Genomic DNA, 144,179 nt, shown 5'->3' with positions numbered 1-144,179 from the left:
CTTTCTTTCCCTCAAAGAATGCTTGTTAGTAACAATTTCTTGTTGGTAAAAGTTAAATGTCTTTTCTTTTTGATCTTAAAATTTTAATTCTTCTGTATTAATCCTACTCTTAATCAGAGAGATTTACCAAGACTTAAGAAAGACACATGTACGCACACAGCAGGGAACAGACAAGAAAGGAAAAAAAAAAGAGGATGGCTCCTATTTATGGTTAAGCTTTGGAAAGATATAATTAATTCAGAACCTAGATTATTCAGGATTCGAGGGATGGTAGCTTTCTTTTCCTATCAGTGCAGATTCTAGCCCTGGACTCTTGGAAGGTAATTTGTTTTATTGACAGAAATTCTGGAGCCTTCACTTCTCCTCTTCAAAGGCCTCTCATACCAATTAAAAGCTAGCTGCATATCATTCTGAAGCCTCATGAAGGAGGCTCTTTGTTTCTTCGGCATGGTAGGTGCAGCAAGCCAACGAAACTATAAGTCCGTGCAGTTTAACATTAAGAAGCATAAGAAATATGAGGGGCAAAGAAAACAGATGGATGCATGTGAGCAAATGCAATGTTACAGCCCTCTGACAGGAAATGAGGCTTTACATCAAACTATGTTTCCATCACATGGCCATTTGTTGACCTGAGTTAGAGTGAAAGTATTGAAAAAGAACCTCTTTTAATTTACTTTCAGCAAACTGGTTGGTTGTGTAAAATAATGCTTTGTTTTATAGGTCAGTGGTTGATTTTAACATAATCAGCATACCTAGCTCACTGGCTCAGGCTGTGGCCAACCTCAGCTGGCAGTGGCCAGTCTCAGAAGCCAGGATAAATGGGTAAAAATATTATTTAATGATACTTCCTGCAGAATCTTTTCCAGCTTCTAATGATTTGTGCTTTAGCTTTCTTGAGAAAGGGATCTTGAGGGAGTTCTCTTCCATGAAATTTGCTCAGTCGTCTCTTGAAATCACAGGAAATTCCAACATCTGTGTCGTCCTGAGTCAATGAGCAACACTGTTCTTTGGGTGGAAAAGTATCTCCGTTTGTTTGTTTTCAATTTACTAGTTCTATGTGATGTCCCCTAAACATTGTATCGAGAAAAACAGTGAACAGATATTCTGTTTTTATCTTCTGTGAGGCACACATGGATTTTATGGACCTGTGTTATTCCCTCATTCCACCCCAGCATCTCTTTTCCAGGCTGACCAGTCCTTTCTTTTAGTTGGTCTTTAAAGGGAAACAATTTCTCACCTTTGATCACCCACATTGGCTTTCTCTCGGAGTTTCCTAGTGTCTGGCTTGCTTTGAATATTTTTTGAGAAGGTGACAGACCAGTATTTAATATGCAGAATATAATTTACAAAATAGCATAATTATACTTTATTTTAAATTTCGTTTTGTTTTTTTTGTTAATCTTTGCTCTTCTACTGAAGTACAGTGACAGGTTTATTCTGCTTTAGCATAGATGTCAACAGAATTTTAATTTTATTTTTCCTGCAATTTAATTAACAAGTGGAATGGTGCTCCTTTTGTTTTCCTTAGCTATATACTGTATGTGTTAGCATAGATTGAATTTATTCTACTGTACATTGCTTTGAGGACAGAAGACGAGGTTCTAAAGCATTAAAAACACTCTCAACAGTGTGTGGAAAGTTGCATGACACAGCACTGTGGTGCAGTTTTCAAACCAGGGACTCCCCAGGTAGTTCATACAGGACAGAAAGTCTTTGTCTTTGTATACTTGCCCTGCTTTAATATATGCTGTCTCTGCTGGGAGCAGTCATATGTGGCTACTCCTCTCTGAATGTCTGTAGTTGCTTTTCTTAACCTGAACAACACTGGAACAAACTGCAGTCTTTTCATTTCTGTAGAAATATCTACCTCACGACTGGCAGCAGCAGCTGAAGGGTTAATTCCCAATGGACACGGAAAAAGCAAACAGTCTGGATGCTGGTTTGTAAAACGAATTTTCAATGTGTAGCCCACAGACTATCATTGATTGCGGTAAATAAATAAAACCACTCCTGACTTTTATTGTTGTAGGGAGTAATTATAATTCACAGGGCCAGACCCTTTGTGCCACAGAATGCTTCATTTGTGGTTTGCATGAGCAGATACATTAACTTCTGTAAGCTCTTTTCATTAGAACGCTATTACTCATTGAGGACTGATCAATATATCATCTATACAACATCTTGAATGTGGATGTCTGGACCCATTGTGGGCTTGCTGATAATGACTTCTTTATTCAGGCCAGCTTGTAGGAACAAGGAGATAAAGAAAAGGGAAGAGAATTATAGCATATGCTCATGAAAGTATTCTAAAGGTTATAAACAGAAAGCAGGAGTAAAGCTACAGGGTAGGGAAAGCGATCATAGAGAAAAAAAGAGTGGAAAGGAACTGAGAGTTGAAAAGGAAAAAAGGTTAGAGTTTCACTGTATTTCTTTTTCTGACATTATGCAAAGCAAGCTAAGTTTTAATAAACCTTCTTTTGAAACTAGTCCTCCCCTTTGGGATTATATTGCCCTTTAGGTTTTCATATCCTAATGCTCTGCTCATCTTGTGAGGCATTTAAGTATTCCCAGTGAAAGCAGAGCACCATCTTCCTTCCCCCTTGCAATCTTTTATTTATCTTTTGTTCTCCTCCTTTCTCACCTCCCTCCTTCTTCCCCAAATAAACTCTCTGGGGCTCAAAGGTTTTATTTCTTCCATTAACTTTTGATTTCTTACTGTATTCATCTTTTTATTCTGTTTCAAGCTTTTCTTGTGCTCTTTATCAAATTTTGTATCTTTTTATTAGAACTTTAATGCGTAGTGTGACAGATTACAGCTTGATTCAGGCTCACTGCACTCTCTATATCTGGGGTGCATTTTGGGAAATGGTAATGAATAGAAAATTATATATCCACAAAACACTTTATTCATTTATTCTAGCTTTTTCCTTGCTGCTCTACTTTGGCTTCTCTTTTGCTGACGACAAAAGAAATGAAGAGTTATAGTCTGTTCTGTAGATCAGAGTGGAGATGCCATGCAGTTGAAGAAAATATCGAAAGAGTTAGAACTGTTTTCAAGGATCAGAAAAAATAATTTATGACAGAATGCATAACAAGAGAGCCATTGCAAGCTTTAACCTTAGGGTGGGAAGAAAATAAATGCCTTTTATTTTCTGAAAGAAAACAAAACCAGATTCCTCATAAAGTAGGTCTTCATCAAGTAAGTATTTTAAGTACAATGCCAACAAAAAGAGTGTGAATTAACGCATTTTTAGTGAGGCATGAAGTTAAGTACCTGCATAATGCATACATGAAAATTAAAATCTCATGAGTTTATTTCAACAGATTCAGCAGTTGAGGAAGACCTTGCAAAGGAAAAGAGTACTGACGGTGACAGAAGGTCAACATCTGGAAGTCAATAAGAAGTTCAGGTAATGAGGCAACACACATCAGTTTTCTGAAGCAGACTGAAAACAAACAATTAAAGATCTTTAGTCACATTTCTGGAAAGACCTCAGAACAGCAAGCTGATTTTGACTTCAATCCAGCAATCTAAAGGCGTTAAACAATCCAATTCATGGAAATTAGGGACTGGATGTCCCCACCGCAGAAGATGGAAGATAAACAGCATTGCAGACTGCTATTAGAATGATTGAAATATTGCCCAATATTGGTTCATAACAGTAGCAGAGATGATCAGAAAAACTCATTTTTATTACATGGGAAACAGGTATGGACAATTTCTAATAATCTCAGGGTAGGAAAAATTTTTGTCAAAAAAATTTTTGCTTCTGGCTTCATCTTAAAAATAGCCAGATCCTTCTATCTGAAAACAAAAAGTTTCCACTAGAAGGGAAATATTCCATTTTGTGTTGTGTTCATTTGTCAAGTCAGATCAAATATTATTCTTTGGGGGCAGTTACCAGTAACTATACGTCTGTTTCAGCTGCCCCAGTGCTTTATGGAAGTTGCAGTTCAGGCGTATCGCTTGTGCCTCATGATGAACTGCAGCATGGAAATCACAGGAGAGACTTAATCTGCCCCAGCCCACAAAGGAGGAAGGAGATTAATTGCTCCCACTTCCCTGGAACATGAGAAAATGCAGTTCAATGCTGAACTGTGTCTAAATGAAACTTTTCAATTTGGAAATCTGTATGTTTGTTTCAACCAAATGAAGCAAAGGGAAAGGTCTTACATTTCAGAAAGGGAAGATTCCAATGTTCAAAAGAAAGAAAAATAAAATTGGCTGTGGAAAGAAAAGCTAAAACCAGAAAAAGGGTTGGCACTCAAGTTGTAGCTAGCTACCACTCTACATGGCTGGGCAGACCCAGATAATCTCTGCCCAGTCGTTATCAGGCCACAGACATGCAGTAAGTCAGTAGGGACTTCATCTAGAAAAGGCTCTGCAGCACCTGTACTGGTGCAGGGCTCATGAAGTACAATTCATAGTCCACAGTTTGCTGCTCAGGGGCCATAAACAGTGTGTGGAGAGAATGAAAATACAGCTCTAGCATGCAACACAGCACACCCTGCACTTACTGTGCGCTCTAAGTGTTTTGCCTTGGTGACACTATGTCTCTCTGCAGCTTGCTGTTATTCTTGCCTGCCTGTCCTGCACTAATAAAGGCAGAACACAAGATTTCACTTCAGCTTATTGGGTTGGGGTGGTTCACATACCTTCCGTAATGTGTCAGTCCTCCTAAGGGTCAAATGTGGAGATGTTTCAGACTGCTTTATGTATGATGTGCCTCCTAGACTCCAGGTTGATGTCTCTGATTCTATGATTATTCCAGCAACTTTATTCTGCTTATTTATAATTAGTTGTGTTGCTGAAGGAGGTTCAGTCAGATGTTAACAAACCAGTTTGTTTTGTACTTTGATTCTGCTTTCTCCTTCTTCTGCCAGACCTCTCACACCTCTCAACCCTTTCTTAGTATGCCTAATATTGCTATAGCAGCCTTGCACTGTGCTTGTATGAAGGAATTCTTGTGCATGGGCTTCTCCTAGGGAATTTTTCCTAGCCGGGCTGTTCCAGCAGTATTATGTAAAGTAGTCCTGGGCTCAAGTGGGAGAATCCATTAGAGATGCTTCATTGAGCCCAGAAGTGTTTGGGCTTCTTAATGTGTAACAGGACTTGCTTTAAATCTCCATGGAGGTGTTCTAGCCTGTTTTGGGATGGGGAACCAGAATGTCTCTTCTCATTAGCCCTACAGAGGTAGCAGCCACACTGAGCACTCAGTCCCTAGCATTTGGCCAATCCCAACACCGTTTTTCTACAACCATCAGTGAGAAGCTAAACAGCTAAAGTCCCTGTCCTCTGGCATTTCTTCACTGGTGAGCATCCTTTGGTAAGTGTATTTCTTACCACTGTAAACTTTGCTTAACTTCAGTAGGTCCTGAGTAGACTCCATAATCTGAGAGCTGCAGTTAGCTTCTTTGCATATCCTGTTCTCCACCTGGCACAAAGGAGAAATTCACACGTCTTATCTTTGTCTTCTCTCCCTTCTGCTCATTTCAGTGCCTTCCTGTTTCTTATTTCTTATCACAATATGACTAACATACTTCTTTCCATAGTGCCTACCTTTTGGAACAGCTTCAACTTCTCAGCCTCATAAGCTTCCCTTCTTTTTACAACTTGGAATTTAAATATACTTGGCAAAAAGATAAATATTTTATGTTCTGTACCCTTTTCCTATTGCCCAGATGTGTCAATGCTCTCACTTGTTCTTTAAACACTATCTCTACACCTTTTTTTTCTGCTAAGTACAATACAGGCTCTGCTTTGCATAGAGTTCTTCCAAGTGATTTAGGAGGAATTTTGTATTAAAGATACTAAGTAAAATAAATTGCATTCCAATATACTGAAAAAAATTATACTTAGGTCTTTCACTAAAAGAAAAAGGGTAAATAAAAAAGTAATAAAAAAGTACTGAAGAGCAGTTACTGATGGTTCAGCCACAAAATTGGGGTTCTCCAGAGACCTATGCTGAGTCCAGTTTTATTCAATACATTAATTAATAGTTTGGTTTTCATAACAGGGAATAAGCTCCTTACATTAAAAATTTCGCTGAGGGGCTGTGAGAATTTTTAAAGATAAGCATAAAATTTGGAAAAATCTGAGGAAACTGAAAAATCTAATATGAAACCCCTCTAGTTTTCAGGTAGGAAGGTTTTATACCTAGGTAGGCATCATCAGCTGTGCAAGCACATAACACGGAGCAGCTGGCTTTTCTGTAGGAAATGCTGTGAGAGACACTGAAACCATAGCATAAGGGAACAGTATCATGGGGCTGCAAACACCGTATTGAGAGAAGTCAAACAGCATTATAACTGCAAGATGCATGAAGTGATTGTTTTACTTCTTTGAGGCAACGTAAGGTCCTGAGCCTTGTGATCATCTTTGGATGCTACGCCGAAGAAAGGTGAAGGTCAATTACAGTAAGTAGAAAGGACAGAGACAAGAATGATGAGGTGAGAAAACAAGCTGAAAAGGGAAGGCTGAAGCAATCAGGGTTATTTGAGCTGAAGGAGAGAAAATGGAAGAAATGTAATAATGAGGTGAGGTATGCAAAAGGCTACTGTAAAGAGAAGAGGACACATTGCTGTCTAGGTGGATGGGACAAAAGAAAATGGGTTTATACTGCAGTAAGAATGTTCCAGAACATCATCCCTGTTTTTCAGCATGACAGTAAGGAAGCCCTGGAAAAGATTTGGTGGAGGTTATGGTGTCTACCTAAACCTGTATAAAAGCTGGATCTTGAGGGGCCTTCTATTCCAGTCTCTGCACTGAGACAATCAGTCCTATCAATGTGGTTGCCACAGTTATTTGTCTAACCTGTTCTGGGAGATGTCCCTATACCCCCAGGCTGTCTATTCTAGGTCTTCATTAGGTTTCCCTTTAGGTGCCTTCTTAATGTCTTGCCTTTATCAGTGATGAAAAAGAAGAAACTTTATGTATTTTGCAAGGAGCAATCCTTATCCACCCCAGTGAAATACTGTCCTTTTGTCTTATGTGGGGTTCCTTAAAAACAGATTAGATGGCTGCAGTAGATACCACCATGGACAGGGAGTTGACCTGTAGGTACCTCCTTAAGATTCTTCCAACCCACTTGTTTAGGTTTTCTGGATTTGCCAGCAATACACCTACATGATGGTAGAATAGAGTGAGCTGCACTTGTTCTAAGGATAGAGGCACACAGGAATCCAAAGACAGATTTGAAGCTCAGATAACTGAAGCCAAACTACCTTTATATTTTCTATGGATTTCAGCTGGCAAGTATTTATGCAGAATCCTGGGTGGGCTTGGGCAGCCTGTGCTGAAATCCAGGCTGTTTTGAGAAGCATGGTCCTGGGTTTTCCAGGTTGTCTCTATGCAAGCTGCAAGCATATCCTTGGATTCCAGTATTGTGATGTACCTGTTGGAGAGTTTTGGTATCAAGATATTGTAGTCCAAAGAGCTGTCTTGGCCATCCAGAGCCTGCTCTGCTTGTTGTGACTTTCAGTGTAAGCACTGTACTCCCTGTGAAATTTTTGTATATTAGATCAGGAAGAAATTTCACATGAAACATCATTCTTCTGTGTAATTAAAAAAATTTAAAAATGTATTAACTTTACTTGTCCTTAACTTCATTGTGAGTGTCCTGTGAGTCCCAGGGCCATGGATTTTAGAGGAATTACATTATGTGAAATGATCTGTCAGTATGCTTATTGAACCATATGAGTGAATCTGCAATACTCGCATGTCCTGAGGGCCTGATGAAGTTGACTGTTTGGTACTTTTCTAGTCAGGGACACTCTCATATCCTGGTGAGCAGCTATATGTATATCAAGATTTATCTTCCAATCAATATTTGGAGTATATGAAGCATGCATTCGTGTGTTTAATATGGACCCTTATGACTATGTGAGAATATGTCCTCAAAGATCTTGTGGAATGTGAAAGGAAGACGAGTGATGTACCTCTGTCAATCCTGCCAAACATGTAATTTGAGATTGCTATCGTGGAGGCTTTTTTCTGGTTAAGCTCCAGTTTTTGCAGGGTGTAGTTTATGCAATATGTATAGTATATGGGTATATTTCAGCATTAAAACTGGAACAATTTATGCTCATGCGTAACGTTCCTCACTTTGTGCATAGAAATCTTTGATGACTGCTCAGGTGGATAAACTAAAGGATGTGCCCGAGTGCTTGAGGTATTAGAGCCTCAGTTATTATCATTCTTTGGAAAATGAAACAAGGCCACAAAGAGGTCTTGTATAAATTAAAAATGAAGCAAAATGAAAAAGTAAATAAGTCAGGAAAAATAATTAGCTGACATACGTTAATTTTTAAAAAATACTTGTTTGTGGAACAAAGTGTAATTAAGCCCTTAGTGAGCATATGGTATGCAAATACTAATGCAGTTTATTAGTATGTATTCAGCAGAGTATTTGGGCAGATCATTCACATATACATATAAAAGCAAGCTGAAAACTAGAATGTGAGAATGAGAGCGGTCTAGGAATGATGAATGTTCATTCTACTGATATTTTTGGTTTTGAAGGAATCCAGCAAAATATAACCTCTGTAAGGGACACAAACCAATTTCATTTTTTAATGAGGGTGCAGGTCTAGGATGAGGGGAGGGTGAAACTAGCTGTGTTAAGCTAATAAAACCTACTCTCTTTTTTTGTAATTTTCTAACACCAAGTACTGAATTAGCAGTAACCACTTGTAACATTTCTGGCTCCAGTTTTCAATACTGTGTACACCCAGTCATGCTGGAACAGTTCCCCTCTCTCTACTTCTGCCTTTTAAGAGAGAGTCCTTTTGAAAGTTTTGTTCCAAGACCTGACTTACTGCTTTCAGAGAGAGATTTTGAAGAGCTCTGAAATTTGCACACACCATTTATTTAACATTGTGGTCAAATTAGCATTAATTAAAGCAAGAGAAGTTAAAAATCAGTAGTAACTCATAAAGTTAATGTAATAATAACATATTTTTTCAAAACTGGGACAGAATGTGGTCAAAAAACTGGTCAGTCATTGCATTCTGGTCAAGACTTCCTAACATGAGCTTCTCATGACATTTTTTGTTGTGCAGAACTAGTGAGATGGGATGAGTGAAGGAGAGAATATGGAGCAGCAAAAATTAATCTGGATTTGTGCAGTGCAGTGGTATTTGAAGGGGAAGGAGCAGTGCCTCTGACTTCATGACAACCTTCATTCCTTACAGCTGTGCTGTCTCTGGGGCCACTCAGAGAGCATAAATGTAAGCACATAACACATCTGTGCAAGATCTCGGTCTCAGATCACAGGCACGGAATCCACTTTTTGCAGCAGAAAGTACAACAGAGCACCAAACCTAATAGGATCATAGGAGTCTACTGAGGTATTTATTAATAACAAATCTTATCCTAACAAACACGTTAGAGATCCATACAAAGAAGAACATCTACTGTGTCCATACTACTTTAAAAAAAGTCCAGCTGATGGGCCAGTTGTGGTAAATGCATTTCTCTTGACCATAATACAGCTCTAGTAACATATACAAGCTGAAAAATTGGCATAATGTGTTAGTAGATGAAATAGGCAAGTTGTCATTACATTTATGAGATACTCTTGGAACACTATGGTAATGTATTGACCGACAATGTGTATAATAATTATTTTGTTATTGTACATTTACATTTTGTGTTTCTCCCATAACCTTCACTATGGAATACTGTATATTGAGGGAAGGGATTTGACTGACTTTTTAAATTTAATTCATAGGAAGCTCCATCTTGCAAGTGGCAGTAGTGTGTGAGATGAGACTGCAGAACAAAGATTAAAGCAGCAGAACAACTGCTGAGTATTGTTACAATATGGTTTCAAAGAGTGGGAGAGTGAGGAATGGTTTCTTAATTGTTTTAAATGGTAAACTATTTCCATACACTGATGAAGATAAAAATTATTTGCTTTATTGCTGCAATTCTAGCACTTACGTGGTTGACAAAGGTTCATCACAGAGCATTAGTGGAACTCCAGCAAAACGGAAATGCAGTTTAAGACAGGGAAGCACATCATACTTTGCTTTCACCTCAGCTGATACAAAATTCACTGACGGTGAGAGCATTTCTGATTCCGCTGATACAAACTACATTTGAGCTAATGGAATTACTCTCAATTTACCAGCAGATAAGATCTTTTTGCCCTTAAGTCATATAAATTGCACCTGAGAAGTTCCAGACATTGTGCACCTTCAGATACAAAAAACCCCCCTTTCCTTATGTAAAAATCTACAGCACTGAAAATCATATTTTGCAGCTGAGAAGACAATACATTTATTTTAGTGCATGAAGGTATGTCTCACTTGCTTTGAAAGGAACAGCTACACTTAGGACTCTTACGCTTGACTGTGGTGTGTTCCCACTGCAGGACAATTTTCAGCTTTGCAGTTGCCTTTCTAGTTTTTCACTCTGTCTCTGTACAGTTTCTTGAGCAAATTAAAGCTGTCTGGCCCACCACCTTTAATTGAGTAAACTGTAGTCCATCTTTCTATATGAAAAAAATCACTATTTTACTATAAATTAAAGATTGATTTTAAAAATTACAGTGGTGTTTGGATGCCATTTCATTCTAAGGAAAAAAAACCCTTACTCCTACTATAACATTTCATATAAAATTAAGTATTTTGGGTTTTTTTATGATCTTGTCTTTACCATAACTGAGGTAATTCTGCAAACTCTGATTTCTATTAACTTTTTTATATGTTTAACTGAAAATAACTTTTATCTTCACCTATATTCAATTCATGTCATCCTCTCAACTGAGATTTTTATTAGATAGCTAAGATATACAAACAGAAAATTGGTTTAATTGAATTTTCTCTGTAGATCATTAATTTTTAGGATAAGCCCTGAGTACATCACAAAAGATAGTTGTGTTCAGACAAATTAATATAAGCCTCATCTTTTTTTCATTGAAGTCCTCCATGGACTCATGGAGTGGATAATCATGAAGTTGATAATCAAGCTTGAAATGACATTATTACATTTTATAGAAATCCATGTGAAATATAGAATTTTTCAGTGAAATGGATATTTCTCAGATATCACACCAGCTGAGATCTGAATTGTGGCTGACATATTTCTGGATTAATCAGTGGATATTGTGCATATATATCACATGTATTTAGAAAAAGTTACTGTTATATTAAGGATCCATTACTGTTTGTGTTGACACTCTTCAGAAGACAACACATACTAGCATCAAGCTGTTACTGGCACAATTTCCCTTTTAATTTGGGCATTTCAGATCCAGATGAAAGTTTTTGGGTTTAGTTTCAAATGTGAACCTACAGCTCTTTTATTGGGAATCTTCAGAAGTCCAATTTCCTTTATTTTAAAGAGAAGATTTTCCTGTTCTACAACTTCACATGTGTTTAAAAGAGAAAAGGATGGCAAAATAAGAGATTCAGATGCTGCCATTCAACAACACTAGCTGGCACTTAAAAAAAAACCCCAAAACACCACACTGGAATGCTAAGTTATTATTTAATTACAGTGTTTTGGAACACTTTCTGTACTTTATAAATGTCACTGTAAGCCCCAGTATTTTACTGTAGCTGTAATGGTTGAAGGACACAGGCAGACTAATGTCTGTAAATAGAAGCAATATATTTTAAGACTAGTCAGTATGATTAGGAAAAGTTGGACAAACTGTCAAGTGTACAAGAACTTGAGGTTTGTCTTCAAGACCTGAAGAATACATGAGTCTGAAAACTTCTCTAATTTTTCCAGCTGTATCAATTAGTCAAAGAAAAGATATCACACATCCCAACAAACCTGTTCCTGCCTACTGTGAATAGTGAGCTTTTTTTATTTTGCTTTTATTACTCTTTATTATTTACAGTGTTATTTTTTTAAAGAGAAGCAAAAAGGAACAGGGAGAAAAAATATCTTGTTAAACCAGTTGATATAGCTGGGGAAAAAACAAACTGAGCGGATCTCAGACATTCTGCTACTTCTGCAGGAGGAGAGAGACACCCTTGTGTGGTGCCCTTGACTAGCTTGTAGTTGCACAGGAACTGGAGAGTCACAAATCCATGGTTACAGGCAGCCACATTTTCTGTGGCAGGTAGCACAAGCACTGGAGAGCGTAAATCCCCTTGAATGAATGAATCCCCAGCAATGAACTGTTTAACCTGGACCAAGGTTTGTGACGTATACATTGTGGAGGTCACTACTGATTGTCATATGAAACTGGAACTAGGTGAGACTTCACTAGTGAGGTGAGGCTTCACTAGGTGAGGCTTCACAATTAGCTTCACTTGCTAATTTTGCTTGGTTCATTTCTGACTGGACATACTAAAGTTGTCATAGGGGGCACGTAAGGAGAAAACAAGGGGTACAAGTTGCCGTCTTTGGTGGAGGAATTGAAAGAGACATTGTTACAAAGCATATTGTTCTTGTTATTTGTGTTCCTCTACATATGTCTGATCTCAGTGGTTTGGCAGATCTAGATGGTCAAGAGGTCTCCTCCATCCTGGGAAATGTTCCAAAGAACCGTGTCTTAAATGGCGCCCTTTTATAACACAAGTTGTCTAATTTGTGTATGTCTCACAATGCATTTGGGGTAGTTTACTGCTGTGTACACCAATTACAATTATCCAAAACCTCAATGTATGCAACATGTGGTCTGGAGGGATTGCATCAGAGCTGGATGAGGCACAGGCAATGTCAAAGCTGAACACGGTAATGGAGACGATATGTATTTCATGCTTCTCAACCAGAGTGCAAACATGTATAAATTTCAGATGCTACAGGCTGAAGAGCACTTAAATAGAGCACTAACCCAACAGTTCTGCTCTGTAAATGCTATGTTTGATTTTAACTAGACAACAAGCCTTAAAGAATGTGATTCCTTAGAGTAAGCTAGATTCATATGTGACCTTTTTATAATATCCTTATAGCTTTGTAGAAAGATTAAAGGCAGTGCATTAAAGCCAAAGACTAAAGGGACAGTATTAAAAATATATGGGAATGTTTTCATGCATGATGGCCATTTTGAAGAAATGTGGCTAGAAAACATCCAAGAAAGGCAAATCTCAGCAGTGTGCAGTAGTAAATTTTCTCCACAGTCAATATAGGAATGTTTCCTGGAGGAGAATTGAATTACCTTATCTAGATAGGGCCAAAGACATTGAGGCAGACATGGGAAAGATAGTGTTGCTCAGACTTGAAGCTCTCCTGCCAATTCTTTTCAGTCCAGAGCATGTAGAGACTCTGGCATCTGCAGTGGAAGCTGGTATGTAAAATGAAGAATGTAGAAAGCTGATGCACTTCATGGTGAGGGGATTAAGCCTTGCTCTTAGAGGTATCTCTGTAGAAGGCTTTGAGTACTAAACCTGCTGATTATGTATTCTTTGTGGTGGGGAAGAGAGGCAGGAATCATCTATAAGGCTCACAGAGATCTTGAAACATCTCAGACTTGTTACTCAGTGTGCTTCTCAAAGTTCAAACAGAACTACTTTTTCAAGTTTTGTGACTATTTTACACCAGTAAAAAAATTACTTGAACTCAAGAATTGTGAACCTGGGCCTCTGGAAAGTTTCTTCTCTTTTTTATTTAATGAATAACATAGTCAAAAAGTAATACATTCCCCTTGCTTGCTATGTTTCTTGGTTTATCTGGCCAAAAGGAAAGCAGAAACATGTGCAACTCTGAGGTGTCAAGTGGCAATTTATCCATTGGAAACTGACCTGACACCAACAAAATCACATAAAATGGACAAACAACAGGTAATACTTGTCATTTGTTAACTTCTTGGGCCAGATTTTAATTATAAAGCTATCCCATTATTAATTTTCTGAGAAGTCGAATCCTCCTCAAACTTCTCTTTGTACAGAGAAGACTAAAGAAAACCCGTATGTCTGTGGTTTTATTTGACTGTTTAAAGAGAGAAAAGTGTGCCTTTTTTTTTTTTTTTTTTTTTTTTTTCAACACTCCTCTATATTATTTACCTGATTCCAGGGAATTCCAAGGGCAGGACACATCCTTTAATAAGGCCATGAACTGTATATCACAGCTAAGACGGGTAATAAACTCTAATACTGATGTTATAAAAGCCTTCTTAAAGCAAGGTTAATAACATGACAATAGTAAACACCCCAGTCAGCATAAAATGAAATGAAGCCTACAGTATTTTAAATGCATAGGTCCTGTGAAAAAGGATACTAAGGAAAGACCTTTTGTTCATGAGCTTGTGAAAAAAAAATTCAGTTTTCTGCTTGTGTCTCAGTTGAAGGTCATCTGTACATGAGCAAGAGAAAAATAACTACCATACTTGGCTGCAAAATGCTGGGATTACATAGCAGTGTTTACAATATTGCAAATACAATGCTTTAATCAGAGATTAATATTTTTTATTAAATTAGAGGAGTTCCATTAATGGCCAGACATATATTGTATTCATTTGTATTTATTACTCTTTGTTTCCCTTTTTTCCTCCTGAAAATAATTTGTGTGGTGTAGAAATTCACGGAAATACTATTCCTCTACTTCAGTCCTATGACAGAACTAAAATAATCTTGTAAAAATGTCAGCATAGTTAGCTGGCCAGTTTCCGAAGAAACACTTTCTGTAGAAGATCACCGTTGTGTCCCTCATTCAAAAGAAGAAACAGAAGGATATCCAAGTTCAGGATCAAATTTACATTTTGATGGGGTCTTGCACTGCTGGTTGGAATTAAGGATGCTTTCTGAAATTGGTGCCTCAGTCTCCAACTAGTTTCTCCCATCAGAAGGCATTTCCAGGGGGAGTGCATGCAGAATATTTGAACTAGCAAAACAAAACAAACATACCAGTTTTCAGACAAATAGTCAATTCAATTGTTTTCAGCAAAGAACACCAATTTCTTCCATTCATGAAAATTATAAAGAGTATTTGGAAGTTTTCAACACCATTTCTCTTCTTTGAGAAGGCAGAAAGTAAGAATTATCATGCCATTCATCAGATAGTAGGCCATCATTTGCCTGTCATTTCTAAGAGGAGCTAGATCTAGGCTGATTCTGATGAAAATGCAGGAAATCTAATAAAAGATGTAGAACGCAATGGACTGTTTTCTTAACCTTCTGGAGTGGGGCTTTTCTACCTCTTTGTTTAACAATTTTCTCAATTTGCTTGCTTTTGAAAACTCTGCTGATCACTAATCTCCCTTCCCCACAAAAAACCCCCTTACAAGTTTCATGATAGTATAGCACCAACATGTAAAACCTGACTGAGCAGAAGAATGCTCATTTAAAGTAGTTTAAACCTGCATACTACAAATGTTTTCAAGCTAGTCAGAAGAGAACAAGTTATATTAAAATCACATGATAAACCTTTCTTCTAAAAGTTAGGAAAGGTTTTCAGCTGGTCCTTTGGAATGGTCAAGAAAGTTTCCTTTTTGACTTCAGATCCTTTTAAAAAATGTATTACTTTTAAAATGTTGTATGTGTTATCGTTTTATTTTACAAAGTAGCTTATTATTGAAAATATGACTGAGCACTCTGAAAATGAAAATTCAGTTAATACTAAAGAATAAAGCAGCATAACACCACCTGCTATACACTTTTTTTACTTGTCCTTCTTAAAACTCACCAACTACAGAAGTGTAAACAGCTGTTAGGACATCATGGTAGTTTGATATAATATTAAATGACAAACTCTCCAACAAAGGATGACTGTATTTTCATAGTGAAAAGCTAATTAGAAGACATAGTAATTTCTTGAAGTAGGAACATGAGGCCATTTTTCAGAATACTTCCATTTATGAAGATGTGGCCAGCTTTATTTTTATTTTCCTAATTTTACTTTTTTTCCTACCAGATTTTCCACTGATAATTGATTACCTTTTTGTGGATCACTGTAACACCTAAAAAACTTCTTACTCTCTTGCATGATTACTAGTTTAGAGGATTCCCTCTTGCCCTCAGCCCGGTTTTCATTTACTAGTCTCTACATATTCAGCTCTTGACTAAAGTGACTAACACAATCCCTAGAGGTATATAGAAGAAAATACTAAACATAAGTTGAAAGGTCATATTATCTCTGCATGTAGTACTGGTGCTGCTCTCTTTGGAAAACTGTCCCCACTTCAGTGTCCAGAGTTCAGACTAGCTGCTGATAACATTGCAAATGCCCACAGAGAAGCCCCAAGCACAATTTATAAACTTCTTATTCTGTCAGAGAGTTAGTTAGGTAGGAGGTATCAGGTTTAAGCCTATGAGTATTTAAGGGCAACATTGGTAGTGAGCTCTTCAGTTAGCTCACAGATGTTTCGTATGATTTTATGAGTTTAAAACGGAGCTAGAACAACTGAAACTTGGGCTTTGTTTTCAATGTGGTGGGGGTTAATTTCTAGGACAACTGTTCATACATTGTTGCGGAGAGAATCCACATGCAATTTCAAAGACAAGTTTGTAATATTTTTTAACCCGAAATCCATCTCCTGGTTCAAATGAATATTTAATTCTGTTCCAGGCTACAGCTTGTCTTACACAGGCAGACCGGGTGACCAGGATCTTCCCTTGTACGTTAGTCCCTCCAAAGCGATGCTCACTGTTTGTTGCACTTCTGTGGTCTCGCTCCGGTTTGTCAATGAGATGTCCTGAACACGATATTCCACTTGTGCGGATTTCCCCACTCTGGGGTCTGTCAGCATCTGTGTAGGCAGATCAAAATCACTGTGAACATTTTTGCTGCCAGTTCATATTCCACTGAGTATCTTTCAACACCACAACAACCTTCTGCTACCAGGTATGTGTTCCTGCAAATGCACTTCACAAATTTTGATTTGTAGTTTTCTGCCTATAGCTTCACCTCTGCAGATGTAGGTAGTTATCGTTTTTGTCACATTGGAGGCCACAAGTCCTCTCACTGTGGGGCTGGAGATTACAATTGCAGAACGTGCTGCAGAAAGCTCTGGACATTACCTTCCAGCCCAGCAGGGTGCCTAAGCAGGTATCCACCCTTGTGCTTTCACAGTACAGAAAAGCCAGTCTGTGATGCCAGTCCTGGTGGTGAAAACCCCAAAGAGGTAAAGTGAATGTCGTCGCACAGCCCTTTGTGCACTGCCCAGTGGAGGGGCAGAGATCCTGCAGCGTGTCACATCAGAGATTAGAGGTGGCATTTAACATTGTGCCTCAGGCCCTTTGCACACTTCCTGATGTGTTCAACAGCAGCTTGGAGGTGCATTAGCTTTCGTTAGCAAATGCTATCATTTTGACTAGAAGGCATGAAACGTAGGTTACGCATCTCCCAAGTAAATAGAAGTAATTCCCAAGACCTGAGTCAGAGCTGCGTGGATTTACCAGCTCAGGTCTCGGTGCAGTGCTGTCACAGAGGGCTTCTTCGCTTACCGCAGGGCTGCTCAGACCTGGTTAGAATACAGGATATCAGGTGACAAACAGACCTCAAGAAGGGCTCTGGAGACACACTGTGGCGTGCCATGAAGAGAGAAGTGATGCTGTGCTGTAGGCTCTGGCTCCAGAGCCAACACTTGTCCTTGAGGAGCCTCTACCATCAGCCAGTAAGGAACATTTGCAATGTGGCTGCCTTTTGTGGATGGAAGGCATGCATTTTCAGGGCTGTACCAGGACATGAAGCAATCAAAAAAACCCACACAAAGCAATGGTATATCACTTGAGGGTGTCTCCAGAGGTTATGGTATAATACAGTCCAAAATGTAACCATGAGAACTTAAAATTAATTGGATCTAATCCGGCCTTCTGTTCTGTATTTTTTTTTGTTCTGTCAGCTAAATCAGGAGCCCATTACTAATTCCCCATAAAAGCAAATTTGAGTAGGATACTAAGCCTCAGTCTGGGGTAGCTGAAACTCACCTGCACCAGGACTGCTCTCACATGCCCTGTACCTCACGTATGCCATTAATGAGTGCAGCACAGTGGTGTGAGGTGCGAGAACTCAAGCCGTCAACTCCAAAGTAAGAAATAAAGCTCCTAAAGGCAGTCTTGGACTCAGCTATAACAGTTCAGAAACAGGAAGATATGACTCCCTTCAGTTTAAACATAATTTCTCTACATGCACCATGGAATGTATGTTTAATGTATTAAAAAATGAGTGTTTGAAAGAAAAGAAAAAAAAAAAGTAGGGTAACCCTTTAATAATGTTTGAGACAAAGCAGTCATTTCCCTGATATATTAAAAAATTGCAAGGACAGAAGACAAAAGCACTGAACAGGGTATTAAAGAGAAACTCTCCTTCTGCTGTTTGCTTTAACAATCTAAAATAAAAAGTTGTATTCACATACATAACCTCCAGCTTTTCAACTCACCTGGAGAGCTCCCCTACCCACAATGCACTAAGTGGATGATTAAAAAGAAATGGGGGCTTAACTGAGGGGTAAGCGTGGGGTCTCTGGAGCTTTGCAAAGCACTGAACCATGCAGCTACAGCTGTCCTCCAAACAAGCCCAACATTCTTTATTTATTTGTTATGAAATATTTATGGATGTTATGAAAGGTTTAAAATAATGTGTCTGTCTCTCTCTCTCCCCTCTTATTTTTGCCCTGGCACAGTGTTTTCTAATGCATAAATAATTCTGGCCTGTGGACAGTGGGACAGCACATTAGGTGGGATGTATCCGCTGTATCACATTCTTTCTGCCTGAGAGAAAATATCATTCCTAGTAATTTTCTACACTTATACAATCTGCGTTGACAGTAAATAATTGATGTATGAATTTAGGACTAAACTCCAACACAATATGACTTTATGTCAAGGGTTACTCCCAGCAGATTTTGAGCTAAATCATCTTGCAAAATGGGTTCTTTCAGTGGAAAAAGGGGGAAAAAAAAGCTTTTTGAAATTATTTTAATGGAAAGATGGGACCTCTGCGTAGTGCTTCTTTTGATGAGGTCTTGCTTTGCATGGCTGGTAATAAAACCAAGCAATCTACCCATTATGAGATTGGAAATGTTTCATTTGTGATCACAAATGGATTTTTTTTTAGATTGACATAAGAGTGTTCTTTTTTGTTCCTTTCCTTTCCTTTCCTTTCCTTTCCTTTCCTTTCCTTTCCTTTCCTTTCCTTTCCTTTCCTTTCCTTTCCTTTCCTTTCCTTTCCTTTCCTTTCCTTTCCTTTCCTTTCCTTTCCTTTCCTTTCCTTTCCTTTCCTTTCCTTTCCTTTCCTTCTCTTTTCCTTTCCTTTCCTTTCCTTTCCTTTCCTTTCCTTTCCTTTCCTTTCCTTTCCTTTCCTTTCCTTTCCTTTCCTTTCCTTTCCTTTCCTTTCCTTTCCTTTCCTTTCCTTTCCTTTCCTTTCCTTTCCTTTCCTCCTTCCCCTTCCCCTTTCCTTCCCCTTCCCCTTTCCTTTCTTTTTCTGTCCTTTAACTCTTTTCTCTTTTCTTTTCTTTTTTTTCTTTTCTTTTCTTTTCTTTTCTTTTCTTTTCTTTTCTTTTCTTTTCTTTTCTTTTCTTTTCTTTTCTTTTCTTTTCTTTTCTTTTCTTTTCTTTTCTTTTCTTTTCTTTTCTTTTCTTTTCTTTTCTTTTCTTTTCTTTTCTCTTTTTTTTCTTTTTTTTCTTTTTTCTTTTTTTTTTTCTTTTTTTTTTCTTATTTCTTTTTTTTTGTGATAGGAGAGTTAGCATGTGATAGGGTGCCCTCTGCTTTCCATGTCTGTATTTTCTATACAAAGTACAATTATGTTTTAAATTACAAGCTGGATATATTTGCAACTTAAAGATACATAACTGGAAGAAAGGCTTCACATAAAAGATTACAAATTTACTCATAGTGCCTCAATTAAAATCCTTTTCATCATGAGAAAGTGGTTACCATCAGACAAAGAGGAAACAAGGAAAGAAATGGATTAGAGAAGAAAGCTTTTATGATAGAGATGGAACTGAAATACTCAATACCTCTATATATCTTAGTAAAGACGAGACAAGCAGATCAAAGAAAAATCATTATATAAATAAACCATCATAAAATGCTCTTATTTAGAGGAAGGAAATTAACAGAGTGGGGTGGGAGTTATTGGTTTGTTTTTCATTCTTTTTTATTTCATGAAGTAATGCACAGCAGAAAAAAAAAATATATATTTCCCATTATACTAAATATTTGCACCACTGCTGGTGCAGCAGGCATATACAGTTTAATTTAAATTAAAACATCATCACAGTTGTTGAACAAATCTCAATATCATTATTTCTGGCAATGATTCCTTCTCTGCTTAAAACTGTAATGGCACTTGTTTCCTTATGTTAAATGTCCACTTGTGGAAAATTACTGAATTTGTTGTGACACATAAACTGAATAGCAAGAGAGCTTTTTGTTAAAGGGACAAAACTCTCTCCTGGGACAACAGGGGCAAAACTCTCTCTTATTTCTCAACATTCAAGTAAATATCTACTAGTGACTGTTCTATAGATGGCACTCATGCCTCTAAGCAAGAAGCACAGATCTGAGTTCAGCTGAGGAATATTAAAAACAAATACTTTGATCTGAAGAAAATTTCCTAAAACAGATTGACAATTTTTTGAGAAATACCAAAATGTTTTTTTTTTCCCCTCTTATTTATAGCTTTGGCATCTGAGACTGTAAAATAGCAACAAAAAGATATCTCTGATAGAGAATAAGTGGTTTGCAGTAAACTACTTTCTTGTGCCTTTGCTTGAAAAAGTTATATATACTGTAAGTTCTCCTGTGATTTTCTGGAATAAGGAGAGGGAAGCTGTGAGGAAAGGATTGAAAGCAGTCATGGTTTTAGTTAGAGAACATGCAACTGAGGCAATGTAATAGAATTTGCTGTAATTTCTGCAGGTTAGTCAAATTGTTCTTAGGTGTGCTGTCTTGCAGGAGTGTTGTTTGGCTTGGTACAAACCTAACAACAACTTCCTAAATGTTCCTAAAATATGCAGTGTGCATGTAAATTCTGCAAGACAGAAGTTTAAACCAAAATACAAACCATGCAGTTAATAGTTTAGCAAAACCTGAAAGTTATTTTTAACTGAAAGCAGATAGAACTTAGGAAGTTCAAATCAGAAAAAGCTGTCCAGCAGGTATCTGTCATCTCTAACAGTAACAACATCTTTGGCTGAGTTTTGACTCAACTGGTTATCAGTATAATCAAATATATAAAAGTGAGTAACATCCTGATTTGTGAGGAAGCCATTTGATTTTCTTAACAGGCTGATCTGCAAATCCAGAGAATCAGGAGTGCTCTTCAGACTATTCCAACTTGAACCCCAAACTCCTAATTGATACACCCCAGTTCAAAGGAGTCATAATTCATATATCTCAAATATCCTGGCACAGTCCCTGTAGAAATAAGCTTGTCTTGGGTCTCCTCTTAAGTGCTAAAGCTGGAAAAGGCCTCTGCGAAGATGAACCCTTGGGTCTTAGGGCACTTGGTGTCATTTGGCTCTGTTTCAAACATGGCTATGAGGAGTGGAGATCCTCCCTGACAGAAGCATTATCAGAGGGCTGCATGTAATGTAAGAAGCATTTAGGAATCTGAGTTGTTCACATCACTTCATGTGGTGTAAACTTAGATCTGAGAATGAGAATTGCTGTCTGCAATGTAAAGGGGAAAAGGTGAGTCTACCATTCCCACTGACTGCAAAAGAAACTAGACTTCATTTACCAACCTTGAATTAGATCCATAAATATAAAATGAAATATGCTTAAGGAGGACAAAGTGAACCAAAAAGATTAAAGGATTAACACAGTTGCAAAACCCACAAAGGCATCAAAAGCCACTCTCATTGTTCTTTCCCTGGCAGTAACAGTAGCAGATGCTGAGGAAAGGAATAAGAAACCAAAGCAAGTACTGCTTGCTCTTTCATTCAGAATGGCCTCTTTACTTGTGAGGATCAGTGGGTCAGGGGTTTCCTGAGACAGAATTTGCAACAATGATGTATCCTTTGGTTTTGAAACCATACATACCTTTGGCATCTGCAACATGCAATGGTAATGGATTCTGTGCATTATTCTGTATGTTATTCTATACAAAATAACTATGCAGTTTTTGAAATGAATGTTGGTTTTTGGCTTTTAAGAATTCCCTCTGATTCTTGTATTGGGAGCCCCCTAGTTCTTCTGTTTTATTAGAAGTAGTAAATAGCTTTTCTCCACTCAGATTATTGGTATCTCTCAATATTTTATATATTCACTCACCTTCTGTCTGTTTGTTGTTTGTTTTTGGGTTTTTTTTCATACTGTAGAATCCAAGAATATTCAATCCCATCCCATATGAAGGTAACTCTGGATCTCTGATCATCCTTATCTGTACTTCTGTACTGGTCCTTGTTCTGCTACATAATTATTCAGATTTAGTGGCCAACAAGATACAGGTTCTTTGTGGTTTTATGCATAATGCAGTAGTGTAATGCTTGCTGTTTTGTTCTCTATTCTTTTCCAAGTAATTCCTTATGTTCTACTTGTCTTTTTGGTGCCACTGAACAATGAGTGGATGTTTCCAGAGAATGATCCACAAAGACTCCAAGATTACTTTTCTGCATTGAAATATCTAATTGAAAGCCCACAGCTGTATATATGTATGGGTAGACTAGTACTCTTCACTATGTATTATTTTACATTTATCAAGACTAATTTTCATCTGCCATTTTAGTTCTTCATCTCTTGCTATTGCTAACACTTTCTCCAGATCCTCAACCAACAATAGTTTTGAGTATCCTGAACAGTACTGTGTTACTAGTAAACTTTTCCAGTTCATTTATGAGGCTATTGAAAAAATTTCTATAGGATTCAGGCAGGATAGAAGGAAACTGATGCTGTAAAATCTGGTAAATACACAGACACATGTTGAAAATACCATCAGAAGGTCATGGTAAACGCCTCCTGCAAATCTACAATGTTACCATTTGCAAGTGTCCATTCATGTTATGTTGGCCCTTACTCAGCCTTCCTGAGGCTCTCATAGGTGATTTTTCCAGTTCTTTCTACTGGTTAGGTCCACATGTTGTTGAAGGATTATTTTTAGAAAAAAATTATGCAGCAGGGAAAAAATAAATAATAAAAGCACCTCTTGCTTCCATAGGTGCTCATGCTAAATCTTGTTTCTTTCCCTGGAAGAAAAAATAACACTCAATGGAGAAGCCAGTAATCAATACAAGAATTTACCACCAAGTAGAGGTGAATTTTCTAGGAAGTAAGGATGAATCTGATGGACTGGTGGAATGACCATGGCAGACTCACTTTGAAGTTTGGATGGCAAAAATGTTTTTTGGGCACCTCAAAAAAATTTCTGGTTATGGTGTCTGCCCTTCTCTGGGATAGAAATTGAGCTTTGGCTAGTGTCAATGGCATAGTATTCACAGGTACATACACTGAGGTGACCATAGAATATATTGCACAACTGGCTGTATCTTGCATCGTTCACTGGTTCTTCTAGAAATATATTAGGATGCACCATTCAGTACCTCTCAGGGGGAGCAAAGAGGTGCAAGGAAGAAAAGGGAAGGAAGCATGCTGGTATATTGTAAATAGCTGTCAAGATTTGCTGAGTCCCAGCTCAGAGTTTGAAAAGCTATATCCTTATAGAGGAACCACTGAAAAGATATGTACTATTTTAAAGAGATTGGAGCAGAAAAAGAGTTATCCAAGACCATCTGAGGCAGAAGTTTTATAGAGAAATTGATGGGCATAGTATCAGAAAAATATTTTGTTAGCCATTCTGATGTATCCCTGGTTTTGTACGTCTATTGTAAGATTTCAGCTAGCTGAGGGTTTCTTATATATTGCTGACACCACATATTCAGAAATTAAGTATGACACCTGAGAATCTGAAATCGCTTGAAGTGCTATGAACTGTCTGTTTCTTTTCTTTTACTCAGCTTCTGGATATTTCTGAACCTATGTGATTATTTCATGTTCAAAATTCGGCCCTAAGTACAGGTACAAAGTACAGCCTCATTGATCTCTGGATGCTGAAGGACTTTTGGACTCTTTTGTTCCAGAAGTGAAAAAAACAGTCATCTCTCTACACAGAAAGACAAAAATGAAGAATTTTTTCTACTTCCCTGATTTTATTTCCTTTTACTTCCTAAATTCTACAGTCCTGTGATTCTAGATCTTTTCTGTTGATGACACCTGCCAAGGGCTGTGCAGCTGTAGACATGAAGGGTCATAGCCAATAAAACCTTCCTCAGCCATGGTGGGGGCAGGATAGGGAAACTGTACCAAACCTTAGGGTACATAGCCATATATACCGGAGAGAACAGGTATACCAGGGTGAATAGGGTGGTAGTAGGTACTTCAGATCACTGGGACAGATGCAACTACTCGGTGAAACTGCAACCTGGACATTAGTGAGCAGTGGAAGAGGCCTGATTGTTAGTATTAGGTGTGTTAATTAAAACACGCCCTGGGAGTGTCAGGGCTGCTTGCCATGGTTTGCCGCAATCTGGGAAGCAACCACCATCTATCTTTGCCTTTCCTGGTCTATGTCAGTGCTCCTTCCTGCCTAGGTCTAGGCTGGCGATTAGCAATCTTCAACCTGGGGCAGCTGAAGCTGGGCTCTACACTAGTATAGCTACAAGCTGTAAGGGAAACTCCAACTCTTGCAGACTGTTAACCCAAATGAGTGACACACTGTGCTAGGCTATAAGCAGACATAAAAGACCTGCATGTAGGCTATCCTTACGTGAAATTTGCAATACTCGGTAATTTTAAACTTCTTTTCCTTGCCTCCTATCTCCTCCCTCTCGTTACTGCCTACACAGCATCATTAATCTCCTGCACTTCAGAATTCTAGCACCTTTCCTCCCTATCACATGATGACTGAGGAACTCCCCGGGAGCTCAAAGAGTATTCTGGATTTGGCCATGCTTGAGCCAGAATTTTACATGTGGCAGCTTTAATTTCACTTTCAAGAGTTAAAAGTATGTCCCGTGAGCTCTTTTCCCCATCCTTTTCTTTCCAGACCTTCTTGTTTGACAGCAGTCTAAAGGGAGGAAAAAGTCATAATCTGGAAACTCAGTCCATACTAAAATTCAACCTTAAGGAAAAAACATCAAAACCCAGAATTTGGAGAGTTAGCGATGCTGTCACAGTGCTTGCTTGCTCATAAAGGCAATTACACATTCAAGTGAATTATGTAAGCATTTATAACACTTCTTTCTGAAGTGAAATGCTCATCAAATATTTTCAGCAAAGGCAAATATTTTCTGTATTCCTACTTCATGTTTCACAGCACCAGTTAATGAGTTGGCTGGCACTTTGATGTTCAATGTGTTAAGCTGCGCTGTAGTTCAGAATCTCAGTCCCTGCTCATTTTTGTCATTTTGCGAATTTATCAAAAGACAGGTCTTGTGAGGCCTGCTCACGTGCTTCCTCCGCACACTCCTCTCCCCCCCTGCCAGGATGTTTTAGAGTGTCTCCACTGCACTTGCTGTAGTGCAGTGAAGTGTAGCAACACCTGAGATATAACTTAAATTAGGCCTAGTGGTCCCAGGTGCAATGTGAGTTCAGTTGCTGCACTGAGGAGCGAATGCTGAGCTGTGCCAGGGCTGGAGGAGTGATGCTGGTACCCAAGCTCGCTCCTTCCCAGCTCACTTGGATGTAATCAACCAGAGTCATGCCTTCATCTGCCGTGCAGCCAGACTGCCCTCTGTCCTGTCCTAAAATGAATTAACTTCTGGTGGGATACTGAGTGATGAGGATGACAGGGAGTCACAGAGGGTCATATTCTTCTGCTCTGTCTAACGCTAGATGAGCAGTACTGCAATGTTATGAAGATGGTATTGTATTCTAAACATGTTTTTCTTGCTTTCTTACATTCCTCCTAGAGCTTTTTATCAGTAGATTTTGCAGGCCTATTGGTCCTGCTTAGTCCGGTTTATACATTTAAATCTACTGTCCACAAATTCTTTGGTCTGAAGTACTAGTCTTTGTGATACAAAATTCATTTTGCCACATAAGACTCCTCAGGTTTACTCTTACTGTGTCAGCAGTGTGTCCCACCAGAATATAGCTGGACAGTTCTTCCCTATTCTCCTCAAGGTAAGCATTCTGAAATTTTATTATGTTTTTAATGTGAAAGCTGGATTCTTGGAAATTTTCTTTCAGAAATTCTGCTTCCGTTGCCTCATGAATGTTACAGGTTGAACAGCTCTAGTGTCCACTCTCAGAAATTGGCCGCTTCTTACCAGAAATGTATTGTTTGTGATGCATCTAGTGAGGCTGGTACATCACTGGAAAAAAGGTACCTATGTGGACTCCAATATAAAAAAAAAAAAAAAGTTTAGATTACATTTTGGTTTATTTTCTTCCATCTTAGCCAAAACTTTTTTTTTCCAGATATTTCCCTTTTTTCCAGAGGGGAAAAAAGCAAATATTTTCAATGTAAAAACAGGCAGTTACAGAAAATGAAGCTTCAGCCCCAGCCCTGAGTACATACTCAGGCAGATAACCAAAACAGGGAACCTTCCAAATACAGTTGCTTGACTTGCAAGTGAATCATGTTATTTCTGTTGGGAAGACCAACCCATTTTTCTTCAGTGTTTTGCTGTATACTGAATTGAGATGACTAACTTTTATGTGTATAGTAGTGATCACTATTGTCTGAGATACAGATAGGAAATATTTAAGCAAATCTTTTGATAAAATGCTGAGTGCTATACTGCATGAAGTGAAAAGAGAAAGCTTCTTTCATTTTAGGAAATCCGCATAGACTATAGGTAAGAATCACAATCCGTCTAAATTTCCTTTCCCTTTACTAGAATTTTAGTATTTTATCTTCTAATAGGAAAATTCAAGGCTTTCCTTGAATGCATTTTTCTTTAAAATGTAAATTATATTTGTGTCCAGTCTCAAAGGTGAAAGCCAATGGTGCTTCAAGTTTCTGTAGATTTCCTCCTGGCCTGAGTTCCCTATTTTTGTCTTGACAAACAATGTCCCCATAACTTACAGGTTTTGTACATAAAGGGCTGTGGACAATGGTGTGAAAACAGGTTTGTAGATTAGAGAGTTGGTGGCAGCCTTTGGACAGGTGAAATTTATTAAAAAGGACCGATGAACTGCACAGTGAGTTTTTGTTGCCAGATCATTCTCAAACTGGTAATGAAGTTACAGCCTGAGTAAGTTCACCCTTTTTCTCTACACCTGAATGGCTGAAGCACAGAATCAGAGCAGCCTGACATGCAGGTTTTTTTAGAAAGTGACCCTCCACTGTGGATCGTCCTTTTACTCTCTGGAAAGTCTTTGGCGTTGTTCTTGTGTTCTTAGTACTGGTGCAGAAAAGAGCAAAATCTCTATGTCCCTCCAGCCCAGCCTTTGCAGAACTCCAGTCTGACATTAGATATAACTATAGGTGCAGAATGCTGTTTTGACTAGTGTTTAAAAAGTTTGTTTTCAAGACTTCTCTCTTGTATGTGTAGGAGATTAGGAGAGGAAAGCACATTGAAATGCAAAAGCGAACATGGAAAACAAGAATTAAACAAATATTTGATCCCATAAAAATTTAAACCAGCATAACTAATATTTAGGGGAATATTTACATGTAAGAAAAAAAATAGCAAAAACTCAAAAGGCATCTATTTAAATAACCATCCTTTCAAGAGGTTAGATCAGCATATGCTGACAAGAGGCTTGTGTTGTGGTTTTTGTAGTACTCTTAGCCTAATTAACAAATGCATTACTGGCACAAGTGAGCCTGGAACAATTGCCAGTCAGAACACTCAGAGAGAAGCCACCAGGGAACACTGGGTAGCAATAAAAAGCCATGGCTGCTTATTTTTAATTCTTTGGAGGGCCAATTCAAACAGCAAATGTAATTACAATTCTGTAAATATAACACCCGAAAGCACTCCTTCTGGCATTAGTATGCATATCTTTGATATTTGTTTAACAAATGATCAAGTAGCCCTTTCCCTATGTTGCTTCTTATTTAAGGGGTTTGCAAATTTGAAAAGCAATGCTGAAAATACCATATAGCTGTGTAGGCTTTCACTTTCAAATGCATTGGAAAATCACTGATTTGGCTAGTGAAAGAGCCTGACTGTTACTTTCTACTTCAGGTACAATAAATAGAAGAGGTAGATTTGCAAATACCTTTTGTGTTGGTATTCCTTTATTTGAAGACCAGACGCTGGTTATGTTGGGGCATGATAAAGCCAAAATTATTTCAAAGGGAAATTTAGATTTGAACATCTAAATGCTAAACTAAATGATCTGTGTCCCTGCTCTACTTTCACTTAGCACAAAAACAGGAGTCAAAATAGAAAGAAGAAAACTTTGCTGTCCTTTAGATGTGGCATACTTTCCTATTACCTGACATACCAAGTGTCTCAGCAGGATGTTATCCTACTTTTGTAGTGTTTTGTGCAGCAGGCAGGCTTGCTGTGGTAGGTTAATTCAGAGAAAGAGTGAAAGTAGCTAAGGCACAGCAAGATGTGATCATAAATTAATAATGTTCGCTGGACTGTGACTGTGAGAGCTGCTATTGGTGTTTCAAGTCAGGATAATCCCTAGACTCAGTTTAATTTCAAAAATGGCAGCCATATATTTCATGTGCAAGTGGAAGAACACAGGAGTCTTGTGGGGGATGGAAAGCTCTTAGAGAGATGAAGGCAAGTACTGGAAGGAAAAAAAGGGGAAAAGAATAATAATAAGGCCAAAGCAGGTAAAATATCCTACCATCTGTACATGAGTACTTGATAAACACAGTAACATTAACAACATGATTCCTGTATTAAACATTCATATGATCAAAAATCTCAAATTCTTGCTAAGGTATTCCTGGTTTTCCAAGAGTTAATTGACAGCTTTTTTCCACCAGCCAAATAGGTGGGCGAAGAACATTATCAGCTGTCATTAAGATGTAAAAAAGGAAAAGCATCTTTAAAAGTTCTTTCTGTGCCCCCTTCATAGTTTTGGTTGGTTTTTAGGAAACAGAAGCCACCTGTTTGGTTACCAAAACCCATATTTATCAAGTCTTTTAATTTCATTATTGCTCAACAGCCAGTGCTTGACATTGACTTTAAAAGACACCGCTACATTCTCAACAGTTAAAATCATACCAAATTATTTGTGCAGCAGGCACAAATATTTGACTTACGTTTCTAGTATTTTTAAAAAGTCAGTCTTACTGCTGGAATGTATTTACATTTCTGAATTTACTACAGAGAGGAAAGCTCTGTAATTTGTCTGCTTCCAGTTTGCTTTAAAAGCACCTGTTCTTTCAAAGTGGTGTGGTGGGGCAGAAGGGAGGCTGGCTGCTTGTTTATCCTAGATGGTATGCTTCACCTCTGCCCAAGCCTTCGTAGGAGGAGGAAGGACTGTTCTTTCATGATAAGAAACAGTCTGCTCTGTCATGGATGCTTTGGGAATGCACTGTGGGGCAAGGCGAGAAGGTGGCATCACAGGATACCTGGTTTTGTTACTCAGCAAGCCAGCTTCAGAGCATGCACTTCCTTAGCTGCTACCCTGTGACCATGCTGTATACGATGGCTCTGTTCAATGTTTTTTGTGTTGCAAATCAATGCACACCAAACCGATGCAAGTTAAAAATAACCTTTAAAAAGGTTATTTGTAACTCAGATCATTTCAGAGAGCTGATTTACAGTGTGGCCTCCAAAACTGTTGTCCAGGCACTGCTGAATAGGCAGTGAACTAGTGTGTGAGAACAACTGCTTGGGAAAAAGAGCCTTTTAATTTGGCTTTGCTGCCAAAGTCAATATAACTTGTGCTCATGTCCTGAGACAGACAGCAAACAGGGTGCTTGCAGCATGAAAACCAACAGGAAGGCTTCTGAAAGGAACAGGAGTCCTGGCTGCAGCAAAGACCAAAATCCCTGCCAAAAGGCTCGAAGGTGGCAGATGGCACGAGGCTTCCCTAGGGACTGTGTGGGACCGTTGTAGCTGAAGAAGCCAACAAAAAGACCCCAGGGAAAAGTCAATTCTCAAAAATACAGACCACAAACTTATTTTTCTAACCTTCATTTCACTTGTTTGGCTTTTTCCCAGCAGATCTCAATGTTCCCTGTTGGTGGTATCACCTTGTTCTGTTTTTCTTTGCTGATAGGCTCAAGCTTTGGGGGCTTGTGGTACACCCATGGTGGGGGAAACAGGGGGCAGATTGCATGTTTCCATTGTGATCAGCATGGGATCTCCTCGCAGGAGCCTGCAAGAGTTCATGAAAGCTGAATGTGAAGAGAACATTTAGTCTGCAGCAAAAGCTAACCTTGACAACATGAGGAAGTTTGTCTTCCTCTCAATTAGGTAGGCAGTGTCAGAGAGGAACAGGATCTTTGTGGTGGAGAGGCCACTAACTGGCTGAGCTCACTCCAGGAAATTAATTCGTACAGCTGTAGCAGGGCAGCACTGAGTCTACAAAGTAATATTACTTTAAGTTGTAAAGCTAACACAGCAAGACTCTTGGGTTAAGGCTGAGCATCAGAGACAAGCCCCCAGTACCCACCTCCCAGGGTCAGGAGTTTTGCAGCTAGGGGAAGTGATACCAAGAGCACCTAATCCCTTATCTAACTTTTGGATCTTGTCTTTAAGCTCTAGTGAAAACTATGTATTCCCCAACTTGTCTTGCCTGTAGGGCCAAAGCTGCTATGTGGTATTATTGTGGTGTCTTCTGAGTTCAGACCCATTTCTCCAGTTTGTGTCACAGCTGGAAATGGAGGTGGTGGCCAGAGACTGTCAATCAATTGACCAGTGGTGAAAGCTGTCACCCAATGTGTGAAAGACAGGGAGTCAATTCGGTCTTGAAAGCATTTAAGCCTACTTGTTCCAGCTCTCATATGAATGATTTAACTACCCTGTAGGAGATACTCTGGAGGTTCAATTTGTTTATTTTAATATTTCCCATCTGTTCCATTTTGCAGAAAGTAATAAATCCTTGTTGGGTGTAATTCTACAGAGCAGTGGATACAGCAGATAACACGGTTCTAACTCCTGCTTCAATCACTAACTTATAATGCTTTCACTACGAGTGGATGTGTAACAGCTAAGTGCCTCCACTCTACGCATTCACTCAAGTATTGCCATTTATATCAGGATCTTACATAAACCAGGGGTTTGTTTAGATCTGACCATAGCACAAAGCAATAGGATTTGTAAGAGCTAGAACTAGGTTTTGTCAGAATACAAAATAGGACAACGAAAATTTGATAGTAACGACATACAGGAACATAGACTAGATGGGCAAAAAAAGAGTAAGAAACTACAAGACAGTTACAAAGAAATCTCTCCCTGTGCCTACCATATCTTGTCAGGACATCTCCTCTCCTTACTGTTTGGTCTGATTCTAGCAGCATTTCAGTGGAGTCCTAACTTGCAACCAATTCTGTGCAGTTTCCTCTAGTCCTTATGAAAAAGCATCAGATGCTTTCTCTTTGTATGTCCCCCTTAACCTCTTAAAAATTATTTTCTTTACTTACACTTTCAGAAGTTTCCTCTTACCCAGAATACTGCAAATAGGCAGATTTCCCCTCTTCCACAGAACCATGGCCTTTCAAAGTTGCTGATGGGGACATTTAGTGAGCAGCAAACCAATAGCCAGTTACCCTGTCTCATTGTTGCTTCTGATTTCTTTTGCTATTGCATCCAGTATCTCTTCAGAAGGTAAAACTACTTTTTCCCCAGCATGCAATCTGTCCACAGGCCTGGTTACTACTCTTTTTCAGCCTAACCTGATTTACTGGGATCTGGTTCTCTGAATCTCTTCTCTTGTTTATCACAGTCACCACAGGAGAAAAAGTGTAAAACTGAAGTGCTCTGTCCTGTTTGCCTTTTTCTAGCAGCACTAGGAGTGTTAGTTGGCCCTAGACCTGCTTCTGCTTCCCGTGGCCCAGATGGACACTCTGATGCCACAGAGCTCACCGCAAACCGCAAAAGCCGGCTGAGAAACAGCTGGTCCTAAGCTTGGTGCTGCTGGTGTCTGAGCTACCTCCTTCACGGCTGGGTTGTTGGGGTAGATTTGGAAGCTCAGTCACACTCAGATTTGCCATGTGGTTCCGTGTTTAATTGTATAGGATCAATATTTTCAATCAATTTTCTAAAGTTTTGTTTTAGGACTTTTTCTCTCTTCTCTAGCAGATACATATTAGAAGTTTTATCTAGTTTGCAAGGTTTGCCGTTTTAAGAAAAAATTTCTAGAATTCCAACCAGGCACTTCTTTTGAACTGCTTTATGAAAAACAAGACAGAGCTTAGCTTTTAAGCTCTTTTTTAACATTTGATGACTGAATATGGAAAGTTTTCTGTTATTTCTGCTAAAATAAAGTATAAAATAATATGTTTTAAAGATGAATTATAAAGCCTTGGTAAATACTCAGATAAACAGTCAGTTTCATATGAAAGATACGTTATCTGAGAAATAATATGCAATGTTCAAAAGCTGATTGTGCATTTAATTCATCAAAATATGAGTAGGAGTAAATAAAAGAACATATATGTCAAGACAGAATTCTGCTCAGTTTCAGTATTTCCACTACTTCCTATTTTATACAAAAGCACACAGTTTTATTTTCAGTTGTTTGTGAACAATTCATAGATCCACAGCACAGTATTTTATGCTGACCTTTTACATTTTTTCTTCTCTGAGGAGAAATGTGACAAGTATATGATGTCAGGTAATAAAACTGTTTTTACAGAGCAGCAGCCTAATATGCAGATGTGACACTTTTGACACTTTTGCTTAGAATCAACCATAAGCTTTTCTTTATATGGGCTTTGTGAAAGATTGCTTACTTTCTTTTAGAAATTATTCTCAGTTTAGAACTTGGGTTCTTGGGATGACATAAACCGGAGTTAAAGTAAGCAGCTTCAAACATAGCTCTTTGGATTCCCCAGGAAGCACAAAACCCCTCAACTTCTGAGCAAGTCTGCACAGCTTCCTTTTGGAGCCAGATCAGAAAACAATGGCCTGCTATACTTTATTTTTAACCTTTGCAATTAAAATGTAAAACCGTAACCAGCAGAAAAAAACCATGATTTTTCATCCCTAAGATTGTGTTCCTTGCTTCACTGTGGACATTTTAATCTGTGAAGTTTCATTTGTGTCTAATGTCCTATCAAACATTTTCCCCCTGAAAAACATTAAATACTTTATCTGTGTGTAGACATTGAAAATATCTAACTATCTTTGGCTCACTGAGTCCAGCAGAATTGAATCTATGCTATTTTTTATTATTTATTTCTTAATTTCAAATTTGAAGTTGTCTATAGACATTTGGAGAAGCAGGAAGTTTAATTATCCTTTACAGAGAAGACAACATATGCATCTGGAGGAAGGGGAAAAAAGACTTAGGGAGGAGGTGCATTCCTCATTGGAGAGATGCCACAGCGATACAAAAGGATTTAAGCAGCATGCTGCCTGAATTTAACTGTATGGTGTGGTATAGCCACAAAAGCTTTGGGTTTGGGAATGACTGGCTGTATTCATTCATGAGGATATTTCTCCACCGCAAGAAAAGGCAACCATGTAAAAGAATTGCTCTACTTGCACATAAGTTCTTTCAGTGCAAAAAAGTTCTTCGCAGCTGTGGTTCCACAATACTCAGGTGTGGGGTAGGACATAGGGAAATTCACCTGCATGGTATTGCTGGCAGAGTGTTGAAAAGAAGCTCTTGGGGCTGGGAGTTGGCCCTGGCCTGCAGTGCTACCTGGGCACCTCTGCCCATCATCAGCAGGAGGGGAGCTGCCTGTGGCTGCACTGGGGCTGAGCTGGTCCTGACCCCCTTCAGCCAGACCCTGGGAGGCATGGGGCCTTTTAGAGTGGACGTGGCCGAAAGGACGCAGGCACCCGCTTAAAACGCTAAGACCAGAAGGGAGGGATGTTGTGGTCAAGGGTGCTAATCACTCCCAGGCGATCCTCCAGGAGAGCTGCATGTTAGGTCACAGCACAGGTGCATAGGGGGAGCATCACACAAACCCCCGAAGGCTGGAGCTGTTCATTTGCCACGCTTCTGGCTGGAGTAGCCATGGGTTTGTTCCTGTGCATCAGGAGGCAAGGAAGGATGTAAACAGAGGGCTAGTAACCACCAGGGACCAGCCTCCTCTCTTTCTCTTTCCTTCAGGAATGGCTTGTTGTCTCCCATTAAGAAGGATGCTGTCCATACTGCTGTCATTGGGGATTATACATATTTGTGAAAGTTTACCCAGCTAATTTAATCAGACACATACAGCCTCTGTGGAAGACAAGGACTGAGATTTTTGGGTTTTGTTTAAGGCCTCTCTCACACGCTTTTGTGCATCTTTAATATGTGCCACAGTAAATGATCTGATTTTCAAAGTACTCAACACATCCTCAGGTTAATGACCAAGACTATCTTTGAATTAGTCCTGTTGCAGAAGGCAAGGTACTTTTTCCCCCTTATTTCCCCAATGAAAAACATCAGTTGGCTCTGCAACAATTGCAAGATTGTTTCAAGAATAATGATTTTTTTAATGATTTTTTTTACATTTCATTTTTCAGTTTTCTGAGTGTTTGACTTTTTGAGCTTTTTTAAGCCTTTATTTCCATATGATTTTTTTTTCTTTTTTTCTACACAAAAGCTGTGATTTGTCTCATCATCTCATAACTAGAATATCCTGGTATCCCATATAGGGTCCCTTAACTATGAGATACTAAATATCATGGGATATCAAGAAATGGCAAAACTGAAGCTTTATTTTTCCTCTGGACTCTGTTGGTCCTCACTCTCATGAATGGCAGAGGGTTTGGAAAGACTAAAAGGTTCATATAAACAAATATCTTCTTTTTCTCTTCTACATTTCTTTCCATGTTTCTCTAAGCATTCTCCACAAGTATCTGGTAAGTAAAAGATCTCTTTTCCTACACTGAAGTAGAATATTTAAGAAAGATGAGAGAAAGTAGTTGGTGCTTGAAGCATCTGACTTGATTGTGCTCCAAAGCACAAAATTACATATAATGATGATAAGTGAAGAAACACTATTGACAGCAGAGTACAGAATCAGTATGCTCAGTAGTGGTAACCTCACAAGCCACATGGAGCAGGTGAAGAGGGAAATGTTCACTGTCTCCTGTTGAAGATTTGGAGGGCATCAACCAAACAGGTAGCTGGGTCAAGACAGACAAGAGAAGGTGTTTCTTTTGCAATGAATAGTTAAATGTGGAATTCATTGCCACAGGACGCTACTAATGCTATTCACACATGAAATCAAGAAACAGATAGAAAAACTCATGGTAGAAAAGTCCACCTAGTTTAATCATATACAAGGTTCATTCTTCCAGCTTAGGAAACCCTCGACCCCCAGATCTCAAGACCACTGGAAGCCCTTAGCTACATGATCTCTAGAGTTTGGGAACCCCTTGTTTGTTTCCTCCAAAGCTGGAGGCCTTATAGTCTTACCTAGGAACGCACAGTTTGATTTTGTTGGGGATGACTGGGCTGAATGAGTTTTCCATGTGACCTAGTGTGGAAGTTCTTATGACCTTAACAGAATGTTTATCAAATATTTCATTATCTATCCCAGGTCACGACTGGTGTTGATTCTTCTCTCTGCTTTTTCAGGGCCAGATTTTGATGTCATTCTATTTTTTTCTTACTTATCTTTTCAAAATAAAATGTTCATTGTGTCCAGCCATCCTGAAATTTCCTCTCTCGTAGACTAGCAGGGGACTCCTGGTCTGTGCAGAAACAAAGTTGCCCTTAAAGAGTATCTCATCACTTCTCACTCATCAAGTATATAGCAGCTCTCCTTCTGTTTTGTTGTTACCGGATAACATGTAGGTGACATGAAAGGAGCAAAGCGAGGAGGCACACACAGAAATAAGCTTCTTGTGGGGCATGAGAAATTTCATTCATCCTTCCCCCATCATAGAAACAAGAAAAGAAGAGGATGTAGAGGAGAGGTTGGCATTTGGAACAATCCTTCAATTCTGAATTCCACAGTTACAATTTCCTTTGACTGTGTGTGCATGCTTATTGAAAAGAAGTGAGAAATCCTCTATTCAAAATGAAAAGTAAAATACCATGTAAGATATTACTACCCTGAGTGGCAGAATGGAAGCAGTAGGGAGGAAAATTGAAAAAGAGAAAAAAAAAAAAGACTACGTGGTAAAATTATATGAAATTATATGACGTTTATTTTTGTCTAACACCTATTAATCTACAGGAACTTAGCATGCTGATCCCCTAGGGTGTAACTTCCTAGTTACTCTGCTACTTGGTACCACGGCCAGCTAGCAAAAATGAAAGAAAGCCTAAATCATAGATCAGTCTCACAGCCACAGTACTTGGATAAACACAAGGAAAATGAAGGCTTGGAAGTGGTTTTTCTTGTACGTGCTGGTTAAATTGATTTGTATCTGTCTGCCACTGAAACTCTGTTTTAAAACTAATGATTGTGGCTTCACATAGAATAGTTGATATTCTGACCCACATCCTAAGGGCCTCCTTCAGTCCTTAGCAAACAGAAATAAAAATGACCCCAGGAGCTAGTAGCTTCCACTGAGGTGCTGAATCAATGACATCTTCTTTGTCCAATTCCCTTTTTTTTAAAAAAAAAAAAGCATTTGAGCTTTTTTCTTTTTTCCTTCTGTTTTTTTTTTAATAACGCTTGAGGGCAAACTCTTCTACCCCTTCCCCTTTTGAATGTTGCTGATGTACCAGGTTCTGTCCAAGCTCCAATAACAGGCCACTACAATATAACTGGCTGGGCTTGGCTGCCAATCTATAATGTTCTTGGCCATGATTAATCTGATAAATAATAAATATATCAATCTAGTCTTTTAGACAAGGACAAATTCTTACCAGCGGGGAGGCACGAGGCCTCTTTTACAGCTGCCTGTAGTGCTGGAATTAATTATTTAATGCTTAATTCTTCAGGAAATGAGAAAGTTTTGATTAATGTTGTCCAGTGTCATTTCTTGCTTGTTTGATATGTGTCAGATAATTTTTCCTCGGCAGTCGCTCTGAAGAAGCCAGAGGCTACTGTCACTGGGATCAGACACTGAATTTCTAGAGATTAATTGAAGTGAAAATTTAGAGAAATGCACCATAAGTGCTTGCCCGAGATAACCTTTCACAGGCTAAATTTAGCTTCCTTTGGTAATGTTAGCCTCCTACTGCCCTGGTGTAAAACATTTATTTTTAATGCTGTGAGAAACCTATTTTGTTTCTTTGGATTTTTTTCCCTTTTTTTCTTAACTCCACATATGTCAGCATGATTAAAATATTTAGCGTTTGATTTTCCTCCCATTTACCCCACTATAATTCTGCAGCTTCCATGGAGACCAATATAATGTTTATTAGTTTATTACAGAAGGGGATGGGTAGCTAGAGTTGAGCCATAAAATTAGAACTAGGTAAGCTAGGTATCAGCACTACCTGCAGATTGTGTTAGCTCTAGCTCTGCAACAGAGTAAGTCTGAATGCTAGAGGCTTGTTTCTCTTGCTATTTGTGCCAAGGTAATTCAACTAGCCTCATCAGATTTGCTCGTTACATATATTAGTGTGAATTGGATAGACATCACTCCTGCATTCACCAGATGTTTTGTGCAAGATGAGGTTTTCATTGAAATACCTAGACATTTTGGGGAAATTCTAGTGTCTTTACACAGCTACACATTTCTTTTTTAATCTGGCCCTTAGTTTCCCTGAAGAATATTTCTGTGTAGGTTGAAATTGTGGCATATGAAAGAAAAACAGATGTTTTCCTTCTCTTTAAAGTTGTGTGAGTATGAAATTAAGAGACCGGTGCTCTACATGCAAGTCGTATGCTTCACAAATCCCATTTCTCCTCCTTCCTCCAAATCCATCAGTGCAATGTAGTTAGTCTTGAAGAAAGAATCCCATCAAGACAGAGGACCTGATACTGTTGTGACTGCTGCGCGCACTAAGATAAAGGGCACCACGCAGCGTATGGTACTGGACGTTCACATGGTAGTTTTCTCTGTAGTTCAGCACCATCCAAAACATTTTTTCTTATGTTGGTCTTTCCCAGTCTTTAATTTACTTCCATTAATGTCTTCCTTTGCTAGTAAATAAGGGCTGTATTCTACCTTCCTGTCTATTTTACTTCTCTTTAAAATCCTGCAAGTGCTTGTGCATATTACAACCTTTGAAGATGAAGTTGTTTAAATGCTAACATTTTATCAGATTTTCCTCCCACAAAAATATAGGTACATGCAGAGATTCTTGTGAGTATATTTGTCTAAAAGATAACAATTTTGGGCTAGTTAGGCATGTTTGGCCAGCTGCTGTATACTTATGATGTATGATTATGACCCATCACACAGTGTCAGTGGTAAAACTTCCCCTCTACTCAGCACTGGTGAGGCCACGCCTGGAGTGCTGTGTCCAGTTCTTGGCTCGTCAGTACTAGAGACATGGACATACTGGAGACAGTTCAACAAAGGGCCACTCAGATAATGAAGGGACTGGATCATCTCTCCTATGAGGAGAGGCTGAGACAGCTGGGACTGTTCAGTCTGGAGAAAAGAAGGCTCAGGGGGACCTCATGAATGTATATAAATACCTGAAAGGAGGGTGCAAAGAGGACAGAGCCAGGCTCTTTTCAGTGATGCCCAGTGACAGGAGCAGAGGCAATGGGCACAAACTGAAACACAACAGGTTCTGTGTGAACGTAAGGAAATGTTTTTCCTGTGAGGGTGATCAGGCACTGGCACAGGTTGCCCAGGAAGGTTGTGAAGTCTCCATCCTTGGAGATACTCAAAAACTGCCTAGGCATGGTCCTGGGCAACTGGCTCTACATGGCCTTGCTTGAGCAGGGGGGTTGGACCATATGATGTCCAGAGGTGCCTTCCCACCTCAACCATTCTGTGAACCAATCTGTGAACTATTGCTATAACTTAACTTCTATGTTCCTAATTTATTACAGAGCCATGGTTTTGATTTGATTAACCATCTCATGGTTGAGATGGTATGATTTAAGAGTTTTCATTAGTAATCTGGGGCTGTTTCATAAACTCACTTGTCCACCCAGGTGCTGCACCATTTAGATCTAAGGGGTAGGATGGAGGAGTGAAATATTTAAAACATACCCATAAATAATCTACATGTTTTTTTCTAGACATGAAGAAGTATCGAACTAAAATGTGTTGACCTAGGCACCTTCACAGCTTTTAGCCAAATGTGCAGAGATCTTGTGTCTGGCCTGGCAGGGAAAGGAAACAAATAAACTTTAGAATTGTATTACCTGTCTAGAAAAAAAAAAGGTTCCAAACTGGACATTGTTATTCCTTTTATTCCAGAAAAAATAACTGTTGCAAGGGAATTCTAGCTTAAGAGTAAAATATTTTAAAATCTTACTGGATTTTGTTTATTTTATTTTAGTTTTGTTTTCAATATCAGCTGTTTGAAGCTGTACAGGAGTCGGGAATCAGAATTGTAAGATAGATTACTAGGCAGGTGATGGAATTGTAAACATATGATTAATTGCATAAGGTTTTAAAAAATACATTTACCAGTTCTTCCAGTTATCACATGGGAATCATGCACATGTGCACATACACACAGAGACTTGCCCACATGAGTATAAACAATTTATATGAGAATGGATCCATTAAACAGATATTTTAAACTTGTGAAGGGATATAAATCCCTTATGATCAAATTTGATCATTTGAAACAAAAGCAATGTCAGGAAAGAAACCATCATATAAAAATGTCTTTGCATTTTTCTGACCAGTTCTTTGAATCTCAAGGGAATCTGACATTTTATTTCACTTATTCTCGAAACAAAACAAAAAAATGGCTTGAACTAACAAAAACATGAAAGTGAAAAACTACATAAAGTTTGACTAATTCTTGGCTCACAAAAAAAACCCCCAAGCCCCAAACTTAACTAACCTAAGCTAAATGCAAGGCACAAGAGAAAGGTTTTACAATACGTGAAAGCAACTTCAGAAGTTGAATTTGTTTAGGGAATTTGTATTTTCTGCTTCTTTCTTCAGGAACCTATTTGCATTTTAAATAATTAAAACATTAAAACTGAAAAATTTATAAATGAGAGCTACGAAGAGAATCCTGCTTGGCAGACAATAGAAAAGAAATTATTACCCTGCTAGGTTTGCTTTAATGTCATATCTGTCACTCTCCCTAAGGTAGGTTCATTACCATACCAAGTGCACCTCCTGCCAACCCCCCCTCCACACACACATACTCTTTTTCTTCCACTCCCTGCCACTTAAGGACTCTGGATCTCTAGGGGACTTTGATCTCATTGTACACACTAACCCAAACAGAACCTCTGCTGTTCTCAATAATTTTTTCTTTTAAAAAAAAAAAAAAAAGAGAGAGGAGCGTGTGGGGGGGAGGGGAGTGAATGTGTGTGAAGAGTGACAGAACGCTTTGTCCAGCGCAGCTTTGGCTGGTTGTAACAAGCGTCAGGACATTAGACGCAACAAAAGCTGGATTGGCAGTATCATCAATCACAGGTCTGACAGTCGACTTCAGTTTGTTTGTTCCACTCTGCATAATAAGTGATTGGATCAGGTTTAATTAGATATTGGGTAATCAATCATTGCCAACAAGGCAACCCAGCTTGGGATTTAGATGCTGCAAAGGGGGGAAAAAAAGCAAATCTCATCCAGGGCACATAAATACTCAAACGTATAAGCACATAGGGTGAAGCTTCAGAGGAAAGGTATAAAGATGTCTGCAAGATGGCACATAATAGAATCGTTCACATCTGTACTACTTGTTACCAGACATCTGCAGTTTGACATTTTACTTTCGCTGCATAATTACTTTTCAATATAATATAATATACTGACCTGAGGGAGAAAGACAAAGCAATTAAATTATGCATAAGATCCTTTCCTCCCCAACCCTTACCAAAAAGACAAAAAAAAGAAAAAAAAAGCAAGAATAGGAATTAGCATTCTTATGGCTTTTTAAAGAAAAGGACAGAAAATTCTTCCTCCTGACTGCTATGATGATGAGTCCCACTGCATAACTTGTCAAATCAGCTACCCTGAATTGAGGTTACAGTAAATGATTCTTTCTATCTTATTTTGCAGTGTGTACCTATAGATTAAGGCCCGCACAATGGAGTGATAGATGGAGCAAATTAATCCCATTAACATTAATTAATCCCATAAATTGAGAGAAGAGTTAAAAAAATTCTTTTAGAAGACCCAAAGGGAAGCGTACTTGCATTTTTTATAAACACATAATGCTGATGTAAATTAACGCAGGATAAGATGTATCACTCATTAACAAGGACCTCATTATCAGAGGCCATTTTAATGTGCAAGGTAGGGCATACACAAGGTAGGTGGGAGCAATGCAATACCTAACTCTGGTGTGTCCTGCTGCCTAACAGTGCACAGTTCATGGGCTGAGGCATTACATTTCTATACAACGTGTGGGGAAAGGTCTGTGAGAAAGTGGGTTCAGAGAAGCTGGTAAGCTGGGAGAAGAGTCACTCATGCTCAGCAGCAGCAGGAAATGCTGAGACTCAAACCCCATAAAACTTCAGTGGAACCAGGGCAAGTGTCATACCTGCTGGTATCTAGTGGTGTTCTCATTCTTCTTCTCTTCCACTGAATATTTAGGTGTCTTGTAAGAATTGAAAGAGCTACAGCAAAGGAGTCTGCATCACAGGGCACAGTGCTGCAAGGAGACATGTCTATCTGCGGTAAAATCACTGCCCCGATAAGGATCAGGAAAGATTGCCACTTGCGCCTCCTACATCCTGGATGAATGTTTCAGATGAGACTGGTTTAAGGGTTTTATTTTTTGGTTTATCTGATCTGATACTAGTGTTCTGACAGCTGAGCACCCCAAAGATGTCTATGGCCTCAGTTAGGCAAAACACGCTGTTGGGTAGATACTATCAAAGGAAACTGATCATACTGAAAGGACCAGACTGTTTACAGGATGTGAAGGTAACTGCTGTCCTTTAGACCTTTAAGTCATATCTGGGGAAGAAGCCTACCAGACCGTGGTGACTAAGACCTCATATAGCGAAAGAGCCAGTTGCCATTCCCTTTTCCACAGCTCTTGTTGCCAAAGTTTTCAGCTTTGCAGTAGGAGTGGAGAAAAGGTAAACGCCATGGTCAGACACAGTACCTCTCTTGAAGATGTGTCAACTGGGAGAAGAGAATTCAAAGTTTATTGAATCAAAAAGCAGCCATGAGTGGGCATCTATAACCAGCCTGTTTGATTAAAACAACAAGCTGGGAGATTTGTGGTGTGGTCTGGAATTTGCAGGTGTTTTCTGGTCAGGGTGGAAAAAATATCTGAGCTTTTATATTATGGAACCAGTTATAAAAGGGAAGGAAAAGGAAGGCTATGATAAAGACTTTCCTGTGCTCAGTTGCAATGTGCTACATTGAACAATGTTTCATGTCTGACACACACTTTAACCTGACACCAGTGTAGTGATAGCCTGAGTATTTTGTCCACTGAAGAAAGCTTTTATCTTGATTTGTTGTGTTATGTATTGCACATTTTCTGATGTATCTGGATCAGCTGCTGTGATTCCTAGACCTGGGAGTAGCCATCAAATTGTCAGCCAGCCATCATATCATTCTAAAGAGATAGTCTGCCCTGACCCCTCTTCAGTCTCCTCAGCTGTAAATTGGGGATGGGCCAAGCTTTTCTCAGCACTCTGAATGCCAAATTTATTTTCCTGCAGTGACTAGTGAGATTGGACTCCTCTGTAATATTTACAGTGTAACTTTCTAACATCCAAGCCCCCCTTAATCTGCTTCTCTTCTTTCTCTTCAAACTCACCAAGTTTGAAGCCAGAGCCACTGGTCTTTCTAGTCTGCTCTGCTTTTATTGCAGAGGGCTATATCTGACATAGCTGCCCTGTACTGAGTCCATAATTTCTAGCAAAACAGACAGCCTTGATTTGAAGGTATGAAGAAATAGGAAGTTAATCATTCTGTTAATCAAGTGACTGTTCACTGGCAGTGTTTACAAAAACCTACGCCTGCCTTCATTTGTGTGGCCTGACTTTGGATTTCCCTACAAAAGAAGTAATAAAAAAACCTGAAATACGCCCTTGTCCTTTGTCAGAACAAGGGCCTGTATATTTTTTAGAAGAACTGTAGTGTTTATTGGCAGATAGGACACAATCGAGGAAGGAGTTCTCAAGCAAGCCATCAGGTGCATTGCTCTTATTTACAGAGGTTGTCTGACCTCCAGCACTACCAAAGCCTTGTAGCAAAACTGTCCAGCATCTCTGCCTGGTCCAGCATCTCTGGAAATGTGGCTTGTTCATTCATGGGATATTAGCTAGCTGAGGATGTGTACATGTGAAACTTTTAACAATTACTTGTCTAAATACCTGATAATTTTCATTAAGTCACTTAAATTATAAACAAAAATAACTAAAAGGTCTGTGATTTTGTTTAGTACTGACATTTCTATTTCAGCCTGAATTCCCAATCTTATTTAAATACAGATGTTCATTAATTGTCCCCAACTGCCTAATTGTGTCAAAATATTAAAGTGGAACATTTCAGTAGTTTTGAAACAAAGTGGTTTTGGGTTTTTTTCTAAAATTTATTCTAGGCAGGTTTACATAAAACAGGTTCTTATGTGTGAATGGACTTTCACCACCGTTCGTGTGCAGAGCTACCTTTCCAAACCTGGAATCGATTTGCAAAGTGTTTTACATGACTTGGAAAGCTACTAGTGACTAAGAAGAGGGAGAGACTGTGTTGAGAGCCCCAGTGCAATCTGCTTGGGAGTCCTGGAAATCTTTGAGTATATCGTGACACAAAATCATTTGCCAAACTGTGCAGGATCTGAAGATCCTGGGAATTTAGGCTGCAGATCCTCCATCAGACTGCCACTCAGGCTTCGGAGGAGTCAAATGGATGAGCAGGCATAAGACCTGACTGAATTGGGTTGTAACCTCATCTAATTCAAACCTTCTCTGTGAAATGCTTTTGCTGTAACCAGTCTGAGATCAGTCAGTCAAAGGGAAACACACTCTTTTGAAGAGCTTTTCAAAAGCTTGTTTTATTATCACCAGAATTACTACTAGTGCAACAAGTACTATACCATTTGTGTCTCAGAGCTCAAATAAAGATCAGCAGCCCATTTTGCCAGGCTCGAGACAGATCTGCTAGGGCACAGGCTCCCTCTTTCACAGTAACTTTGCTGGAGTTCATATACAGTACCACAGATAATTGGGTCTCTAATCCATTTGTTAACTGCTCAAAGTCACATGACTTCACATTATTCAGAAATTCTGCAACAAAATAGTCTGTTAGCTCATCTTAGACTGCCTTTATTCCCTGACACTATATAGAGAAGGCTTCTTTTTCTCTTCTTGCTGCTCCACTGCAAGTAATCATACAGAATGTGAAAGGAGCTCTGCCCACAGTCTCCTCTAATTCTTATTCCCTTTCCCTGAAAAGGACTTTCGCAGCTGTAAACTCAGAAATGGCACTTTCATTGACATTTCTCTGGCAATATCTACTTCGAAAGCTTGGGGAAAAAAGCATTCGTGCAAGGTCTCCTTGAAGCTGACGTTTTTGTTTTAGTGAAAGAGAGAATAGATGAAACAGAATATGGACAAAACAGTTAATGCTTGTTAGAAAACAAAAATACAATGGGGGAAAAATATTTCCATAATGCATTTACTAATTCAGTCAAGTTAGACGTTACTTGAAATTGAATTATAGCAGTATTCTTTTCAGAGAGAAAATCGGTTTTCTGTCAACAGTGTCTCACAAGATGATTTTGCAATCATCTTGTAAATAAAATTGTGATGATTTCACAGTATTTGAGAAACAAGTCAGAGGGAGAGTTAGTTGGTTGTCAAGCTTGTATAACTCTGGCCTGTCTTTCTTTAGCAAAGACCTCTTTTTTGAGTGTTGTACTTCAGTTTATTTTACAGTGAAGTATTTGTGATCCCAGGCGTACCACATTTTTGTGATCCCCTTAACTGCATTTTTCCTATTTGCATTTATATATGTCTTGCCTGTGTACAAATCCAGAAAAAAATAACCTGAGTTGGCAGTGTGTACACTTCCAAGAGATTCCCACTTTAAATATCTTCCCTCTGGGCCATATGGTTTAAAGATATCTCTGACTGTCCTCAGAGCTCATTTCCTTTAATCCTGGATTAGCCTTGTTGCCCTTCTTTACCTTTTCAAGTACTGCAAAGTCTCCCCCCCACCTCCCCCCGATGCAGTAAGGAGAAAAGAACATAATACTCAAAATGATTTAAATTTTGACCAAAGCAATTCATAATCTCAGCATATCCTCTCTGGATTTCTAAACTTGGCTAATATTTCATTGGCCTATGCAAGAGAATGCTTTTTTACAACATCTGGACATTGTTAGAAAGATGACAATTGTGTCAAGATCTTTATGGTGTCTCCAGCAATCTTATGTCTTGAATGTTCTTGCATAAAAACTGACTTTACGTCCAGTGGCCACATACACAAACAATTGCAGTTAATTTGTTAAAACAGACATTTACTAATTGTAATTGGTCACGAGTACCAAGTTGTAGACGATGTAGGTGTAACACTCGGAAATCACTTGGCCATTTCCAAAGATGATACTGAAGCAAGGTCTCTGACAGCAGAACAAGTGTTTCTTGTTTGGGATCAAGAAAAAAAATACATAATTATGTAGTAAGGGGGCTTCAAATGGAGAAGCTGTGTTATATAATGCTTTGTGAATGCCAGATACATTAAATGGAATTTCTGAGTTTTTATACCCCTTTTTCTAATCTAGAATAGTAACGAGAGGATTAAAGATTGCTTCCATAAATCCTACTTCTTACACTGACTTGAAAAATACCATTTAAAAAAGCATTCATCTTCTCCCTGCAAGTGCAGAATTGCTGAATGACACTCAAATATTAACAAGCAACACTTTCAAATTATGTGGCTCCAGCTTAATAATGAAGACACTCAGATCATGAAAAATGACTGGCAAAACAGAAATCACACTTTTTTGAAACCATCAAAATAACTTTAAGTCAGTCTGAAGTGGAGGTGATGGCTTAAGCAATTATTTTTTAAAGGAAGATTGTAAACACCTGCCAGAACCCTGCATATTGGTGGTTTCTTAGCACTGAATACCCTCTCAGAAAAAACTATTATGCTCTTAAAAAAAAATCTTTTAAAAAACAGAGCAAAAATAACAGCATTTAAACCAAACCGACCAGTCAGAAAAAAAACCCCACACATGTAACACACAGAATATGACTTCATGTCTGTTGTTATCTGTGCATATGAAATTACATTCAGTGTTTATAAATGTTTTAATGTCTCTACATATTTACCCTGATTTTGGGAAATGCTATTTCATAAGGTGGATGGTCTCCTTGCTAACTCTCCCCCCTGTGTATTGAAGTTTGCTGGAAATGATTTTGTGATGCTAAAGAGGAAAGCAGGGCTCCAAGGTGTAGGTAAGGGAGCAAGAGAGAGATGTGAAAAAGAAGAAGCTGGGTGAGATTTTGCACTCTTGCCACCAAGCCAGCAGCCGGCGTAGATGAGACAGTGTTACAAGTTTAGAACAGCTGCCAACTAATGTTTGATCAGGGATAAAATATGCCGAGGTGACAACATCTTGCTCCCCTGCATTTCAGGGACTATCATTAAAAATGCAGCAAGGCTTGTGCAGGCCCAGAAGGTCCTATGTTCTCTCAAGATACAAGGGAGAGAGACAAGTTCACAAGATGTCAAGAACAATATCCATTTGTGTTTACTATGCAAACCCGCTGAGTAACCTTTCTATGCATGTTTGTACTAAGGACCATTGAGAATTTAGGGGGAAAAAAGGGCTGCTTAGAACGAGAGGGGAGAGGCAGCCAGAGAGGAACAAATAGGCAGAGATGCGTATTTGAGATGTGGAAAGACACCACTGCACAGGTAACTGGCTTCTCTGGGGGGGGGGAAGAAAGAAGAAATGCAAGATTGAAAGATATATATATTTATACACAAACACAGCTAGAAAACCTGCAGTATGGCTACAAGTTAGTGTCCACAGCGCCTTCCCTCCTCCCCTTTTAATAATATATTGATGTAAGCAGCTTGCGCATGCCAAACAAATTCTCTACATAAAAAGTCAACTGTCGGAAGGAGGCTCATCAATCTGGCAAAGTGCACTCAGGTAGAACGCCTCTCGGGGCGCCCGCCCCGGCAGCCATGCTGCTCCGGGGAAAGGGATCGCTCCAGCTGACGGGCTCATAAATGTTCATTAAAGAGTCTTTCCGCCAGTTTACAGGAAAAAAAAGCAGCTGTTTTGCAGGAACGCTGGTAATTTATTTCTCAGTGATATTATGGAAAGCTGTTGCAGATAATTGAACTGTAGGAAGTTTTGCTGTTAAAATGGCAGAGACAGCTAGCCGAATTCACTCAAGCAGCACCTCTTTACTAGTACAGCAACCACAGCAAATCCAGAGATGTTCAGTTAGGGCTTCTTTGCTGCAGTTCTCTAGGAGGCATGTTATGTATTCGTTCCTGCATTTCTCACATTGTCTCATCGTTTCTTCTCTAAGGTAGAGGGAGAAGAGGAAATGTGTTTATTTTTCTGCTGCAGCTATGATTTCCCCATGGATGACGAAGAGATATGCAGCTTTAGGAGTGCTACGCAATGTTATCAAGCAACTACAAAAGGCACCACTAACATCTAGTTGAATTAGGAAACATATTTTGTAGTTTTAACTATGATCAAAAATCACTTCCTTATTAACTGCAGGATTGGTCTCCTTTCTCCTGAGGCTAGTGGTAAGGCCCTATCTATTTTCTGCATAGCAAATATCACATGAATTAACTAGATATTTCCCCTAACTCTTTTAATGTTTTAGAAATTTAGGTCTGTGCTTTGCGTTTAACATTGTAGAGGTTTTAGTAGTGATTTATAGTAAGAAGAGCTTTGTGTGTGTGGTGGGAGAACAACCTCTCAGAGTAAGAACTAAAATAGTGGGATAAGTTCTTACCTTCTTTTTTAATAGAATGCTTAAAAATAACTTACTTTAAACATTTTCATAGATTAAAAATAGAGTGGTTAGCTTAGTAAGCCAGTTAGATAAAGACTGCAGGCTTGCATGAACAGTTTACCATCCTCATTTTAGGAAAAGAAGCAAAAAAACATGTTTACATCTGCCTTTTAAAAATAAGTAGTGTCAATGAAAGTGTTTCCCTATTAAGATGATCATTGTAAGAAGTACAGTAAACCAAAACATTTATTAGTTCTCAGGGAAGAAAAAAATCTTTAACTTGATTTCAGTAGAGTTGCACTGGTTTGTGCTAGGGAGGACAATGGTCAAATGATAAGAGTCTTGAGAAGACTATCTCAGAAGATTACATCTCCAAAACAGAATACAGAATCTGCCACAGCGAAGGTCAGCTAATTTGCTATAACACAGCAATTTTCTGCTCTGAAATCAGAGAAGAGATCCTTTTAGCATCTTTCTTTACTACTGCAGAGTGATTGTATAAATAGGAGTCTTCTAAGACTCCATCCAAAAAGTGTGATTTTACATATAGATGGGTGACTAATACAAAGACAGTACCAATGCTTTACTTCTGTTTAACTCAGTTGTTTTTTTTTTTAATTTTGATATGGCTGTTTAATAAGTGACTTGAAACCAAATATGTCTTGTTTAAAATGAGACTATCCATGCAGTCTTTTGCGTTGGTTTAGCTGAATCACCTTGTAAAGCAACAAAACTCCTACCTGTCAACCAAACGTAAATGAGACATTTTACTGCCTGCATATGAAACTCTGAAGAGTTTAATAAAGAAGCCATTTTTCACAACCTGGTGGCATTATTATACTCAGAAAATAAGGAATCTGTGAAAGATATAAGGCAACTGTCATACATTAAAGAAACACCCTGGATGTTGTGATGCCACATACACCTTCCACTATGACCCAAGGTTTTATAAAGAAAATTATCTGGATAGTGGTATCAATAAAAATCATGCCTTGAAAACTCTCAGCAAGTTCTGTTAGTTCTAGAGTTAATCATGATGAATTTCCTGAGGGCTCACCTCTCATTGATCACATGAGGGCTCACCTCTCACCTCTCAAACTTCTCTAATTTAGCCTAAGGAAAAAAAAAAGAACTCAGATTAAGGCAAATAATTAACATAAATATTAACAGAGAAGCTGGCATATATTTGGACGATATCTGAAGTATGGGTCAGCAGTCAAGGTGTTTCCCTTACACTGATATTTTAAGGCACTAGTCCCATTTTCTGAATTATTTAGAAACAGTACTGTGTTTTAAAGTAGCCATCAAATGGGCAGTGTGGACTGATGCAGAGCTCTGCTTCCTTGGCTTCCTTTGTCTGAGGAGAAGGGGACAGAGATCAATCAGTCAGACAGGGGGATCAGTCATCCAGATTTAAAGTCCTTGCAGCTTCCATTTGCTGTGGGTTGATTCTATGGTCTCAAAGGCAAATGAATAATAAGAAATACCAGGTAGAGACATCTCGGTGGAGTGTAGACCTAAGGTGATCCACTGAGTGAGCTGTGTCTACTAGTTCCCTAACATGAGAACAACAATCCCAACAGCAAGAATCAGCCTTTTGATGGGGGTTTAGCACTATGTAGCAAGTACTTACACTGATGTAAAACTGTGCAAATCTCTCTCTTCTATTTTTTTGCTATTTTTCTGTGCATTTTGGGTATAAGTGCACTTTTTACTTTTTTTCCTCTTATTTCTTTCTTTAATGCATGTTGATCCATAGAACGTAATCTTTATGAGCATACTATTTACTGATTTCCATCCAAACTGGATATTTCGGTGCAGCAAATTGCCAAAGTCTATGCCATGAATACCCAGATGGAACAAACATTTATCCAGCATGCATCTGGGTTTCTTATAATGGTGTTTCATACAGTGGTCAAACCTCTGAAACTATTTTGTGAGAGTGGTAGTCCCACAGTGTGGGAAGTCAACTGGCTTGACTAGTAATGTTGAGGGGAATGAGAATCTCATCATCTAACCCTTACATGAATACCTAAACCCCAACCATAGCCAGGTCATTAAAGCTGCTGGATATCAAAACAAAAGAAAACACTTCCCAGAGATCTTATTCCTGTACTAGAAGCATGGCTCTAAAGAATTTTGGTACTATTATTATATTCAGTGTAAAAAATATTAATCTACATCTAAAATATATGTATTTTGAAAATATGCCTTTACTCTATTACAGTCTTATGCTAACTTGAAAGAGAGAGTGTGCTACTCTGAAAAGAAAGTCTAAACTTTTTATGCTATAGTGGCACTAGCATTCTTATTTCTACAGGAACCAGGAAAAAGTCAAGTAAACCTGCAAATTATTTAACTTTTCATGAGGAAGGTAGCTGAGAATTTTTGCCAGAGCCTCATTTTAACTATCTTCAAAAACACCACATCAGATACTGACATCATATGAAGGTACAACCAAATTTCAGACAAAAGCACAAAAAACAGGAAAAAAAGATAGGAAGTTTAGAAAATTAGCATTACAAACCTTTCCAAGTATTAAGACTTTGCAAGATCAACAAAGTATTGTGTGCAGTTGTAACAAACTTCTGTTACTTGTTGATCTTTTTCTGTGATCATTTCATCAAGCTTTCAGGTAAATAAATTGTGTGTTGCAAACAGCTATATTTTTCTGCTGCACATATTCTTCCAATTATTTGAATGATGTCATGGTCCAAGATCTGAAGTTTAACTGTTACTTCTGTGATGAAGAATTTCAGTAATACTGACAACAGAGTGACATCATTGAAAATAATTAACATGAGCAGTAAGTAATTGTAAGAAGGAAGCCTGTATTTCCACACAGACACTCCAGTAACTAACTAATACTCTGCTTAAGAAGTTTGGAGCATACTTCCAAACTTGTATGTGGAAATATAAGCATTCATCACATCATCGTGTGAATGCAAAAGTAAACGTTCTCTCACGCCTGATCATCTGTCAGTTTTTGGTTTTCTTTGAGTTGGTTTTTTTTTCTTTACCTCCTACATGCTTTTGTTTTTTGGCATGATCCTCATAATTCTGCCTTTCTTCCTTTTACTACATTCTCTTTCTCCTTTTGTCTTCTGACATGCATCAGTAGTTTGCCAAACTGGGCCAAAAGTTTGGATGTATGTAAAGAAAAATCCTAAAGCTGGTATTTTTCTTGGATTAGATGGGGGAATTAAAACACAAACATTGCCTTTCTAATTAGATGCCACTAAAGGATTACAAATGTCTAAGGAATGTGAAATAGTAACAAGTTAAGTAAAAATTAAAGTTGTGTTTTGTGTGGAAAGGCTGCCAATTCTTGTAAGATTTTCACAAGTGTTTGCTGAAAGTCCCATCTCTTAGACCCTCTTGATAGTGTCAGAATCTCAGCATCCATTCATAAAACTGCAAACATTAAAAGATTTGTTCTCATGGAGGAAAAAAACCCTACCTGAACATATCATATGAAGGCATCAAAGAGTTTCAGACAAATACAGAAAGACAAACTGAAGAATGGTGTGATATAAATATATATATTTAAACCTCATATTAACTACCCTTAGAATTTAGGATACCTTGAGTGTTAACCTCTGCAAGTTGGATGGGATGGCACAACATCATCAGTTGTCAGTTATCGCAGGATCCCTCATTGCTATTGCTGTCCCTTGCTTCCTCTCCATGTTGTTCATATTCACAGCAGTCATTTTTTTTCACCTTTTTAGCACCATCTTGACCTCCTCTTGCACCACTTCTAACTATTCAACATTGTTGAGAAAGTCTTCCTTCATTCATGTAACAGATGATTACCGTTTCAGCCGTCAGCGTAAATGTTGGGATGTCTTCACTTGGAGATGAACAGCTCTTTAACACTTAGCTTTGACTTCCCTTACTAATGAATGCCACCTGCAGTTGGTGTCAGTGGCATGTACACAGTTATGACATCCACATGCACAGAGGTGAAGGGGTTACATGGTGCAGGTTTGGTCTGCAGGTCTGTAACATGTCAACAGTCGTGCTGCTTTTAGCAGGTGGATGTACTCCTGGCCTCCAGCCCCCTTCGTTGTGGAAACCAGTTCAGCATTCAGAATGGGTCCAGCCCAGACATGTGCTGCAGCTGGCAATGGAGAGGAATTCCACCAAGGTCAGCAGGAGCAGGGGTAAGACCCAAACTTTTTCTGAATCCTTTGCAATCAGAAATATCTGGACTGCTCTAAGCTCAGGCTAAAATCAGAGAACTAGTTACCTCACAGTTTTATTTGTATCGTTTGTTAGTGTTTTATTTTTATCCCCAACTTGCAAGTGGTCTGTGATTTTTAATTAGCTTATGCTAGAGCAGTATGGTCCTGAAAACTTGGAGAACTTGGAGATTTTTAAAGGGGAGCTTCCTCATCATGTTGGGTTTTCAATGCTTGCTTGTCTCTACTAATTAGAAGCGCTTATAAATTAACTATAAGCCTGCCTTACAAATCAGTAGGAGAAAAACTGTGTGCTATGCTGGATCTGATTAAGATATAAGAGCAAAGAATTTGAGAGCAAACACAGAAAGAATTTTTATTGACTGGCATGTATTTTAGCTTTTTTCTTGTGAAAATCTTTTTCCTTTATAAGAAGACCTCCTGCTCTTTGTTGAAAAAAGATGTAGGCTTCATTTGGAAGTGGAGCTATGACTATTTTAAAGCAACATTGCAATGAAAGACTAAGATGAATACAATTAAAAAAAAAAGAGGAGAAAATATATTATAATATGCAAATACATACATCCTTTACTTTCCACCCAGAGAAGAAGCAAATAAAATCACAGTCAGTATTTAGCCTCAGGAAGAAGTGTGTTTCTCCCTGGAAACCGTTCCTGTTTTACTCTAGTGGGACAGAAGGAGTTATATACTGTTATATAGGATTTGATACCTTTCCATGTCCACCTCAGTACTGTGTCTTTGGCAATCTGCCAATTGCAACATCAACCTTTTTGTATCAGTTTATCAATTCATCTTCATTTACCTACTTGAAGAGTGGAGCATCTAATACACACTTGAAATTCTTCCTTCTATCCCCTGTTTATAATAACAGGTGCTTAGAAGTCCTATCTCAGTTGTAAATAAAACCGCAGGAAAGGCATGAACAGAAGACAAAGATTAGAATAGTCAAGGGGAAAAAAAAAATCAGGAGGCCTGTTATCTGTGTAACCTTACTGCTGTATTGAGATTGTCTCTCATAAAACCAGGAGTGTTGGGACAAGAAAGCGCAAATGAAAATAGTGCAAAAGCAAATAGCTTGCTATGGTAAGATCAGTGGCAAATATGTTGCAATCTCTTTTTGTTTGTTTGGTTTGGTTTTTATTGTTGTTTAAGAATGTTTAGAAGAAGGTAAAAATCAAAGAACTTGCAGTAAAAGGGAAAAATCAGTGGCTTTCTGCTTCATTATGGCACTCTGCCTTTCATGTATGAGACTGATCGTTCAATATGTTGTTAAAGCATCACCATCATCTCTGAACTAGCCTGAAAAAATGTTAAGACTCCCATCTGCGCACCTTTTCTTTCCATGTAATGTTTTCAGTGGCTTCTTCATCTGATTCTTATCTTGTCACCTAATCTAGAGACCTGCTGTGTCAAAGGACAGCAGGTCACTGACACTGCCTAAATCTGTTCTGCCTGAGCCTGAATAGACAATAACCCAGACCAGGAAAGTGAGCCAGGGTACAGCACATCAGCTGTATCACTGACCTGCTTGGTGAAAGGCATCTGTCTTTGACTGCCCGGCTACCCTGTTTTCTGAGAATGTTAACAGAAACACATATTCCCCAACTTTACTCTCCTTTTTCTCTTCTGGAACTTTGTGTATTTTGTCACATTTGGAACTGTATGACAGAAATAAGCTTTTCCTCCCACTAAGAAGGATAGCTTGACACAGAAAATTGACCTGAAGTCTTCTGTCTGAAGAAGGGACTTTTTGATGAAAAAGGAACAGTTTGAACATATTTTGTGCCTTTTTAAAAATTATTTTATCTTTTCCTGTTTTCTATTCTCTGCATTTCCAAACTTTGGCATGGATTTTGAAACATTTGACATGCTATTGATAAGCTAGAGTTTCTAAACTTTAAAACCTGAAATGTGTTTAGGTTTCTTGTTATAACTAACAGGTCGCATCATACACCTTTGACTCCCTGGTCCTATCACTCACTGAAACGAAAGAAAAACACAAATACTCTTAATTTTTGCTCACCAGGAAGATGTGAGGCACAGTCACAACACAATGCATGCTTCTGCCACAACCTTTCCTTCTCCACAGATACACTGCAATCTGCAAAGGAGTAGAGAAAGCAAGGCCGTAAGAGATTATCACCATTTTCAAGAGTCACCTTCTGGGGAACTCCGAGCAGATGTACACAGTCTCATGGGCTGTGTCTGGCAATATTTTGCATGAAGCTTGGTACCAGAGTGCTCATTCAGGGCATTATTGAAACATGGAAGATTTCTTTTTTCTTAATTAACATTTTTAGCAAGAGTTGGATATTGATGGAAACGTCCGTCTCCCAGTGAAGATGCTCTTCATGGGGCCATGGCCAGTAGTCCCTGAGAATCTGTAGCAATTGGCATTGCTTTAATCTGTATTTTCCACACTGTCTCCAGTCTCTGTTCATGAGCTGATATCTCTGTCAAACATACATTCACTGAAAAAATAATGCCTATGGTAGTGTGCATTTTTTAATTATGATCTTTAGATCTTCTGGATTCTTAAGACAGCCATTTTTCTGGTTTCCACCTGTCCTTTGAGATGCTATGTGAAGTCTCAAAAGGATTTCACAGTGTCTTTTTGACTTTTCATGTTTAAGAAGAAATTTTTGCTCCCTGGAGAAAAGAGATGGCCACAAAGTGAAAGCCACTGCTTTTATTCCTAACTGGACTAAATTGTGTGCTAATATCACACTATTGCAGGCAATATTGACATGTTGTATACTTTGTACTTTGACTGAAAGGGGTGTTGCATTTTCCTGAACATAGTATGTACAGAAGAGCACACTGTAATGAAGGCTTCACATACCAGTTTTAACTAAGCTGCTATTGAGTGCTGTTAGAAATTTTCATTAGCTTCCCTAAGAATTTTTGTATAGTTTACTGTGGGAGTATTGTCTCTCACCTCTTAAAATTATTGTCTTATTCTGCTTTGGTTTTCTTTAAAATGTTTTTCATTGCTTCACATTTACTATTTTTTTCTGTGTCTGTAAGTTGTATATCTGCTTCCAGTTCCTCTTCGAAGACTTAATGAGAGTTACTCTCTTGTTTCGTTTAAAGGATTTCCTTTTCTTCTATGCTGTAATAGTGTTGTTTTCATTTCCTTTCAGAGACTGCAGTGGTGTTTTGTCCTAATTCCTCCATGATTGTTTTAAGTTGTTCCTGTATATTCCCTACTTCCTCATTGTTTTCGCCATTTTTCATTTTAGCAATGAACTTGAGCTGACTTAATCTGTCTCTTAGGGAAAGAACCTTCTTTGAATTTTCTTCATGCATGAACATTGCTAATGTTTTCAGAGGTGATTGGAAAAGAAACTGGTGACTTGTACTCCTGTGACTTTACAGACCTTTTCTGTATCAGCTGATACAGATTATAATTTTGCCATAGGTTTCTATATGAATTAGGTACTGATTGAAGTCTAATATGGACTGTATGAATTTAATATAGCCCACTTCTTAATTAGGGAACATTAATCTACTCTATTCGTTGTTATTATGATGATGCTTTGAACACTTTCTTCCAACACTGACTTTTTTCTTCAGGAATGTCATGCAAAGGCATTGTTTTTAGTCTTGAAAATTGACATTTGCCTTTTGTTTTGCACAGTTTTTCAGGAAGATTTTTATCTGGATTTCTTTTTTTTGCTATTACTGTTATCTGAGCCAGAATATATGGTTCATTTACTTTGTCCAAGTGCTTCATTTTTAATTTCTTCTGTTTCTGAGTAATTCATAGAATGTACATACAGGGATACAGTACTTGAATATATATGTCCAACAAATAAATGCATAATCTGTTATCTATTAGTCTTACATAATAGTTATTGACAAATATTCTTTCTTTGAAATCTTACTTTTAAAACACTGTTCTGTTCTCACATATTTACCTCAACAGAATCGCAACGATGCAAAGGCCACAAGAAAAATTAAAAGATCCCAAGTATATTATAGATCCAGTTTCAGAGTTTCACTTAGAGACATGATAGGGATGGGAGACTTGATAATGTTGAGTATTTAGTTTTTGCAATATTAAATGCAGCAAGTATCAGTATAGTTGTGCTTAATGTTCATGTCCATATCTACAAATATATATTCACTCTCATTATGCCTCTACTTGGGCATCAGACACTTTTATCCATGAATTTTAAGTATAACACTCTTTCTGCACTCCTTTCTAATTATGAGGTTCAACAGAAATGAGCGATCTTGTAATTCTACTCATGATTTATAATTTCAGAAAACCCTAAGTGCAAACCTACATTCCAAATATCCTCATTTAAAAATGGACTGCTGTAATTATACGATCATTTCATTTCAAATCTGCAGGGGACAGTAACTCAATATAAAGCATGAAAAAATTAATGAGAAGCTTAATTATAATAATATCATTAAATCCTAATAAGAGAAAAAGTCTAACTTCACTCTATTTTAGCTTGGACACCTAATATAATGTTATTACAGTACAGTAGTGATATTTTCTGAATTTTTAGAGAAACTAATAATGTAACGGCAAAGGCTGGATAGTTTTAATTTTCCTTTCCATTTTTTTTCTTTTAAGTATAAGTAAAATAAAAAAAGAAAACCTCTTCACAGTGTATAGGTATGTGGACAAGATCTAATACTGTTTAACTAATAACAGCCATAGATTTCCCATCAATATTTAGCACTTCACTTTACCAGAAAATTTTAGCAGCCATTGCATAATTTTTCACAAAAAATATAATCGTTCTTTCACAATTCAGGGGCTAAATACCTTTATTCATAGTGGCTCAAGACAGGATCTTTGAGGTGCATTACCTTCTACTTTAAAGAGCAATGTACAAACGATAACAGCCAAACTTCAGTTACCATGGCTACAGAATGGCGGCTGTACTCATGGTTTATTAATATTTAGCAGATATCAGAATTTCCCTATTTTATCACATTTACAATCCAGATAGATACTTTACAGAAGTTATTTGTAAAGAGCACAACATTCCTGAACATGCAGCCCTGCTGGTGACAAATGTTTAAATGTGGAGTGCATTAGTGTGGCATCAGACATTGTCAATAATGCATGCTCACCACCATTTAATTATTTTGAAAACATCTGTTGAAGTAAAATATGTTCCAGAGGGGAATAAGGAAGTCAAGTGCATTAGTGATTGCGTTAACCACATTTCACTGTGTAACAGAAAATCCTAAAGGGAAGACCAGGATTCGAGGCCATCAGGAGAATGTTAAAATTCATCTTCACTTTTAGTCTGTAGCTAAGGAATTGGTTTAGCTAAATCTTTTCTGTAGGGTTGGTTTTCCAAGAATTTTTAAAATAGGGCTAAAATATTGCATCAGAACATGTATCGGAAATCCTTTCTTTTTTCCATAGTACACCTGAATGTATATAATTTGTCTTCTGAGAGATCCTAAACAGTTACTGATATAGCATGATGCCATTTTACAAGTGAAGATCACTTTACTTTTGGCTTTGAGTGAGGGAGAGCTGGTAAGCTTCCTCTCCTCAGTCTTTTTGCCTTCCTCTCATATACTGTTTGGTTTCACTCTAGAAATAAATGGTTTATTTCCTTTTCATCTTTGTTTTTCCTAGCTTATTCCAACTGCTAGAAAAAATTTAACAAAAAAAAATTAAAAATCCTTCCATGACTGGTTTCAGAGCCTGATGTAAATAAGTTTATGTATGACTATTTAAAATGTATCCAACTATTAACTTTCATCATACCACCTTTCATAGATTGTTTAAGGGAGAAAGGCAGGATGCTTATTGAGATGCTATCTATCTGACATATTCCACTCGAATAATTCTCGTCGTACTCTTTTTACAAACAACATCAACCATCATTGTCAAGTTAACTTCGTGGGTCATAATTAACAGTACAAGGAGCTAATAGACTTCTAGTCAGGGTGTGCCAATGCAGATATGCCACAGGCAATATAAGGCAGCAGTCTTAAATTATATGGTCATGAATTTAGAAACGGACAGCATGTTCCTCTAACCACTGCACAGAGAGGAAGGGAACCAAATAATGAATACAGCAGCCCAGCATGTCACACTCAGCAATTAAACTTCCCTGGAAGCCCTCAAACCGTCAGTGGAGATAGATAGCCTGGAGCCTCCAAAGAGCAATGTAGAAGGTCCAAGCAACGTACTCACCGGGAAGCTGACAGCAGCACCCAACAGGGAACAGTCAATGCTGACCTGAAGGGATCTGCATGTGGCTGAAAATGCTACCAAAGTGGAAAATAAAGCTAGACTAAAACAGCAACAAAGGGGAGCTTTGTGAAGAACAGGTGATACTATGGTCGTGGAGAGAAATTTCCAGTGTGGGAGAAAGTATGTAGTTCAGGGAGGAAGAAAACTCAGGTTGAAGTCAGCAAAGTGAAAGAAAAGGAAGGCAGTAGACTGCACCAGAGAGGCTGCAGTGTGATGTACTCCCAAGGTGGCAGGAGGAGGCAGAGTCCTGTCTTTAGCAATCAGTAATGAACACAGCCCAGGGTCCTTGGCTCCCCCAGCTAAGGGAGAAGGGACTGATTCTTCCAGCAGTGTTTGAGCCCACTTAAAATGTGATTAATTTTCTGAAGGGTAAGCATGTCTATCTGTAGGGCAAACACAGTTGATGAGATTTGTAGCTGAGGCCCCATCATTAAATGTTCAAAGTTTGGCAAGATGAATACAGGCTGGGAGTATATGGGGTTAATGGTCCTATATCTTTATCTCAGCAGGCAGCCAGTACTAGTGTTAATAGCGGGAACTCTCTGAAAGCCATTAGAGGAATTCTGGGGAGCTCTACTACTTCGTGGTCCCTTTCATCAGCCTCTTTAGTATGACAAATAGCTTGAGGCTGCCTGAGGTGTGTGAAAGTGGCTAGAAACATCTGTTCAAAGCCACCATTTTGAATTGTCTTTTCAATGACGTAAAAAAACCACCAACCCAATTTAAGCTGAATATGCATAACTACATTTTCACCAATACATTTTTTCCATTTCTTGACTTTTGACTTGAAAAGCTCATTTGGCCATATAAACCAGATCTCCAGCCAATAAAAGAACACTGAGAAGAAACCTAAGCTTTCTGTGTACATAGGTCTGGACTGCACGGGTGATAATCACCCTTCACTCTAAGTTACCAATGAAAAATATCACTTAGCTCTTTTGCCAGTTTTTTGAAAATATGAGAAGCTGCTTGTGGCTAGAGTTTTTACATTCTCCCTATTCCCCTCTGCAGATAGGCAAGGAGAGGATGGATTTTTCACCACAACCTTCTGACCATCATAAATGAGTCAATACTAGAGAGAATGTTTATACCGAGGAAAAAAAACTCCATAGAAAGATAGTGGCAGGGACTCTGGTATGGCATGACCACAAGTTCAGTGCAGTGAACGAAGTCCTAGTTTGTGCTAAAAGAATGTTTCTAGGGAAAAGCTTTTGCAATATGCAATCACAGAGCAGGTAAAGAAGTTACTGTTTTATTTACAATGCTATGTACTTTATAAAATATTGCTAGCAATACTGCAATTCTTGAATCCCTGGAGTCACTTAAGTCCCTTGAGTCACTTCACTTCTATTTTGTCTTTTTCCAAATCTCAGCACATTGTTTTCAGAAATCGAATCCATTATACTTTTTGTTGTGCATACTATAAATGTTGTAGTCACATACATACATGATGCAGCTGTTTATTTTCAGCTGTTTGTTGGCCTTCTTTATGTTATTCCAACTTCTGAGGTTTTTTTGGTGTCATTTGAAATATGACAATAATAGTTACAATAGAGAACTGGCTGCATATAGTGTTTTTTCCTACTACTTCATATTGAAAACATACTGTTTGTTATTTAGTTCGAACTTTGAGTTCTTTAAAATGGAACAGTCAGAGAATACACAAAAGTTTCTGCTAGTGAGTTCTTTCCATACACAGTCAGTTAAAAAAAAAAAAAAAAAAGAAAAAAGAGAGTCTGCATATTTAACATAATTTAACATCTCTACAGCCTGAGCAATTATCCTAATAGCAGGGAACCAAGGCCTACTGGTAAGTTTTATCCTCCTTTTGTCAGGCTTGTTTCTTTGATATTAGTATCTAGATGCATACCACAGGATGAAACTAGGCTTTATTAAAGGAGGGTCAGCATTCTGTTAATCTAATTTAAAAGCATTAAGGGGAGTAGTGGAGCATTAATTGATTTGTTGGGAGGGTTCTGACTCCAGCCAACCTGATCTTGCTGTTTACACTCTCTTTTCATTTAGACTATATTGAAAAAAACCTACTTGAGCAGTAGTACAATATATATTGTATTTTGTCTTTAATTTTAAAAAAATCCTGTAGCAGATGTTGACACATATATATTACATAGCTACATGTCTTTATCAATGAAGTGACTAAAGTGAAGTGATTTAAAACATCACAACTTTCAGTAATCATCAACGAGTCAGTTTTAACATAATGGTAATAACTCTGGAAAAACTAGTCTTTAGCACTACAAAATTAAACTGTTTCAGTAGCATGGAGCAGGCTGCTTGCAGAAAGGAGAATTACATGCTATGGAAATGTAGTGTTATCAGAACAATCTTGAAACAAATGAGAAAAAATATTTCTGGAGTTGCCTGGATATTTTTTGGATGATGAATTAAAAATCACAAACTGTTAAAATTGTTGAAAACTTCTACATTTACCAATGAAATTTTTGAAGTTCAGATTCTAAAGTATACTTGGAGTACATGCTCCTTTGCTTCATAATTTGTTTTTCCCCATGGCTCCTATCATCTCTCACCCTTCTCTTCTATATGCAATGAAAAAAACTGAAAGAACAAAGGGAAATTTAGTAACAGTCTGGAGAAAAAAAATGTATGGAAGTAGTTATCTGTGCATAAAAAGCATGGACACTCATTTTTATGGATTCATACCAAAGATTGATGAAGCTGGCATTTAAGAAGGTGCAGTCTCTGATGGAAAATGTGATTGAAGTTTTCCCACAGTGGGAGCTTTTACTGGGTTCCCTTCTGTGTGGATTCTCTCCACGTGAGCCTTTTCTTCAGTGGGGACAGTAATAAATGTCTACCAATATCTATTTTGACAAGGCTTGTAGGAGTTATTCTCTCCAACAAATCTACTCCTCTGTCATAGCTGGGTGACTCTGGCCAATGAATAAAAAATTACTGGAGGGAAGACAAGCCTGCATATTTATGCATGATAGTAAGATTTTGTTGGGAGAGAAGTGAAATACCCAAATATTTCCAAAATCTAAATTTTGAAAAATACATATACTTAAAAATATTGTGTAGAAATATTTTTCCTGGTAATTTTTGACTGTATTTTCAGGTCCTTCAAGCCAAGATTATATTAAATTATTTTCAAAGACTTCTATGCAAGAACTTGCAAATACATAAGTCTGTTTACAGACTGCAAGCAGTAAAAAAAAGAAGCAAAATGATTTCACACCTGTATGTGATCAGTTCTATATACTAGAGGAATTTATTAAACTCTTGATTAAACTGATATCAGTTGACTGCAATTAATCAAATGAGTGTGAATCCAGATTTCTTACACAATGTATTTTGTGTAATGGCAGTAATTTGGACATTCAGAGAACGTGCCTTAGATTTAGCCTTGCATAATACTTCAATTGAGAACATATCCATGATTCTGACAGAGATCCTAAAGGAAGGAAATAATCCTGAAAGAACTAGAACCCTTCCTGAGAAGGCTCCAGGTCTATTAAGATGAGGAACAATTGTCTGTGTCGAAGCTAAGGGAAACCTCCTATGCACAACATAAACCCCCCTCATTTACATTGCAGTGGGTCACCAAATCTCTGGGGTACCTAACCTTCCATATATATAGCTATAGTGGAGGAACCCACACCCACAAGTACTGAAAAGGAAAAGACCTACCTGTGTCACTTTAGGTGCATGGCATACTGACAAGAATTTTCCTGGTGGTTGAGGTTGACTTTGTGGAGTTTTCTATCCACATATCCCTAGCCAAGGCAATGCAGGGTACAGAAAATTAGGCACTTGTGAGATACGATCATAGTCACAGTAATTCACTCATACTGTGTCCTGGCTATGGCAAGAGCACCCATCTTTTACAAAGCTTTCCAGCAGTCAGAGAGCTTGAGAACCCAAATCTCAGGCATGGGCTTTAGGCACCACCCTTCTCAGGGAGGCCTGAGGAGCTGTTGCTGCTCTCCAGGTGACTTGGGGGAAGTTGCTGGAAACCACAAATAGTCTAGGGAGAAGGTCAGATCTCACAGCTTTTCTGGCCCAGCAGCAACTAGGCTGCTTCTTTTTTCCCATCCACTGTTGAGGGCACAGTGGCCCATCCTTATTGAGGGTGAGCTGAGAGTGTGTATTGAGAACAGTCAACTTCTGTGGCTAGTTCATCCCCTTGCCACATGGCTGCTCTGGGTCTCAGCTCTTTGAAGTCATTTCCCACTGTGTGACAAAGAGAATGTTCAACTAGAAATGCTGCTCCTTCATGGGAGACATTCATTTGCCCCTCTTACCATGGGGTAAGAAGAAGTTGCTTTACTTCGGTTCCAGCCCCTTCCCTACAGTATCACTTGACCCGGAATTTTGATGACATCAGTCGGTCTCAATAATCGCTATAATTACATATTGAAAATCTATGCTGGAAAGAAGACATTTTGGGAACAAATGAGATGATCTACTCAGGTAGATGTCTCTTGAGAAAGTAAAGTTATTTACCTGCAATTCATACCCTACAAAGATCAGTTTTCATTGAATTAACAGTTTCCTAATTCTTTTCCATTTTGAAGAGTTCTGGTAATCTCTGTTTTTTTCATCTGATTTCTGAGTAATTTGGGGAAAATCTAAAATGTAGCTTGATGAATACTAAACCAGAGCATTTGCAAACACCTGTTTCAATTATGCCAGCTTTTCAACTTTAACCAGGTCACTTTTTATTTAAATGCTGAATCTTTTTAAGTCTGCCTTTTACAGCAGCATTTGCTTTTCATGTTTATGTAATGAGAATGTCACTGCCAAATAAACTGGTTAAAAAAATAATACTTTTTGATTTTGCAACCTTGAAATAGTTTTCGTTTCTGTTTTCTTAAACTGTTTTCATAAGTAAAAGAAATAAAAAGAAGGCAAAACTCACAGCTGAAATCCTGCTTTCCTGCAGTAAAAGAAGGAGTTTGTCATGCTAAAGGCATTTCAAAGTATCTGAATGCTGATGCTCAGACACTTAACTTGGAACGGGGGTACCCCAGTGCGGTTTAAATTCTCACATGTTTTGTACAGGCCTGCTATTACATTACTCTAAACAAAATGCACAGAAGCCAGAAGAGAGCACTTAAAAAACCAAAACCCATCCCAGAAAAAAAGCAGTGTATTTTGAAGATCCCTCCACATTTTTCTTTCTCTGGAAGCCATGCTTCTTCAATAATTCAGGAGGAGCAAGAACCAACAGATCTTGCAGCATATTTGATGTGCCAGCAAACAGACTGGAGATTGTTTCATTTCAATTAGCCCCTTTGTTGCCAACAAAAGACTGACAAACACACTGAGAGAGGGACAGGCATATGGCACTTTTGCTTTCCACGTTGCTTTTCATTTGATGATAGTCCTCTTATCGCAGCCTCTCGCCGATTCCCCCGCCTCGTGCCCGCTTCTTCCTTTGCCATACTTTATCTACTATTGTTCTCCTTGTATCATCTTACTTGGGATCAAGTGATTCTCTCCAGCACAAAAATAAGAAGACGTATTCTTTTTCAGCCTCTTCTGATCTCCCAGGCTAATTGGCTCAGGTGTAAACCAAGCCAGCAGGGCTGCGACTTTGATGTGACACTTTAGAGCAGCGCACCTGGTAACATCCCTGTTTGTGTGTCAAATACCAGCCGGCCTTGCCTGCTGCTCAAACCCAGCTAATAAAAACGCTAGTAATCACGTTGTATTACAAGGCTCAAATTCATGCTGTTACTTTATTGCAAGGTTGTCATTAATTTTGCAGGGTGAACCTGGAATCCGATCTGACCTGTTTTTAATAAGTGTGGGTCTGTGTGCAAGTGTGTAAGTGAGTGACAGAAAGGTGACTGCCAGCTGTTTCTTCTTTACATATGGTGTTACCCTTTGCTTTGATCAATAATGCTGTTTCACTTTAAAAAGAAACTCATTTTGTAAGGATGCAGAAGAGGGGCCTTGCTACCTCCCTTGTCGCTGTGGTTTATTTGTAAAGCATACACAATTAGGGAAAGGTCAGTCAACAGTAAGTAATATCTTACTGCTTTGCTAGAGATTGTTGGCCTCTTTTGCTCTGTGGAGCTGGACCTGTCGTTGAACAGTTGTCTTATTACTGTTGCTTGTAATGGTATTTGGTAGAATTACAAACCTAGGTAAAGCCTGGGAAAAATAATAGTAATTAAAAAAAAATTGCAAAACACTGTCACGTCTAAAATGAAAAAGTCAAAATTATTCTGAGTCACAAGCACTCTTTTTAACTCCAGTCCAGTACAAATGTAATTATACTTGCATATAATATATATAAAACTATACACATATATGTGCATATGCATCTTTGAGTTTTAAAGTACTAAATATTTTCATTTTCATTGTGGGGAAAATGTTACATCTTCCAAAACTCTGCGTAACTATAACCATAAATACCTTCAATATTTAACAAATATGTTATCAACAATGAATTTATTGTCTGATCAGCCAGGAGCCACTAGAATTTGTATTGGTGAGTTAGGAATGCAGGATAACAATAAGATTTTATTTTTGGATATAGAATTTTCATCAAACGACTTTTGAACATTGCTGTTACTCCTTTTGGTCACAGTAGAGAAATATTTTTGAATGCTGAAAGATAGAGACACATCGTACAGAAGCTAAAATGCATGAGAACCTGGAATAAGGTAAGCACCTAAGTAATTAGCAAAACAGATTAATGGCTTTTTTGAAATTTAATGAAAATGATAACTAATTTCTGGAGATACTGAGAAAAAAATATTTAAAATCCCTAAACTGAGAATTAAAGGGAAAAAATAATTGAAGGTGGAGAAAATATGCATCAAAGGTTCCTTTTCTTTTCTTTTTTTCTCTTCTTTCTTTTTTTTTTTTCACAAGTCCATGGAACACAGATTTTGAGCTTTCAGTTTTACAGCATGGCCAGGAGTCCTTAGATGAATACTGGAAATTAGCAGCTCAAACTGAACTCCTCAGCACCACAAAGTGAGACATTTAGTGCTCTATTTGCACTGCAGGCACTCTGTTGTCTGTAATGACTAATAAAACCCAGTCAGATTTTCCCATAGCAGGGGTGCTTTGTACTGCCATAAATATGTTCCTGTAAGTTAAAATTCACTATGCTTATAGAGAAGAGCTGTAAATTCACAATGCCCAAAACATGAGTTAACTAAATATGAAAATAATAGTGGTTCACATAAAGAATTTTTCTGGTAAAAATTTTCCAAATTTTACAAACAGTAACTTACTGTTAGGCTCAATTGTATTTAATGCTGTCTTGAATTGTCTGCGCAAAAGGGCTGAAAAACACGTTGATGGTACATGTGGCGAAGCACTCTGAAGAAACCCTCAGATATTATCAGTAAAACCAGAGAGAAGGTGAGGTAAAAATACTTTACATCACCTTTACGTCATCAATACACTCATGATGTAAAAAGTGCAATAGTAAAGCAATCCACCTGATCAAAAAATAATCCAAAGTTTATACGAATATATAGCTAGTAGAAAGCAGAAACCTGAAAAACGTGCAATAAGGACACAAAAACAGGTTAGCACAGTTTTCAATTGTATGCTTAGAGGCCTTTGTTGTCTATCCTTTTCAGGTAACTTAATCTGTAACATTACATCCTTTTCTGATCACGTCATTATTAGAAAAAGAATGAGAAATTGGAGGTAGCTCAAAGGAATGCAAAAAAAAAAAATCAACTGGTAGATAGAAGTAACCGATTTGCAGGGCAAATTTACATGTCAGAAGCTTCATGTCTTTCTTGCAATAGAAGTTAAAAAAAAAGAAACCCTAAAAGGGTTTTGCATTTGTTTCCTGTATTGACTTCAGTGAGAACATTAATAGACTCTCACAGAAACAACTGTGAATTGCTGGCAGGCAAAGATCATAAGAGCAAAGCTAGAATAGACAGTTATTTTGAGGAAGTGAGAGCAATACATTAACTATTACTGTAGAAAGTGAGATAGATAAAAATTGAATATAAGGAAAATATTTCCTTGCAGTTTGGCTTTCACACTAGTGAAAATGTCTTCATCTACACTTTGAAACCTGCACAGAACAACACAAAGCATCCCAGTGATGAAGAAGGAAAAGGAGGACACAATTTCTGTCCCACTTTCCTGACCCTGTAAAGGTTTGGGACCACTGAAATCAGTCTTACTCCTTTCTTTCCTCTTAGAAAAATTCTGTGCCCCATCTTTAATCCCCATCCTGGAAACGGTTTGAGAAACCGTTTCTCTTCTACCTCCCAAAGTCAGAAGTGGAGTGCTCCCTCCCTTGCATAAGTACGTTTTCAATGTTCTCTTGAAATACCAAGTGGTATTATTTGGAATGGAAATCTGAGAAGAGATACCTACTTAGACCACTAATAAAAGACAGTTGAAAATCACATTACTGTTGTCTACTGCAACAAGTTATAGCACATGTTTTGTTGTGTTTGTTATTGTTGCTGGTTGACGGAAATGTAAAAACAAATCTTCATTGTAGTCCTATTCTGTGTCTCCTGGCACAAGGCTGTAAGAGGCTCTTCTATTTTTTTTTGTTGTTGTTGTGACCTGTCCTCGAGGATCTGTAGGAGTGTATTGTGCTTAAGGCGAGTTGTGAAGTGGGCATTAGCTGTCATGGGAGGAAGTATCAAATTCATCAGGAAGACACTACATATTAGCTTTCTATAGTGAAACAATTGTTACTTAGTTTAATAATGAGAAAAAAAAATCTTAAAATCTTACTTTCATTTTTTAGATTGATGGTATAATTCAAGGTACAAGTAGAAATCATATAATTGAACTGAAATGTTTTTGTTAATCTGATTAATTTCTATTACTCTTGAAAGAAAAAGAATCTAAAATATGACAATTCTGCCTGTATTTTGCACCTTCTCATTGCCGTGACTTTTTTTTTTGCTGATTTCTTATTTTTTTAAAGGCATAGATACTTAAAAGTTCTAGTTTTCTCTTGGATTTGCAAGTAAACATAGTGGTTGTTTAAATAAATAACTAATTTAGATTCTTATTGACATGGTCCTGAGCCTGCATTTTTTCTGATGTTCTTTGAAGAATTACCCTTGTGCACCCTTGACATTTCCAGGGTGGCAATGAAATAGCGTGTCTTGGAAGAGTTTCAAAACCTGGCCTTTGGATTTTAATTATTACTGAGGGTAGGAAAGCCTGCAGAGGAAGAAACTATTTTAACTGTCCACCCTTTTTCCTGAAAACAGTACTAATTAACAAAACGAAATGAAATGAAATCAGTGTTTGTCTGGTACAAAAAGAATAGGCTAAAAGAATATGTGAGACATTATAATATATGCATGTTTTATTAAAATAATTATGGGCCAGGTTCTATCCATTACTTAGGCCCTTTATTCTATAATTAGGCTCAGTAAATCAAGTGAGGGACAGATACCTGTTTTAGGATGGTTTAGTATCTGGCACTGGGGAATCCATATTCTGTGCAGCTGTCCCTCTTCTGCCTCCTTTCTGTAGTCTTCTCTGATGGAGTAGCTTCTTCATTATCAGTATCTGTCTCTTTTGAATGCAATACTTCTGTCAAACTAGGGGACACTTTCTCACACAGTGGAGCAATGCATAATCTGCATTGCTAATAATGAGGATGCCAGTTTATCATTCTGCACAAAGTGAACTTCCTTAAGCGGTACGTTCATATGTATGTAAAGATTATTGTAACAAGCACCATCATGGCTGCTATTCTAGTCACTAACATCCAAGAGAGGTGGGAATCCAAGCACTTACCCCAAGCTGGAGCCCCTCTCCCCAGCACCACCAGCAGAGAATGTTTTGGAGAGTGTAGCTGAAGATCACTGGGTTACTGTCTGTGAAATATTTTATAAAAGATTTTTTTTTGTGGGGGGTCGAAAGAATAATTTCCTTCTTATGTCCCCCTTCCTTGTTCCAGGTAAGTGTATTTAAAAATCCTCATATAATATTACTAGAGAAACAATCAACACAGAATTTGGGGGGTTAGGAAAGATATTATTTGGTTATGTTTTCTTTTTGTGAAGGGCCTGAAGTCTGATCAGCAAATTTGCAACAACCGTAATGGCATAGAGTAATTCTTTACTTTTAAAAAATCTATTAACATTAATTTTTTTCAGACTGCATTTATTTTTTTCCCAACACACAACTGAGAAAACAATGTCCTCATACAACTTTCAGCCTCTTTCAGTTTATATCTTTGGATAAGGTTTCACACTGCAATTTTCAACATTTGTTAGAAGAGCTGTGGGATATATGTCATTGAGAAGGAAATCCCAACAACCAACTACAGAAGACTGCACAGTATGAGTTCAGTGACATTATGCTTCTTATCTTTGTAGAGGAAGTTTCTGAGAAGAGTGTGGCAAACCTTTAAGATAGTGGTTAATATATGTGTAAGTGTCTATAGAAATAAATTTTTAAAAAAGTTTGGGGAGTAAATGTATTTTAATAACAGCTATTGTGCTCCTCCAACAAATGTCCAGCCCTACCCATGCTTTATTATATTATTTGCATTAATCCATTCTTTATTTTTTTGTTTGTTGGTTTGTTTTTTTTAAATTAAAAACCTGCCTCACTGCTCTCTGTGGAGTAAGCAGCAGAAACAAAAGAAGCCAGCCCTGCCTAGTTTTTCTGGTTAACTTAAATCTATAAGGAGAAGCTCCATTCACTAGTACAGAAACTCCCTATACAAGCCAGAAATGTAAGTTTTTCAGAGCCAATTTGTTTGTGTAAGATTTTCTGTTCTCTTTTGCTTTTCTTGCTTACTTTTTGTTTTTTCTTTTTGCCTCAAGGTGAGAAACTTTATTCTGGTCTACCTTCCACCATTGACCTAGTACCACATCATTGTATTTTCTTATCTGTTTGATTGTCATCACTTTCTCTTATATATTTTACAAAATACATGCACAAACCTTTTACCCTTAAGGCTAACACAGCAGTGGTCTATCTAGTCTCCACAAATATTTTTTGATTTCTTGGCTCTCAATGCCAGCCAGACCACTAAGTAGTTAGACCAGTGATCACGACTATGGATGCTGAAGTAACCACAGAAAGGTTTTACCACCATTCTGTGATGATCAGTCTTTCTGCAGACTTTATTTCCCATTTCTGTTATGCTCCTTTAAATGAGTGGATCAAGTGCAACTCTGGGAGGAAGGGAGAGACTGCCTCTTCCCTTAGAGAGCAAACGAGCATGTTGGGGCAGAAAGGTTTTGAGACCTCAGCGTGTGGTGGAAATAGTATAAACCTGGGAGTGTGCAGCTCCTGCAGGGAGATTGAGAGACCACAGGAAAGAGCAAGGATCAAACAGGCAGGCTTCTGAGGGAACGAAAATAGTGTAGCAAGGCCCAGAGGGGACAAAGGCAGAGCTTGCTGCAACTCAGAAAGCCTCTGAATTGCTTGCCTAGAAGAAAGACACAGTGGGCAGGCGACAGCTGATTGTAGAAATAATTTTCATTTCTGTTCTGTCTTCTCTGCTTGGAGTTCACTCAAAGAATGTTTCTTACAATTATTATGAATATTACTATTGATAGCATCACTAACAGAAGTTTTGGAAGCCTTTTACTCTCTTTTTGGAGCTCCTTTTCAGAGGTGATGTACATAGCTCCACCTCAAGATTTCAGCCAATACAAAGTCCTGCCACAGGAACATATCAAACTATGTATGGATGGTAGAAAAAACTGAGTATCTTACCTAGGCTCAATATTCAGATCCATTTCTTCTAAAAACACTGTTATGTTTTTAACTGTTTTGTTTTGTGCAGCTCTTGAATATTGAGATGAATCATGAGTTAAGTTTCTGATCTCCCTCACAAAATTTATGAAGAACCCTAAAAAATCAGGAAAAGGAGGTGACCCTGCCAGGGGACAAACAGAGTAGCTAGTGTTAGTTTTCCTGCTAAGTAACTTCTGACCTGAGTGTAATCACAGTGTATTCTACATCCAGCAGTATGTCTTTTAAGACAAAACAGGTAGTGATAGTCAATTTATTAGCTACTCCTTTCCTATTTAGATGGCCTGAAGACCATTATGTCTGCGCTTGGCATTTTTCTTAAGTACACAGTGGGTTTTTTGTAACAGAACAGTTCTATCTTGCTTATGAAACCATCTTTCCTCTTGTGGGGTCTTTGAAACCTTTAATGATTGTAGTGAAGCTGTGCATTGGGTCACCAGTCCTATCATTTTATTATTCTTTTGGTTTTCAGGGCATAATTCTGCCTCTGACACTATGAACGTCATGGTATTTTTCTAATTTGTTTAGAATTTTCAGCTGTAATACTAAGTGCATTGAATAAAGATGATGATGTTTCTTTACAGTATAAAATGTGACTAAAATCCAGGTTTCTTTTTGGTATTTTTCATATTACTGTCATTCTTGTATAGCCTTCCATGCATCCTAACCCTCTAGCTTTATTATTTGATGCCAACCAATCTGAAGTTATTTCCCTCCTTGTTTTCCCTCACCTCCATTATCATTCATTCTGAATTTGAAACAATCCTTAATTTTATATTCTTTGCGTTTACTGCTTTCCATAATACGTGGAAATTCACCCCATCCCTTTAAAAAAGAAATTATTTTGCTGATGCTTACCCAAACAGTGATCTGGGTGAAGCTGTGACACAGTACTGTGTTTGTCAGAGAACCTGGGAAATTTCCCAGAGCCATAGTTTTCTTTTCCTTTGGTATCTTCTTTCTTTGGGGTCTTTTGATTTCTTATTTTACATTCTGCTACTGTGTCTCAGTGGCTCAGCTTGTACTTTGGATTACTTTTCTGATATTTGTCCTGTTTTGTTTCTTCTTTACATTTAAGAAGTCAGTTTGTATTTCCTGCTTTGAGAAAGTCCTTAATATCATCCGTTTCCTTCTCTACCCTAAAGCAAGCTACGACAGATCGCAAAATATTGTCCCCGTCTGCTCTCAAACGTAGTTTCTTATTTGTGGTTCTGTTTGTAGAAAGGATTCAAAGGTTTATAGACACATTAACTCTTTAGCTCTGAGAGAATTTTTCTTTGTTTTTCATGATCATACCTTCCATTTTATCAGAATTTTCCAGTTATATCCTTCCGCCCTCACATCTTTAATTTAAAACACAAATCTGCTTGGTTTTAGTCATATTTTTCTCTGTGCTAAGTTCCTCTAAGTAGACTTAAATTTTATGAAATTTTATCTCTTTAGAGATTAATTCAACTAAGTTTCTCATCTTCTCTGTAGTATAGGCTGTTTCCCACTCTGATAGCTGGCTGTAGATGGCTCTGCGTCCATTACAATATTCAAGTGTATTCACTCCTTTCATACTCACCCAGATTATATTTTTTTTAATGAAAGCTAAATTTGTTCAATAAAAGATATTTTTGTTAAAAACTGATGTTATTTCCTGTAGGTCAGCCAATGGTATTTCATGCTGTCCCTTACTGGGTGCTCAGTGTTTTCTGTCAATACCTCACCGTTACTGGAGTTTTCATACTGTGTCTGTTTTCATTTTCAGCACGTTTCTTTTTCCTTCCATGTTTCCTGCAGATTAAATACTATTATTCCAGTTTTGCAGATTAGGGCCTTGAAATTCATACTAGCCTTTTTTTTCTTCCAGTTCAAGCATACTACATCTGAAGAAACAGCATGAAGCTCTTTAACCCTCTAATTCTGCTACATCTTTACTTTCATGTGCGATAAGGTTGAGCGTACAGCTATCGGTGAAAGCTATTGCTTCAGAGTATAGCGAAACACTGTAATTTTTTGGTATTTTCCCATTCCATTCACATGCAAGCATTTTGTTGAGTAATTTAGCCATTACTGAACTCTGAGCTAAGATCTTCTTGAGCTACTCAAACTAAAATGCATCTTTTCTTGTCCTGATACAATTAATTAAGAATGCATTAACATAAGAGTAGTTACCTTTTTCTGTAATGTATATTATATTGTACTCATTAAGGCTGATTTTCATTTTCTAGTTCATTGTTCCTGATCACTTTACCAGATTAACTTGTTCCAAATATTCAAGTTCAGAGATCATTGTGAGGATAAACCTGAAATAACTTTGTGGTATCATGCTTCTCTCCTTTTCCAGATCATTAGAATACAAATGAGCAGTGCTGATCTTCAGGCAGGACATGGGGGCATCTTGATTTCACTGTTTTCCCACCATGAAACTTATCATTTATTCCCTCTCTTCTTGTCAGTGCTGCTATTTGCTGCAACACTGTCTTTAGCAAGAGGACCTTTACCAAAGACTTTGTGAAGGTTCTCACACACTGTGTCAAGCAGCTCTCCTTTATCCGCTACTTTGTCAATACTTTCAAGCAATTTTAATGCATTTTTGTACCCCTACTTGTACCTCTCCTCATACACACATGTTCTATATTAAGTCGTGCCTTACTTCGCTCAGCTACTTCCTAGCCCTGGTTTCATGCAATTACCTTCACAAATAGACCGTTTCAACTCTCTTTATGCAGGGCTCCTCTTTTGTTTTCACCTGGCCTTCCCTGACCTGATCTCAGTGAGGTCAAGAGCTGTTCTGAAATCCCATTAATCCCAGCCAAGATTACACCACATCTGGCCATCAGTATTGGGTTAGCTGCTGTCTTCAAATACTGCATGATCGACTGTTTCTGTAAAGCACCACAGAAAATCTTGTATATTAAGGAGTCTGGAAAAGCTAAAGAGCACATGGGCTAAGATAGAAGCATTTGCAAAGGTTCGTGAATGTCAAACTTTTTTTTCTACTACTTGACTTCTTTTTTATATTCCTTCCCTCACAAATACACTGAAATAGAATGATTTTTGAAAACATAGCTTGAAGTAAAATGTTACAGTAATCAAGACTTTTTGATAACTTACAAAACCCATAATGAATTCCTCAGGCTTAAAATATTTAAGGATAAACTTAAAGAGAGTTAACAAAAATCTTCAAGAATATAAATATGCAGTTTGGACTCTCAGACTACTGTATCTCTGTCTTTTAGTGAGGCCATAAAGTTATTAATTTTAAAGACATGCCAGATTATTTTCCTTTTTTTTTTCTATTTTTTTGCATGGGCCCCTCACTGGAACAAAACCCGGAGAGTCACTCAGAAAAATTCTTATTATTTCCAGTGGGAGTTAAACCAATTTGCCTTGCCATATCAGAAACAGAAAGACCATACTGAATGTGTTTCTAAGAATTTAGAGAAAAATGATGTTACATTTCAGAATCTTTCACTAATAGGAAAAATGCATTAAATCTACTGGCAACACCAAGTCAGTATTTACCACAATTGATTCTTTTGGAGAGTCTAGTATTACAGCAGTTCATTTGGATTAGCTCAGTTGTCCATTAGCATCACTAGCTCCCATCTGATATTATCTGGGAGGGGCACTTAAGAAGAAAGTAAAAGAGGACAAAGCGTGCAGTAACTGCTGTCCATTTCTACTTCCAACCTCCAGAGGAAAGCCAAGCTGCTGCATTTAATAGCCCTTGATGAACCTCTTTTCCCATGAAGTTGCATAATTGTATTTTAACTCACATAGACTTTTGAAATGTAAAACATCCTGTAGCAGTAAGCTTCAGGTTTGTAGGGGAGAGGTGATTTCTTTTTTTAAGCTATATATATACCCTTGGAAGATATACTTGGAGGAAATGGACAAGATATGTTTCTGAATGGAGAGGCTTTTACTCTCACAGAGAAAGGCAAAGATAAACTTATCTTCAAAAGTTAAAAAGAAACTTAGAAGTCACATATTAGAAGCCACAGGTCTGAGAGGAGAAGGAGGTTCCCACCAGGTAGACCAGGAATCTGAGAGGAGCTGCACAAAAACCCACATCTTGATTCTACACCCTCCCCCCCCTTTTGTTTCTTCAACAGAAATACTGTGACAAAAACAAAGTCTTTTTACACTGCTGCTTACCAGTTGTTGCACTGTTGTGGGGACAACTTTTTTTTTCCACATTCACATAACTGCATCTGGGGAGAAAACAATCAACTTTGTTCTGCCCCTGAGTCTAGTTTTAGTATGGATGTCTTTGGATTGGTGGGTGTGGTGGATTTGGGGAACTGTTTGTGTGGATCCTAAAAGATCCCTTTTCCTAAAACTTTTCCCATAATCAGTAGAAGTTATAGTTTGCCAAAATGCCTACCTAGCTTTGTTGCTGAAACAGGTATATTTCACAAGGGCTTGTTTCTTAACCAGTTAGGGGCACCAATTCATTTTATTTCTATCTGCTCACTGACCTTTGACTTGCCTGTCATGCACGAGCCATCCTGATGAGGAATCTCCCACCAAATTACTTTTGTACTCAGTGAAATACAAAAGAGTTTGTACTCTGCAATGGGAAGGAATGGCAGGCCTGGATTAAAAAATAGTCACAACCCATACATTGTTTTGAAAAATAGGTCCTTAAATAAATGAAGTAATTGTTGGCAATGAGAAACTGCTAACTTCATCAGGTTCTCTGCTTGTTTTTAGGAAAAAACCAACAATGAAGTGTCCTTCCTCACTCCCCAGAGAAGAAGGAAGAGGTGGAAAGGTCAAGCAGGGCACATTTACCATGGAAAGTGCCCATGGCTAGCCCATATTGGAAAGTATTACTTGCAGGTGGAGCCAGTGACATGAGAGGTGGAAGGGGCCTTGGCTGTGTGTGACAACACAGTGATGGGTTAACAACTTGTACAGATAACTAACTGGTAAGCACTGACACTGTTAATACTTCATAGAAGGTGAAAGTTGGTCAGGTGGACCAAGAAACATGAGTCCAAAGCCTGGCCTGTAAACCAACCCATCAGGTTAGGAACTTCTTCCTCTTCCCTCCAGCTGGACATGGGAAAACTCCAGTTTCCTGTCTCCCAGTCTCATGCTGCAATCGCTGCTTCTGATCTTTCAGCAGGGACTGCAGACTGTCTTTGCTGCTTTCCCGAGTTCATGTAAAAACCTTTGCTAACCTTCTACCCATAGGTACAGGCAGTTTACCCTTGACTCCTCAGATAGGTAGCAAAGCACCAAGTGATGAGGAATCAGAAACAAGACTGACAGAGGCAGAGGGAATCCTGCATTATTCCTTGGCACTTTTTGGTTCAGCTATGTGGTCTCTCCCATGATGTACTGAGAAGTCTCTGTTACCACATAGGAGGTAGAAAGACATAATTTGATGGCTTGCTACTACAAAGAAATGTTGTCAGATTATAAATCTTCAACAGTACTTTGGAGAATGTTGAGGGACCCATCTGCCTCTTTCTCATCCCATCAGCTGTAGACCAAATAACCTATAGCTGGCCTGAAAAACCATTGACATAAGCTACCTCTGACTGAATTAAAAAAGTAATGAGTTGTACCATTGTTTGACTTGAGGGTCCCTGAGACAGGATAGAGATAAGGAAAGTGGAGTGAAGTATATTTAGAAAGACAAAGAAGAGTATATTGCAAGTAAAGTAGGAAAAACATCGGCCTAGTCAAGTGGAAGTACCAGACTTGAATAAAGAACTGGAAAAAATACAAGGAATGACAAAATCAAGGAACTTGTGAACTCTACAGGCTTATGAACATGCTGAACATCAAGAAGCTGAATCCAACAGAACTTTTCTAGTAGACCACCTTCTGGTTCTAAAGACTGATCACCAAGCTGCCAAGATCTTGTTACCAGAGTTGTGTGTGTCTCCAATAAGGTTTCAGAAGACAGACTGCTTCACTTGCTGCTTGCTTGGTTATCTGCTATCTAGATTTATCACTGTAGCAACAGATTTGGTGTCTCTGAGTGGTCAGCAGAAATCAAGCAAACTGAGATGGATAAGGCTTCTACAGCCTTCCAGTCCCGATGGGTAGGTGCTCACTGTCTTTGTCAGGCAGTGGGATCACAGTATTTCCAAACCTACCCCCTTTGCTATATCAGAAGATGTTGACTAAAAGACAGAGCAATAAAAAATCCCTATTTCTCCATTTGTCAGGTGGGGCATTGCAGCAACCTGAGACTTACCAAGTAGTATGCTAGCAGTTAGAAGGCAGGCCAGTGGCAGCCAGAAAAACACCTAAGCCTAAAGCCAAGATTAAAATAAGTGTTCCAATTCAACACTCTCTGGTTGTCAGACTCAAGTATTTTGTCTTGCAGTGTTGCAGAGAATTTCTGGTATTCCAGTATTTTTGTCCCATAAAACTTTCAATATAATTTGACTTTATTTTAAGCAGCAAACAGACTGAAAATTTGAAAAGAGAATGCTCTGAAGGAAAGCATGCATCAGCCTGGGAAAAAAGTCAGCCTGGCTTTTCATCCAGCTGTAGCCTTCCTTGTTCTGTTTGTCAGGCCTTTGCTGGGCCACTGGATGACAGACACTCGCTTACTCCCATGTTGGCTGTATGAACAAGCTCTCTGGCACCTAAGCCATGCTGCTTGATGCTAAGATCCCATAGCTGCTGTCCAGTGACAGCACCAGAACTAGTGTGGCCATATCAGCAAGGCAGGGCAGTGGACTTAGTCTGAGTCTAGCACCACATTAGTGCTGCTCTTTTGATTCCAGGACCTGAGCCTACAGTGCTGGTGGTGCTGCTTGTCTTTTCTTCCTTTATCTCTATTAACAAAAAATCTTTGGTCATACTCTTAAGTTTCTCAATCGCCTCATGACAGTTCTGGGGAATCGTGGCTGCCTTCTAGTCTCCAATTTACTAAAATAAACTAATTTTTAATTTTTATTTATGCTTTTAAATACTTACCTTTATAATTAAGTCATCACCATCCTAGATTTCTTGCTAAAAGTAACATGCTGTTGTTTGTTTACTGGACTTCAAGTCTAAGTATATAGTTATAAGTATGTCTCATGAAAATGTCTGCAGGTGTCAGAAATACCTTGTTCACTAAATCTGGTAATCTGGTGGGCTGATTTTTCTTGTCTTTAGTCTGAGGGGCTGTCATAATCAACTGGGATTGTAGTAATGGCATTTGCATCACAGAAATAATTTGGACAGGTGCAATGAGCCAATTAAAACATAAGCAAACACAAAATGCTTAGATTCACTCCAGCAGTTTAATTTTTTTCTCAGTCCTAAAGTCAATTTGCAATTAATTTAATACTAAAGCAGAAATGACAGACGATCTAATTGTTAATGTGGTACAAGTTTAGAAAGACATTAGAGTACCATTCTGGAGAACTGTTGCACATAATTGCTCAGGTGTTCAGAACACATTTCATTCCCCCTGCTGTGCAAGGACTTCTGTTCCTGGATTTTCTTTCAATGGTTCCCCCAGAAGTGGGATTAAAAGTAGAAACTTAATGATAATGAATTGAATTGTTCACATCTAAAGGGGGCTGATTGGCAGGCTGCCGGAGACAAAGAGATCCCTGACGAATGTTAAAAAAACAAAAGTAATTGGATTACACAAAGAAAATAAGATAAACATTCATTAAAATTACAGTAACAGACTGTGATTAATGAGCATATACAAGTGCAAGCAGCACATAGTCTTTAGGCCCTGCAAGGCCTACATCCAGTGGTATAATTAATAATTTTTAATTGTTTAGTAAGTAATTGTTATGCACTTTCCAGTTCAAAAGACTTGAACTTGTTTTCCCTAACCTGATTTTATCTGTGACTACTACGGAGTCATCAAAGGTATTGTAATTGGTAATGAAGTTTAGCCTGCCCTTTTTTTGACTGTGAAATTTGAGTTTATGTGGTTCTGCTTGGGAAAGTCTTCACAGAACTTGAAGAACTCACCGTGGAGGAAAGTTCCATGTATCTGTTTTTCCTTAACATAGCAAAAAAAGTTTCATGTGTGGACATCAGCATGTTTAAAGCTGGTGAAAACAGCTGGTTTTGTACATTAGGTGGAAATTTTATCTCTGCTGGTTACATGAGCTTGTTCAGCAAGAACCTGGTGATTGAGTCAAAATACTCTGCTGGGCTGGAGATAAAATAAACCAAAAATGTAGGTTTGAGTTTTACTTAAGGACTAAGAGGACCTGTTGTAGTTTTTTGGAAGTTCTCAAAATGCTTTGATTGCGATGGCAGCTGTAGAACCAGGCCTAAGCCATAAACTGCAGGAGAGAAGCAAGCTGACAACTCTTGGTCTGTCCTTTGGTTCCAAAATCCTTAACAACATGGTTCAAGAGCTCCAAGTTGAGTGCAAGAGAGCAGGTGGTGTCTATATATCTACACCTTTCAGAAACAGTGAACCTTTTAAGGGTCTTAAGTTCTGTACCCTTCATAAGCCTTCTGCCTGAACGACTGCTTAGCAGGCTGTCTACAGGATGCCATACTGCTGTGTTTGGGTGCAGAAGAGCCCTGCAGGCTTTTGGAAGTCTTTCTGAATAGACAGGCAGTGCTGGTAGGGAAGAGCAGTGAGTTTGGGGAGAATAAAAAAAATATGGTGCTTGCAAATTTGGAGTCCCACAGGAGAAGCTCTGGAGAGGAGTATATCCATCTCCTGGAGTCCTTGGGAAACTTGCCAAACGTATTACATCATGATTACTGATGCACTCCTCACTGTCTACAGTGATCTCTCTCAACAACAGCAGCAAATGATTGTCAAGTCTTCTAGCTGCTGGGAGCACTAGCTGTGTTTCAGTGGCTGCATTTTAGTACACGCATTAAAGCAGTGGGAACTTTGCAAGCCCTCTTCTTAAATAGTGTATCCCTGGCTGACCAAAATCAATGATGAGTATCAATGTCAATACTGTCATCACTCAATGTCATCAATATTATTGTTCCTTAAGGTTGCCTTTCATAAGGTTTTCATCCCTATTGCCAATGCAGAACTACTCTACTGACATTGTTACCCAGCTTGTACGCCTGCTGGGGATTTTGAAAGCCTGTTTGAAAACTTTTGCCTTTTCCCTAATGTTCCCTTACGAACACAACTACATTGGCAGAAAGCAATGGGTGATTCATAGGATGTTGATGGATGTTGAGGCTGATGGATGTTGAGCAGGATGGGTGACAAAGGACCACACACCTGCCTGTTTCCTGTTGAAATGCCTTCTCTTCCTGACTGATATGGTCAACTTGAGTATTTGGGGCCACAGACACATTCTTGCCAGAAGCTACCACAACTCTTTATTATAAAAGAGCTCTTCTGATATCCAGTGCTGTGACCCAAGAAGAAAATCTCTTATGCTTTTTTTTTAGTAAGTCTTTGCCTTAAAAGATGGTTGTCTGTGGTATCAGTGGCATCTGCTCAGAGCTGTATTTGTTCAGTGCTCCCAGTGCAAGCTATAAAATTCAGTGCCCATAGTAGTACAAAATTACTACTAAGATAGGGAAATTCTGTATTGCCTTTTCTTTTCAAAACCTGACAAACTATGGAAACTCCTGCAAAACTTATCCTCTTGAAAATGCTGTCCTCTCACTGCTGCAGACAATTTTTACCATATATGAAAAAATCTGGCTTTTGTGCATAAATTGTGTAATGAAGAGACCGATGCCCTTCCATTTTCTCTCTTCTGTAACTCAGAATGGCAAGTATCAAGCAAAGATATTTCAGTCCCTTTTATATTATGGTCAGGAGGAATGAGAGTAGCCCCATGAAGCTGGGAGAAGAAACACAGATCTTGAGGGGTTTGAAAGGAAAAGACATATCTCTAGGGGACTGGAGTTGAAGAATCAGCTTGGGTTTTAGAATGAAAAACATATACACCAAGATTGTAGGTGGTTTTAGTAGAATTTTTCCTAATATCTTGAATTTGGAAAGGTACATATAGGTGTCTTTTATGTATTACTTGCATCTTTCTTTATATGCTAGAGTATGTAAAGCTTACATTCCTGTCCTATGCACCAGAGTACCTGTTGAGAACATAGGGTATTTAATGTGTCAGAGACAGATATTTATTCTTTTTTTTTCCTATTTCACAAACCGTAAGCATGGCAGAGCATCTCTCCAGAGGTTCTGCCCTACAATGCTCTTTGGGGCACAGAGGTTCTTGCAACCTGTCCCTACAGTCTGGGTGAAGAGGGGGAGAGGAGCATGGTGAAGAGGGGAAGATGAGCATGGCCCAGTTTTCTCTATAGTCCAGACATGCACAAGATTAGTGGTGGGCTAGGAAGTCTTTTTGCAAGTGCTATAAACATCCACTGCTGTCTGCCAGAAATCTAGGCATGAAGAGTGGCCCCAGGTCTGTGGAAACACAAATGTTATTGTCGAGAGTTTCCTCTTGTTTGATCTCATGTTCCTCAGCTATAGCCCAGGCGTTGACTCTTAATATCTTCACTGTTTCCATGTCAATGTTTTCGTTTCCAACCACAGTGCACTTTACATGCTTCCTGCTGTACATAAGGGTCCTGTTGTAGCCATGGTAATCCCACAGGGATATTAAGAACAAGCAGCTAACATTATCACGAGTGGTTTCCCCAATAGGATTATTTTTAATTGGATCAAAGTCTTTTTGAAAACTCTTAAAAATATAGTTTATATTTGTCCATCATGGGTAAAGGTATTATAATGCTATTCCTGCTGGTTTAGAAGAAATGTTTAAAAAAAAAAAAAAGAAAATGTAATTTTAAGAAATTGTGTCAAGCCACACCCACAAAACTTATTCCTCCACAGAGGCATGGAATTACTTAAATTAGAAAATTGAAGGATGGACCCATCAAAAGACTTTTGAGTAAATACTGTATTTCTAGTACAGTGGACTGAGGACATGACCAGGTTTGGAGATCCAAACCAGTTTCCATTATGGTTGTATAAAGATTCTCTGTGTTTACTAACACTCTTTCTATGTCTTATGTGCCTTTTCAGTGTACGGGCTGTGGTTTGAAACCTTGTTGTGATGAGTTAAGGTTTAATGACTAAATGGAACAAATGATCTTAGGGTTTTTTGAGGCAATACTACCAGGGAGCCCTTGTAGTCCCACACAGATAAATCAAACTCCCAGCTCAGGCTAACAGCACATGGGATATAATGTCACTCTGCACATATGCACTAAACTTAATGCATTGTATAGATTAACGGAGCGACGTTGGATGTAGTGGGCATGGGGATGATTTATGTAAGAATTTGCATAACTATTTTTCCAGATGCCCAAAGAGTTGAGTGTTTGGAAAAGCAGTTGGTTGCTATGAAAACCATGTTACTGACCACCTCATGGTGGGCTTTTGCGGCCCTTGAAATTGAGGACCCCAGCCCCGAGCTATATCCCTATCCTAAAATGGCTTTAGGATGCTCAGTGTAAATTAGCTGCAAACAAACCCTGTACAAACTGAGCACAATGTGGTTTCTCCACTTCTAATGCAACTGTACGCTCCTTCTTACTTCCCTGAGGGAAATGGGCCATAGAAGGGGACTCCTGAATCATCAACCAAGACATATTTTACCCTGGCAAGATCCCTGGCTGCCCCTGTGGGGTAACTCCACGGCTGGTGGACTCTGTCTCATTAACTCACAACAATCAGAACAGGACCTGCGTGGTCACACAGGTGTGCAGAAGAGCGCTGTTATTAAATACCGAGGTGGTGATTTACCAAGTGGGTTTTCTAGCATCAGGAGAAACAGTAAGCTCCTCTCATGCTGTTAAAACTGAGGGGAAAATTTTGGCCATGAAATTAGGGAATGAAAACTACTGGGGGTTGCTCTTTGACTTAAACAGAACAACTGTTGTAGTCACACCTTGGCCTTTTAGATAGCTAAGTTTTCCTGTGTTGTGCTATTGACATCAGTTTTAATACTGCTGAAAGCAATGGAATAAAAAACAACTAAAGTTCACTTGTTCCTTCAAACTTATTTTTTCACTTAAATGATGCATCTTATTTAAAGTTCTTTGCTTAAATACTCCTCAGTTACAAATCAAAAGTCCACTAAAGCTCATCTGTCAATACCGATTTATATCCAGAAAGGTTGGGCCTAGAGGTTTAATTTTACAGTGATTTTCAATTTGTCTGCTTATGTATTTGTTTGAAAACTAGGTCTAAATTACTACATGCTATCAGGATAAATGAGCTAAAAATTCTGACATTCAGGCATTTTATGTCTACTTTGTGTGCAGGGAAATGCAATGAAAAAGTGAGGTACAAAGCAGGGAAAATATGACTCTTTTCTGGAACTCACTACAGTAATTAGACTTTTTTATGGCTCTCTACTTGCTTTTTGCAGACATACCACCATGTTCTTCTCTCATACTAATAAGAGAGAGTAAAAATGCTTTTTTAAGAGGCATTTAGGTAAATTACTGTATTTAACACTATTTTTCATGTGTAAAACAAAAGTTAAAATTTGCTTTTGCTAAACTTTCAGGCTTCATCTCAAATAGATGAGCCACTCCCTCTGCTGGGGATATTTCTACAAACTGCTCTGTAAATGAAAAGGATGTTAAGTTTTTTCAGGGAAATGCTAGAAACACTTCTAAAGTCACATAAAACCTTAGCAGTGTTATCACGTACAAACATTTCTCAAGCATATGTAAGTGTCTTTATACTATTTTATACTCTTAAAATATCTACCTCATTCAAAAAAATAAAAAGAAGAAAAAGAAACACCAAAATTTAAAGATTTCTTAGCCAACCGGTTTTAGGTATTTTTTTTCTTTTCACATATTTAAAACTTTATTTGCAGCTTGCCAAAGATAACTGACTGATAATCCATCAGAGGGAAGTTTTCCTTTTAGCTACAGGTTAGGTTTAGCCCGGACAAGAGCTGTAGGACATGAGCAGCAGGTTTTTTACCTTCTTCTATTAACCGTCCAAAAAACACCTGGAGGGTAACGATTCTCAGGAAAAAAATTCAGTTCATTCCCACCTTTTGTTCAGTTACTGGCCTTTTAGATGAAGCTGCAGTGGATTCCAAAGAATGTCTCTGATGGGATGCCAGAAAGTGTTCCAACATATATTTATACATATATTTGTTTCTCAGTCAAGCTGAAAAAGTGTGAAAACATTTGTATTATAAAAAATAAGTGTATTTTAAAAGATACAGAAACAAAGGATGCAAGATCAGGTTATCTGTCCTCTATTTCTGTTCTTGCCTACTTACTACGGCAATAATTCATTTGCCTATATCTAGCAGGTCTGAAAGAAAGACACATGTTTCAGAAACAAGGAAGCTCCTACAAGCACTCTGAAAACTGTTACCCAGGTAGAGGAGGGAGACCCAAATTAGGGCTACTGCTGAAGACAAGGGAGCAGATCTCACCCATTGTACATTTTGCTTGGTGGCCAGGATTCCTATCAGGCTGCATGTGTGAGAAGATCAAAGTGCACATGTGTGACTGCGGACTAGCCACAGCACTGCTGTTGTCTTTCCAGGTAAGAGTGGCAAAAGAAATGAAGGCAAGCTGACACTAGAGGGTATAGGGAACAAAGTACACAACTCTATTGGGAATCACATCACTTTAGTTCTGGTTTTCATGGAACACCTTCCTTTAGTTTTTAATTTCTATAATCAAAGTCAAAATAAATAAGGTTTATAGAAAAAGAAGTGGAAAGAATTTGTTCGGAAAAAATAAAATAGAATTGCATCCTCCCCAAAATTTTCCCCCTGTTTGTTTGCAGAATTTTACCTTGATTCAGAACAGTTTGGGTTCAAACAAACTCCTAAATTGATAGGTTTTTTATTTGAATTTTGAAGAATGAAGTGCCCAGCCCAGTAGTTAGTGTCTTTGTGGTGTTTTTGTTGTTTTAGTGGCAACTTGTTCAACAGGACAGAATAAAACCACTAAATGAAGGCTGAATTCTAACAGCCTTATATTGAAAAGTACTAATTTCAGTGAGATTATTTGAATAGAGTGTAGTCTTTCAACATGCCTGAATAGGGCAAAAACTGGAGTGGTAATTGCACTGGGAATAGACTACATGGCTGGCACTTATCTACTTTTAAATTTCTACAGGCTCATTTTCTTCTCACATCCATTGGTAAACAGAGGGAGTCCTAATGGCCATGGTGTCAGTGGAGAAGATGATCATACATAATGATTCACTCAATATTAGCTATGACCGACTTGGATTTTTTCCTATGCTCAGGGCCTCTTTCTACGATTCCTTTGTACAATGTATACAAATAACAAAAAGTAGTTTTGTTCCAATGTATACAAATAACATTTGGAAACCAAGAAACAGGTTCATTCCCTGAGAGCTGGAGGATCCAGCTCTATCAGAATTATGTGAATTGTTTCTAGAAAAAAGGGAAAAGAGATGAGAAAAGTGATTATATACTAGTTACGAAAAAGTATGCATACTGACATCCAACTTTTTAAAAGTAAGTAAAAAAAAAAAACATTGCAAAACCAGAGATCACTAAATGAAGCAATTTCAAGGTGAAATTGTGGGACCATGTCACTGTAAAAAGGTTTAAAAAATAAACCATGAGAAAATTCTGGTAGACAGAATCTTTGAGAAAGCTGTATAAGACCTGAGGGACTCCACAAAAGCCAAGGAATTAACTTCAGCTTTACATAGACCTTGTATATTTAAGACTTTATTAAAATTGAAATTTCTAAAGGGGAAAAATGAAGCAAAATTATATCTTTGCTTTTGAGACTTGTTATACTTAGCCTCTCTAAAGTATCTATTTAGTATGTTTCAGTGCATTAAAAACCTTCCTACTTAAGCTGTTTTAATATGGCAGAAGCAATAGTTGAACATAGGAATGGTGTCTAATGTCTATAAAACAGGGGAATAGCACTGGGTCATGAAGTCCAATCTCTTGTTGCTGTTGGTACCACATATTTATTCAATTTAATGAAAATCTCACAAAAAGCTTTAAGTTGTTGCTGTTAAGTTGTATGCTAGGAACTTATGTACCTCTAATTCAAGCCCCTTTACTAGTGTTGTGGTATGAGGTACATGGCTCTTTTCAAATAATTCTTAGTGGAATATGGCTGTGTTACTTTTCCCACATCCCCAGCTAAAACTGGATGTTGACAGAAGTATAGCATTGAGGTAAGAGAAAGTGAGAACCTAGCAAAGCAGTTAGGTCCACACCTGAAGTCAGATAAGCACTAAACCAAGCACTAAAAGCTACAAATGTGGTTTCACAGTATTTTACCTTGAGGGAAGGAAGAACCACTAGGATTTTTTCCATGGGAAACGGAACATGCCGATAGCTATATGATGGGCTAAGTTAAAGGTTTAATAAATTCAGAAAGCATGGAACTGAGAGGTGCTGAAGGTAGGGCAATGTGTTCTGCCTGCTGAACATGCAGCTGCTACTTTAGCAAATGCAGGGGTCATTCTTGCTTGTCTCCTGTGGCTCTTCCAGGTGTTCCAGTGAATGCAACATCTGGAGGACAGAGCACAGTTTTACTCAGGTCATCTATTGTTCTGTGGATTACAAATGAAGTCCTGTCAATTTACTGTGTGCTTGCTGGAAAAGTAACATTAAAAATTACAAAAAAAAAAGAAGTGGTCAATAGTTTCTCTAGCTAAAACAAACTGTCAGATTAAATTTAAAAATATAATAGCATCTTTCACCTCAGAACCTTTGCATCTCCTATGTGACCACAACCACTGCTAGTATCTTTGATCTTGGGAGATTACGCAGTACTGTGGAGTGGCCGTTCTGCATAGAAACTGAGCCTAGAGCCTGTGCCAGCTCACAGCAGGTCACAACTTTGCTTCCATTATTTTCCCCTTTGCCTGTCTTCTCACAGTGGCTTTGTCAAATGTATAAGCTGAAGTATGGCTGCCTGATACTGTGGTTGTTCTAGCCATGCAAAATGGGGCAAAAAATAGTCTAGAAATATGTGGATTTTGTTCACAGATTGTAAGAGTATCCTGGATGTATTTAGATGCATTGTGCCTACTTTTTACTGAAAGGATTAGTATCCTAACAGAAATGTGATTTCTGTTTAATATTCTGTGATTTGTGTTTCTGTGGTAACAAAGGTGTGATTTCTGTTTAAAAGATGTGTATATTTAAACATGAACATGTCATATAATCTAGCTATTTTATTTGATCCTTGCAGATCACATTTTACAAGACTCTTCCAATAAAAATTCCTTGGATTGCTTATGTACCCCTCTTTGAAATGAATAAATCTCAGAATCAGAATTTTCATTCCCCTTGTATATTAAACATTGTGCACATGGGAATTCCAACTAGGAGTGTTAATTGAATACAAAAAAAATTTACATTTAACTGATAAATCTTTGCACCAAAATCTTTGCACCTTGGCCAGACATAAACGGTTTTCACCGAATCATGAGAAGACATGTCTGTACTGTTGGAATGCTCCAGCACTATATGCTATATTGCTGTCTCAAAGTAACAATATCTATGAATATAGCATGTGTGTCTGTGTGTGAGTGTGTGCGCGAGTGCATGTATATCACATTCTGCCCCCTAGAAAAGTTTGAGCCTGGTTGCTCAAAGTTTTTTAAATTATTTTCAGTCTGAAAAAAACATATGGAAACTACAGTCTAAGTTACAAATAAAGGAAAAGAAATTTCAGAATGAGAATATTTAGGTGTCTTTTACTGGAGTTTCACTGATATATAAAGCCTCAATTGTTCCCATTCTTTTAACAAATAGAAAAGACTCATCATTTCTGCCAGCTCTCAGGTTGTGTAGCGTGGAAAAGATGGAAAACCTTCTTTTCTTCTCTGCAGATATAAACCATTCTATCCCAAAAGATAAGTTTTCTGGAAACTAAATGAGTATCCTCTTGTGCAGTTTTCCTTCTTCTCTGGCCCAGCTTTGCAATCTTTCATGGGACAGAAGTATATAGTCCTAGTAATGCCACACACTTTTCAGATTATTTTCATCATGAAATTACCTGCAAATAAAGTGGATTCAGTTGCAAATAGTTTTAAAGGTCTTGCAGTTAAGAGTCTAAATCTCACATGAATGTGACTTTATGTACTTGACTGTATTTCTTTCAGACCTGGCCCTAGATATTTAACATTCACTATGGTTTGCATTTTAATAACAAAGTATTTTTGAGGATCTGTCCTAAAATGACAGAGCAGGTCAGACACAGAGCTAGAAAGATAACCCAGGTGTTCTACTTTAGAGTGTAGAGTAGTAGCCACTTTTAATGTACTGTTGTTTCAGTGAACCAACATGGGTTGAACCTCCATGCTCTCTTTTGCTCAGAGAATGAATTATCATGTTTTTGTTGTTAAACTGATGACATATATGATCTACACAATGTATTCCTTCTATAAGTGTCAGTAATTTTTTTTTAAAAAGTCTGTTACAAAAGCAGGTGCATGGATTTTTTTTTTCATTTTGAAATGTAATAAAGTCAGTTTTCGGCCTCAAGCAATACTAGGATTTAAAATAGGAACTACTTTGAAGCAACATGAAGTTGCACCCAGCCTCTAGGTTATTAAATGTGTTTTCTCTCTCTGGCTTCCTAAATGCACCTCATTGTTTAATGGAATTCTAACTGTAAGATTTAGTTGTAGGCATTTCAGCTGGACTTCCTTTAGAAATACATAGTGATGCACCCACGACTTCAAAACACACCAAGTGGATTACGGGGGTGGGGGGTGGGGGGAAGGGGAACAAAACATTTTTTTACTTCCAGATCACAAGGAGAAATAAACAAATTAACAGTGTTTCAAGAGAAACAATAATATGCCTGGTAGGTGGGTCTTCTCAGAGATCTGGGCAGGTAGGACTGGACTTCAGCCTCCAAGGGCTTTCTTTCAAGCACAGCTTAGTTTGTGCAATTCACGATCAACAATAGCCTGTTCTTTTAAAACACGTTGGTAAATAAACATTCTATTCCAGCAAGCCTGCTTTTCCAGTCGATGTAAGATATTCTTATAACTAGGATCAGTTGATGAACTTTGGCACTTTCAAAACTGAGCATCTGCATATGAAGGCAAAATGATCCTCTGAATTACAGAAACGTAAGTATTACCCAGAACTTGCAATGTTACTGTTCAGTTTGCATGAGTTTAAATCATATTCTCCAGGAGATATATAGTGTACCTAGAAGAGTCTGGACTCTGTAGTTACATTAAATAAATTCTTTTGCAAAAGCAGTCATATACTATGGAGGTACTAGCTATAAATTCACAGTAAAGCCAACTTATATATTGCACATAAGTGCCATAAGTACTGCTATAACAATATCCTCTTGCAAAAAAATGGAGTCCAAGTGTCTAATACAAAGAAGAATATTACTATTTTACTTTGATGAGGGGTAGAGTAAAGACAGCTCAGCTAGGACAGTTGGAGGCACACTGAGGGGACAACAAGAAGAAGGAAGAGGAAGATGCATAGCCATTCTTTGCTTTATATTCATTCCACAGACAGAAGGTTTCAATTTCCAGAACTGTCAGTTTACCCTTTCTTTTTTTAACTTCTTTTGTATTTAATTAAAAATACTTTTAAAAGGTACATTTAATTATTTCAATCTTTTCTTTTTAAGAAATGTTTCAGCTTTTTTTGTTCTTGTAGGCTTGCTCCAGAATGCTAATATCTTCTCCCTCAGCTACACTCCAACCCCAAGCAAAATCATGTTAGAGCAAGTAATGCTTTCTGAATGAAAGTTTTATTTTCACACACAGCAAAAATGAGTTATATTGCACCTGCACGAATGATGTTTCCCTTATTTTATGAAACTGGAAGACAGCCAAGTTGTACAGCATTTCGGTAGGTGCAGAGTTTTTTCACACACCTCTTCCCAGTACCACCTGCTTCAATGATTTGGGTGTTCCCCTCAGGTAGGTCACAGTTTAAAACATGTTAGTACTCAGATTGGCCACACCCAGAGATAATACACTCTTTCTTTTGACAATGGTTGTGTTAGCCAAATATAACATAGTGATCTATGTTAGTTATTTTTTGAACTTTGCATAACTGTGTGTGTTACTGGATGTCAGGGGTAGCTGATGCTATTATACAGAGATTTTCAGAACCCTAGCATGAGATCCAATTAGATGGTACACAAAAACATTTGGACTAAGGAAATGGAAAGTTGAATGGGCCCAGCAGTCCAGCTAGTTCATTATCTTGCCTCTAGCAATGGATGGTAAGAGTCATTGAAAAGAAAAGCACAAGAAATGCTGCAGAGGACTGTAATTTTATTATCATCTCATGCTGAAGTTCACAGGCAGAGTAGGATGTGGGAATCTAGTTTGCAATGACCATGCTCTACCTCCTCAAACAATGAACTTCATTTCCCGTTGGTCTCAACCCAACACCTTTTGCAGCAGCTTGCTGACACAAAAATGAACTAAATCCAGCTCCATAGTGGGAGGGTCTGTCTATCTGGGGTATAAAACAATTCAATCCTAGCAAATTTTCTGTTTATTTTTCTGCTTTAAACAGCTTTTGTTTGGTTAATTGGTGCCGTAGGCAGATAACCAATTTTCTCCCGTGGAGGGATTAGCAGAATTCCATTGTTGAGATGTTCTAATTGTTAATTTGCATGCTTGAGAAAGATTATAGTTTTGATTGTGAAACCTACCAGGGTTGATTTTTTTTGCCTGAACAAAGTGGAGAAAATAGGTTTTTGTACTTAATTAATATCTACACGGTATCAAGCATCGGACAACATCAAACACAATTATGAAGCATATTTAAAGAACAAATGTCCCTAATTCTCCTCTTTGGGAGCAGTTCATGGCCAGCTCTGTCTCCAGAGGAAGTTAGATAAACCCTAAGGCTGAAAAGTCCTCGAAAAGCTGTTAAGCTCACAAAAGATTGCGGGAGCCCAGCAAACGTCACTCCTGCCACTGTTCTTAGTTCATATACTTTAGGAGTTCCTCTTTATCTTTGCCCTGCTCTTCACAGTGAAAAATAAAATAAGGTTAGGTTATTAACTTGAGCTGGATAATTGAAGGTAAAGGCACTTTGAAGTCATATGAATTAATAGGTTGTGATAAACCTATGTGTGTGTGGGGGGGAGGGGGGTGGGAACTTCATTCTTCATACATGCCTGGCAGCTCATCAGAAAGTTACTAACTATCTTATCAGGTCTGGGAATTTTATCCCATTTAGCTAACTTGGGCTAAAACCTCTTCCAGCATTAGGCACTGTTTCTGAAAAATGCAAGACAAATTTCAGTTTCTTCTTTAGGAGAACATTGACACATTTATATTGCTGCTGCTTTGCAAAGAGATGTGGCACCAACATCATCCTCAGATGGTATCAGTCACTGTTAATTTTAATTCCTTCTTTACTCCACTGCTTGTGCTCTGTTAGTATACGAATAGTGACAGGAGAAGATCTGGTATTTTGAATTTCTGACGCAAAAAGTCCTGCTCCCCTGTGGTCTGTTGGAGCCTTTTACAGTTGTGATGAACGATTGCAAAGTCACTGCAAAATGTCCTCACATGAAAAAGTTTCTTATTAGAGTACTCCAGCCCCTTTCATGAGACAATGGAAATTCAAGACTATCTCCAGCTTATGGATAAGTAAAGCTTTTTGAGTGTTACAGTCAAGTTCTGCAAATGGGTAGGGAGTACAAGGCAGATTAAAACAGTGGAGGGAAGATGGATCAAGTGCATGGATCAACAGCTACTGTGAAAAACCATTGCCTGGAAGTCAGAAACTAAGAAATGTCTGAGTGGTGGCAGAATAGAAGGCAGCCACTGCCTTCCTCTGAGCCCCAGAAATAAGAAATAGAAAATGGTATCTGGGAGGGTTGTTTAATTATTTTTTTTTTCTCTCTCACTGTTCTTTGGGGGTCTAAAATGAGAAAGCAGTTTCTGCAGAGTTGTCTTCCTGTGATCAATGGAAGGATGTGAAGAATCAAAGTATGCATTGCTTTAAGTGAGGATATCTTAAAATCCCCATAAAAAGTAATGTTGGGATAATTATATACTGGTGAGCACTACGCAACAAAAGTTGGGTTTTCTTAGCTGACTGAGAGAAAGGAAAAAAATGAGAGCGTTAAAGCAAACCAAATGAAATAAAAAGTTTCATGCAAACATGGACAGGTAAACACTTTGTTTTCTATCTTCGGTACATTTTATAACACAAGACAAATGTCCCCGTGAGTATTATAAATTTTACTGATGATTGCATTAAGACTTTTGGGAGAGTAATCCATTTTATGTATACTGGCTTAGTTCCCTTCCATCAAAAATATCTGATCCTTCATAGTGATTCCAGCTAGATCTTGTTCCAATAGGACAGTTAGGTGACACGTCACTAAAAGGCTAATATTGGTTTCATCTGTAATTAGCATATTAAATGGTGTCTGTATGTTAAATATCAGCACAAAAGAATTTTGTCAACAGTAAGCAATATAGAAAGGCTACATAGGAAAAGTGCCTTGTGGGTAGGTGTTCATGATGACTGACACAACTGGTGGATGTCATAGAGGTTTTGAGTGCACAACGGATGTGTAGGTGGACAGTTACCAAATTACTGGGGCCTCTTTTCTAGGCTGTTGGGCAACATTATGTTGGGCTAAGAAGAGACGTTGCTTGGATTCATTAAGGCAAAAGTCAATTGTATTCTCCATGCAAAAAACATGTGAATGATCAGTTGCTGTGTTATGGTTTGTGCTATCTTAGCAGCCCAGCATTTTGTACTGATATTGAGACTGTTCAGAGGTCACTGTTTATGAGATCACTTTCATAAACTAGGAATTTTTCCTAAAGATAGGACAAATATAGACCTCAACACAGACCCTGCTCCCATTACGTGGAGGGGCTATAATGATTGACCATTTAGATAATCCAAATCTGAAATGACAGTGAATATCACAGGGCAAATAAGAACCCCAAAACTCTACCCTGAATGACTGCCTTAGCCACTGGGTCATGGCTGAACTGGTGTGGACCTGATTAAAATGGAAAAGCCTCAGCAGCCACGAAGGTGAAGAATGTCAAAGAATTGGCCATTGCAGCTGGAGGTGCAAGAAGTAAGTCCACATCTGGACTCTGGAAAACAACTGCTGTTCCCTCTTTGTACATATTAATTCAAGCCCTTTGCAAAATGCTTCCAGACTAGGCAGGCTCTTTAGTTTTTGACTGAACAAAGAATGTCGTTCAACCATTACTATTATTAGATTGCTTGCCCTTAACAGCCCCAGAATAACCTTAAACTGTTTGTTTATATGTTTTATTTTTAGTTTCAACTGCTTAGCTGGATAATCATCTACTGATCCTCAGTGCCCATGGAACCATCATTGTGAAACTGTGAATGAGTTTAAGACACAGGCAAAAGAGATATTTACAGACTAGGCCAGGTGGGGTTTTTGTTCAAGTTGGATAACTGCAGGATATCTGAGATTCTCATGTTTAATATCCTTCATAGCCTCAGTTTTAATTCAAACCTCTCCATGATACTCAACTAAATTCTACTTTAAGTTGTGGTGGAATATTTAAAATCTTGACTCTATGTTTCGGTTCTAGATTTTGTGCCTTAGTCAATGTAATCCCAGCAGCCTCTAGGTCTGGGAGCAAGAGTTAGATGGTAACCTAACCAAAATTTTTTGAACAGTGCTTTTGAAATACTAGCTTTTCCATCAGAGAACGTTCTCTTGCAGTTTCCAGATCTACATGCTTTGATATAGGAAAGGCTGGATAAAACTTCAGATTTCTGGATGGTTATGTCACTGAAGGTCTTGGAGGCCTGTGCATCTTCTTCTGTGACATGGCTCTGATCTCAGTCCCACAAGGACAAATATTAAAGACTGGTGTTACACATTTTCAAGGTATTTTAGCTAAGAGAATGCAAAACTGTAGGTTTCGAGTAGTATATATGGGAGAAAGCTGTCATTTTGAAATTCAGCTTTGATTGCTTACTGACCATGATTAGTCAGATTGGGGAAATTTTAATTGACTGTCTGTAGATCAGAAATAACACTGGGCTGCAGTGGTCCCAGACTGCACTATATGCAGTTTACGGGGTCACACCAAAAAACTTCATTAGTAGTATAACATGTCAAAATTAGTCACTTAAGAGTGTAAACAGCTCCAGAAACAGGAATGAGCAGGCCTCCAGCCATCTGCTTTGTGTATTATTCCTACTTTTTCACTGTAGGCACTGATTTTTGTTCACTCAGCCAGATGATCGTCGTCTTAGATTCAGCTGAGTGTCCCGAAGTTGCAGAGAGCTGGAGATGTCAACAGATTGCGATGCCTTCCGGTAGGGGCACAAGGCTCTGGGCTCAGCAGGGAGGACCAACATCAACAGCTGGTACATCCCAGGACCTCTTTTCCATCTTCTCTCATTTTTTGCTACAGATGTAAGAAGCAAACGATCTTGTCATTATTAGCAAAGGCACCCTGGAGTAACCCTACGCTCCTTTTTAACTCAAGCCAGTGAGAAACCTTCCTTCCACATCCTCCCTCCCCCTCTATTTCCCTCCCTCTCACCTTTCTCCTCACTCTGTTCTCTGCTATTCTGGCATTCGGAATTTGAATTTGATTTGGAGTATATTATTTTCACCTGAATTTATAATTTCTACCTAGTATATTTTTTTGCTGCCTGTTCTGCAGCAGTGGATTCTTATGGACTTGATTCCTCATTTTATGAAACTGGACTTATTTGGGTTAAATTCTATTGAGACAGATTTGTAAAGTTCTATAAAATAACACAGAGATCTTGAATAGAAGTAATTAATTTTTTTTTCATTATTTTGGCACCAAAAATATGGAAAGTGTACACTAGCCATGCAACCAGAAAATAAATCCTAAAATACATGATCAAAAGAAATCATTAGCAAGCCTCTGAACAGCAGTAGCAGTGTCAATTGCTAGTTCATATAAAAGAGTCAGTAGGGGATTAGGCAATTGCTGTGCAAAGAATAAACCAATGATTTCTTGAAAATTAGTGTTCAGCTGATAGCCATTTAATTAAACTGTTTGCTTTAGCATTTGTGATTTTTAATGGAATTTCAGGAGAGGTTAAAGGGAGGAGTTGAAGGATAAAATTTAATACAGATACAGAAAGCTTTCATTTCTTTGCTAAATGCATAGTGTTTTGATACGTTGTCATTCCCATCAATAGACTGATAGAAGAAATATATGAACATGGCAACAGCTTGTGGTAAAATAATCCTAACTTTAACTGAAAAGTAAGTATTAGTTGGCAGTGTCTTTACTGTACAGACATGCTTCAGAGATGTTAAGGACCAAAGAGAGAGGAAATGTCTTACACCAGAGATGCAAAACTCACTTTTAGAGTTAATGAGCTGCTCCAGTGATCTGTGTGGAGAAAAAAAAATGGCATTAAGAAATGGCCTAGTGAAAAAAAAGTCATTTCAATTGCTGATGAAAAATGTGAAATGTGAAAAAAAAAAAAAGTGAAATGATGGACATCCTCACATTAAAATCATTATGAAGTTAAAGACTAATATTTCAGTATATCTACTAATCAGCAGGAGTGAGGAAGAAATATTTCCTAAGAATGAGCAGGGAGGCCTATTTTGGTGAACTTTTGCTACCTTTCAAGCTTCTGGCAAGTATTGGAGAAAGGATATTAAACTTAACAGGGCCCTGATATGATCAGCTACAGCTATTTTATTCTGTGTGGATCACATCACCTTTATTTCTGAACTTAAATGCTGTGCCGGTTACTTGGACAAAAATTAAGTGTATTACAAAATAGGAAAGGCATGCATTGGGAACTGTAAGTCAGGAAAACTTTATTATCAGTTATATACCCCAGCTATGATAACAATGTAGCCTCTCTGTCATTAGCAGAGAACCTGATTATGTGGCAAACTTTTATGAGATTCTGTTTGCCATTGCCCTTTAACAAATGTATGGAAGGAGAAGGGGCAGGCTGGTCAGTGAAGTCCTTCAGCCCTCTGAGAGTCCTGATCCTGGGGTCAGGTTGAGAGAACATCTAACCTACATCAATTGGGTTAATCATAAATGTCATGAACATTTTAATTAAACAGCCACAATGATATGATGAGCATTTTGTATAAAATAGCTTGTCCTGCTCTCACCCCCTCAATGCTCCTGTTAAAGCTCAGCTCACTGTGCACAAAGGAATGAAAGATTCATGAGCTGGAAAGACAGCAAGGGAAGATGAACGTGGCTCTGTAATAGTGATGGGCAGCATACTTCTGTGGCTGCAGTGTACCTATCTAAGTGACTCTGGAGTCAGTCTATACCCATGTCTTGACAGGCTCATATTTCCCATCATCTCTTCTTGCCAGAAGTAGAAGCTGGGCTTCTACTTAAAAGCTGCCTTTGGACTTTGCCAAACCCCTTGCAATCAGCAAGAATGTACAAAAAACAGAAGTTACACAATACTGTGACCTCCCTTCTCCTTGCTATCCACCTATTAGCCTATCATAATACTTGATTTAATAGTATCATTACACATGGTAGTACCATGATACGTTTTTGTTACCATGAAAAATTCAGATAGCATTGTTCATTCCTATGCCATTATGTAGTGGTTAGGCTGCTCAGGATATATAAGAGCAGAGCCTTTAATTCCTACTGTTTCTGTTCCTAATTCTCTAATGAACTTGCCTGGGTAAGGTCAACACCAAGTAAGTTTTAGCACCTCCTGATATTTAAGTAGTCTTGGGAAAAAAAAGTCAGTTGACACACCTGGTCTGAAAAATGCTTGGCTATCACAGTGGCAAATATTTAAATCACAGTTGTATTGCTCTTATAATGAAATAGACTGGAAAATTCCTGCAATACAGTGTGTTGTGTTTATTACCCAAGAAAAAGCAAATCAGTCTAACCTGGCTGTTAATTTACCCCAAAGTTGTTGTGTGTAGAGGCATTACAGATGCTGTGATGGAAGTTTTTCCCCATACAAAAATGTCAACAAATCTGGTCAAGTATAATCACAACACGTCCTGCACACTTGCTGTCCAGCCGGTTTAACCCCTATATCATCTGTCAAAGTCCTGTCTATCTCTCAGTCTACTTCTCCAGGGAAGTGCAGTAAGGATAGGAGAGAGGTGTGTTTTGACTCAGATAACAGGAAAACAAGGATAATAGAAAACACGCATAAACTAGGCTGTGAATTTAGTATATTCACCTTTGAAAAAAATTGTGAGCAGGTTTCTGTAGAGGGAGGGAAAACAGGAATCCCTAAGGTATTCTCATGGCAACATAGAAGTCTATGGGTCTTCAATAACACGGCATGGTGATCATTGATATAGGCACAAATTAAACAGACTCTTTTATTATTGTTATTCATTTGCATTGGTTTCTTTTCTACTCATGAATTTATGCTAAGAAAAAAAGGTAGTACTTTAAAGTGGTCATTGGGGGTGTGGAAAGGAATATGATAGATCTTTAAGTTCAGACTTATTTAAAAGGCAAGAAAGCTCAGTTCTTTGGAAAAAACAGATGCCTTGCAAAATAACATCTTCATTTTATTTATATAGAATGAAGTGTCATAAGTGCTAGTTAGCAGATATTCAGTTAATGTAAAATATTAGCATATTTTTAATAAATGTAAATGAATATTGTTTATATTTTGTCTACTTTCTTCTTCCAGTTTAGTTTCACTCAGTGTCATGCATCCTCTTCTTTGTATTTCCCACTTAGGCAGAAAGAACCATACAGTCATCCTGATAATAAATATGCAGCAGCACTAGACGCAAGAAGATTTGTGCGGTCTTCATTGGAAAAAAATAATGCAGCAAATATACTAGACTGGATCAGAATAAATTGCTGAAATCAAGTAGAAGCATGCTTCTGTCCAAAACAAACATGTCTCATGTGACAGCTCCATTATATTAAAAAGCAAAAAGTAGGAGTTTCATGTAGTATGATGCAAATCATAGTTCTGTTTAAGGAAGACTTTGGAGTAGTAAATTATGATCTTGTTTAAACTGTGATTCATCTTGTAAGACAGAAATGATCTGGAGTACTTCAGAGGCTTAGGTTAAAGCTTTCTTTCTGTTTGAAAATTTTAAGTTTTGTTTCTTTTTTCTTTGAATAGCATAATGCTCTTATCTTAATTATAATTTGCCACTGTGACGGTGCATGTGGCTAGGAATTAAGCTTAACCCTTTGAAGAGAGGAGCCAGATGCTTCTTATTTGTGTGGGTTATCTGTAAGAACACAGAAAAGTGCAGCAACCACTGTACTTAGTGTAAGGTGGAGTACCCAATAACAACTGGTACATGTTACCCAGAAAGTATGAAGAGGTCGGTTTCGGCTCTCACAACAAACATCAAATTTCTTTGCATAGGAGAAAACTCTGCTGGTGAGGGAAGTCTGGTACTGTAAGCCCAAGGAATCTTTTACTATGTCATCTACTACTGTTATAAATTATTAACTACTGTGGCTTGCTCAGTCTAAACAAGAAGTGTCATAAGATGTCACACGAGGCAAAAGAGAGTTGTGTGGACAAGTTGCTGTATGGGGCACAAGCTGCCCCACTCCTTATCCCTCACCTTGGGCAGAGGGAGAAGTCAGGACCTGGACCTCCTGCAGGCACCTCCCAACCCATCACGTCACTCCACTTCCAACACCTCTGGGCACTGCACCTTCTCAAGTTGCTGTTCTCTTTTCCCCTCAGGGAATGGTCCTTGTTTTAACTTAGGGTCAAAAATGCCCCCCAGGACCTTCCTCAATATTCATGTCATGTATTAATATGGCAATTGCACTCAAAGGTCAGCAGAGAAATCAGAAACCCAGCTGACTTTTCTGTTGTGGCATTGTTGTTGCACATGGGCTGTATTTATAACCTGCACTCCCTGCACAGATATCCATTCATCCCACAGCTTCTACGAAATGAAAAGCCCCTTGGAGCAACAATTTTATAAAAAATTATATTAGAAAAATACTTCATTTTTTTGCATTAGATTTAAGAGGTAGAAGCAAGAAGGCCATTACTGATCATTTTTAGTTTGTTTCTCAGTATGTTCAGCCTATAATACAGTTTAAAAGCCTCAGTATTGTGCAAGTGATGACTTTCTTTTCTTCAGTTCACTGTGGTAAAATTGACCATAGTGAAACCAATTGTAATAATATCTCAGGTAAGTGACCCAAGGGAAGCTTAAATTCCTTTGTTTTTAATGGCAAAATGTGTAATTCTTCCTTGTTCTGTGCTCATGGCTTCCTTTTGATAAAGAGAAGGCCCTTCTCTTGCTGCTTAAACTCACTTTTTTCTCTTATTCAGAAAAAGCCTTATAGCTTTAGGAAGGCAACCTCCATTCAGGGAGAGAACGGGAATGATAAGGGTCAATTAGGTTCGGTCTTCTAATTTCTGTTCCAGAACAGCACAAGCAACTGTCAGAAAGAGATACGCAGAGGGGTGTTCAGCCCAGCAGGGCTTTCCTGCAAACCTTGCTTGGGTTCCCTACTCATCTTTGCATTTTATTTTAGTTTCAATAGAAAAGGATGGTTGTCCTCATATTTTGATCTTTGTTGATGTATGAGAATTTGTAGTGTTACCTTCAGGCTAATGCAGGCACCCTTTTGACATGCCTGGGAAAGCATACGAAAGTGCCACTTTCTGCTTATCTGGCTTTTTCACCTCCAACAGTCTTCAGGTTGTTTCAGACTTGTATTTGCAGGAATTCCTTCAAAAAGGAAGACAAGTAAAAAACCTGACAAAAGTTCCATTAAATAAGTATGAAAACAGATTTTCCTTCTCTTTAAGACATACTTTTTCAAGAGAAGGATGGCTCAGAGAAAATAAGATACTTTGGACAATTTTGATGATATTAAGAAGCAATCATGCCTGAGAGACAAAAACACTCGGAAGGAGTACTAAACAACTCATCTGGTCCTTTGCTTTTTAATCAGAACATTATCCTGCCATTCTTTTCTTTTTCTTATTATTAATCTTCACCACACCCTCATACTTTTCCTGTCCTGCCTCTTCCTTTCTTGTCTAAAAGCACCTTTCACAATTTGCAAAAACTAGTCTATGTTTACATGTTTGAAAGGCATTAAACTTATAGAAATTTCATTATCCAGTGTTTACAATTCAAGAAGCTATGCATCTTTTAAATTTGTATGAGCAGCATATGGGTGGACCTTCTCCCCATGGTTTGTTTTGGTTTTTTTTTAATTCATTCTGTACATAATTGGTATTTAGAATTACTGCTTTGATACTGAACACTCTATGAACTCACTGAAAAATTAAATAACCACATCTGTAAAACAATTGTAAATACTTCTAGTTGTAAAAAAAAAATAAGTCTGCATGCTTCATTTTTATGAGAAAGGAATATCACTGTAAAAATATTCAGTCTTGTAATCAATAAACATAACCTTCCAGTGTGTTATTACAGACCTTCATTTGTCTTCAGGTTTTACTTGCAAACATTATTGGCTGCATGGCATGAAGGTCATTTTATGGAAAGTACACATATCAGATGTGACAAAGGTAACATGCTACCAGGGTATCTGTGTTTCCAGAAAAATACTAGAATAAGCTACTACAGAGTAAAAATAAATAATAATTCTGAACTGCATTAGCTTTTACAAATGTCAGTTTTATGAAGACAGTGACTGAAAAACAAGCATTAGTCCTAGGTTTTGTTCTATATACTATTAATTTTGTCAAACCTGATATTTGGCATTTCAAATACAAAATGAGAATTTTCTCTGTGCTTTCAGCTTCATAGCAAGAACACAAACTTCTCAAGGGAAGCTGTCTGTTCTCAGATTTATCCATCTGCCTCATATTTATCCAACACCAAGGACAATGTTTTCTGGGGAGAGGAGTTTAGTTTTGTTTTTAACATAGTAGTTCCTTTAAAACTTGTCAGCATTTGGAAACTAAGGAGTTTCATTAGAAATCTGGGCACAGTATCTCAACTGAGTGCAGCCAGTTTAGTATCAGAGTCTGAAGAACTCTCTATTCAGGCCAGATGCTTGCAACATCTCTAAAGGTTCTTTGATTAATTGAGGTGAAACCACCCTGTATAACAGGGTCAGCACACACAAGCTTTCATTATTTTCTTCATTTACATCAATTAGAATTATGGAGGGCCTGGGGCTACTCCTGACTTCTAAAAACATGATCTACTCCTAGGTGATGTTTAAATAGAGCACCAGAAAGACTACATCATATTTCATTTACAAATAAAACTTTTATTTCTTTCATCAATGACAGCAAGATTTATATTAGGTGTATTGCTAAAGCAAGTCATTAACATACATCACTCAAGGTGGCCAGAGTGAAGAACTGGAGCTTGGTGTATATCACAACAATCAATCTAAAGACAGTGAATTTCATTTTTGCACAGACTGCAGTCAAGAAAGAATGAACATCAACTCCAGCAGATTTTGTGAATTCCAGTTTTCTTTTTATGACAGCTTATTTAAGTGGTGTGCAAACCACTGCTTTGTATTATGGCTCAACTGGAGAATGCCTTTACCAGATTGGAAAAAAAAAGAAATTAAGTTCAGGTCCTCTATCTTGAAAGCTAGATGAAAGGAGTAAGTCTACCACACATGGAGGTGACATAGTATATCACGTCAGAATTAGCGAGGTATTCCAGAAGTGAACCAAAAGAAACATGGTATTGATAATACTGTAATTTTCTACGGTCCAGTGTGTAACAGCAGACATCTCTCCTGCGGATGTTGTGTTCAAGGTGAAATCAATGCCACATTTTCCTTTTCTCAATGTAAGTTATTGCAAGTCACTGTAGCCTTGTCCAGCAAAGCAAAATTTGACTCACCAAGTGTTTTATCAACATGTGCAAGTCAATTACTTGCAGCTACATTATTGCTGCAAATATAGTGAATATTTGTGCAAATTTTAATAAAATTGTTCTGAATCGTGGAATAACATGGTTTGTTAAATAAGATTGGGTCCACACTGTGGCTGTAAATCCAACCATATAGGGCTGTGAACCTAAATATCCCTTCTTTTGCATGGAAGGGCTTCTACTTACTCCACATTATTTTTCCCATTTCCTTTCCATGCCTCTGTAACACTCTGTAGCCTGTAAGACTAGCAACCATATTCATCCCGCAGATAGAGACTGGTAATAGTACAAATGGAGCTGGGGGATATATATTTTCCATTACTTTTACCTGAATTAAGTAGTAAAGACAATGGCTGATGTTATTAATCCAGATGCCAGACAAGAGTGGAACAGTCTTACTCTGGCATCAGGAAAGAGTGCAGGCACAGCCTCCTGATGGAGTCCAAGTGGGCCATCAAACCATCAAGTTGGGATTGACCCAAACAGTTTATAGTCACTTTGTGATCTGAGGTCTTTGGAGATCCTCCAGATTTAGAAGAGGGGAGGGCTAAGAGGGTCTCACAGAAGACACAGCACGTTTTATCATTTTTTCCTTCTTTTTTTTCAGCATTTGTCCAGCTCTTCACCTTCCATGGTATGAGTAGGAAAAATAGATTTTGCAACAGCTCTGATAAACTGTCTTGACAATTTCAAAAATCTGGTCTGCCTGTGTCTATAACAATCACATTTGAATATGCTTTTTGCACATTAATTCTAACATTCATACAGTTTAAAACCCAGCACTACTTTTCAAAACTATGTGCCTCACATAGTGGAAAACAAGAGGTACTCAGTTTGCTAATAGTATAACTGTAATATGCTAAAACACAGGCTAGACCACAATTCATTGAAGAAAGCAATGTTCTAGGCCTACTCTAAATTTTTAGAATGTATCAGACATTAGGAATGAGCTGTTAACATGACACCTATACACCCGGCTGTCTAGACAAGGCTGTTGGAGCCAACTTCAGGCCTAGAGACTGAAGAAAAAAGAAAGAAGAAGGAATTTGTTTTTAATATAATACAGAGAACACAATTGTATTCACTATAGTAGAAAATCTAGTTTTAAAAGATGAGACAGAAAAGTTACCTTATAAGTCACAAGAAGCATTGGAAAGGTAAAGAGTCAAGGGTGATGATCTGTTTGATATGGTTTTATCAGTTGCTGTTCAAGACTGTTGGTGATGGGTCCTTGCCAGAGGAGTCAGAAGCTATTAGAAGCCCTATCCTGTTTCTGTAAGTGCAGAGGGTTTTCTGACTACCTTTGAAATTTTGCACAATATCTTGTTTGTTTTGGGTACTGCTTACTGTTTTCACGTTGCATAGTTCAACTATATGAGACAACTTGAGAACTTGGGGAGCTTATGGTCTACTGCTTCACAGATTTTGGTGGAGAGAACACCACCTGGTCTCGAGGAAGAGCTTAACAAGAACCTACTCAAATATTGCCGATCAGAAAATTTGGTATGATAAGCACATTTGAGGCCATACTGGGCATGTAGCTCAGGACTCTACCAAACTGAGTCATGTCTGAATAGTGTTCACCAGCAGATATGTGCATTGCTGCTCTGCCTGTGCTGTACTGAGCATCTTGCAGAAGACTCTGACTAAAAAACTTGGTTCTAGCAGCTGTAGTTAGTAGGTGCTAAGAAAGGAGAGGCTATAAACTGCCTGGAATCTCTGTAGCTGCTAAATCCCAGGTGTTTTGTTATTCCTAATTTTGCTTTGAGTTTGAGGTTAAATGAATGTGGAAAATACATGTTACAATTGGTGGTTAAATGCTGCATGCCACCTAGATGGGTAGATTTCTCATTCCACCTGTTGCCATACAAAGGTTGCCCTCAGAACGCAAAATATTTTTCCATGTGATGAGTTACTATATGAACAGTAGATAGCTTAAACAAATATGGATAACATAGCAGTTAAGTACTGAGGCAGTAATGATTATCACAGAGTACATTTTTCTCAGTTCATTTACAAAAGTTCACAAACCTTGTCATCAATTTCCAGAGCTTGGTGTACGTTACCTGACTTTCTGTTCCATCCTGGCACTTTCTAACAGCTTTAATCAAACAATATTTAAATTTACAAATAAATCCAAATACAATGTAGCAAGACTGTACTAGAGACAATAGCACTTAAACACCTAATTCCTGGCTGGTAATGAACACCACAGCAGTTCTTGCAATCTAGGCATAGATAACAAAGACACAGAGTTCATTACACATATTAGACATTACAGTTGTGACTGTATGAATTCTGGAGGGATGGGAGAGGGAAGTGAAATTTCTGCCATATGATCCGCTGTTATATGAAATTATGACAGGATCTTTGCTGCATCAGATACTTTGTGTTCAGCTCCTTTTCGTGAAGTTGGAAAGGATTTATTTTCGCAGAGAACTTTGCCCTGAATTGATATTATAATGATTCTTGTAATTTTGGTCTTTCTCTCTATCTGATCTGATATGTTAGATGTTGACAGTAACTTTGAACATATGTTTCTTCTGTAGATTTTGACAGAGTGCTGTTATTTCCTGTATAATAACAGTTTCAATTTCCTGTTCACCATTTTAGTTTTTCATACAGTGATCACAGAATAAAATCTTCAGGGAAGACTGAATATAGTTTGATCTATAAAGATGGCTGATTAATGAAATGATTAAACCCATTCTTCGCACCAAAGAGATAATGTTGAAATGATTACACTTTCCTCTTCCTTTTATAGAGCTGGTTTCATGACTATCAAAAATAAGAAAATCTGGTTAAGAGGCTTCTGAGTTTTTAAAAAGTTACAAATACTAACTTAATAGGGGACTGCAATTAAACAACGCTACAAAAAATTCAATAAATCTTTGCCCATTATGTGACTTTGGAAATGGTAGAAAGTTGATTTTTATGACTGAAATATTTCTGTAAAGTTTTAGAATGTTATTTGTACATTTATCTTTACTTAAAAAGACCCTTCTTCCAACAGTTTAGACTACAGAAACAGAATAGTCCAGATATTACCATCTATTATGAGCTGGAATAGGTCCACTGATAGCACTGAAGCAATTTAGACACGCTGACCTATACCTGAACTAAGAAATAGTGCTTCACACTAGGAGTGGGTGTATCAGATGCCAATATGAACTCTATGCGTGGGGGACTCCTATGGACTAGGTCTAATGTGGTCCTGTGAACTGAACACCCATCAGCAGCTAAAGCACAGCACATTCCCTTCAAAAGGGAATGCTTCCCTTTTAAAGCATTCCTTCTTGTTGAGTTTCATCTGAAAGTAATACTGTTTGTGCTTCTGGACACTCTTCAGTGTGAACCAAAGCACCATAAAAGATGCAATTAGAAGGATTCGCTTCAAAAACCACTCCTGTTCCAAACTACATTGACAGCGTATATGCATCTCATACAGTTCAAGAGAATGTCTCCCGCATGATTCTGAAAAATAATTCTGTGTAACTTTGGAGGTTAGGATGTCTGTTAAATCAGCCTTGAGTTACCTTTTTTAAATTCCCTGCTAGTTTACATCCATAGCTCAGAGGTAAGTTTCACACAGTTCTTTGGACAGCCACCAGTAATATCTCACTTGTACATCTTCTGCCTTGCAACCGTGGCAAGGCAACTCATGGCAACTTCAAGGCAAACCTTGAAGTCCTAGTGAAGACCTGTTTTCTCCGCCTGTGGTATGTGACATGTGATGATTCAGATATCCTCAGAGATGCACAGGCAGATAAACAGTTGGAGAGATATGGCAGTGAATATTAATTATGTGTAATTAAGAAAAAAAGAAAGAATTACAAAGAGTGAAACAAAGAAAAAAATAACAACCTTCCTTTAGGACCTTATTTCTGCTCCTGTGGAATTGAAGGGCAAAATTTCCACTGAGTGCATTTAGAAATCTCCTGTTTCCAATACAAAATACCTAAGAAGATTCTGAATTTTAAAAGTATGTGTAATCTCTTGGGTTTAGTCAGGCCAGTCACATTCTTCAAGTTAATCACGTGCCTGAGAGTTCAGCTTGATTGTGGCAGACATGCTGCTTTGTAGAATTTAATAAATAACTCTGAATTAATAACTTATTCAACAAATATAATGTGTTTTACTGTTTGCAGAACACCAGTGAGCTAGTCATGATTTCTCTGAATTTATTCATTATTTCAACTGATTTGCTGGATGTTCTTTAACTTAGTGGACCAACCATGAGCAGTTCCCTTTCAGTATTAGTAGTTTGATATTTTAAAATAAGTTTAGTCTCCCATAATCAATAATCTTATTGAGAGATCAATAATCTCTCAATAATCAAATATTGATTTTGTATCCTATAATTGCAAGTGGGTATTAGTACAGCCAATTAGATTTATATGAACATTTATAATTTTACAGGAACAGCTATTTTTTTATCGTTATTTTCATGGCTCTCCTGCTATTGTTACCAGGAGAAACAGGATGATAATCTATTGCAGAACATCTGTGGTAGTGCTAGATAAACTACTACCATTATGAAAAAGATGCTTCTATATGTGCGGATGCAATGTGCAATCTGCTTTACACAAAGACCAAACTTCTCACTGGTCAAACTCCACTAAAATCAGGGGTGCTACAGTAAGGAGGAATTTGATCCCCAGCATTTATGAATAATGCCAGGGATCACAGATAAACCAGCAACTACACTTGAGGCTCATCTGCCTTTTCCTTCCTTATTATATATTTTTAAATAAGTTGGGTAAAAATGAGATAATATGCTTTTGATTTCCTATGACTTAAATACCTACGTACTTGAACAGTTCAATGCCTTTTGACATTTGTTCTTTAATACGTTTCTCTAACCTCCTGATGTAACTCCAGTCATCCTGGTAATATTACTTCTAAGCTTTTTTTTTTTAACCCACAAGTTGAAAATTTGTCTTTTTCAGTCTCCTGACTGCCCACTTGCTTTGCCTTGAGGTCTTTTTCACGGAGTACCCCCCTTTAAGACCCTTTAAGGTTACAGTGAAATGGTTATAAGGTAGCCTTCTTAATAACAGTAGATGCTGTCTATGCTTTTGAAAAGGCATGTCATGCCTCTAGCCAAAAGCAGGGACCCATTTCCTTCAGGTTGGCCCAATAACATCACATAAAACTTTTCTAAAAGCAGGATTAAAAGGCAATTTTCTTCAAACCTTCTTCATATTCTTTAAGGAAAGCATACATTTTCTGTAGGAACTTCTGGTTTAAATTCTTGCCTGTTGCAGCTTTTTATGAAGCTGATGTCTTTATGATATTACTAAGCACTTTTCAGGGTCTTCTGTGCTTTAGAGTGTGACTTTACATACTTCATTACACAATTTGGATAAGCAATGGTAAGTAGACCTTGAAAAACCACAGGCAAATATACCTTCCTTCTGCTGAGCACAGGAATTAGCCAGCTATTTGCCTCCAGCACCAGGATACAGCCATACCTGGAAATGGTGAGGGGAAAACAGAGCTGAACCTCATTGCAACTTGTGATGAAAATGAGGCCTCTTATTGCATGAGGTCTGGTCTGTAAGCCTCTGTTTATAAATTCTGTTGTTGCAAAGCTATCCTCTGAAATGAACTCATGGGGTTTTTTTATCCATCATGATCATGTTACAAAGAGGTACAGTTATTTTAACTCACTATTGTCTTCTCTCTACACGAGAAAAATGGAAAGTTCTAGCTCACTCTGATTTCAGGATTAGTGTACATACTAGCTAAGGGATATTAATGATTATTTATTTTCATAAGTTTTCAGGTAATAACATCAGCAATACAGAAGTTTCCTTGGTGTACCCAGTAACACTGGGCAGTAACAAGAACTATCTAAAACTCCTTTTATGGAGGTAAAGACTGAAATTGCTGCTGTGTGTTTTATGATGTGTTTCAAGAACACCATCATCCTCTGTCTTGCACTGAACTCACCTCTCTCATGTTGCATATTTTGGGTGGTTTTTCTTTTCTTTTTTTTTTTTTTTGTTTTTAATTATGTTACTTACCAGGATTTTTAGAAAACCTTTCAGGATTTCCGTAAGCTGGAAAGTTGGCCATATATCATTGTGACTGAATATTGAACTAATCACTTCAGTTAACTGTTGGCTATCACTGACAAGAGGGGAACTCAATAAACCATGAATTAGTTCAGAGCTCTATTCAGCTCAATTTGTTGCTGTAAGTTACCTTTTGTGAGTTACAATATCCACTTCCCAACTGAAAAGCTCTTACTAAATCACAGCAGCAGCCAATTTCAGTCATGACCCATGCAGGGCTGCCCTTTTCTTTGTGGTATTCAGCTGTCATTCAAGTCAACCCTTTTCATTAAATACACTGTACCCCATCCTATGAAGGCTAGTTCAAGACAAAACATTGCAACTGCATACTACTATTAAAAAAAGTATGTATGCACTTTAATCTTCTGTATATTTACTCTCACTGATAAACAACCAGGGTGCTTACGCTTTTGAAAGATGAAAAACCGGGAAATATACTTTGTCCTAGTGCATATCTGAACACATCAAATACCGTGACTGTTCATTCAAAAGCAGCTAGGTGTGCAGGGCCAACTTCAGTATTGTGAGATCTCATACAGTCTTGAATTTTTTTACTGAGAAGATTCACGAAGTTTTATTTATAAATATTTTCCCTTTTGGGAAAAAGAACTCTGTTATTAGATTTTTATATGTATTTTTTATTCTGGTTCGTGGTTCAAAAATGTTTGGAATTGTATTGCAATAAAATAACTGAGGAGTTCTCATTTGTGCTTGCAGCATGACACAACTCATGGGATTTCTCTCTATCTAATACTTTGTCTCTATCTAATGTGGGATGTATTTCTGTATGTAACTATACTGTCAGCCTATACAAGTTCAAAATATGGTAATAGCTTGTTCTCATTTTTGAAAAGTTATGTGAAAAGTAACCTAGGTTATTGTTAAAACCAACCACTGCAATTCTCTATGATTCTCTTCATATGTTATCTGGAAATGTTCCATAAAACACATTTCCAAAATAGCACATGCATGATGGGATTCACTAACTTGTCACACTATGGATGGTGCTGCATAATGTTTAGGGAATTCATTCAAATATTCCTGATGAAGTTTTGTGTCCTCTACTTGAAGAGCGCAGATCAGATAACCAAAGTATTCCTTGTGGGACTAATAAACTATGAATCCAGGAAAGCCTTGAAAGGGATGGGAGCTCTGCCAACCACCTGAAACAGACACACACCATGTCCTTTTCAGTTAGGTAAAAGGACGTTTTATAACAGAAAATAAGATAAACACAGCATAAGCAAAAATGTAAGCAATGTAACCAAAGCAAGCTGAGATGCAAGAAATCTATACCAAGTAGTTCAGAATGGATTTATTATTTTTTTCTTCTTTATTTTGACCTAATCTGTTAATCTGATTTCCTGATTATTTTATGCATCTTTCCTTTTTTACACTCCAAGAATGAAAAAGATAGTGTGGAGCAATCATAGGCATCCATGTTTTGTAGTTTTTGGTGAAGTTTGTTATTACGAATGCATCCCAAACTCCTTTATTACAGGAAATGGAGTGCAGGAGGTTCTCTTTCCAGTGCAAATTGAATGAGTCTCTTCTGAAAATTAGTATCTTGTATTTAGTTTTTTCAATAGATATGCTTCTGTACATATATTCATTTTGTGGTAAAACCTCTATTTGTAAGTATAATACTTTCTTATTCTTAATTCCACCATTGAACTGCAGAATTTGTATCACTGCATCTTCTTGTTTGATTTTTCATCTGTAAACAAAAATACCTTATATATAATATTTCAAAAAGTGAATATTCTTAACATCTGATAGATAAATACAAACCTGCATTTTTTATAGTTATAAAAGCAATCATATTCAGACTGCTACATGTACAGGAGTTTTTACTAATGCTCTGTGAGGCTTCCAGTCTCAGACTGCCCACCACTGCAAAAAGCACACAGCTTTGTGCACTTTTAGTCAGCTGGAGAGCTAGAGTCTGTGCGTACTAATCATGCTGTAGGCCACATTAGCTTTCTAGACATGAGAGACTTACCCATGCTTCCATGTTAGCAAAACTGTGCAAAAATCATTCTAGGGAACTCAAGTCCCCAATGACAGTTCTGTTGATGGAGCTGTAGCCTCCCTTCCATATGCTATTTTGTCCATAATTATTTTTTCTTCACACGCGTGTTTAAACTGAAACTTGTTGCAGAAGTAGTTAAGGGATCTTGCAGTACTTAAAGACCTTGCTTGGCAGCAGCCACCACTGCACAGTCACCAGCCTGCAAATGTTTCCATACAGCCAACCTGAAGCTGTCAGGATAGCTCATGAGCTAGCAAATAACTCTTGCACTATCCAAAACAAAATCTTACTATGTACTTTATACCAAGGTAGCTAACAGGACAACACAAAACAGTGCAAACAGCTTATTTAACAACACCTAAAAAGGGGAAGAGGTGGGCTAGATCTCCATCAACCTTCACCTAGTGCTGGTATTCATCATGGAGCTGTTTCAAAGCAGAAAATGCCTCCATAGGTGAGACATTTTCACCTGATGCACTTTCATTTCCCACAGATGAAATTCCCCACCTTTCAGATATGAAGTTCAGTAGACAGTGAACAATAGCCCAGGCAATTTTTGTTTTGAATGAAGAGGATGACCAGGAAAAGAAAATACTGTTCCCCAGAAAAACCTCCTGGGATGTGCTACAGGCACTCTTACTCAGTGCAAATTACCAGTTCTCTGTTTTGAGCACTTAGATCCAAAGAAACAGTGATAGAGCACCCAGGAAAGGAAAGCACAAATCTTTCCTTCAGAGAGACCAAAGGAAAAAAGACTCAAGGTAAAGCAGTTGGTGCAACTACAGACTAGTTCACACTTTGAATTGTGCTGTGAATAGTGCTACAGGCCAGTAGAGCTGTCTAGAAATTCACTGAGCTTGACTTGCTCTGACTGGCACTGTCATCCTTAGCACCAAGGGACTTAAAAACCAATGATGCTGGCAGATTGCAACCTCATTGATTTCATGCTCAGGGAGCATTACTGAAAATCTGGCTGTATGACATATTCTTACTCAGTAAAATTCAATTGGTTGTCTCAGAAGCCCAGGCAGAGTATTAGTAAGAAAGCTGTGCGTAATAATACAGGGGGACAAACACATTCCGATGCGCAGTGACATGGGGTTGTTGTCTTCTCATAGACTTCTCTTTCATAACATTGATTGACCCAGCACTGAGGTAGCCAAAGTACTTGTATGCTTATTTAAAGGTACTAGCATTTATGTTTCGCTGTGTACTCCTTTCTATCAGTTCTGCTAATTAGTTGCTCAGGACTTCACAGGGCCACCTTACTTTATGTAAAGAATTCTTTTGCTACTTTTTTTCTTACTACTTTTTTTTTTTTTTTTTAAGTTTAGCTTCAGCAATGGTAGCAAGGGTTTGACTGGTAGTACACAAACACTCCCCTCACAATGTAACAGGCACCTGAACCTTTCTGGAAAGATCATTAAACTGAATCAAATATGACTACATGAATATATAAATCATATTTTCTTTTCAAAAGAAATACAAGCAAACACTCCTGGTATGTGACAAGTCTAGAAATATAAAGTTAAAACTGTGTTTATCTGCATAAATAAATACCTAGAGTCCACCATAAAACCTCAACTCAACCTGTGCACTCTAACCATCCCACTGTGTTCACCCCCTGATCTTTTCTTCATGCTGGAAGTGCAGAGGTTCTTGAAAGTTAAGAGAAGTCAGTTCAAACTCCTGTTCCAAATACTTGTGTTCTTGCTGTTACAAAAGTCTTGCCTAAAACCCATGAGGAGTTCCTCTAGCAGAACCTGGAGGCCAGCTCTTTTCTCCCCTTTCCCTGCTTTCTTGAGTGAAAGTACAAGCCACAAGGCTAGCAAATCACTTTCAAACCTAGCCTCCTTCCAAGCAATGTGTTTTTAAATGTATTATATAAAGTAGAAATTTCAGTGTGAGAAAAAATGTTTTCCTTTTCCTGCCTAGCAGTGTTTAAAGAGTGCTTTTGGGAGAGGATAAACATGGTTTTGAACTGCTTCCAGCTGAGAACTACATCTAGTCATGCCATTTTCTCTAGCCACTGACTAAATTACATAAAGCTTTTCTTGCTTTATAGGGGCTTCTACTTTTGCCACAATTTGGAAGGGAGCCTTTGTGCAGAGGCTGACTGATTATGTGAAAATGTCTACCACATTAAGCTCTTCAGGGTATGGGCAGCAGGACGACTGTTGACTTCCTCCTCCCAAACAGGACTCTGCATGGTGAGAAGGAAGGTGCCGGGCACGCTGCAGACTGAGTGTATGCCAGGAGTGGAAGTTCAGGCGCAGCAAACGCCAGCACCCAGGGAGATTAAGTTCTGTCTCTCCTTTATCCAAGGAGCAAATAGGTGGGAAGGGTTTCTTTAGACCAGCCACGGGGACCCTGCCCCACACTTGATAAATGGAGAATAATAATTCTGTGGTTTGTTTGGTTGGTTTATTGCTCTTGTTGGAGACTATAAAGAAAAAACATATTTCATTATTATGAGTTCTCAGAGAAGGTCTCTGGGCCTTATAATTTGTTTATTTCTCTTTCCATTTTTCCATTTTTTTAAACAAAGAAAACAGCCTTGGAAAAGGGTAAGACTTTGCAGGAGTCATAAGATGCAGTAGCTAGAAAGAATTTCAGTAGAAAGTAGTGCCCTTCAGGACTGCACCTGCCATCTATTTAGAGGAGCAAATGGAGGTTCTGCAGTTTACACAGGCTTTTTACTAGGCTTCACCAGGTTGTCTCCCAGCTGTACATATAGCCTTCTTCCTTTGCATTTTCTCAGGCAAAGGAGTTTTATCAGATTTTCATCTTTTTGGCTGTGCATGTATGGCCTGTGCAAACTCCTTTTAGATTGTACTACATCAGATAAGGCTTAAAGGAGCCAGAGCGATCTACTGTGTCGCACAAAACATATTCCCTCTGTATTCACTTTGCTTTGCTTTACTGCAGACCTTCTCTGAGTACCACTTTTCTTCTATTTATGCAGCTAACAAATTAGTGAGACCATCATGCCTACCATGATGAAATGAAAAAGAAATATTGAGGCCCAAATATTCTGGAGAATTTAAAAAGAAAGCAAATTAGCAAAATTTTAAAAATTGAAAGCTATCTGAATTTTTGCTTACATGCATCTGGAAAGCAGTCTGCAGGATAAGCACAAGGTTTCACAGGGAAATAACTCACTCTGGTAAAAATTTCAAGTAGATTGTTTCTATTTTAGTTGAAATTGGAGATGGGGCAAAGCAGGATTTAAAAAAAGAAAATTATGCTGAGCATTGGGACTGAAGGGAGATTCCTTTGGTCTCCTTGTTCAGTCATATTTTTTGAATGTGTAAAAGACTGATGAGAGCAAAGGGCAGTTGTTCTTTTCTTTGGAATGCATGTACGATTTCAAATAAATAAAGATGCTTAACAAATGGAAAGATTAGTATTTCCGCACATTTTGAATGAGTCATGCATGACAGTACCTTAATTCTTTTTATACAATCCAAGTTCACACAAAGCATGCATTAAACATGAGAAATGCATGGATATTTTTACATATTCAAGACTTTTCAATGGATCATCAAAACCAGAAAATGTTCACAAGTATGTGACCCTCTGGAAATATCCTATTATGTTTTTCATAAGAATAAATAATCCACATTTTTATCATCATAAGTTTTTCTTTCATGGTGCACTATCTAAATTATTATTTTGGTCTAGATACAACAGGCGATTGAGCACGTTGGATAGTTGTCACTAGAAGAATTGGAGAAACTTACCTCTTTAGTCTTAGACCACATATTCTTTCACTGGGTGCATGCTCTTAAGAAATTTAATCCTAAAATAATATAAAAGCTATAGGAGTTATAATGCCTTGCACTAAGCCTGTTTCTACTGTATGTTCAAACTGTAATAACAGATTAGGTAGTAAAGTTTTCTGTATGTCTTCCAGAGCAAGAGCATTTATTTGGCTAAAACAATTTTACCTGTGATAATTACATGGAAATTCCAAAAGGCATCTGAAACCCTCCTGTGGTTTCTTCTCAGGCTGGCTCTCCCAGTATTGTGATAACGATATATTCAATTGGTGTCCCAAACCAAGACTTCCAGTACTCCCTCTGTCTTTACACCTTGAATAGTTTCCCAGTAAAGTCATATCTGTGCTTCATTTTAATATTTTCCAGCAATGGGTTGAAAAGACTGAGACAGCTGTAGGGCACAGATGTTGATGTTTGAACTTATTTATCTCCCCTTTAGTGCCTCTAGCTAAGTAGTTGACTTTTTATGCTGTTTTCACAAGTGAATCTTGGTGGGTATTTGGTTAATTTGGGGTTAGTCTTCTTGCAGATTTCATTTTGTCACTACTGAAAAAGTACTTTTTAGTATGACTTTTGTGGCCAGTATGGTTTAAGGTTGTTTTTCTATGAGTGGAATTTATGTTTAAATTAAGTCACATCTAGTGATAGGGATGCAGAATTCTTTTTATCAAGTTCTGCTTGAACTGGACTTGGAAAATCCTGTTTCTGGGACCTGGCTTCCTAAATGATAATATTCCTCAGATTCATGAGTAAATTTACTCTCTCAATTGCACAAACAGGCAAACTCATAAAAAGAGGTTCACCAGTTCTATGTAAATATGTCCCATTATGTTCCTATACCTAATGGCACGTTGTATCTTGAGCTTTGTTAAATCTTTTAATTAAAACATGTTAACAAAGCCTAAGAAAAATAAATGAAACTGCTCACAAGGAAATTAAATTGAGAAGCTAAGCTCATTTATAATTATTGTATTTCAATTAGGCTTTACTAGGGCTGGGTGAAGGGAGAGATAAAAAGAAACTACTTTGATGTCTGAGTTTCATAAATATTTCTAGTGTCCTGTTTGTGAAGTCCACAATATTAATGATAACAGTTTACAACGTGCAAACTTTTTCATGCCAATTACTATACTGAAGAATTCAGTGATAGTATTACATGAAAACACGTCAAGGCTCAGCCCCTAGGTTTTGTAAAGCAGATTTGCTGCATTGTACTCAGTGAAAGTACAACTACTCACACCTCTGATTCACAGATTCAATAGATTTTATAGTTGCTTTGTCAGAATTTCTGATTCGTTCAGATTATGGAATTTTACCAGGTGCTTCCTACATCAGGTCCAAATCTCTTAGCTGGATTAGAACGTATTTATTAGATAGCAAAAGTGTACCTTATTTCTCACTAGTATTAATCAAACTTTAGCTTCCAGTTTATCCACCTTATCATCTTCTGCTTCTAAATTAAGGAGTCATGAAATATCAGGAACCTTCTAGTGATGCAGGTACTTATTGCCAGAAACTTAGTCACCTCTTCCCATTCTCCTACCACCATACAATGTTTTTTCCCAGCTTTAAAGTGTAAAAGTTCTAAAATCTTTTTTTCTGAAGTTAGTCTTAATCTTTCACTTTTTTTATTAGTTCATGAATTAAAATGTATTAAAACTGGAAGACCTAATAATGCTAGCCAGCTCATTACACACTATCTTCTGTTTGCAACAGCTATGCTTTCCTAAATTACAAGAATTTTTAAAATAATTAACAACAAATTACCATACAAAGGAAGTAGTGCCAGACATTTTAAAACTACATTTATTTTTCCATCCAGAGTTTCTGACTGTAAAGATCAAATAAGTTCCAACAATTGTTGTTGATTTTCTTTCTGAATTTCTTAAATCTTCTAAGGTAGTGCTTGTTACAAGTGTGATTTGTTCTTGAAGCATATGAAAATATGCATTAATTTTCATACGGATGACCCCAGATGAGCGAAGTTAATGATGTGCATATGTACTTACTGGAAACAGATTAGGAGGCTGATAGATACTACAGCGCATTTTTCATCATACTATTATGATCATTAAAAAACCATTCCTTTGTTTAAAAAAATCTTTAATTTTATCATCAAGTCATTGATTTCTTTCCCCAGTGAGGGAAGGGCATTGAGTGATTCACTCAAGTTGTTTGGGTGAATTCGTTCTAATGGATTTCTGTATATTTGTTTTGTTAGCTCCTGTCACCACCAGGAAATGAACTCATCACTTAATCTGGAAACCCAAAAAGCAACTTGAGGGCATGCTTCATGTAGGCAAGTGATTACACAACTCATCCGATCACAGTAATCTGGGAAATAAAACAATGGCATAAAAGTAGATTTTAAAGCCAAAGCAATGGTTAACTTTTGACTGTAAAAAGTCACATCACCAGACCTAAGTTAACGTGAATTTATCACTTACTTGCTTCTTCTTATTGCTCTCCATTCCACAGGAATGGAGTGGAATCCCAGCATCATTTTTCAGAAGAAATTGTTAGACAGATTTAACACTTGCTAAAAATACTATTTGACTTTTTGCCAGTGGTTTCTTGGCCTCCATGGCAGCCATGACACTATCCCACGCTGCTTCTCCCTCCAGCTGTACAAAATAATTGGTTATATTCAGATACGCTCTCTGTGTCACAGTGAGTCAAGCATTCACACCAAGTCAACATCACTCAAGATCTCTTGTCTCCCAGTGTGTTTTGATGTGTTAAAGATAAAACACAGCTCCAGAAGACTATTGAAAAGCTAAGAGCATTTCTGTGAAATGACTGAAAAGTCATTTTTGTGAAATGACTGAAAACTATAATTGTTGTTGACATACTGTAAATGCCACATGTTCTGTTGATGTGACTTTCTCATACTACTTTCATGGGTCAAGAGGACGTTACACAAATGTAAAGCAGAAGTTTTTTGGTTTTCTTTTTTTTACAGCTCTTTTCCAAAAACCCAAACTAGAATCACAAAGTAGAATTATCAGGTTGGAAGAGACCTCCAGAGGTCTCCAGTTCAACTGCTTGTTCAAAGCAGGATCAGCTATAAAATCAGACCATGTTGCCCAGGGTTTTATCCAGTCTTCTAACCCTCCAAGGAGGGAGACTGCACAGCCTCTCACAGTAACCTCTAGGCAACCTCTTCCACTGCTTGAATGTCCTCTGGTTGAAAATATTTTGCCTTAAATCAGAACCCCCCTGTTTCAATTTATGACCATTGTCATTTGTTCTCCCACCATGCAACTCAGTCAGAAGCCTGGCTCCCTCTTCTTAATAACCTCATTTTGGGCATTGAAAAGCTACTATTAGGTTGCCCCCCAAAGCCCTCTCCTCTCCAGGCTGAACAAGCCCTGTTCCCTCAGTCTTTTCACACAGGTCAAGTGTTCCAGAGCCTTAGGCATCTTGGTGGATCTCTGCTGAACTTACTCCAGTTTATCAATAACTTTTTTATGTAGGGAGGACAGATGCAGTCTAACAGGTGCCATGCAAAGGAGCTAATCACTTTCCTGGATCTACTGGCTACTAAATCAACAATAGCTCTTGGTGAGGGAAGCAGCATTTACTTGGATGTTTTGTGATCACAGCTATGCTGGTAGAGCACTTTCATAGCATAGACCTGGTTTGAGCAGTGTTACACAAATATGTGATACTAATGAACATAAGCTACAGTATGATCTTCATTGTTGGGGGCAGGTCTGGGTGTTGGGAATAGCTTTTCAGTTCAAAATAAGGATGCTGGTAATGTTTAGGGAACCAGTTACCCATGGGCCTGCCCCTCCGTCCAGCTTCTGGTGGAACTCAGAGCCTTGGGACACAAAAGTGTAGTGAGCCCACTTTGACAACTGTGTTTGGGTGTTTAAGAATGATTGTCTTTAGCTGGCTATTAAAACAGTACATTTCCAGTGGCATTTTAAATCCCTCTACTTAACTTTGTTTTGAAATAGCTGATGACCAATCATACTAGTGGTTTCTGCATCTCAACTGATAAGCAGAAACTCCTTAAACTTGCCAAAACTGATCAGCAATACCATCAGACTGCTCAATCCAGTTCAGTGTACCGATTGTAACCCCTACTTTACAGAAGAATTGAAATCACCACATCCAGAGGGGAAAAACAGTGTGAGGGAGTAAAGCAGCATCTGGTGAGTTTTTTCATGCATTTCCAGAAACTATGTCAGAATTTCTGACTCATTGTATTTATCGTTCCAGTATTCATTTTGCATTAACATACAATATTTTTATTTAAATGTCTATTTTGTAATCATCTGTAGGAATCAGTGGCACAAGTAATAATGATACATGATGATAGAAAACTGAGAAAAGAATCTGGGATGTTCATTGATGGCTAATAAATATATTCTTATACAATAATAATTACAAGCGTGCCCACTCTTTAGTCATATCAAGAACGTTGTTCTCTTTAACAATTTTTTTTTCAAGTTGTATTAAATATAACAATAACTATAAACAATGCCGTACCATACCTTACTTCTTCAAAGTGCAATGTATATTAAATAATTTCAAAATGTCCTATTGTTCTACAGGATTAACTATATCTTTATTCCCACATTATTTATTACTTATTCCTTCAGTAAGTGGGACAAGCAGTGATCCTTTAAGCGTTTAAATGCCATTTAAGCCACTGCCTCAGCACACAACAGTTTCTGTTACAGACACACGTATTACAAAAGAATGGGTGAGGAAAGCTCCACTCAGACCACATGCAGCTGATATGGCATCGCTGTCCACTGGAGAAAAGAAATTTGGAGAAATGCTGGCTTAACATACCAGCCATCAAGCTAGGCCCAGTTTAAATTCCCCTTCCCCCAGCTCGCCCTCCTTGTCTCTCTCTCTCTCCCTTTGTTAGATTCACACACTCTGCTTTTCCAATTGCTTTAGCCCGAAGCAGTTGACATTTACCCCAGCTAGATAATCGAGGAATAACATTTGCGTTACAGTTTAACATGACCTCTGCCTCTACAGCTCTTTTTAGATTACCTTCAAAAAAAAAAATGGTTGCTGACACCATAGTGAGGCAGGAGGTGGTAAAAAAGAAAAGAGAAGCTTATTATTGCAGTGGCACAGTCAATGTCATGAGAAGCTGCTCTGCCCTTTTCAGTTGTGGGTGAGCAACTATTAAGGAAAAGGTATTAAAAGGAGGAACAACTGTGATGCGAGGGACGCACAGGTTAAGCTCAAAGCAAAGGTTAATGGATTGACTGTTACCTGTGTATGAGGCTTAATGTTGGTCTATACACAAGAGAATTGCTTCTAGGTTGTATTTTTTTCATGAAACTAAATTAAAGGGCTAATTTATTCCAGCATAAAAGAGTGAGATGCTGCTATTGTTGTTGTTGTTGTTTTAATACACAAGGACACATTTTTGATTCAAAATATTTGCTGTTTATTTCCAGCACAGTGTGTTATAAGGTGATAATGCTTGCGAAAGGAAGAGCAGAAAATGGCATATTTGGCTGAAGATACTCACTGAAATCTTAAATGGAAGAATTTTAATGTTGGTCAAGGAAACTAGACAAAGTTTAGAATAATAGTTTAATAGTTATATCACATTTTAAATGCAGAAAGTTTGGTTTAAAAAGAGTGCACCTCAAATAGAAACAAAAAGAGTGAAATTTTCTGAAGGGCAGAATAAGAGAAAAATTATTCAGTATTTCCTCCAGATCTCTGTTTTTCATATTTAAAATTCCTTTCTGTAGTATTTATAAAATAAATGTTAGACCTCAGTGTCTGCAAATTCTTAGAAGGGTTTCAAGCGAACAGATTAGCATATAACTGGTCTATAAAGAGTTAACATAAAGTGGGAAAGGAGTTCCTCGTTTGCAAATTACTCAGTCAAGCTAATGTCTATACACTAAGAGCAGATTATCTCTACTAATTCCAGGAGAAAAACAAAACAGGCTGATATATTCCATGTTATTTTTTTCAGTTATGCCATCCTGAACATGCAAAAATATTTGGTATTTATAATGTTTGCATTACTGTCACCGATACAGGCAAAATATTATCGAAAAGAACTATAGCACTGCCTTCTCCCTCTAAGTGAATTTAAGTAAAATTTTCTTGTCCATAGAAGAAACAGTGACAGAAGACAAATGCATTTAAAATGAAAGGAAAACAACTAATATCAGGTTTAGGCCATCTGTGGATTTTGAACTTTGTAGAGGCTGTTTCATCATGATCAATTTCATTATCTAGGCTTTTTCTTAAACACCACCTTCCACTTGATTAAATCATGTTTTCAGGGAAAAACTAAACACATAATATCAGCATGAAAGCTAGAAGCAGAGAAAGAGGCAAATTGGCCAAATATTCAGAAACTGTCACCTAAAACTTACATCCTTTTCTTGCTTGCTTGTAATTTTGGGAGGGAGGATCACCAAAAGAAATACATAACAGAATTCTGAATCATAATTACTGGATCACCAAGAGTAATCATCAATGTGTTAGTATATTGGAATATCAGCTTTCAAACAACTGACATTTTAAAAATAGCTTATTAACGCCTTCCTTAAAATACGACCTGTCTTTCTGCTTCCTTGCCAATGTTGAATCATTCCCTGCCATTCATTTTTGGGTATTTACCCACTTTTATTTTAAATTTCTCAGGTGACTTCCAGCTTTTCTCATGGAAGACTATTCTGAAGTTTAATATATTCTACTGTCCAGAACTTATTTCCCAATATTCATTCTTATTCCCTGTCTATTATTTCAAATGATTTTTCAGCACAAAGACTGGCTTATATCCTCACACATTTATACCAGCTGCAGCCGGTAAGATTGCATTATGAGCAATTGTTCCCACCAGAAGACTTTAATCCTTATTTATACCTAACGTGAGTCTTAATTGTCACTTCCTCAGACTACTTTTTATTATTTATAAACATTTTTATTTCTTAAATATTTGCTTATTAAGCACAGAAAACTACCATATATTCTTAGGTAATATTCACAGTTAAATTAATGACTGAACTCTTCTTTTTTTAATTCAAGTCCATGACATTTGGCCTAGACACAGATTGTTAGATGAGACTCAAATAATGCTATATAAAAAGCTGTGTAACTATTTTCCTACTGTAAGAGGATAATGTGATATAGTTCATAAAAAATGAATGCCTCAATGTTCAAATTTTTTTGTATTTTTGGAACTTGTTTATGCAATCTGTGACTCTTCCTGTGGCCTTCAGGACTCCAGTGAAGGGACTCTTTCTAAAGGGATCTTTTGGTCACAAAGCAGCACAGTTTTGGATGCTCCAAACATCAAATGAAATTTTGAAGATAACACAGGATTTCTGAAAAGCAGCACTTCATATGGGCACACAACCTGCCTGATGATGCTGATGTCAGCACCAGGCATGATGGGAATGTTTTCATAGAAGGGAAATACATGGCTGATGATAGGTCATTCCCCATACTGTGTCCACCCAGTAGATGCAATTCCTTCCCTCTAACAAAGTAAGAGAGCATGAGGAGGAGGGGATGCTGCTCTGTATTTATGACCAGGTACAAACAGTGGTCTTCTTTCACTGTGATATGAACAGATGCACTAATGGCCAGGCTTCCATTTTTGAAGGGTACTACCAGAAGACTTTGCATTTAACTCTTTTCTAAAGGGTGACATCAGCCAGAATAATGTTAAAAGTTAAGCAGGGAAAGAGGAACAAAAGTCTTAACTCATGCACCAGAAAAGCCCCTGCCTGAACAGGATTTAACAAAAGTTTGCTTACATTAGCTTCTAGGAGGCCTGCAACTGCTGAAGACTGTTACATGGACTCCTCTGTAGCCCTGCTGCTCCAAGGTAGAGGGGAATGGCTGGAGTCAAGCAACAATGACCAGAGGACTATGGCATGAAAGCTAAAGGACAAAGCTGCAGCTTCCACATGCTCCTGGCTCAGCTCTGACTGGGCCAAGATAGGACAGCCATGGGAAGGAGACTTCCAAGACTGGTTCTTCGCAAGTCCTCCTCCTCCAACACCTCCTCGACTTCCTCTACCTCCGCCCCCACCTCCTCGTGGTTATTGTCTTGCCACTGGTCTCTTTTGTCCTCCCTTTCCTCTGCCTCCTTCCTCTCGCCTCACCTGAGCCACTCTCCCACCGACCAGTGTCCATCACCCTCCCCCAACCCCTCAGACCCCCAGCACCACCCCTCTGTCCTGGCCCAACTCCCACCACCCACGTGGTGCCAAAGAGAAGCAGAGGCAGCTGGAGGCCCCTCCTGGCCATCTCTGCCTGTGGCATCGATCCTGGATCCAAAACATCCCCAGCAGGGCTACGAGCAGGGGCAGGAGGAAAGACTAATTACTTTTAAAGACTTTTTTTTCCAAAGCAGTTCTTTGTTGCATTTATGAGAGAAAATTAATGACTGGTCAGTGACCTGCTACACCACTTAGACACACACAGGTCTATGGGACTGGATGGGATCCACCCAAGGGTACTGCGGGAGCTGGCGGAAGTGTTCACCAAGCCACTTTCAATCCTTTATCAGTAGTCCTGGCTAACCGGGGAGGTCCCAGTTGACTGGAGATTAGCAAATGTGACGCCCATCTACAAGAAGGGCCGGAAGGAGGACCCAGGGAACTACAGGCCTGTCAGCCTGACCTCGGTGCTGGGAAAGTTTATGGGGCAGATCATCTTGAGTGCCATCACACAGCACATACAGGAAAACCAGGTGATCAGACCCAGTCGGCATGGGTTCAGGAAAGGCAGGTCCTGCTTGACCAACCTGATCTCCTTCTGTGACACAGTGACCCACTTAGTGGATGAGGGAAAGGCTGTGGATGCTGTCTACCTAGATTTTAGTAAAGCCTTTGACATCTTTTCCCACAGCATTCTCCTGGAGAAACTGCCTGCTCATGGCTTGGATGGGTGTATTCTTCACTGGGTAAAGAACTGGCTGGATGGCCGGGCCCAAAGAGTGGTGGTGAATGGAGTTTACTCCCATTGGCGGCCGGTCACAAGTGGTGTTCCCCAGGGCTCAGTATTGGGGCCAGTTCTGTTTAATATCTTTATCAATGATCTGGGTGAAGGGATCGAGTGCACCCTCAATAAGTTTGGAGACAACACCAAGTTGGGCGGAAATGTCAATCTGCTTGAGGGTAGGAAGGGTCTACAGAGGGATCTGGACAGGCTGGATTGATGGGCCAAGGCCAATTGTATGAGGTTCAACAAGGCTAAGTGCTGGGTCCTGCACTTGGGTCACAACAACCCCATGCAACGCTACAGGCTTGGGGAAGAGTGGCTGGAAAGCTGCCTGGCAGAAAAGGACCTGGGAGTGTTGGTCGACAGATGGCTGAATATGAGCCAGCAGTGTGCCCAGGTGGCCAAGAAGGCCAATAGCATCCTGGCTTGTATCAGAAATAGTGTGGCCAGCAGGACTAGGGAAGTGATCGTGCCCCTGTACTCGGCACTGGTGAGGCCGCACCTCGAATACTGTGTTCAGTTTTGGGCCCCTCAGTACAAGAAGGACACTGAGGTGCTGGAGCGTGTCCAGAGAAGGGCAACGAAGCTGGTGAAGGGTCTAGAGCAGAAGTCTTATGAGGATTGGCTGAGGGAACTGGGGCTGTTTAGCCTGGAGAAGCAGAGTCTGAGGGGAGGCCTTATTGCTCTCTACAACTACCTGAAAGGAGATTGTAGCGAGGTGGGTGTCGATCTCTTCTCCCAAGTAGCTAGTGATAGGACAAGAAGAAGTGGCCTCAAGTTGCATCAGGAGAGGTTTAGATTGGATATCAGGAAAAAAGTCTTCACCGAAAGGGTTGTCAAGCATTGGAACTGGCTGCCTATGGAAGCGGTGGAGTCACCATCCCTGGAGGTATTTAAAAGACATGTAATGTGGTGCTTAGGGACATGGTTTAGTGGTAGACTCAGCAATGCTAGGTTAATGGTTGGACTTGATGATCTTAAAGGTCTTCTCCAACCTAAACAATTCTATGATTCTATGACTGCAGTTCCCACTGAGAACAACTACTCAGAGATGCCATTACTATGCACACAGACAAATTGCCCCCATCCCCCAAAAGCCAAGAACGCTATGTAGTTCCGAGATGGTCTGTAGCACTTTACCTGTAGCACAGTTGTGCATATAAACAGTGACAGAGTACAGCACCCCAAAGGCAGGCTCAGAAAAAGGTTGAGCCAGTCGATGCTATGGCAAGTGTGGCCCTGCATCAGGGTGCCCCTACAGTCACTTCTAATGTAGGTACAGGAGCAATGGTTGATCTCTGGGAAATCTGGACCATGACATGGCCTGCAATTCCCAGAGATCAAAGGTAGAGAAAATCTAGTGGGAAGCTACAGACAGCTCTCCCATACTCCTGTGACAGCAAACTCATCCTATTGCTCCCCTGCGGGATTTGTCAGAAGATGGATGGGATGCTGGGGTGGGGAGGGACTCGTGGAGGTGAGGTGAGCACAGTGAGATGACAGCGTTAGCGATACCTCGTGGTTCATATTCTTCAGGGGTATTGCTGTGTGTCCAGAGCTCAGCAACAAAGAGGGAATTGAACAGCACTAAGCAATGATTAGAAAACTTTACCCTAGGCATACTGTTAGAAGCTGACTATACTCAGACCATTTCAGTTAAACAGTCCTTGGGTTACATCTCTAACAGGATAAGCTCTGCCTCACTTTACAGCAGTAATACCACACCAAACTTTGTAGCACTTAGAAGAACCGAGTCCCATGGTAACAGAGCAATTCTAGAAAGGTTTCTGTTAAAAGTGCGAGTAACCCTGTGAGTTAAGTCCGTGCATGGGCAACGCATAAGGATGAATGGCAGGTTAAAGACCCTACCTTCAGTTCGCATGTGTCGAATATGGACACTCATCTGCAAAGAACTGCCTTATCTAAGTCTCCTCAGGCATCCTTCCTGCACAGGAAGGCCTTGCACTGCCTTATCCTGAGCAGGTGCCTAAACTGTAAAACCAGTAAAGTTTTAAATACTAAAAGAATATAAAAAAATTTGTAAGCTATAAAACATTTTAAATTACATTTGCTTATAAGTTGCTTCATTCACTTAACACTTTTTTCATCTTGAAACTTACTTTATTTATTTGTGAGCACATTAATTTAAAAATTATAAATGGGGAAAAAAATTGAGCTAGCTGCTAAGAAACCAAAGGAAAATATACTGGGAAATTTGCTATTTAGCTGACCGCTATTTGTATTTGAATTGTTGCCTCACAGAATGATGATGAAAATAATTTTTTTTCCCTTCTGTGTGCAGGTGAATATTGTAATGGTTGGTTTAGGCTTTAGTTTAACAGCACATGGAGTCTGTATCTTTCAGCTGGATACATTTATTTCAAGGTACTTAGAAGCTGACTTTTATGAGATTATTTAGGCAGTGATTATTTTTGTTGAGAAATGTGTCCTTTATCCCTCTCATTCATCCACTGCGAAGATATTTCTGTTTGTCAGAATGCCTCCATTTCTGATAAATGACTGAAGACTGACTGCTACACTTTATTAAAAAGTAATAACAATTTTTGTACGCACCCTTCACATTGTAAGGGGGGGACCATGAATCAAAGGACACTGCCTGTCTGGGCCTGATAAATGCATCGTTTACCAGCTGAGGAGTTATTTAGGACTGGCTATTAATTTAAATCACATTTATCTTCCCTGAATGGGGGGAGGTTGCTGTGATAGGACTGCGAATGACCAATAGTGCAGCTAAGTGCACATTATTTATTACTACCGCCTGCAAAGCACTGCACAATATGTTAAAAAAAAACAGTGCCAATTACCATGGTTAATCTAGTCAGGGCAGTAACAAATTTCTTCCTAACACAAGCCAATTTCTACACTTGTACTTTTTAGTCTCTAGAAAGCCAGTGTTTGCTCAAAATTCCTGATCATTAAAAACAAGTTATTTATCCTCTCCTAAAACATGCTAGGCAATACTAGCACCCTTAAGTTTTTTCTTCATTGTGGGAAAAAAAGCGCGTTCTTTAGACATTTAAGAACAGAAATTTCTTGAGTGCAATAAAATCATGTAAACCATGTTTTCTAGGAGATTTTTGAGTTTTGTTCCAAGGTATCTGAGCAGAGAGAAGCTTTGCTGAGGCTTAGGGAACAGTTATGTAGAGCTGCTCTGAGCCACTGCCATCTAACCTTTTCAGGAAATTTCACACATAGAATTAAGGTAATTCTGGTGAAAAACATCATAAATAGGGCTTTGTAAATCCCAGTGTATGAAGTCAGCCTACTACATGTGCTTATGAGATATAGTCATCTATCCCTTGTTGCTATGGGCTAAGGTAGCGGTTGTCAAGGCAGGAGCCTTTGAAATTTATAAGTGTAACTAAAATAAATGGTTTTTGAAGAACAGCTACTGATTGCACTAAGTGCATCTGCAGTGGTGGGTGGTCACCCCCTGAGAGCTTACTGAGGACAAGAAGTTCCTGAGATGGACAATGTGGCCTCGATTGTGGCTCACATCCCAAGTAACCAACAGAGCACAGGGGCACAGTAAGGCAGACACGGACAGATGGAGAAAAGAAGGAACTGCAGACACTGAAACCACAATTCTCCTCCTTCTTGCCTGCAGGAGAACATCGATGACAAAGATAAGAATAAAGCATTGCTTTATTTATCTGCAATCATTTACATTCACACTCACTATTCTTGTTCCACACCTATGACAACACTGGAGTCCCTTCTGGCATTCAGCAGGAATGTTGTTTTTCCTTAATGCTGGCTGGTCATTCATCTCCAACAAAGAAAACCTATTTTTTTCCACTGGTTATGAAAATTTTAGTAATAAGCAGGTTTCTATGGAATTGCACTCAACAAGCAGCAGTAATTGGTAGTTGCTACATCTACAGAGTTCTAGCCATACCTCATACTCTGACAAGTTTATCGCTACTGCTGCCTTGCATGTCAACAATCCTATAACTGGAAGAACAGCTAAGTAACGATTACCAATGTCTAATACTATCCAGTGTTATATATGAGTAATGCTGTTCTTGCACGCTTGTTGCATCAACTCCCAATAGCAATTAAGCCTTCATCATTAAAAGAAAAGAACAAATACTGAACACCATGTTTGGAGAAAGTGTTGGGTTTTCCATCCTGTTAGCCTGAGAAATAAGCAGGATATTTTTCTACAATTAATTCTAAAATAAATAAACAGAAATGTGAATAAAAATATACAGACACATTATAAGAGAGGATTCATTCTGGCAAAATGTTGTAAATAAAGGTCCCTGGGAGTCTGAAGCATTTGAATTGGACACAAGACCTTTACAAATTTTTTTAAACAGTGACAGCAATTAACTAACCGAATAACTAACCAGAGGTCATACTGATTTTTCTATCAAGAGAATATTTTTTGGCAAGATGGTGTTTGGTTTCTTCCCTTGAGGTATATCTGATGCTCTTATTCAGCCACATAACAGGAACTAATCCAGGACATTTTATTACAAGGAAGATTTTTATAATTGTCTCCTCAATCCTAAAGTCTGTACAATGCTGGGAATCTGCCTTTCTTACTGGTATAAACCTCCTGTTTACAGCTCTGAGGACTTGTGGCATACCTTTGGAATCTAGGGCTGGAAGGGAATGTGTGGACCAATTCCATGCTTTTGCAAGCAACCATAACATACAATCTTTTCACACTTATTAAACTCAACCTTAAAAGCAATTAGGTTTTTGTTCCTCATCCTCTCCACCCTCACTATGCTTGGGAAGATCTTCCAGGGAGTGATTGCTGTGCTAGATAAGATCCTTTTTTCTAATTTCCAACATAAATGTACTTACCTATTTCTTTTCATGCCAAAACTGGCATTCAGCTGAAATAATTCCCCTCTCCCCCTTGTGTTTATCTCTATATGTATTTATAGACAACAATCAAATCTCCTTTAGGCTCTGGTTTGTTAGGCTAAACATGCCAAATTACTTTGGTGTCTTTTTGATATTCATGTACCAAATTATCTTACTAGTGCTTCTCTGTGTTGTTTCCAGTAACAGTTCATCTTTTTTTTAATATGTACATGGTCCTCAAGATTAGGTTTTATTAGGGTGTTGCACGGTGCTATTAATGTTTTCCTATCCTTTCTGGAAATATCTCCATACTGTACCTCAGAAATACATCTGCCTTTTTTCACAGCTACAGCATATTGGCAGCTCACGGTCATACAGTGATCAACTAGAGAGTTTAGGTCACCCTCCTCTTGGTGATTTCTGACAGATGAGCTCTCAGCTTATAGCAGAGTATTTGTGTTATTAGTCCCTGAGTGACTGACCTTGTACTTTGTGCTATTGAATTTCATCTTACTTCTATTCCTGTCGATCTCAAGGCTATCTGATTCTTTCACTGCGATATTCCAATCCTCCTCCACACTGATGATGCGTCCTGGCACTGATGTTATCAATACTTCTGCGCGCTAGTAAGATCCCTATAAAAATACAACCACTGCCTTACTGAAATGTCTCAAAACTGGACCAGGAGAAACTACTGCCATACTCCAGACTGATAGTCCTCTTTTTATACCACTAGTCACCACTTTCTTCAGTCAGCCTTTTACCCACATTATATATCTCCTCTGACAATCTTCAGCTTCTCCAGCTTTACCAGTTGTACTGGTCTTATTTGCACCATGGTTTTGATGTTTGATATCTGAATATCTTCTATTTGTATGATGTTAGGGATGCAAGGGTGGATTCTTGTGTTCTCTTGTAGCTGTTCCTTGACACCTGATTTCCAAATCACTGTCTTACATAAGTGCCTCAGGTAGCTCTTTCTAAGAATATGGATCTGGACCTTTATGAAACTGTGCTGGGAGGAGAGAAGAGGGATGGGACAGACTGCCTGGTGGGATTGCAGGTTTGTATCATCTGACACACAGCAGTGAAAGAAACACAGGCACTGAAGTGAAGTTGAACAGAAGTCCATGACTCAAATATGTGGCAAAAAAGAGTGCATTGCTTTCAAATTTTAAGCCATCAGACATGCCAATATGCCAACCTCCTGTCAAAAGCACAGAATAAAATGAATATTTTTAGGTCAAAAGCTGCTATCATTTCATATAGTTTTTCATAACCCAGAGTTGTACAGACTGAATATTCAGGGCAGGAAGATTTGCCCTGAAGAGTTTGCATGTCAATCATTTGTAGTGCAAATAATGGATCATATCCATGTTGGGTCACATTTTACTTCACTTACTACAAATTCTGCAACCTAATATTTAAGCTGTGTTATACTAAAAAATATTTTTTATCATGTTTGTGCCATGTTATGACTTCCAGTGTTTTGCTTTCTACATAGACTATAGGAAAATCCATGACCCGGTTAATCCTCAGGCTCTGGTCTTTCTCTGAGTAAAAGATACACAGACACCTCCGGAGCTAAACACAGAAGATCACACTACTTGTTCTATTGCTTCAATTCTTTCCTTTTTACCAAGAAACATTTGTAGGAGCTCAGTCTGTGTTACTTCCTCTGCTTACACTGCAGGTATTCAAAAGACAGTCAGTCCTAATTATCCCATCCCCCTTCACACATCCCCACACCCAATTAATAATGTTCAGTGATGTATGAAGCTGAGTTTACATTAATGTAATTTTTTAATACATTAAAGTGCTGCACGTCTCAGGCTTTTTATAAATAAATGTCACTAATTTATAAATACTTGTGCTACCCTGGGGAGCACAGACTGTGAAGGGGAAAGGGCAAGAGGGGTGCAATCCTCTCTCTTCCCACTCCCATTTGTAGCTCCTGGGGATGCTCAAAGAGATTAAAACTTGCTCTTGCCAAATCCCAGGATATGCAACTATTACCTACTGTGCACAGTGCAATACAGTCTAGGCTCAGAAAAGAGCAGCTCTGGAACTTACTCTTTGCTGCCACTGTTATAAAAATTGACGTTTTCTCTAAATAAGGAAAGCAAAAAGATTCAGGTACATCAGAATCAAAATTTCTCTGTCAAACCATATTCCTGATGCCTTTGCAAAGCCTGGAGCTCTGTAATACAGACAATAACTATCTGTTTCTCCATGTGGGGAGCTGCAGGACAGAAAGGTTTTAAATTCAGAGTCACAGTTACCAGATCAATGAAATGAAGATTATCTGTCACTTAAATCACAGTTAATTGGAGTTAATGCATGAATTTAATTCCACATTTCAACTTGGGGCGAGAGGGTAAAATGGCACAGAAATGCCTAAAAAGAGAAAGTGTGACCAGATGAAATTTCAAAAGTAGCCATTGATGTTGTCTGGCTTGGTGTTGAGACTTCTGTATGTATGGGGAAAGTCAACAAGGTGCAGCGCTATGCAAATGTTCCTTGGAACTTCATCTGTTTTGTGATCATTGATACCAAATTTCTAAGAATTGTGACTCATTTATATTTTATTTACTATTGTAAGACTGTACATTTCTGAAACAGAAAATTATCACACATTTGTACAGTGTCTAGCACGTGTATAACAATAGCCATAAATACTTCTCCAAACCAGGACCTAAGTATATGATATAACTGAAAAAATGAACTATTTTTTAAATGTAATACACTAAACTACAAAGAGAAAGTAAGTTATGGTTCTGTCCCCAAATATTTGCATAAACAATGAATATTCATCTATGGAAGAGACAACAGATTTTTTATCCTTTTTACAAAATGAGCCAAAAGATTAAATTCATTGTTTTTGCTGTCTATAGCTGACCTCTTCCATCTTTTTTTTTTTTAAACAAGTAAAAGAGAGCCTTTTCTTTTTAATTCAAGCTCAAGGTGAAGATACTATAGAGGTAATTGCATGAAAATTTGAGGAGTTTTGGGTTTAGTCAGTGTCTACAGCCCTTTTCTCCTGCTGCTTTTCCTGTGAGATGGTCTCAGGATATGCAGCTGCATTGTTCTTTTTGGGCTATGTTTGCAGACTATTTCTAGCCCACATCAATGCAATCCAAATAATCCTCAGAAGTTGCTTCATTATTTATTAGAAAAAGCAATCTGGCATGCGGTGTGTTATCGACAGCTGAAATCCAATACTCAAAGGTCACCAAAACAAATACCAGAAAGAAAAGGTGTTAAGGCAAATAAAAATACACCTTTTTAATTTTGACTGAATTGATTAAATAACAATTGAGTGGTGTCACAGGTCATAAGGCTTTGAGACATAAGGTCAGCTTAATAGAAAAGAGCCTGGGGCCATGTCACAGGGTATGCTCTGAGGCCTGGCACGGAGGCCACATCATTGTGCTCACTCCTGCCCTTACCCCATGTAGTCTGAAATGAAGAAATGCCTAAACAGAATAGAGAGCAGTCTAAATAGACTAGTGCTTATCGCTGAGGGCTACCCCCTGAGTCAATGCTGTTTAGAACTGATTGCTTTATTTGAACTGAGAGTACTGGGCATCTCTCAGTAAACATTTTATAAAATTCAGTAGGCTGAGGAAAAAAAAAACAAAACAAACAAAAACCCAAACCAACAAAAAACCTTTCTACACCAGCAGTACTCTATAATATATGCACATCTCATTACAGTCCCACAGTTCAGCCCAGATATTTCAGAACTGACACAAAATGAGTGAAGTAGAAAGTGAAACACTTAAATACTCTGAAATCAAAAGAACTTGCTATGGGATTTTGAGAAGGAAGAACTGTAGAGTGGCTTGTACACACTAATACATTCACACTAACATTAGTTAATGCTACACCATTTGTGTAGTAGTGTTGGGTTTTTGTACGCTGAATTGTTTTGTTCTTAAAAATAGCTAGCCCAGGGAATTTACTGCCACAGAAATGCACACCTACAGATGCTGTGAATAATCTTTTTAAAAGGTCTTGATAATTTTACATTTAATAATACAAATGAAAAATCTTGCTCTGTATCTAGTTCAGCCAGCTGCTTAAACCTGTGCCCCATCAAAGCACATGAGAAACTAACTACATTGACTTCAGCAGGATAACTGGAATACATGTGCAACTATTGTATTCAGGAGTCTGCTCCTAGAAACCCAGCATGTAGGAAATTCAGTATAGAGAAGTAAAAAGATATCCCGGTTATTTAACACTTCCATGACTATCTGCTGGCTTCAGCGGAGACTAAGGCATATCTCCCTGTTCTGTGGCTGCCTCTTCTTCTAGCACTCTTCTCTCCAACTTCCTCTATGTTATTCCCACCTTGGACTGGTAAGGTAAACAGCTGCCACTGAAGTGTATAACAAAATTTCTCTATTGAATAGAGCTGATCTGGAAATAGATTGTCTTTTCTTGTATGGACATGTATAGTCTATTTTGGTTCACTAATGCTCCAGCATCCGTTTGAAAATCAGCCTCTGCTATTCCTTGTTAGCTGCCAGACTTCCCATGGCAATGGTGTGGCTAAATTTTGCTCTAGTTTTGACCTGATTATGCTCCCACTTAATGAATGGCTAAACTTCTGCTGATTCTCAGGACAGTGATTCTGATTTTCATTTATTATTTAAATTACAATTTTGCAGACTAGTACACTGACTCACTACATAACTCAACTAGTGAGAAGTTCTAGAGTCTACCTACCTACTCTTCATTTTTCAAAATCGGTCATTATCTATGAAACACGTAAGATGATGCACAAAAAATTATATTTTAATCTAGTTATACAACTATTAATAAATTATAATTTTCAGATGCAAAAAGTGTTTAAGGCAGTAAGGCATAGGATCAATTAGATGACAACAAGCAGTGTCTCATGGTGGAAAGAATGCTTTTTACCACTGAGAGTCTGACACTCCTTTTAATGTATATTCTACTTAATGACAAGTTTTTACAGCAATTTTAATTATTTGGAGTTGGAAAAAAATAGCTTTTGTTTTAAGATTGCTAATCTATCTATTTTCTGTACTTCTTGTCCTGGAAGAGTTTGTTTCCTTTTCGATCAATTTATTTTAAGAAATAACCCATGGCTTCAAAAGATAATGCTTTAAAATGTAATTATATAAACAGTGAAGTTCAGGACCTACTCTGTCTACAAACATCAAAAGCAAGGATTTTAATTCACAAACATCTTTATCAGCAGTGGTAATGCCTATAAATCACTCAACAATACAGGAAATGTTTAATACTCTTAAGAAAGGAGTCTGAACAGTATCAATTACAGAGACTGTAGAAATATAAAGATGCATTTTCCCAAAAGGGCCTCTTTTTGTGCACACAGAAACATTTGTACATACAGTTTTCAAGTACATGGACATAGACAGAATGAATTCTAGGACCTATACTTGCCAGAAATAAAATGTTATTTATCAAAAGTCATTTGGAGAAATTGTTTATTTCTGTGGAAATTACTTCTCAGTTCTGTATACTCTTCTCCTGTAGTTAGTGCTGTGGTTTGTGTATGCATAGAAGAAGGTTGGACTGCAGCCCTTTAAAAAATCTCTCAGACTGATGACGTGTTATCTACTACGGTGAGTGGAAAATGGCAATGGAAAAAATGTATGTTAATGTGCAGAAATAATGCACAAGTACTTGGTGGCTGGAATGTTCTCTCCTGTGCAGCCTGGACAAGGTCCTCCCACGCAGCTGCTGTGCTCTGAGGTAAGGCAAGACTCTCCTCTTCACCAAACCCCATAGCGAGGGAAAAGGCAAGGAGGAACTGTGAAGAAGTGCTGGCTCAGGAACAGCCTGAAGGTCTCCGATCATTCACACAACAGGGCTAATGCAAACAGTACTAGTTCCCAATAATGCTGGATTTTCAATGCCCTGGTGCTTTGCAGGTTTGGGTAATGACCTCATCTTCATAACTCATAGCAGGACTTTTGTTGGCAATCTAGACAGAGAACCAGACAACTTAATGACTGATCTAATATTTGTACTTCCAAATCTTTCTCTTTTGGGGAAGAACTGAAACATATGAACACGTAGGCTATGCACTATGTGCCCCCTGCCCCACCTTTACTTTCCAGGCTGGAAAGCACTGCTCTAGGCAGATTGTAACAGTTGCAGTTTTTCTGGATTCAGGCAGAACATTTGCTTTCTGACCTACCTTTTCCCTCCCACGGTTGTCTCAGTCCCTTGTGAAGAATGGGGAGACGCAAGTGTTGTAGATCATTTGTGACAATCCTGCAACATTTCTTGTATGCCAGCAGTCTTGGATTAGATTCTTGTGTTAAATGCCTGAGTTTTAAAGGATTTGAGCACCTTATAGCTTAGGTTTACTGTAAGGGTGGGCAACAGGTTCTTGTACTTCTGGCATGGACCTGTTTGTTTAGGTGTCTGATATTAAGAGTTTTAAGTGGTTTTGACAGACTGAGATGATCAGCTTCAAAGAAATGGTCATGACTATAAAGTGTCCCCATTAGGCATCTTGGAAAGTACTGGCTTAAATCAGGATTCATGAACCGAACTTCAGTCTCCTTGGTTTGCTTATTTACATTTGTTAACTGCACTGTTTTCTCACCTCTTCCTTAGTAATGTATTTCAGATTACACCTTTTATCTGATTTTGCATTAGGCTAGAAAGTCTGCCTAATGGTAAGCATTTATGCTGAAATACTGGCATAAATATTCTTAACTTTGCCCTTTCTGGGTCATATTCCCCATTCCTATTTTAAAATCTATATTAGTTCATGTTCTTACTTGTATCTTATCTGGCATTCTTCAATTCTACTTTATAGATTAAATAAAATTGGGTAAATTCTCTGAGGTTTCATTCAGTCTTTTCTTCTCAGCAAATTAATCCAGGACACAATGTCCTGCAAGTGGATAGAGGGTTAATCAGTGTTTGCATAACCTTTTCCTGAACTTTCCTAAGTTTTCCAATTAACTGAGGTAACTGAAAAAAACCACACATTTTGTGGTGTACAGTGTTTCCTTTCCTTGTTAGCAAAGTTGCTTTAAGCAGCCATGCATATTTCTAAAGACTCTAACTAAAACATGAAAGTTTAAATCAGTGCGCACCGTGTATGAGAAGCACCAGCTGAGATGGATTTCAGTGGTAACTCTTACCTGGCTGCTCACAATTCACCTTCCTATTAGTTTGTGGGCAGTAAAAAGAAACAAATTTCGTCTCCGTGGAGGAAAAGGCCTTGTTATACAGAAGCATTTTGCAAAAGGTCTCTTTCCACACTCTGTGCATTGATGGATGGTGCCATACGGCCTGAGAAGCTGTCATTAAAGGAGATGCAGGGCAGGTAGGCAGCCCCCTGTTGAATTGTACCGGTGAAAAGCCTACATACTCTGGATGCATAGCTGACATAACACCTGCAGGCTAGGCAGCGCAGGAGTGGAAGCTGTGGTGGAAGGATCCAGAAAGCACAGTCCATCTGAATGGGCACACTGACATAAATACGTCGGTTAGGGAAAGGTATAGCTGCCCTGGGCTGAACTGGTGGTTTAGCTCATCTCCTCAATACTTGAATAAGAAAGGTGAAAATTGACTGATATCTGCAAGGTAGAGACAAAGCTGATACTTAAGGACTGCCAGATTACTCTCAAAATCTGTGAGGAAAATAAGTCTGTTATACTTAAGACCAATCAATTTTTTTCAAAATCCTCTAATTCCAAACCCATGTCATTAAGCATTCCAAGTCTGACTACTGGGGAAATGAACCAGCTCTCCAGGAATGACGGCTGAAAGAGAAGTATGTGAAAGGTACGAAATGGGGCCTATAAATTTCAATGCCTTGGATTCCTATTACCATATAAGTAAAATAATAATCCCATAAAAATTCAAACAAGCATCCAAAAAATGCTAGTTACATTGTTTCAGCAGTGATAGAGATTCTCTTGTTTCTCTCTAGCACCATTCATTTTCTCACATAGCTGCTGTGGTGCTGTGTTATTTCTTGTCTGTATTCTTTGATTTAATGCTTTGACTTTCTTGTATTTGAAAATAATAAACTAAAACCTAAATTAAATTAAGAAACATTAAGGGGTTGGATAGTTTCACCTGCACCTGATAATATGCTCAGCTAGCTGTCTCCTGCAGGAATGGTACTGGTTTCTTCTTGCCTTCAAGTTTGTACCTAATTATGAGGAAACTTCTGACTTCCCCAGTCATGAATTTAACAGTGTTTCACTGTGTTGCAAACTGCCAAAGTGTGCTAAGTATCTGACAGGCCTATCTAGGTATGTTTGTAATGTGAATAATTAGAGACATTCCTATCCTCATATACATTCACAAAATTAAAACAACAACAAAAAGTCCTCTCTCTAACAGGCCTAGTGGAAAGCTATAAGGTGTTTGAATAAAATATTCACTATGACTCCTTTATTTGACAAAAATTCCCAGACCATGACTTCCTTTCGTAGTTCAAATGTCAAGCATCCCTTCCACTGTGGTCAGGGTGGCATGCAGGAACAGAGGGAGACCCTAAACAGAAGTCTTTAATGATGACAAGCCTGGTTAACTCAATGACCCACAGCATCTTTTGTCTCCCTTTCTCCCCATGTTGGCTCCTGCTGATTCAGATGGGGGAAGCCAACTAGCTGAGCAGTTGCTCATGCATAGTCTAGCGAAAATGCTTTCTTCACCCTTGTGCAGAGAGTGCAGAAGGCCCTTCAATTTCCTCTGTACTGTTTTTCAGTTTTTGTCTTTTTCTCTGATTGACTAGCTTTATATTGATTGAAAAGTCATTTCCTTTGCCCAGTCTTCTGAAAAACAAAATAAATGTTTTCTGTGACCCTAACTCTTAGATTTTTCTTTCCACAGAGCTAAAGAAAAAGTTTCCTGTCAATTATATTGAAGGAAAAATTATATTGTTGTTTTGTAGCACTTTTTTCTCCCTATGTGTCAAAAGGGAGCAAATGATGCATTAAAAGCCTAAAAGCTGAAATAAAGATTAGGTGTAAAGTGCTATTGATCCCTTTACGAAAAGAAGCTAAGACAGATTCCACTCTGCTGTCAGGTTACATTTTCAGTAAGTTACCCAGATGCAAGATTTGAAACTTCTACAAAGGAGTCTTTAAAGTGTTGTTGAAGGTATCAAATAAGATTAGACCAGACAGTAAAAACAACCATTAAGAAATGTCAGTGGTACAGCTGAGGTACTGTCAGGCTGCATTGTCCCAGTGTTTAATGTAGCCCAATGCCTGAATGTTTAAGATGCCCATATGAAGATCCAGAACTTTAAAAACATCACTTATTACATTCTCTGTGTGTACACTCTACAGATATATACATATATATGTATCTCCATGTCCAGAATATACAAGGTCTTAGGCACACGATGTAGTTTTCATTGGATGGAGCAGAAGAAAGTTCCAGTTTTCAGTTCCTTAACTCGCTATTCATCCAAAGAATAGTCTGAACATTTTGGAGATTATTACAAGCTATACCAGTACTAATGAGAGAACAATTACTGTAAGTCAGTACAGTAGATTTTCTTCCAATTACTCTACCTTCCTGTTCCTGACAAACCTTTCTGCTGTTCCTTTGCATCAACCAGGAAGCTGGGCAGCAGCTGAAAAATTATGTGACTTTTTAGCAGAGTATATGGTCAAATGTCATACTTCTCTGTACTGCTTTGATGTACCAAAGTTTATTAGAAACCAGCTACTCAAGGCACGATTTATGATATGTTACTTTCTGCATCAATTGATAACCAAGTTTAGCAACTGAGTGTACAAAGCGCAGACAAGATCGACTATGAAACTTTTGATTGATAGTTAGTTAGTGACATACCTAGATGGGCCTGTCAGATACTTAGCACACTTTGGCAGTTTACAACACAGTGAAACACTGTTAAATTCGTGACTAGGGAAGTCAGAAGTTTCCTCATAATTAGGAACAAACTTGAAGGCAAGAAGAAACCAGTACCATGCTGGAAACACCAGAGATAGATAAATCGGAAGAAAGATTAGGCAGCTGCTGATTAAATTCTATAAATTAAAATGAATTCTACAAAGCTAAAGCAATGCAATTAATTTCCTGATTCTCAGTAGGGCATCTTTAGAAAATATCCAGAGATTAATTTTGAAAAAAAAAAAAAAAGGCAAATAGAAGCAAATGCCAAGTGAAAGCAGATGATGAACCTTCATTGTAATCTAACACATCTGGAAATATACCGGTGACAGAGAAGGTAAACTCCACTACTCCAGAAACACTAACAGTAAGCAGTTTTTGTAGAGCAATGGGGTAAAACTTTTGAAATCCTGAAACACTCATGATAGGGGCATTAGTTCAACAGAAGGGGACAAGCCTAAGGATGACAGATTATTTGGGGTGAACTGCTTTAAGTTAATATCAGAAGAGGCAGAAAAACTCAGAGATGAGGTTTAAATTCAAACTTATTGGAATGTAAAAGGAATTGCTAAGTGGCCTGTATACTTATATTAGAAACCTGAGGAATAGAAAATATTAATTTCTATTAAAAAAGCTATTCTATGAGTTTGTGAAACTAGTGAACCCTGGCTTCACACAGATTTGCGTCTCATGTTCCCATTCCCTTTCTATTTGGAACCATTGTCCTTATGTGCCCTCTTATAACACAACCCACTCAGGTCATTCCGAGCCACCCATATTGTACCCTAAATAAACATATGATACCTTCAGATTGTCCTTTGTCTCCTAGCTACTTTTTGGCTTCTGGCTAACCAAAAGGCAGAGCTCTGTGTTTAGCTAGCTCTTGGACTAGATCTGTCTAGTCCAGAGCTCTTCTGTATTTGTAACATAGCTGAACAACGTGTGCCTGGTCCAGACTGAGGATTCAGAGACCCAGCTGCAACAGCAGCAGAGGCAAGCAGCTTGGACAAGAGCTTCATAGGGTTGCCTGAAGAATATTCTTTCCATGTTTAGTGTAACTTTAAATGGTGAACAGGAGCCAAACAGACCAGAATCAATGCTGTGTCAATGTTCTAAAGGAGTAAAAATAGCGCAAATAATTACAGACGAGAGGGGTGACACAATATTTCTTGGAAGAAATATTAGAACAGCTGATGTGCAACGTTATCCATAAAATTTTCAAGGATAGAAATTCAATTTATTATAATGAAAATGAACCTGAAATGCCTCCATTCGGCATTCCTGTAGTGCAAAAGGAGCAGATCATTCAAGCAAACAGCTGGAGTCAGGATCGCAAATCCACACTCTATGCGTTTTAAGCTCTTACTTTGGGCTAGTTCTAGTTCAGTTTAATGGAATAAATGCCTCCAAAATACTAGGTGAGCTCCTGCAGTGTGTTTCCCAGTCTAATTTCAGTGAAAAGGAATCTAGTTCATGTACTTTAAGACTGCTCCATGATGCAAACTGGAGCATTGTAGGTTAGCATGATTAAGAGATTTAGTTATTATGAATTAATAAATCACAAACAAATCAATTCAGTTAGATGATATCTGCAATGATGTATCGTTTAGTGGTTGCTTACAGCAAAGCCTTTAGCCAGTGCTCGATTGTACTCTATAATCAGTGGAGGAGACAGAGTAAGAGAATAGGCTGGAGCTTGGTTTTCTCTTTGGGATGAGTTGGCAGCTTGCCTACTTTGCTTGTAGAACTCAGACTATTTTGCCTGGCAGCTGATAATCCTCCCAAGCATCCAACAACAAATTCCTGCACTGTATTTTCCTGTCTGAGACTTTCCTTCTTCTGAATTGATTTAGACCATGTGACACCAACCTTCAGGTACAGGCTATGAAGTGAGACCAGCCAGACATACATCCTGGCAAAACAGCATATTTAATGGATAATTAAGAGATGAAAAAGGAGAATAATCAGTAATTTGTCAGAAATCTTCTTATAGTTTTCAGATCTAACAATGCTCTTGCTGCCAGACGCTGCTTTCATTCGTCTTCAAAACTGTCTGCATTAATAGCAATTGTTTCATTTAGATGTTAGTTTTAAAAAATACTTTCCTCATACCACTATCACTGACAGCAGCTCTGTGTGAGATCAAGAAGAGAAACCTGTGAATTCATCCATTTTAACACACTGAAAGGAACCCAGAGATAGCCTAGTGAAGGACAGCTGTGGGTGAAGTTACTTGACTGATTGTAAGAATGACTATCCACTTCTCTTAGGCTAGTTATGATTAACTATGTGATGAAGATATATCACTGTTGATGTATAACAGAGTGGCAACTGATGTGGAAAACAGCACTGCTAAAACAGTAGCACAAACTTCAGCATGCATTTGCATTCATGTTACATACCATGGGTCACTACAAGACTTCTGCAGAAGACTCAGTAACCACTAAAACTTGTATATGTGTGCCTTTACTCCTTAGAGTTAGCAGGAACATGTTGTGCAACGACACCAACACATCTCCACTGTGCTTCGCAGACATACCCTCATAAAGAATAATCTGAGCCGCGCACTCAAGCAATTGGTGTTTTGGCAGTGCCATTGGTCTAGGAACAAGGAGTAAGTTCCATTCATATATAAAGGAAAGAAAACAGTTAATCTGAAAAGAACATGGAGATCATGGGAAACAACAGGGATATACTGAATTTTCAGATATGACTGCTCTTGTTGTGCCACTGTTATCTACATTAGAAAGGACTGTAGTTACTACTCAGTTAATATACAGAACCAGATGAACACCATGTATACCAAGAGTTGAGTTCTTTTAGGAACTGTAATATGAGAGACTTCGTTGCATATCTCATGTCATGCCAGTGTCTTCTGTATCAGATTTTTGGATTTCATTCTTGCCTTCTGAATTTTACGGGCAGCTCCCTGTCATTTTAGAACTTGCCCTTTTTATCATACCTGTGATTTCTTCCACAGGCTTTTACATTCAAACTCTGCCTTTTCAAATATTTAACATCAGTAGTGTATGAAGAACATGCGTAGCTTGATAGCTTTTATTTAAAATATATCCATAATGTATCTTACGCTGTTCACAATGTCCTATATTAATTACTGTGCCATATATCCCTTTGATTGCTATTCTTAATGTAGTCTGTGTATGATATGCCTGGGAACCGGCAACATCCACTTTGTATTTTTTTACATACGCTAATTGGCTTAATTCTGAATCCTTTCCAAAATATCCTGAAAAGAGAAAACTCTGGCCAGTACTTCAGAAAAGAGCTAAGCAGAAGTACAGGGGAAAAAAATCCAGATTTTACATTTACAATTAATATTCTTTCTACTACTTTACATAAATACATCTCTAATGAAAGGCAGAACTGTTTGGCTTATGTTTACTCTGTAAATATCATAGATCATCCATTTTGTTAAATATGCTGTGTCTGGGCAGCAAGAAGAAGATGACTTCCTAGCACTGGCTATAGTGCCCTGTGGCAGGGGGGACCCTCTGGAGGGAGAGGCAGATTGCTTCTTCCTTGGGAAAAACTAAGTGTGCCCATGGGGAAGGAGTTTCTGGGTGGAGGAAGCAAGGTGGAGAGACACAGTCTGGTACAGGGTTTGCCACACTGTTGGAACTGGAAGACTTGAAAGAATAGGTCAGGAAGAAGCAAGCAGCAGAGCTAAGTCTGGGAGAGCATGACGGGAGATTGTGGAGTTGGTTGAATCCAGGAAAGTACTGAAGCTGCTGTACAGAAGCAAGAGTGGAGGAAGGAGCTATCCACTATATGCGAGCAGACTCCAGACAGCACCACTACACTATAATAAAAACTAGCTGGAGAGAAACAGGACTTTGTTTTTTCTGATACACTTCAAAGGCAAAGACAGGGCACTTCCACTTCCAGGCTCTGGACACCTTCACAGCAGCCACGCTCACACACTGAAGAGGAATGTACAGAAGTGTGCTTTTTAGTATTTAAGATTTTTTGCTTGTCAGGCTTTACATTTTGTCTGTCAAGGAGGATAAACAATGCCATGTGATTTAGCCCATTACACCCAGCAACGGAAGTACTTTCTCCTGTAGGTTGCAATTCGTTGAAACAAAATAGTAGCAAAAGGCTTCTTTGTCTCTAAGATAGAATACAAACAGTGAAAAATAATTCCAGCACAATGCAAGTAATTTATTAGAAATATTTTAACCAGTTGAAGCAGTGAGAAATATTCATTGGCTCAAGAACAAATAAAAACTATTTACAAGATTTCTTTCTTTCTTCTAAACTGCTGATTCAAGCTGCTCCTGAAACCTTGCTTCTCTGTTAGTACTCAAGACACAAATGGCAAGGCAGATCACATGGAAGGTGATCACCATGGGTTGCATACTGTATTTTAAAGTTATTCCTCCACTAATAATTAATGTACTTAGTATTATTATAAGTTATATGTGAGGAAGAGCATCTGTTTGATGAATTTATTCTTAGTTTGTATGTTACACCTCCTTAAAAAAAGAAACAACTAGGTCAGATGGTATTTGATGGCAGGGATTGATCCTGCTTATGCTTGGAGCAACTTATACTCCTAGAAGAGGAAAAGGCTGAGAGAGTCATGAAAAGCTTAGAGTGTGCAGCACAAGAAAAGACTGAGGTACCTCTGAGAGGAAAAGGCAGCAAATACATTCCCAAGAGTGACAGAAAAAGAGGCTTCCCAGGGACAGAAGGAATTATGCAGAATTTTCCACAGCTCAGAAAGCCCCTGAGTTGAGTGAAAGCAGACCTGGAAGCAAGAACCTACCCTGCAAGGACACGGGGCAGAGCAAGATTTCTTTGCAAACCTTTTGCTTTCTGCTGAGTTTTCTCAATTTTTAAAATGGGCCTGCTGTCATTCTGCTTGATATAAAAGATTGCTTTTGAACTTCGAAAGCCTTTTTGGTCTTTTTAGGGGAAAAGCCTTTTCATTCGACTGAAAACTCTGTGAGAGAGCAAGTTGTTCTTCCAGTGTCTTCAGATGATCAGTGGTGTTGGTGGACCACAGCTACTGCTTTGCAGTGAGCTGACTGACCAAAAGGGGAAAGGTATTCTGCTCTTGGCTGAAGGAAATGAAATAGAGGCATAAAAAGGTACAAGCAAAATCAAAAGACAAGAGGGATCAACTTTCTGAGAAATATTGATTGTATCGAGAAAAAATAAATATACTGAAAGCATTACCTCCGAGACTTTTCACAATGGTGAAGGAAGGGAAGGGGAGCGTAAGAAGAAACAGAGACTGCAGAAGAGTGTAAAAGGAAACTGACTGTCCATCAGAGACCTCTATTTTTAGATTTAAAAGAACATTGTATCAACGTCTTCTGTGGAAAACAAAAAAAGTATTAGCCATCTTTTTAAAACTGGAAAAGAGTAGGAATATAAACAAAGATGGAACTGAAGACATTTGCAGCTTTTCCCATATTAAGACATTCTTCTTCAGAGAAATGTGTCAGAGGGTTCACTCTCTGTAACACCCAGCATTTGTTTGTTCACACTGACCTAATTTTCAGGAGGCTTTAGGTTTTCATGTGTATAAGCAATTTATCATGAATACATACACTGGAGTTTGTCATGCATGTACAGAACACAGTTGTCAAGGAAAAAAAGTTGTTCATGGAAAAGATGTATCATTAAACCATTAAAGCTTTCTTGCACACGGTTCCCTGTAAATCAGACCCAAACTATTTAAATACTAATCTGTGCTAATGCTTTTACATGTAAAATAAGTAAGCATGGGGTTTTTTTCCATTTTAGATGACCAATCCTTCCTTCTTGTCCATATTTACATTTTCTCTTGAATTACGTACATATAGTTTAACACATTTAGACGGTGATTCTTCAGCTGGGGAATCAAATGCTACATCAAAGAAGATACAATATTTTCATCATGTATTTAATGACAACATTTTGCAAGTGCATTAGAAGTAATAATTGCTCATCAAACAAAATAAAATGAAACTTGCAAAAAGTGTAGAGCAGGCTTTAATAAAGTATTTGAGCTGCAAGGAAAAATATTTAAATTTGTAATCAACACATACAAACAAATCACTCCCCAAATTTCTTAATATTGTGGTGCTAAGTAAGCTAATTATCCATATTAAATATTATTAAAATAACATTTCTTCCTTTGAAGTTAACACATTAGTATTAATATAACTATCAGACATGAGAAATATGAAAAACACAAACAACAAAAACATATGCACAATATAAAGTACTTATTCTTTCAGATGTTTGGACTTTGTGCTGAAGACTGTCAGGGCATATCAGGATGCTGCTATTTACAACAAAACCCTAGAAATACAGAGGACAGAGGGAGATCTGACTTCGTACTGCAACACACTGAATTAATTTCAAAGATTTAAATTCTGGAGTCAACACACAAAAAAATGAAATTTTTTTCACTTTGTTAGAGCCAAAATATCTCTTGCCTACATTCACTGGGTCTACACTGATGTAAAACTGAGGAGAGACACAGAGGGCTTTTTTTTTAAAAGCAAACATATTGGCATAGTACACACAGAAGTGAAAAATGAAACTATCAAACTAAATTCACATCAAGAGTGAAAATGATAGATATTTAGAATTATTAATTACAAAAGTTACAGCTGAAATCCATTCCAACATTCAAAATATGTAGTTAAAGTAATCAAACTACCTTAACTTTGCTAAACCACCAGAAGAATAAAAATATGCTTAACTGGATTTGTCTTAGAAAAAAATGTCTACTCAGAGAAAAATAAGCATTATGATGACTAACCATAATTCTGTGAAGTATGTCACTAAAAGTAACTTTAATTAATTACTTTAATTAATCTTGTTTCTTCAAGTGCAAAACACAACATAAAATTTCATATATATTATATATATCTCATGGGAAATATGAAACGTTAGCGTTCTCCTGTCTCCTTATTTGGGACAAAGAGGAACAGGAGAGAAGCATGGCATCTGAGGAAGTTAACACAGGGCATTTCCTCCTCAAAACAAAGAATATTTAATTTTTTTGCAACATTACCTGATGATTCATGCATATAATCAGTATAGATGCTCATCAGCCCAACTGTAGCTTTGTGAAAGTTAGAAATGGCCTTCACTGTTGTTAATTCAACTAAAAGGCATCTACAAGTACAAGTTTTAGACATTCTACCTAGGTTTTGTATGATTTCACTTCTGAAGATATATCCCTCTTCCTCCTTGATTACAGTCAAAGTCTAGAAAACTTGATTAGATCAAGTATTTAAATGTTATCTGGTTAAACAGGGCAGACTCAACCAGACCCCATGATCAAACCGAGGGCTGTTGTCAGTACAGGACAGAAAATAACTATCTGTGGAAAATTCATGAGATTTTAATCAATGGGAAAGAATGGTTCAAGAGGTCTGATAAACTATATAGTCTACAACCCTGCAATTACACCCCATTTGGTAACCCCTCTACTGACTTCACTTCCAAATTAGGTACACCTAGCATATTCTTTCTCTAACTGACTACACTAAGCTATCCTGAGGAAAGGCTAACAAAGAGAATGAGCTGAACCTGGCTGTCTTTTTCTCCTGTGAGCCTTTCACATGAGCCAGTGACTTGTGACTATCTTTTGTCCTTACAATGGCAATTCTGCCTTTGTTTACATCTTCACCTCTTCTTACAAGAGTTTAAAAAAAATTAGATGAAATGCAGTAATTCTTTCCTAAAGTGGCTGGTGAGGAGGAGCAAAATGTAAAGGTTTCAGTCATAAGATGTGCATAAAAGGGAATGAATGGGCAAAGAAGTAATAAAGTTCTTAAGACCTAAGGCCGAAGCTCAAGATTACAAACTGCATTTCACTTAGAAAGGGGGAATAACCTGAGTTTAAAAAAACAAAA

The sequence above is a fragment of the Ciconia boyciana genome, chromosome 2, assembly GCF_034638445.1.
Source record: "Ciconia boyciana chromosome 2, ASM3463844v1, whole genome shotgun sequence".
Lineage (NCBI taxonomy): Eukaryota > Metazoa > Chordata > Aves > Ciconiiformes > Ciconiidae > Ciconia > Ciconia boyciana.
The sequence above is the reverse complement of the archived record's forward strand: the minus strand, read 5'-3'. Positions refer to the sequence as shown.